This window comes from Trachurus japonicus, chromosome 4, assembly GCF_045865225.1.
Source record: "Trachurus japonicus isolate A0001 chromosome 4, Traja_1.0".
NCBI classification, from domain to species: domain Eukaryota; kingdom Metazoa; phylum Chordata; class Actinopteri; order Carangiformes; family Carangidae; genus Trachurus; species Trachurus japonicus.
The window spans coordinates 5,440,128-5,584,306 of NC_140910.1; the positions used below are offsets into that span (position 1 = coordinate 5,440,128).

The 144,179-nt window shown below is 43.0% G+C and overlaps 1 protein-coding gene across 2 annotated transcripts; it reads left to right on the top strand.

Moving 5' to 3' along the window:
- The first annotated feature begins 9,696 nt into the window (after window positions 1-9,696).
- Window positions 9,697-114,850, top strand: LOC146988328 (cadherin-2-like). 2 transcript variants are annotated; one of them, XR_015035693.1, is made up of 17 exons: window positions 9,697-9,952; window positions 17,316-17,451; window positions 44,946-45,187; window positions 51,130-51,303; window positions 52,575-52,730; window positions 59,709-59,853; window positions 59,964-60,136; window positions 62,386-62,523; window positions 63,893-64,078; window positions 67,453-67,706; window positions 71,825-71,967; window positions 80,054-80,287; window positions 82,296-82,529; window positions 90,489-90,628; window positions 106,395-106,556; window positions 112,141-112,666; window positions 112,712-114,850. XR_015035693.1 is itself a non-coding variant. In XM_085773515.1 (16 exons), exons 1-16 carry the CDS (start codon window positions 9,911-9,913, stop codon window positions 112,345-112,347), a joined length of 2,766 nt encoding a protein of 921 aa, XP_085629641.1. In that variant the 5' UTR covers window positions 9,697-9,910; the 3' UTR covers window positions 112,348-114,850. The 2 variants fall into 2 exon arrangements, 1 of the variants encoding a protein (XP_085629641.1); XM_085773515.1 differs by having other exon boundaries at window positions 112,141-114,850.
- Window positions 114,851-144,179: the final 29,329 nt, after the last annotated feature.

Sequence of the window (144,179 nt, forward strand, 5' to 3'; positions counted from 1 at the left end):
ATCACAGCTCTTTTCATCCTCTCAAAACAGCCCTGTTCAAAACGGCTGGTTTCAGAGCCTGTCCCTTTAAATGCAAATGAACCACTGCTTGCCCCACCCCACCCCTTCTACTGGTACAAGGTATGGGTGGTATGCTAATTTAAAAACTAGTTACATCATTGGAAAACCTCTGAGGGAACAGCTCGTAAAACCACATGGATTTCAACCTTTGGGGCCTGAAAATTACAGATCTTTTTGTCAAATCTCACATTTTGGGGGCCAGAAGGCAAAACAAACACCCAAATATATGTTTAAGAGACTTCAAAAAGTGATATTTCCATAATATGTCCCCTTTAAGTCTATTTGTCCTGCTTGGCAGGGCATATCTGTGGCTGGATGGCAACAGTTTATAGAGGTTTTATTCATGTACGGATGCTGTAGGTGTCTCTGTGTGAAGCGTATATAAACCCTTGTACACTGGACTTTTATGGACTCTGCTCTGCCGTTCTAAAAACATCTTGCACTGACAATTAAAGGTAACAAACTTACTGCTATGACTATAGGGATTATGGCAATGGGCCACCTTGCCAAAATGTTGAACTATCCCTCTAAAATGTAATAGCATTGATGATATCATTCCTATTATTAGCAGAAACACCTTTCAGAAAAAGGTGTTTCAGCAGAAACACCATCTGGAGGTTTCACCAATGAAGAGTTCCTGCTGCAAGTGGAATCTCCAGAGCAGCAGGTAGAGCAGAGCTGTGTTGATCATGATTGCAACCATGACAACAAAGTTTCTCTTACCTTATTTTAAACCCTTATTTGTCCCTGTTACTACTACACTCATTAGTATATTGGCAAAGGCCCCCTGTGCCCTCAGCTGTAGGGACACCCTGCCAGCAGACCCTCAGAGGGCAGTGATCTACATGGTGGTTCAGACTGGAGGACCTGTTGTGGTTTCACCTGTGTGTTCGCCTCTCTGCTGATGGTGCAGACAAACAGCAGCTCTCTGGTGTGTGGATGTGATGAATGGTTTCAAACTGGTGCCAGCTCATTAAGTGGATTAAAGTGGAGCTCACAATTTGATTCCACTGTGTGATTAACACTTGGCTGGAGCAGCGTCCTGTACATGTTTCATCATGAACCAGAGGTGGCTTCACTGGGCTTGTGGGAAAAAACTGTAGGACCATGGACCATCTGTGCTCTTCTTACACTGAGAAAATGAAACAGTTGATTCTCTCATCACTTCCCAGACTGAGTGCTCTGCCTCCACAGTACAGTACATGTATATTACAGTATTATGAAGCTTGTGAGACCTGATGCTTGTATAAGTTTGGAATACAATAGTGTATATTGAAAAATCCTCTTTCATGACATTATATCACAGTTTAATTCATCCATATTTGACATACTGTAACATTGTTTGGGCTGCTTCATATTCCTCATACCTTAATTCAGAAAAGATTCTTGAGAATGCTTTAAAACTCTACCAATCAAGCGCCATCTGAACCCTTATTTAGCAAATTTAAACTTTTGTAAATTTTTTTCTATTAATATGCGTCAAACATGTCTTTTCATGTTTAAATTCATTCATTCTAGACAAGACATTCCAAGCACTTTTCAAAAATTCTTTCTGTTATCATTATGTTATTCATTCCTATTCAGTAAAGGTGCATTCACACCAGACTTTTTATTTTTGTCGCTGGCGACCAGTTTACATCTATCCTGACATACAGCGAGCGAGCGAACTGGCAAAGAAATCTCGATTTTGTATTGGAGGAGAGGATTTTATATAAACCCTTTGGGCTTCTTTTCCTCTCCAGCACAATGATTTGCCTTTGTATCATTAAATATAATTTTTGTTTTTATCATCGTGCAGAATAAAACGGTTAAATGGTGATCTAGCTATTTGCACATACAGGTATATATCAGTTGCTTCCAAAGTCTACTCGACTCAGAAGTGGGAGAGAAGAGAGTGGAGTCCTTGTGCAAGTTCAAGATGCTCAACCAGTCTCAGTAGCTGTTGATCCAGAGCACAACATTCATCTTGTCTGTTTGTGAGAGAGAAATTAAAAGATGAGAGGGGAAATGAGATGTAGTGGTTTATAGAAATCTTCAGGATCACATTAGATTTGGATTTATTGAGAGAGAGAGAGAGAGAGAGAGAGAGAAATACACAGAGTACTGAGAGCAGGAGAAGCTTCATTTGTTTAACGGGTGAGGACATTCGTTATTTCACCCTGTTTCTGACTCTTTCGCTTCATTCCTCCTGTTGCTAACCGTCTATCCATTTTGGTTCTCCAGTGTTTACTGTCTGTGTAATCTGTTGTGCACAATCACAAAGAGAAAAGCAAACGAGAATACAATGGGAAACAGCATAATGGAATAATTGAAGTTTCATTTCTAAAATTGGAGACCACAGAAGATTGGATCGGCCATCACAAAGCTCTGATTTTAATCCTAGAGAAATCTGTTCATGACTGATAAGCCTGACTGGAGGAATAGAGCCATATCTAAACTTACTGTGGAAACCTGAGACATTTAACATTTGAAAAGACAAACTGTACCTAAGTGTGTTTGAATCAACTTAATTTGTCAAGTGTGGTTGTTCATTTCTTGTGTCTCTAAGTGGCTTCCCTCACTGACAGCACCATCAGCAGTAGTCTGGACCATATAGCTACTGTACAGCAGCAGGACAAACATGCAACTGTTATATACAGTAGGCCTATGCACAAGTAAGTGAAAAGTCAGAGGTACATCTATATAACAAGACAAATGTATCCACCTTAGGAGACAATAAAGGCTCATCTTATCTTATTGAAACAACAACAACCTAACCAATAACATTATACTCTGACCTTCAACTTTATTTATGCCCCAGGGGACAATTAGTTTTGCAGCAAGACAGACACAGACAAAGATACAGATATGGTGGTCAGCCACACGAGGAGACACAACTGCAAGTTAACAACAAGGAAGATGAATGACAATAGATGCATTCAATATAAAGAAGTGCAAAAGAACACGTGCTTATTGCATGAGTTTTGTCTACAGTAGAACTCTACCAGCTATGTTTTTACCTGTTGCTCTCAACAGGGGGAACCTAAACCTGGAACCAGAGGGCAAAGTCTGACATTCAGTGAACAGGGAGTGGGGGGCAGCTGGCAGGATGCTTCTAGCCTTCCTCCCCACCTGTCTGGTGAACAGATCACAGAGTGGGCTCTGCTGTACTCCCAGTATCTTATATCACTCATCTTCACTATCTTAGTGAGTGAATTTTTAGACTTAATGCTGAGGTTCCCATACCGGCTCATCAATGAGAAAGTAAATATGGCAAGATTTATAAAACAGGCTCATGGGGGACTGTCCTGTCCACATGGAAAAATGACAATTCCAGCAAGCAGAACAAGCATTGCTGACCTTTCTTACATAGCATGGCAGTATTATCTTTAAAATTCAGTTTCTTATGAATAAGAGTCCTGAGGTACTTGTACCTCTCCACAAACTGGAGGATGTTGGCTGTCGCCTTAAATCAGTATTCATTTTGGCAACTTTTGGCACCATTCAATCGTAGGAAAGACCCATCACACCATTTTGTCCTTGTTGTTGTTGTCTTGTTTTTCCTATCATCTTTCTTTTTGTTGTATTTTTTCTTTGTCTCTTTTACTTTTCAACGTTGTTTCCCTTTTTTTCTATTGGTTGATCTGTTTTAGTGATTTTGTATTGGAGGGGAGGATTTTATATAAGTCCTTTGAGCTTCTTTTCCTCTCCTGCACAATTATTACCCCTTGTATCATTAAATATAAGTTTGTTTTAATCATTGTGCACATGAATCAAATAAATAAACTGACTTGTCATCAACTTCAGCTGATTCAGTGTCCAACAAACAGGAAATGTTAAACATCATGTGCAGGAAGAGAACGAGGTCTGGGCTTTGTGTCCACACAGAGGTGCACAAGAGCTGCTACACACTGCACGTATAAGAAGAACAGCAGGGAACTAAAGCTGCCAACAAATATGAAGGTTCAACAGTTTGATGTGTTTATCTACTGAAGACTGAGCTAATGTCATGAATTTAAGGAGAGCAGCAGCACCAACTGTGTCTACAATGGAGCAGGAGCCTCCATCTGCTCAGAGGCGATTTTAGAGTCTGCTGGGGCCCTAAGCAAAAATCCCCAGGGGGCCCTCCAACCAGTGTTTATCACCATAATTTTATAAATAATCAAACACCAACAAAAAATGTATGAAATTTAAACTTTTTTTATTCCAAATGTCCAGTTATGGTGTAAGCTGGTGACATGTCGTCTTCATGATGGGCAGGTGTTGCTGTCTCACTGGAGGTGGACGTTCAACTGATATGACAAAAAACAAAAGACAGTTTTACTTTAATTGATAACATATGCCATGCCCTCTAAAGATTCTTTATGACAATACACTTACAGTTTTCACTGTCAGCACTGGGAGGAGGCACTTTGTCCTTCTGATTTGCTGCTGTCAGAAACCTAAATAATAATCCTGAGGAGAGATAAGAGAGTGATTTTTAAATGTTTTCCTTGGGCATAGCTTTCATAGCACCACTATATTACACTTTCATATTATTATAATAATAATAGGCTACTCACTTCAATACTGTAACATAGCCTTACTATGTCACCTTGCTAGCTAGCAAGTTAATAGTGTTGTTACTTGCTGCCGAGGAGGCCAGCAGATAACGTTAAGTTAACCTTGCTCTTTTTTTTTTTGTCACTTAACGACCGTAACCGAGTGGAGCACCAGAACCGCACGCACCGAATCCCTCAGTCCAGTGCAGTCCCACTCGCTAACTGGTCACCACTGGTCTGAAGCTAACATTAGACTATTAGCATTTGTTCAACAGTTATTTACTGTTCACGTTACACTCTGCTCCACTTACCACCACTGTCTTGCATTCTTTTTTACTTCCGCCTCTTTTTTCTTCTCGTCTTGCTCCCAGGTGGACTCTTCTTTTTCCCTCGGCTTCATTAGAAACTCCCAGTGATAAGGTGCATCATACAGGTTGACGTTAGCTGGGATCAGGTCCGGCGGAATGACATGGGGCCCCGTTAGGGGGGTTTCCTACTGCGATGTCATTGCAAATCGACGCTATACGACGATACGGGGAGGGGGGGTGCGGTCACTGCGGGTAGCGCATTTTGAGATATTTCTGTCGATAAAACTGCCCTCGGGCCCCGACCCTCGGGGGCCCCCTAATGGCTCGGGGCCCCAAGCAGTTGCCTGCCTTGCCTGTTCACAAGTAGCGCCTCTGCATCTGCTTAGTGAGCACTGGTGGAGAAAAACAGTGGAATAAAACACAGTGTGATCTGTGACAGCTGCTGGTTCAACGACCAGTTTCATCAGGAAGAGAGAAAAAATACAAAGTGAAAGCAATAACAACCATGGTAGCTCCACCTCTAAAGTCAGACTAATACGTGTCCTGTTTTCGCCAATGCAATCAGACATTATATTGTATCATATTTCATAAATAAAGTTCATACATTCCAGGTGACATCACACAGGTAGGCCTACAGTGTCATGCAAAAGTTTGGGCACCCCCAGTCAAAATTTCTGTTAATATATAATATAATATAGCATAAAGTTACAGATGACACATTCCCTTTACATTTTAAACAATATACATTTTATTTATCGCTTACATTTTCACAATGACATACGCTGCCCGGCGGGTCATGGGAATAACGCCACCGAATCGCCGTTTATGGTCAGAACTACAACGGTATCTGATCGTCTTCAAACCTCCAACTTTCATTCTTGATGAATGAAAACATTCTTGGCAAATGCTTTGGCTTTCGTCCAAGAATTTCACCATGCACATGGAGGATCATGGAAAATGTAGCGTGAAAACACTTCACTTTCCGAAACCCTTCGTAGTCCCTTGACCCCCTGAATGGGAATTAAAAAACAAAAGAAATCAAATTTATACACAAATGATTCTTCTTTTTAGTGTCAATTAACTAAATTTTAGGGTTTGTTTTTCATGTTCTAGTTCACATAACAAAAAATAAAATCACCAGTCAACAGAATAAATAAACAGACCCAAAACACGTTTTTTTCATATGATACCAATGTTGTCATTTTCAAGGCAAGAGTGCCAAAGCACTATGGTGCCTTTGTGCACACTAAAACCTTTGTTTTGTTTTTTTTGTTTGTTTCTGTCATCTAGGTTTTATTTTGTTATATGAAATAGAACATGAAAATCAAACTGTTTTTAATTTTTAATTCCCATTCATCAAAAGAAAATCCAATGACCAAAAGATACACTTACCGCAAACTTTTGTATGCTACTGTATTTCAATTTCTGATTTCCATTTATTATCATGCTAAATGAAAACAGCTCATGTTGTCATTTTCCATAGTCTAATCACCAAAATTATTTGTTTCTCAGTTTCAAAATGGTAATTGGGAGATGAGCTGCTTCTCGGTTTTGCTTTTCTTATTTCAAAACAAGAACTTGTTTCCTGCAAAGTGCAGAGATCAGGATCGAATGGGGAATTGTTTCTTCTCTTCAGCTACGTGTCAGTGATTTTAATGTGCTTGTCAGCTGGTGGCGCGAGGTTACATGAATCATCATGTTTTCCAACATGGTGAATATTCAGAGAGAGATAGAGAGAAAAATGACTCCTCCAGGACATTGGAGGCTGCACTGCTTCCCTGCAGGTGAAACCCCAGGTGACGATGATGAAACATACATTGTATGATACAGATCCATATTACAGGATTATGGTTTTCCCTCTTCTTCTGACTGTGCCAGTGAGTTTGTGTGGTGGGAGCGACCCGGAAATCAGGACACTGATGTAAAATGTAACTGGTTAAATAAAGTTGTATAAAACAGCCTATTGTGTAAGAACCACTAGATGAATGGTGTGAGTCTGTGAGAGAGACAGAGTGCACTCATGCATCACTGCTCTGAGTAGATGTACACAAACTGTATAAAATCAACATAAAAATGGAGGACTGATTCATCATTTAACAACAGTGAGTGAGTGTGATGAATGCCTCACTGTGTGTGCACATCCTGTTCAATAACCCCTGAACACATGGTTAGCCTGTAGCTACACTTTGTAGAGTAAATCTAAGCAGTGACTGTTTCCACCCTCACCACCACATTTGTAAATCCACAGTTGCCCCAAGGGGAGTGTCCTGCCATTTCTTCTTGTTTATTTAAAATCTGTCTAGTCCTTTTTGACCCATGTCTTTCTGATGTATTACTAAGCAGCACAGTATAATTAAAGGTACAGTGTGTAACTTATTTGGCTTTTTATTAGCAAAAATCAAATATTGCTTTCATAAATAGGCTACGTCTAATCACAGTTGCATATGAATGAAAGCTTCCTCATAGCTTAGAACGAGTTGTTTACAAATAGGTGGCTGTGCACCCAACCGAAGCCGCCATGTTGCATTGCCTTCTTTGAATGTGATAGCCGAAAGGGGTCAAACTTGGTTCTTAAGGAGACGCAAGCAAAGACGACTGTTGGTAGAAGTTTTACAAAGTTTATTCACCCAAGCGGTTTAAAGTGAACAATGAGAAACCAACACTTTCTGTAAAGAGAGAGAAAACTATAAGTAATCACAAATAAAGACATTGAATGTATTAATTGAAATAAGGAGTTAGAATTAACAAACTCACATCAATTAACTATGGCAAAAATAAGCAAACTTTACAGTGATGACTTGATAAATAAACAAACTTTACCTCCTGAGAGACAGTTGTAGGTCTACTCCTCAACAGACCAGCAGCATAGAGAGGGCCGAGGCTCAGTTCACATTTAAACACTTGGCCCCTCCCACTAAATCGGCCAGATCACTGACAGGGGGGGCAAAGGAATTGCAAACAATCCCTGTCTTTAAATAATTGTTGCGCAAACACCATAACAACAGCATGACTAATATAAATACACATAATATAACATATAAAGTTCTCTTAATGTCTTGTGTAGTGGTTTTCTTGATTTCTTTTGTACTCCTTAACAAAAGTAAAAGTAGAGTTGGTGGTACCCACTCAATCAGCCACAACCAGTCTCAGGTGTGGTGACTGGGAAGCAGGTGGATTGAATTAAGTTAATCTTTGCGACCTTGATGTTGCTCATGTAGTCCACAGTGTGCCCCCTCGTTAGGAGTCATAGGTCAGAAAAGGCTGTCCTTTTAGTGACAGTGAGGGCTCACACTGTAAGGGAATTCAAGAACCATAACAAAGCCAGACCTCTCCAGCTACAAACAGCTCATATGTCTTACAGTATACTGTCACTGGGCCTCATATAGCATGCCTGTGGCTGAGTTCTGGTGAAGACCAAAATACAGACTTTACCCAGAACCTAAACCAGCCAAACCTTTGACCTGGCCCACTTTCATTACTGAATGATGGACCAAATTTGGCCCTAAGGTACATCAGCCTTAACTGAACCATAACAAAAACCATACTTCTACCAGGAGTGAATACAAATAATTGGTAACCCTTTAATTTACAGACCACTAATTACGTGATAATGTCAAGAAATAGCCAAGAAATGACAAATAATTGTGTCATAATGCCTAGAAATAGCCCAGAAATAACGGCCAATTTCATAGTAATGTCGAGAAATATTGCCAAGAAACAACGATTGATTGAGTAGAAATTGCCCAGAAATATCGGTCAATTGCAAGAACTTGGTGGAGAAAAATTCTGGCCTGTCCCAAACAATTCAAAGCATGAAAAGCATGTGTAATCTTTTGCGTTATCAAAAACATGACATTACTGTGAAATTGACCAATATATTTAGGCTATTTCTCAACATTACTATGCAATTAATTGTTATTTATTGGCTATTTCTTGACATTATCACGAAATTAGCGGCCTGAAAATTAAAGGGTTACCTAATAATTACATGGTTCATACCTGGGCCAGATAGGGTATAATGTGGTAGCCAGGCTAGCGCCGCCTACTGGTTCCGGCAAATTTCATTTGCCTCAACAATGTAGTCAGGACACTAGCAATGCGTTTCGGTTTGCTCCGTCCGCCAGAGCGGACGGACCAATCAGCGAACAGACGGGTAAGTGAAGGCGATGACGTTGAACTCAAGCGCTCAAGATTAACCTATGAGCTTAACCGGTGTATAGCACACGTGACCACCAAGCAGCAGCGATTAGTTGAAGCAAATGTAAGCAACCGCCTCCCGGAAGCAAACGAATCCCTATGGCTCAGGTTCAGACGCTTTTTGAAATGTAATGAAATAAGCGGCTGATGCATCAGGCTAATAATGTGGCTCTATTCTGTTGAATCACTGTGGCCCTTATGTGGCCACATATGGTTGACAGAGTGAAACTGCTTGGCTCAAAATGTAATCTAATGTAGGCTATACCACATCTTTCATTTGACCCACATTAAGAAGTCAATGACAGAACAAATCTGGCACAAAAAAGAAAATATATATATATATTTAGTGTAATATCAGCATTGATGAAGTTGTGTATAGATCACTTTAACTAAAAGCTTGCTGTGGTAACTCATGCATTGTCCTATAAAGTACTTGTACAAGAGCTTTACAAATAGAGCTGTATTTCCATTATTGATTGAATATTGTGGTTAAACGTGCATGCATCAACATTTGAATATTGTCCACGGTGCTGCAAGGTATGACTGAAAAATGCTCCTTTAACAGAATTGGTCTGTAATTGAAAGAACCTAACACATGTGTCAATACCCCCGTTGTCCGTTAGAGGGCGGCACCGAGGCCGGCGTCAGTCGCAGGCAGGCTGGAGCGCTGCTGAGCCGGACAGAGCAGACAGACACTGAGGAGGGCCGGTGGAAGGAGGGAGGCATCCCCATGCCGCCGGGGTTTACAGGGAATTAAAAATCTCACGTCCAGCGTAGCGCGGCGGACTCTGTCGGTTCTGGAGGAGGAAAAACCAACACAACAAGATGCATCCTTTGGGGATTTGGATGCTAATGGCGGCTTTGCAGGTAAAATATATTTCTCATTTTTCACCGAGTCAGCTTCAGCTTCAGCAGCAGCAGCAGCAGCAGCAGCAGGGCACCGAGCGGAGACTGATAGGCTGCAGATACAGGTCCACATCCAGAGGGGAGCGGAGCCACTGCGGGTAAAAACCCCGAGTGTGTGTAGCCTGATCTGCGATTCATTTGAATTCTCGGCTGTTCTCGTCCGAGGCTGGCCTGGTGTTCACACTGTGGAGGCATAAAGGCTGCTGATCCCAGACCTGCTCCGGTCCCTGCTGCTGCTGCTGCTGCTGATGATCTTCACCACCAAACAAACAAGAGGATCGACTCCTCTATTATAACACTGATTCACATTTAATTCAGAGGAGTCCGTTACGGTGTGTGTGTGTGACTGTGTGCAATGTGTAGCCTATGTGTGTGTGTAGTGTATGTGTGTGTGTGTGATGACAGGCTGCTGCTGTCGCCTGTTCCTGCATCTCATTTACGACTCAGTTGATGTCGCTTTGTGCTGAAGAGTCGATGCCATTGTCGGACCGTTCACCGGTTCATCCTGTCAGAGCCAAGCCCCTGCGGGTGGGGATTCACATATTCAGAGAAATGTCCTGCGTGGGAGCAGCAGGTCCAGCTCGGCTCGGTGTCTTTTAGTATATCGATCCTCCACAGCGTGGATCCACCACCGTGAACTTGTTGTGAATTGGACATTTTTTCGTGATTGAGGGAACATCTCCCTTTATGTCAGTCAGTGCGTTTAGTGCGTTTACGCACAGCAGTGTCACATTGTAGTCAGCTGTGCAGGTTGTAGCTGATGTGTGTCCCTCCACCTGCTCCAGTACCACAGATCATCTAGAAAGGCCCACACCAGTGTGATTTCCTTTGTAATGGCCATCTAAGGCAGAGGCAGACCCTCACTCCTTAGCGAGGGTGCAGATCCGATGTCAGGATTGAGGGGGGGGGCAACATTGATTTTTTTTTTGCCTGTATGCAACTCACACCATGCCACCATAAATCACAACTTCGTAGGCTAGCCATGCCATTCAAAAAGTACTGCACAGGGAATCATTTACTGTGCTTAGGCCTACATTTCTTGTTTATTTGTCCTTAACAGCCAAAGCATATCACTGCTCACTTAACTGTTATATTAGAAAATCATAATTTTAAGGGTCTCAGGCATGTAGCGTCTACTCACGCTCTTATCTTTCCCCTCCCTCTGACCCTCCCAGATCCGCAATTCTTCCACCATCATTTCTTTTTAGAAATTTAGTGAAGAATGTGAAGTCTGAAAATACATTTGTTAAATTTTGAATAATTTAGGGTATTTTTATTGAGGGGGGTGGGGGGCAATTCATGTTTTAGAAAAAATTGTGGGGGGCATGTCCCCCCCGTCCCTCCTGGGATCTACACCCATGCTCCTTAGGATCACGGGTAAGGCAGAATTTAATGAAGGCACAGAGGGGCCCACACTGTCAGACAGATCAATGGAGAGGACAGTGCTGTGCCAGCTGGTCAAAGGTCAGCTCCTAAAACAAATCCATCACTGACGACTTACCTCCCCAAAACAGCAACGTCAGCACTTCAATGGGCTCACAGCTCGAACCTCTGGGAGCCTTTTCATGTGTCTGTCTGCCGCTCCTAGGTCCAATTCACCTGTCATCGCATACGTATAGCTGCTGTATAATGTTTTAGTCACATTGATGAATGAGGAAACAGAGCGGCGCATCAGTTGGCGGAGATAATGTTCCTCCTGTTGCTTCAGAGGGAGAATTGATACTGGAGGTTGATGAAGACTTGGTTTTATCAGCTGTGTCACAGACAGAGAAATGAGTCTAAACTCTTGAGTACCATCCTACAATAACCCCCTCCGTCTGTTGGCTGCATTTGTTTCTAACTAAAAACGACTATCTCTATAAAAAAAAGACTATCTGACGTGTTATTTCACATTTCAGGTTTCAGGTTACGTAACCCGTGAGCTCTTCATGCGTGAGTCAGCTCTCACTGACCACTGATCACACATTATGTTTGATCAAGTGGAGGCCCTAAGACAAACATCCAACTCTGTGGGGTCAGATGACACCATGAATGTATCAGCTTGGCATTAGAGTGGCATTGAGCAATGGAGATGAAAAGGTATAAAAATGTACAAAGAGACTGAGATAATTACAGTTATTAGTGCTAATGTTCTATTGTTGTAACAAAAATGTTCAAAAAGTAAAGCATTTAGTCATTAAAATAAAAACATGTTGTCTGTCTCTCTGATGAGGACATGGGACGAGTATAAGGGATGGGAATGGTAAATGTATTCTCATTTCTTACCATAATTATCATTACCATAATTACCTTTATTAAAAACCATGCTGGACAGGCTCATTCACAGAGTCACTTTCCATAAGACATTACAGCATGGAAAAATAATAATGATAATTCAATAAATGCTGCAGACAAACCCAGTACTGCTGCTCCCTGCTTCTGTTCACCTTATCAATGTGTGCGATATGTTATTATATGAAGGTTGAGCAGTGCCCCCCACCATCCTGGACTGGATTGGGATGGTCTCCTGTGGGACCTCTCCCTGCAGCTCCAATTACACCGCATTAGGACCTGAGCAAAACAGTAAATGCAGTCATATTTATAGTCATTTTCTATTCTATTTCTATTTTCTAAGAAGGTCTTTCTTTCTTTCTTTCTTTCTTTCTTTCTTTCTTTCTTTCTTTCTTTCTTTCTTTCTTTCTTTCTTTCTTTCCTTTTGCTGAATGAATTGGTTCAAATCCCAATATAGCTGAGTGCAATATCAATATTCAAAGTAGATGCAGGTTTTTAATGAAGGTAAATGTGTCATAGGAACAGACAGACATGCCACAGTCTATAAATCCTACTCTAAAGGAATGTAAAGGAATATGGTTGTTATACGCTCAAAAATCCCATCATCATCATTCTGTATTTTCTACGGTGAGAATTACCAGTAAAACCATGACTCACGTCTGTCAGAGTAATTGCAGCAGGATTTCTCCAGCACCCCTACCACCTTAATCCTGAGTTAAAGCTGCTGTCCAAATTTGAACAGGCTGTTTTTTTGTTTGTTTTTTTCATTTTTCTCTGAAATAAAGAAACATCAGATGCATGACTGGTGGATGAGAGGATGAATAATCGTTGTGTCTTCAGAGGTTGATGACAGGCTGGCTGGATTGGACCACACACTCACCCTGAAGGACAGACACACAGGATTTGTCAAGGTGTTAGATGCACGGGTTTGCATTACACCTGGGTGATGTGTGTGTGTGTCGCACGGTAGGAGTGAATATGAAAAAGTAAAAATTCTAAGATGATAGCTAGTTGAATCTCTGTCTTTCTCCCTCTTTTTCTCTCTCCTCGGCCGGGTGTCACTTTGATTCCACCTTTTATCTGTCTTTTCAAACTGAAAAGCCTCTGCAGAGTCGTGTAATTGCGACGCCGCGATATAAGGGAAACACTTAAGCAAATACAGCGTTTGTATCGTTGTCATTACCGATCACGTCGCCGTGTCTGGATTGCGAATAACTGTAAATAAATGATCGCGTAACAGCTGCTGTGCCATGTGCAGAGACGTGCACGACTCCCGCCTGCTCTGTGGAGATGTGGTCTCTGCTGCAGGTTCATTCATCTCCTCAAGCTCAACCCACACACACACACACACACACGCAGCTGTCAGCGGCACACACCACCTCAGCAGCCTGTCGACATGTCAGACTAACAGGAGGAGACGGAAGTGCTGAGCCCCGTGGATCTATAGATGTGAATATGACTGAAGTGGTGGATGTCTGTATACCAGCTGGCTGATAATCAAACAGTGTGTGTGTGTGTGTGTGTGTGTGTGTGTGTGTGTGTGAGAGAGAGAGAGAAAGAGAGAGTAATGAGAGAGAGAGAAAGAGGGGCGTGTGTAGGGTTTTGGGAATTTTCAAAGTTGGAAACTTTCCATGGGAATTAACGGGAATAAATCCAAAATGTATTAAATTGAAGGTTGGCCCTTAACAGGGGTGAGTAATATTTTACTCAATATTCATGTTTTTGTTGTTCAGTAAAATAATTGATTGTTCATACAAGAATTAAAACTTCATAAAGTCCTTCTCACAAATAAATCTGTTGTTTTTTAATTGTATTATTTTGCGTGGATGTCTGCTTATGACAAAAGAGAATATTTACATTTATGTTTGGATATGATACAGTTTGTTTAAATTACCCCCAATTTCCAGTTAATTCCCATAAATTCCCCAAAATTCCCATAATTCCCATGGAAAGTTTCCAATTTGGAATATTTCCAAAATTCCCCAGCTTAAGTTTCTGGAAATTTACTGGAAAATTTCTGCCCCTTTGCAACCCTAGGCGTGTGTGTGTCTGACATAACTGGTAGATCAACATCAACAACAGAGAGGCGAATCAGATCAGTAGATCTCGGTTGAACCAGCTGCTGGCTGCTTAGAGAGGTACTGTATTGTTTCCAAAAAAAAAAATCCACCAAACATCATCAGGTATATGCAGTTGTTAAGCGGATTGACCCCCTTTTCCACTGCCAGTGGAGTTTGCCTTTCTGTGAGAACACACACAACTGCAAGGACCCATGTCACTTACAGAACAGACACACAAACACACACAGACAGCTGTTAGCCACGGAGGAAACTGGTAAAAACAGATTAGTCACATCACATTCCTGTGTCGCTGTTGGGACTCTCTTTGATTGGTGTTTTTTGGTTGTTGTTTTTTTTAAACTTATCTCACCGCTGCAGCTCACTCAGGTCAAGTCCAGGCGTGGAAGATGGATTTTGATCGGAGCCTGAAGATGCTCCGCTGTGCTGTCCAGAGGTGTTAAATCCTCTGCTTCATTTTAAAGGGATAATTCAACATTTTTGACAAATTGACCCATTGCCATAATCGCTATAGTCATAGCAGTAGGTTCGTTACCTTTAATTGTCGGTGTAAGCTATTTTTATAACTGCTCAGAGCTACACTATGGAGGCGAATGTGATTTCTTGTTTTCCCTCATTAAACTCATCAAATACACAATCTAACAACTCCAAAACGCTCCGGTGGACAACTTGTGACCTGCACATTCACCACGCTATGAGATAATAACGGAAAGTTACCAGACAGAGTTCTTTTAGAGGTAAATTCATGCAAAACCGCTGATGCGTGTTGCCTTCAGGGACAGTTTTTCAGCAAGCAGTCTCTGCATTTTGAAAACAACTCTGTCTCATTATGTTCCATTATTATCTCATGGCGGCTCTGCTCCGCTGTTCTAAAAATAGCTTGCACTGACAAATAAAGGTAACAAATCTACTGCTATGACTGTAGTGATTATGGCAATGGGCCAATTTGACAAAATGTTGAACTATCTCTTTAACCCCCCAGTAGCCAGTGTGCAGGATTGATGATGGATGTGTGTGTAGGCATCAGCTGTAGATAATGATGCTTCCTGAACGGGAAACAGGATGTTCATACGTGCATACAGTTAGGCCTCCGCAACAGGATCTGTGCAATGACATTGGTCAGTATTTTGATGACAAAATGACAGTACAGTATGCTCTATTTAAAGGGATAGTTTAACATTTTGCTGCTTAATTTCTATAATCCCTTTAGTTTTAGGAGTAGGTTCATTTCCTTAAATTGTCGGTGCAAGCTGTTTTTAGATCGGCGGAGAAGAGATGTGAGCTGCTCAAGTTGTGACCTGCACATTCACCACACTATGAAATAATAATGTAAAATCTGAAAATCTGTAAACTGCATGGACTTTGAAAATGAAAACTCTTCATGATTTCACCCAGTCTTTTGTGATGTGTTTGTTGTGATGATGATAAAAATGTAATTTACTGGTAGCAGTACTACACAGTAGAGCTATAGTATATGTAAATAATACAAGCCAACATTATTTATACTGCACACCAGGGTATTTATATGTGACCACATTGAGTGTCCCTCATGTATTGACTGGCTGAAGTGAGAGTGAGCTGAGACCTTCGAAAGTCAATGACTCACCTCCTCTCTGTTTAGAAGGAGGCCGCTCTTGTTGCTCCGTTCACTGAAATCCATTGTCGCATCTCCGGATTCCTCTTCCTGCCACAATAGCTGTGTCACTTGGGATGTGGCGAGATACAGGGTTGTATTTAAAGTTCTACTGTACACACACTATCCTGATGACATATGACTTGCTATAGATAGACAAATAATACACTACAGCTTCTCCTACCACAATGCTAAGCCAACATCACATTCACTAACCTGAAGCTGCTCTTCAATATGTTTTTAATAACATTTTAGATAGATAGATAGATAGATAGATAGATAGATAGATAGATAGATAGATAGATAGATAGATAGATAGATAGATAGATAGATGTATGCACGTCTCAGTACTATTGTAATCAAATAAATAACAAGTAATATACTGAAATTTATATATTTTGTCATGAAGTGGATTTTATTGACATGTTTTCAACAATAAACCCTCTTCATGTTATTGAGTTAACTGTTGTTCTTGATAAAAACCAGACTTTAGTCTGTGCCGACCTGCTTCTTTATTCAAATGTACTGATGTTCTAATTAGAGATGGAATGGTTTGCAGTTTGTTCACAGTGTGTTACTGTAAACACAGTTTTTCCCTTTACATTCTAATCATCAGTGTCACTGATAAAATGTTCAAGCCAGTGAATCTGCCCGACTCTTTTTTCTGGGTTTGTCTTCTGTTTTAGAGTGATGTCACATGACCACGGAGCTCACACACACTCACACAGACACACAGCAGAAAGAGAGAGAGAGAGCTGCAGCCACATCCCTGTGGTTAGTGACTGTGTGTATTTAAAACTTATTTCAGGGCTGCAGCTCAGTGTCGCCTTAAGTGCTGTGTGTGTAGCTTCTGCTACAACAGCACCGCACTGGGCAGGCTACACTGTCTGTGTCTGAAAGACGAAACAGTATGGAAATTAATGGTAATAATGATATTAGTAGCACATTTGCATTTCTCAGCACACGACATGCAAACCCAGCAGCCGGCTGCTACTGGCCTGGTCTCTTCATCTGCGACATAGATACGTTGGATTTGTTGTTATTAATGTTAAAAGGCAAATATTCCTTTGGTGAGATGGTTTAAAGTTTTGCTTTGTTACTTGTTTTTGTAACATTTCAGCTCATTTGAATATGAAAGGCCTCGGTCACTGCATGGTTGTAATGTCTTAATGTTCTTATTCCATAGTGTTTAATTGGCGTAACAGTGTGTTTTGGCTGTGGCTAACAAGAGAGAGGGACTCCAGCCTCCGGTCTGATGTGATCTCAGATAGAAGGCAGACATGTGAATACTGTCTCTCTCCTCCCTCTCATCTGTCTCTCCTGTCTTCCTTCCTTTCCGCAGTTTGTTCAGAGTGAAGAGGCCGAGCGCCCGTTGCCAAGCAAGCAGGGGGCGTTGCCGTGCACGAGGGGCTTTGCACAGGACGAGTCCATCATCGACACGGACCAGGAGTTGGCGAAGGGACAGGCTGTCTTCAACGGTCAGTTCATGCACTCACACACACACACACACACACAGTTGGGTGGGGGTTGTTGAAGAGTCCTGCTGATATCTGAACTATAATGATCTTGAAGAGGAGGGGGAGGAGGGTGGAGCAGGATTAGAGCAGCAGACTGAGCCCACATGTCCCTCTGAACAATGTGCTTCAGCCTGTCTTACAGTCTTCCCTCTGATTGTTATTATCCTGATGAAACAGGACTGTTGGGCGTCTGTGCTGAGCTCATGAGTTTGACTTTTCATTTGAGGAGAGTGTAACTCTGTCTCCATTAACTCTCACATCAAATGGCCTCTCTCTTTAGTTAGAGCTGAATTATATGTGGCTGAAGTGAAGCTTTGCGGAGGACAGTCACAGAAACGCACGGAGCCTCTGATGTCCGCATATTAGCTCGGTGCTGTTTGAGCATTCTGCTTTTTAACCTCAGCCTTGGCAGTGTTAGTGGCTTCATTGCAGCACCAGCTCAGATAAATCAGCAGCTCTGATGAGGGCTGACTGGAAGGCAGCCAGTTGTCTCCCCACATGTCCTGCTGAGATGCTCCTCGGTTTAACAGAAGAACCCTGTGGGACAAGCGGCTCTGTGTGAACATGTCAGACGGGTTACATCGACACTCTGACGTTTTATTTTCAAAATGGCGTTTTAAAAGGAAACGGTGTCCGTTCAGTAGAATGTTTGAGTTTCTGGTCAGAAAGTATCTCAGTATCACAGTAAGACACCTGAAAACATAGATTCATGAGCCTCCACTGGACTTACAAGTTTGCAAATGAAGAGTTCATTTTCAAAAGCACATAACTCCGTTTTTTTTTTTTCATTTTCCCCCCAAAAAATTGATTATTAGGTGATATCAGTCGAACCAAAGTTGAGTGGCTTTGACCAAGGAGATGAGCTGTAACAAAACAGACATAAAAAAATTAAGCTTTATTGAAAACAACACTATGCAAAGAATAATTCACAAGCATCAGCTCATTTTTTTCCAAATGGCATTTATCTGCTTTTGAAAATGAACTCTTCAAGTGTAAACAGGAAGCTGATTGTCTATAATGAAAATACTAGGGATGAGGCTCTGCATAGACAGTAAGCTGAACAACAGGTGCTGTTCAGTAACAACATTGAGTTGTCAAACTAAAACAAGTACAGATCCAGATCCAGGTCCAGGTGTCTAGTAGTCTCTGAGGGTCTGAAAACTCAGAAGGTGCAAACATAGGAGAAGAGATAAAAACATTGTTGTGGCTGCTGTGTGTGTGTGTGTACAGCAGAAACTCTGGGAATAAAATGACCTCCACTTTTGTTTTTGTGGTTTTATCCTGGCAGAGTGTATGAAACGGAGCTGACGCCCAAACGGTTGTACACAGTAACACTGTGCTGAGGTGGTGTGTGTATGTGTGTGTGTGTGTGCGAGTGTGAGTGTGTGAGGGAGATCACGTGTGTCTGCTTCAGTGGACTTGTATGGACCCTGTGAAGTGTAACAAGGTAACAGTGACTGGAGCTGACAGAGCGGAGAGGGGAACAAGAGCGAGTGTTTCACTGTGGTTGTAATTCTTCAGTGTGTGACCAGGCTCTGTTGTTTATACGGTGTAACAAATACTCATTTCTGCATCATAGGCAGCTGGGCAGTTGGTACTCACCAACTTATTGCTCTAGTTCTGAAAATATGAGAAGGCTCTGTTCATGTCGAGGTGTGATTCCTCTAGGACTGGACCAGGATGACCAGGACTCTACAACTCTACAACTGTGGCGGCACAGTGACTGTATTGCTTGAATGTGTGTGTGTGTGTGTGTGTGTGTGTGTGTGTGTTGTCTGTCTCAATTTGTGGCCCTGTCATAGACCGTCAAGGGCAGAGTTCTCAACGGAAAATTAAAACCCGACCCGGCCCGACCCGCGGGTGTTGAAGCCCGGACCCGACGCAGCCTCACTCACAGGCATTTATTCTCAGCCTGAATCCGGCCAAAAAACAATTATGACACACTTGATAATAATAGTGATGATGACATGATGCTAAAATGAATTTTCTACTCTACTATACAGTAATGACGTGATGAAACTTGAATGAAATACCAAATCAGATATACTGTATATAGGCAGGTATGAGAACCGTGTAGAAGCCATCCTATAGCTAATTTATACACTCTTCTGCTTAATCATCACCAAAATGACCATCACATTTCACAACCATCAACACATAGTGCAGCCAGCAAGAAGATGTGTTTTATTTAAAAAGATAAAAAGAAATAAAAGAAGCCTGAGGCCCGACCCAAGTTATTTGTATATATTTTCAGCCCAAGCCGCCTCTGGTCAGGTTGGTCAGGCCGGTTTGGCCCAGCTCATTGAGAACTCTAGTCCAGGGTGTACCCCTTATGCCAGCTGGGATTAGCTCCAGCCGCCCTAGACCTTTAAGCAGTAGAGACGATGGATAGATGGATGTTCTACAACTATACTACAATTACATTGGTGTATTGAAATATTTCAAGAGGAACTATGCAGGATTTTCACCTTAACTCTGCTATATTTTCACCTTAATTAACCAGCTTTAGAGTAATAGTGATGGTTAGATAGATGACTTGTAACTTGTTCCAGGGAGAATGGAGGCTCTCTGCCTTCCACCTAGCGCCTCTTGGCTGAAAACCAACCTTATAAGATCAGAGCCTCCGACCCGGTGTCCCAGCTCTCGTCTCTGCGGCACCGCCACACAAACATAACGCGCCCTGTAACCCGTAATCTCTTGTTTATGACGGACAAGACTAAATAATACATCCCAACATGTGTAAATAACATTATCCGCCACTCCGTGGATTGCTTTCTTGCCGGCTTTGTTAAAAACAAATGCACATGCTCGGGAGGAGGGTTAGCAGCACAGAGGGGAAAAAAAGACCAGACTTGCATAGTTCCCCTTTAATATCAGGTCAGATCATTAAGGACCAGTTCCAGATGACCAGACGTCAGTATGTGTTTACGTCATATCAACATGTCGTGAACATGATCATGTCTTGAAATATTATTTGTCCACTAACAATGCTCCACACACTATGTTCCTGGCGGCTAATGGTAGCTCTTTTTTGACCATGTTAGCTTGTTTAGGCTAACACTAGCTTGTTTGGACTAACATAGTGAAGCGGGCTAGTTGTTCACTACATTATCAGTCTACAGTCATCACTATCTGTCCGTCAGGTCAGGTAAAATATTGCACTGACTATCTGTTGTTGTGTGTTTCTTGCTGTTGTTACTGTGAAACAGGAAATTACAGTCTGTTCCCCATCCAAACCTCCGCACCTCTTCATTTTTTCCCCCTCCTGTATACGTGAAGTGAATCATCGATGATAAAGAACTTGCAACATTCCAGACTGTTCACACCGATTTGAACTTTCTCCCTGCATCGGTTCTCATTCGTCCTTTTACCTCTTTAACATCAACAGCATTGTAAAGGACCCCACACACCCAGCACAACTGTATCCGAGTAGTGAAATGGCGCTCGGATACCGCCCAAGCCGAGCAAATACTTGAGTACTCGGATATCGGCTACAGCCCTAGTAAGATCCTGTAGTACAATCATTGTAGCAAAAACAAAAAGGTTTTTCCCTTTTACACACATTTGGTCAATATAACAGTCCAAACGAAACAAAACGCCGGTTAAAGGGTTTCTTCAGTGAAGTCCATACAAATAACACTGCCAATGATTAAGTGATGAAAGGATGACAGAACAGAGTTATGCAGAGTGTACACTTCTGCTCCAGGTTTGATCATCAATGAGATAAATCATTGTTTTCAATATATTGGATTAATCGATCCCACACTATTTGAAAAATGAATGTAAAAATGATTCGCTCAACCATAGGACGATATCAGGTTCACCCATATTTTTCCCACGTTAAAGCTACTGTCCTCTGTGCTTGTAGAAAACACACGTTTACAAAAATGTGTTCATGATGTTTTATTTTGTTTCCATCTGGCTAGAGGCCTAGAAGACAGAGTTTGGGCTCTAGCTCTAATCTAATGGAGAGGATCTCCAGCACAGTTAATCTAACCTCTTCCCAAAACTCCCTTACCTTTGGGTACTGCCACAGACAATGAAAGATAGTGCCTTTATTTTCACCACATCTATTGCAGATGTCTGGAATATTCACATTAGACTTGTTTGTGATATACACCCTCATTGGCCAATTATATTGTAGAACTTTTAAGCATGTCTTGCCCATCCCTGTCTGGGCTACTTGCTGCTTGGTTTGACTATGTGTCTATTTCTATCTATACTTCTAGGTATTTCTAATTATATATTATTAAAGGGTCTATTCTGCTGGACCTGAGTAACGTATTTCATTCCTTCGTGTTCATGCTGAATGACAAAACTAAACTGAACTGTCTTCGTAGCATCTTCGTCACTTCAGCCTCCATCATACTAACCTTGCAGAGAGTGGAGGAAGTCCTTTCAGATCTGTATCCCTGCTTCAACCTCACCAGTTGAATGTGAAGCAGCTGTAGCTGAGCTTGGATGGCTAACTGTAGCTGGGTGTGTTTGTTGACACTGGGAGATGCAGCACATTATGCTTATGGCTGAGTGTAAGTGGATATAAGAGGAACGTTCAGTGTAGAAGTGTTGACTGACTGAACGGACGAGCTGAACACCAGCATGACGACACAGTCTGACAACATTTACATCAGGAGCCGTCACTCTGTATATTTTTCAGTTTGTCAGACGTGTGTTTTTTTGTGTGTGAATCTAAAATCAGTATTTTAATGGTGTTGCTGTGTTTAGCAGGATAGAGGAATTAGATTCCAATCTGATGGCTCTGGGTGCTGTTAATTATTTAATTAGAGCAGAGGAGGAGTGAATTATTAATGAGGGGAGAGAGGATGGAGTGAGGGACGTAATTATGAACAGACGGAGTATTGGGTGGGGGGAATGAGTTGAGAAGGAAAAAGGAGGTCAGAGGTGGAGAGTAGCAGCTCACAGCAGGACGGTGCTGGACGCTCTGAAGACCGTCCCGTCTGTACCTCGGTGACGACAGTATTTGATGAATGTTCTAACCACAACATAAATGAGCTGCACGAGTTCGGCTTAAACAGTGGGGAAAGATTTCTTTTATTTATATCAGGTTCAAAAGATGCTGCTAGAAGATTAGCATTAAAGCTAACACAGCTCCAGCAGTGACAGGAAACAGGCTGATGAGTCAGGTTTGTGTTTCTGTGGAAAGGAACAAAAATAAATAAGAGAATGGAAAGTTTATCCAGCTGCTGCCAGACCATGTGTGTGTATGTATGTGTGTGTAATGACTATCTGTCTGTGTAGAAATAGATGTGGTGGTTTTGGTTTGCTTTTATAGCCATTATGGAGGTGTTTGTGTAGGTCCTGCTCCTGTTTGTCATCCTGTGTGTGTGTGTGTGTGTGTACATTTTTTCTCCAAGTACACTTGAGTGTGTGTAGATTGAGGTCCAGTTTTTGATTATGCTGGCTTTGCGTGTGTGTGTGTACTTCCTGTGGAGCTCAGCGGGGCTGAAAGCTCTGACCTTCCCATGTTCCCATCCATCCTTCCTATTAAGGCAGTGAGTGTTAGTCAGTGATATGGCCTCATGCTGCTGGTCAGAGCTCTTCTCTCTCACACACACAGCCACCCCCCCACACACACACAGACACACACATACACATTTTTGCAAGCAGCAGAAAGTGCACACATTCATCTCCCCACATCCCCCTCCACTCCCTCTCTTCTCTCTCTTTCTTCCCCTGCCTCCCTCTCTCTCTCCCCCGTCATGCGGGGGATTGCCCTACTTTACTCCTGCCTCATGTATCACTGTCTCCCCTCTCAGCCGGATTGGGGAAGGGCAGCTGAGATGCAGAATGAGCGCTCTCTCTCTCTTTCCCCTAGTTTGATTCCTGTTGTTTGTTCTCTGAGGGTCTTGTTATCATCTCAGCAGTGGGCTGCTCTCTCATTGATATATATATATATATAAATATGAATAAATGATTGATTTTGATTTGAACGGTGAGTTTTTTCCCCCCAATGTGCTGTCACTATGGCAACAGCCCATTCACATCAAATCGCTGAAATCTTTTTGTGATGAAGTTATATATCTGCCCCGGGCTTCTACAGTGAATTAAACATCACGGTTTTTCATCACACCGATAAAAAGGCATGAAACAGCTCATCTCACTGATTCATGACATCACCTGCAGAGCTCTGTATCACAGGTGAATCAATCCGCGCAGAGACAGACTGACTGATCTCTATCGCCCCAGACCACAGCATCATTATTGATCAGGGTTTCTTTGCTGAGCACATTCACCTCCTCAGTAGAAACGCCGCGACCCCCCTCTTCTCTGGACCACAGGCAGTCCGGACTGATGGCCTTGAACGAACCTTCCTCACAGTCAAGGATCATTGTCGAGAGCAAATACAGATCTGGCTGTAGGAGGAGTCCAGGAATCAGCGTCTGGGCCAGTCGGGGCACATTTTAATGATGTCGGCCAAGAACACTCGAAACCTAATGATTTCTGTTCTTCACTGTTGATACACACCACTGTGCTACATGACAGGCCTGCTGCGCTGGATCAGTGAGGTTCTGGATGATTTAAAGACAGAAGCTATAAATCCAAAGGATGGTTAGTATCTGATTTTGTGAGGACGAGCGATGAGCATGTCAGAGTCAAAATCCCTTCACTATGAGCCTGTTTAACCACTGATATTATGTGATTATTATTTTACAGTGATCAACATGTGAGGCAGAACTCCAAGTGGAAGCATTTCTCAGGGGACAGATCATTTCAATCATTTTTCCTGTAGCATAAAGTCATAAAGTCATCTGCTGCCTTAGAATTTATAAGTGTTAAGTATAATGTTGACATGTTTAGACCAGAATCTAGAGCTAGATTAATAATTTAGATTGAATTGACAAACAAAAATAGTTGTTAGTGGCAGTCCTACACTGTGTATTCAAAAATCTGCTAAAGAATCCCTAACTTGAGACTGAGACTGACAGTATTTACAGGTGTGGGTGGGAGAGGGTGGGATTGGGTGGTGTGGTGGGTCAGGGTTCAGAATTACAGTCGAGGTTTGTGAAGGGACAGGCTGTTTGTGTATGCTCACTTACATACACATACAGTAGTAGATAGTCGGCCACAGAGGCAGCGCTGGAGTCCACTGACAGGTGAAGTCTGGACTTTCTCAGGACTGTTGCTGAAAGACACACGCAGTGTAGGAAGCAGGAAGTCTAAGACAACACCACCCATCCTCTCCACAACACTGAGAGGTCAGAGAAGCAGCTTCTGTACAACAACATGTATATGAACGGACTCAATTATTATTATTTATCCTTTATTAATGATTTAAAACCATAATTTATCACAAAGGAGTTGATGGATAAAACATTTTCTATAGAGGATTAATAAAATATCTATCTATCTATCTATCTATCTATCTATCTATCTATCTATCTATCTATCTATCTATCTATCTATCTATCTATCTATCTATCTATCTATCTATCTATCTATCTATCTATCTATCTATCTATCTATCTATCTATCTATCTAATAAATGAAGGGTGTGATGAGTTGGTAATGTTATAGCTATACTACTAACTACATCTATGAATGAGATTTGATGGTTAAATATTGTTATAATTTGACATCATCCAAGACATGGCTCACTGGGAGTTGCTGTAACTGGAACCGCATTTTCTGTCGTTGCCACGGTAACCTGGAGACGATTTAGGTGGATTTTCTCCAGAAGCTGTGTCCCATTATCATGGTGACGGACTCTGCCAGTAGATAAAGTACAAAAAAAAACCAGCCAAAACAGCAGATAGCTGAGACTGTTGGTAGGAGCCTGAGACTTCGAGTGAGGCTGAGAGATTTGCCAAGAGCACGGTTTGATGTGATCACCAATGTTTCGTCCCCTGGGGCCAGCACATATTTCAGGGATGTTACTCATATTCTCCTTTTGTTTCAGCACAAAGAGGAGAGTCATTTCACCATGGAACGTTTGAATTATTTAATAGAGAGTTTACCTATAAACTCATGCTTTGTGTTCTATCATGACTGTAAAACATTCAAAGAATAACATAGAAATCTGGTGGCACTGTTAAAGGGATATATCAACATTTTGGCAAATTGACCCATTGGTGTGTAGAGTCTTAGGAGTAGGTTCATGCAAGCTGTTTTTCGATCGGCGGGGCAGAGACACGAGCTGCTCAGAGCTACGCTACAGAGGCATATGGTATTTCCGGCTTTCCCTCATCAAACTCATCTAATACGCAATCCAACAACTCCAAAATGCTCTGTAGGACAAGTTGTGACCTGCACATTCACCACGCTATGAGATAATAACGGACCGTTATGAGAGTTGTCTTAGAGGCAAATGCGTAGCTGGAACTACATCCCAGACACGGCTGCTGGACGGAGTGATTTCAAAAGTGCAAGTAGTTCCGAGTATTTGCTTTGCATGTCGTAATGTTACATAATTATACATTATAATCTCATAGCGTGGTGAATGTGCAGGTAACAACTTGTCCACCAGAGCGTTTGGAGTTGTTGGATTGTGTATTTGATGAGTTTGATGAGGGAAACCCGAAAATACCATTAGCCTCTGTAGCGTTAGCTGAGCAGCTCGCGTCTCTGCCCCGCTGATTTCAAAATAGGTTGCACCGACAAATAAAGGTAACAAACCTACTCCTAGGGATTATGACAATAGGCAAATTGTTGAACTATCCCTTTAATGACAGACCACATACTGTGTCCCAGTGCCCAAAAAGTGGGGTGCGGTTCCATCTCCAGGGGAGGGCCTATAGGGGAAGATTATGGGAGGAGGAGAGGGAGGAGTGGGAGTCTTGGGGGAGGGTGGGTTTGTTGATTTTAAGATGATGTAATGTTGAAGCCATCACCCATAATCCAACGGTGTGTGGCTGCAGACAGCCCATCACCACATTGTCAAGTTTAAGTGTGTGTGTGTATGTGTGTGAATCAGATCAATCAGGACAGGGTGACAGCTGTCCTGTGAGGATTAACTGTATGTGACTGTGTTGTGTTGTCCAGTGCAGCCAGTCTGAGTGTGGTCTGTCTGGCCCTCCCTCATGTACACAAACAGCAGCAGGCTGTTTACCACAAACCTTCAGTCTGTCCGTAACAACTGTCATTATAGTGCAACTATAGATCCAAATATAGAGGGAGCCTCCAACAAGTACAGGAACACACTGTTTCAGACAGTCACTTAACATAAGGGTCGACTCGTCAGTCTGTCTCCTCTAGTCTGTTGTCAACCTGTCTCTCTATTGTCAACCTGTCTCTCTGGTGTCGACCTGTCTCTCTGGTGTTGACCTGTCTCTCTGGTGTCGACCTGTCTCGTGACCCATGTCTGATCTGTTGTTGACCCGTCTTTGCTCTGTTTTCTACCTGTTTCTAATCTGTTGTTGACCCGGCGTCTTTCCTTTGGTGTCAACCAGTCTCTCCTCAGTTGTCAGCCAGTGAATCTCTTCCCTACTCTGTTGTAGCACCAGTCTCTCCTCTGTAGTTGACCAGTCTGTCCTCTGTGGTCAACCTGTTTCTCCTCTGTCATTGGCCCATCAATCCTCTTGTGTCTCTGCCGTAGACCAGGCTCCCTGGTCTTTACCCATCTGCTGACCTGCCTCACCTCTGGTGTTGATGTTAAGTTGTTCAGTCTGGTATTATGCTTTTTGTTTTAATTCACATGTTATTGAGACATTCCACATGTGGTTTCATATTTGGGACATGTTTTTTTTTTTTTTTTGCCAAAACAGAATATTTGTATGGGAATATTGAATTTCACAGCTGCTGGCGTGGGCAAACTAACATAATGCGATCCGTTGGGCTTTTTAATCCGGCCCCTCAAATATTGGTGCAAATTAAGACCATAAACTTTGGATGCACTGGCAAAAAAAAGGGAGATCAACAACACTGTTCCCACTGAAACTAAATGTGAATTGAGTGTAACTTCCAGGGAATGGCTTTTACATGTCATTTCTATTAGTTCACACACACACTTTCCATCCATCTGATACTGGCCTGTCCGTCAAATTTAAATAAACCCAGTGTGGCCCCTGAGCCCAAAAGTTTGCCCGCCCCTGGTGTAGAGTCTGGTGCTAGGATGTGGAGTCTGGATTTAGGAGGTTTACTGGCAATCAGGCTTCACTTCTTCATCTTCTACCTTTTACATGAACTGCCTGAGGGAACCTGGTCCTCAGGTCCTGTCTGACCTTTTTTTTTATCTGCATGATGAATCCTCACGTCTGACTTTCCTCCTGCACTGCAATCGATGTCCTACAGAAAATAGCTTTACATCATGTAGTCCTTCAGGGCTGCTCTCGGCGGATTAACACACAGCCATCGTAGTGGTTGCACCGTGTGACCTGATAGCAGACTTCCTAACCAGCTCAAACGCGTCCCTGAAGCAGTTTGCTCAGGGACGTCCGTGGCGTCATGGCTCTAGCCCGGAGGAAAATGGAGGTGTGCCCTCATGACGACTCAAATTCCTTCTCCTGAGCTGGATAAAAGGTTTATTTCACATGAAAGACCTTTTAGTCAACAGATCGCTGCTCTTTATCCAGGACCACGTGGATATTGGGGAGGGGGGAGGGGGGTGTTAGGGGGGTTGGTGGGGGCAGACCTGTGAATGGCTTCATTAACAGGGAGGAGATGAGTTCATTAACACCCAGCAGCCGCTGCAAAAAAGGACAGCCTCAGTGGTAGACTGGGAGGAACAAAGCCTGCTAACGTGTGTGTGTGTGTTTGTATGCGTGCATGCGTGCATGCGTGTGTGTTGGCAGGTGCAGGAGGTGATAATTGGTAGTAGTCTCATGTTTGCTCAGGCGCAGATCTAAAAGTGGAGATCTTCACTGTCAGATTCTCCCATGGTGCTGTGTGTGTATGTGTATGTGTGTGTGTGTCTGTGTGTCTCTGTCATCTCTTTTCTCACTTGCTGTTTCTGGCACTTTGCTGTGTCCAGCTCTCTTTTCTCTCCCCCGATCGGAACTAGGCAGACTGGTGTGTCGAATGTTAACTGGTCCTGGGCTCAGAGTGCTCAGACAGAGAAGATTACAATTGTTAGCACACCTGAGTCTCACTACCAGGCGCACAGCAGGGATCTCTCCGATACTCTCCTTCCTGGAAGAAAAAACACAATAGCTGACAAATATTTTACTCTTCAAAAAATGTCCAAATACTTTACACTCTGTCAATATACTTCTGTCCTATATAGATGTTTTAATGGCTAAATTGAGATTTAAATCTGTCTAGAGATGAAGGCTTTGACCAGGAGATGACCCATTTCTATACAATCACTCTAGCTTGATACTAAGACATATTCTTTCTTTTTTTTAAATATAACTTTTATTTATAAAATGCAAGTCACAGGCATCTAGTGTATACAAAAATACAATTTATTTTATTTTATAACATTTATTTTACGAACTTAAAGCAGAAGTAAGCGATCCGGTCGTTTTGGCTAATGCTGCGTTCCAGGCAGGCTTTTGAAACCGTAAATTACAGCTTCAAGTCACGACTTACGACTTTGTAGCGTTCCAGGCAACCCACTTGTGTTTTTCCGACCTGTTTTACCTGTGAAAGTCACTATAACGGCCACTCGTAACTTCCCACCCGTGAACTCGTACCAGATCGAACTGGTACAACTTCACAGGTCGGAAAAACACGAGTTGCCTTGAACGCACCATAATGTCCTCGTCCCTACGTCACCACATTCAGGCGCATCCCTTGGCTGCACACACAGCCCTTCATGCCGTTCTCTCTTCTCATTGGATAAAACTTGTAGCATACGAGAAAAGTTTTCTCCTCGGCTCAGAGCAGAGCAGAGGGACTGACAGACCCGTGTTTCAGTCCAAACACTCTATGTAAGTGATTGCTGTTGGAAGATATACTAACTATTTAAGACTTATATTAACACAAAAATATCGCTTACTTCTGCTTTAAATGAACATAAATGAACAACCCCCCCACCCCCAAGAAAACATACCTGAAAATAGACAACACAAGTCCAATAAACAAATACATAAATAAATAAAATAAAACAAATGTGAAAAAAGAAACACATACAGTACACACATACACACACAGTAATAAATAATTAAAGATACAAATAAAAAGTGCTAGTACCAGGAATTACATGGACAAAGTAAATATCAGTGGCTGCTTACTCCTCAGTCATTGAAGCAAATCAGTTCTGCTGCAGCGTGTTGGGGTGAATAGATCAGATATGACCATACAGTGGGTCCTTACAGAGAAATGTCCCCAGCTGGCAGCTTATCAAGATAGCTAAGTAGTGGTCTCCAATGAGTGTCAGAACCTGTGGGTGAGGACTTGATCTTCTCCAGTATACTCAGACATATTCAACCCTCAGTTCCAACATTCAGACTCGCAGTAACCGAAGATCAGGATCTAGCCCAGTCCGGGAGAATTTCTGTGAGAATTTCATGCTCTTGTCGAAACAACTCCAAGATGAAGTTTGTTGTTGATAAAAAGTGGAGGCCAGATATCCTCTGGTGGCTGTTAATATACTTGGACAGAGCATCCAGGAAAAGCCTGTGTGGGAGACACTTCCCGGCTTCATCTGTCTCATAGTTCCGTGTAATGTTGGTCAGATCATTTCACAGAAATGACACTTTTTAAGCCAGACCCATTACACAACTTACCCTCAGGCCAAAGACCAGTGCTACCATGGTAACAATCAATGACACCTGCGTCGACCAGCAGCATGAACAATACAAAACAGGAAAATGTTGCTCTGCCAACATTGTTATGGAGAGAGTAGAGAGGAGGAGGCACCCACGGGTGGAGGCGACGTGGTCCGACCCACTAGCATTAATTCTCAGCCCCAACCTGAACAGATTTTACACATTTTTATTTGCATCAGGCAGACACTCCTCCACTCTCTCACAGGGGTGCGTTCAGGTACCAAAATGTGGTACCATTTGATTGGATGTGAATCAATACCTGGGATTGCTGTGGGAATTTGGTCAGTATCAATACAAGTACTGAATTTGATACTCATGGCTAAGTTTCAGAGACTGATTTGTCCTTGTTATTTCACTCTTAAAGGGATAGTTCAACATTTTGGCAAATTGGTCCATTGCCATAATCCCTATCCTCTTAGGGCTTAGCGGCCACATACGTGGACAGCACTTTTTAGCTCTTATGTCCATATTTGTGTTCACTGCTGAATTGGGGGTGTTGTGGACACATACTTGGGCACTTACACTGCCATCTGGTGGTGTCAGAAGAGTCAAGCATATTACGGTAAAAATTCAATATGGCGGCAAACACAAGGGAAGATTCAAGTGGCCGCTCCATACACAAACATCGACCAGGTAAGAATTCCTGTCTTATTTTATGGCTTATTCTTATTTAGATATTTATAGGAGTGTTGGACATTTGTTATGACAAGCAAATTTGGGGGAAAAAAAGTAAAAATAAGAACTTAGCATGTCGCTAAACGTGAAGTACACATATGTGTACTTATGGACTGAAGCTCCTCGAAACAGCTAAAATGCTTGTAAACATGCACACATGTAAAATGAGAAAAAAAGTATCTCTGGTGCAGCTAAAAAGCTGTACATTGTCTAAATGTAATAAATAACAATTCAATCACTAAATACATATATACATACATAGATCAGTTGGGTTAAAACCTGTTAAAATCCAGAGTCCCCCATTTGGGGGACTTGAAGACATGCATAAGCCCCCAGTGCACTAATTATGAAAGAATATGGTCATATTATATGTCAAATTAAACAGCAGAAGCTGGGCTACAACGTGTAAAAAACCATGTTTATATGACCCAAACACAGCCCAAACACTACTCAAACAAACAACTAGACATCAAACTTCATAAAGCACCTCTGTGTGGACCCAGTCGCCACATTTCTGGCTCGTATACTACTGTACATTATGCAAAACACATCAGCGACCTCTCATCTGAACGTGAACATCAGGGTGTCCCTCAACAACCGAAGCTAACACAGCAGCTAGCAGCAGCACGGCAGAGGGAGAAGACAACAACCAGCAAAGTCGAGCAAAAACAGACGCTGCGTGGCCCAAACATGGTCGTACATTTGCTCTTACCTTTGCTGTTTTGCCGTGAAAAGGTTGTGTTATGGGTAAATCCACAATATTTCCAGTTGAACTCTGCCTAGTGTTTACATCTGAACCAGCCTGGCCGAAATCCGACGGCGCTAGGACCCTGCACGGAGCTGCACGGAGCCTGACGGAGCGCACACAACCCCACGTTGGCCTGCACGTGGATCTGCTGATCTGATTGGTTCATGGCTGTCACATGGCTGCCAGTGCGGCCAATCACATCGACCTGGGTCTAGCGTCATTCCTCTCTCTCTAATGGTCACAATGAGCCGCCACTCACTCGAATCGACCACTGCGCTGCAGAGATAGAGGCTGAAAGCCAAACACACCCAAATAAGCTGCTCTGAGAGTGCAGCAGGGCGCAGAGAGACTGAATCCACTTATGTTAGTTATTTACAATCGGTTCCAGTAGATTTATTTTCAGTTAGTTTATCCAAATTGTGTGAAAATAAAGATTAAACAATAGTTTATAGTAGCAGGTGGTTCCAAGCTGTGCCAAAAATGGACATTTTGGAAAGTTCGCCTGGATATTTTGTAGTAAAATCTCAATAATTTTGTCCTGCTTCAATTAATCAGAATCAACCACTGCAGAGACAATGTTCACATGTTGTACAATGATTTTATAGAGAGTTTGAGCTTCATCAGCATTATTCTAAAGGGCACTCATCAAAAATATGATTTTTTTTTAAGGCGAATATTAATTTTATTAATTTTTTTCTGTGTGTCATCTTCATTTACTCTTCACCAGTAACAGATATACTGAAATTTACACATCTCAGCAATTCCTCATTTTTTTCCCTTTACTATGACACCAAAAGTATTCAAATAGACCTTGTGGTTGCAGAGATATACTCATTTTATTATGGATATGCAATTTTCGAGAAAAGGCCTAAAAAATATTAAAAATGTCAGTAAAATGTAATATGCTAGTAAACTAAACTAGCTTGAAGCTAACTCTGGTGCAGCTAAAAAGCTGTACATTGTCTAAATGTAATAAATAACAATTCAATCACTAAATACATATACATACAATGGTACAATGTACTGTACAGCTTTTAGCTTTTAGCTTTTTACTTGCTGATATTCAAAACATGTTCAAAAATGTGTGTGTATGTGTTATTAATACATGCAAAAGCAGTCAGGAAAAAAACTGCTGTTCAAGGTGGAAATAAAGAATTTTTCATTCTATAACACAAAGGTGACTTAATTGTGTTTTATGGAAGTTCGGAACAAGAGTCCACATATGTGGACATCATTTTTCTCAAAAAGTACATCATATCAAAAGATGATGCTTAGTTTTTATTCTAATTAGGTTCCAATAAGCCCAAATAGCAAAGAGAAATAAAAAATGCATGTAAAAAAACTCCTTGGGCCTTAGGAGGCTATAGTGACTAGTCATAGCAGTAGTTTTGTTACCTTTAATTGTCGGTGCAAGCTATTTTTCGATCGGCGGGGCAGAGACGTGAGCTGCTCAGCTAACGCAACAGAGGCATATGGTATTTCCGGCTTTCCCTCATCAAACTTATCAAATACACAATCCAACAACTCTAAAACACATGGTGAACAAGTTGTGACCTGCACATTCACCACGCTATGAGATGTCCACCAGAGCGTTTTGTTGGATTGTGTATTTGATGAGTTTGATGAGGGAAACCAAGAAACCCCATTAGCCTCCGTAGTGTAGCTCTGAGCAGCTCGCAGCTCGGTTTGACCGTTCTAAAAATAGCTCGCACCAACAAATAAAGGTAACGAACCTTCTACTATGACTATAGGGATTATGGCAATGGGCGAATTTGCCAAAATTAACTATCCCTTTAACTGAATTTCCTAAATAAAATGTCCTTGTAACTTGTTTTTCTAATTCTTCCATTAGACAAACTATTCTCCTGTTCCTTGTTTGGCTTTTTTCTTTTCTTTTCCTTTTGAGATTTCTATAAAACTTTTTGATAGAATTAGTAGTGAAGAATGTTAAGTCAATTTTTTTTGTATGAGCTGATTTTGAACAGAAACCATCTCAATGCACTTCTCTAATGGGGTTAGGACCCTCTGTTTTTATAATATCATTACAGAGGCCCAGTTTCCCAGCGGCCTCTAAACCTCTCATCTAATCTCTCAGCGTTTGCATGTGTAATGTGTATGTATGTGTATGTGTGTGCGTGATTAAAGGCAGATCAATGCAGGGTTTGATCAGAGCCTTAACCAACATTAACACATTAAGGCCGGTTGATGAGAGGATGTAGACCTGACTGTTGCAGGTTATCTTTCTATCATTTTTTACCTCTAACATGACAGACAGGAAACAGAGAGCAGGGCTCTGATGTGGAACAAAGTTACTCCATGTGGAGCTGATGTGTGTAATCGCTAGTTTAGTTTAGCAGGGAAGATGTTGCAGAGTTATTTAGAATCCAAAACAGCTGACGTCTAATCCTTGATTGAGGTGAGATAATTGTAAAATGTTACAGATATTACCCACCTTCACAATAACTGCCCCCTTTCCAGTGTGCTGTGGATCAGTGGACGGTCTCTGCTGTATTCAAACCAGAGTGGAAACACATCGTGACCGAGCCTAGAGCCTCTGATCTCTCCAGGGCCTGCTTAGTGGTTCTGTAGCAGCGCTGCTGCAATTAAATGAAGCCGTGTGAGGGAGTAAATCTCATTTAGCTGTGAGAGTCCGAAGAAAATCAGCTGTTGTCACAGATCTGTGCTACAGATATCGATTGTCTGTCCAACACTGGAGGATAACAGATGGAGCTCTGGGTAAGATGAGGCTTTCCTTAAACCACTTCACTATGTGCTCTGCCTGTGTATGTGTATGTGTGTGTGTGTGTGTGTGTGTGTGTATGTGTGTGTGTGTGTGTGTGTGTGTGTGTATAAAGCAGATTTATATCACATTCATAAAGCAGATTTATGTCCCTGAGCAAGTCAGCATTTCACTGTGAGTGTATTCATTTATGCTGATGCAGTGGGACACAAACACTGCTGCATGGGAAATAATATGATACAACAGTGAGCAGTGAACATGAGGCACATAGCAGGTTTAATCTTGTGAAGGACACTGCAGGACTTTGCCCTCATGACCCTCCCTTACCTCACAAGCCCCTTTTCCACCGAGCTGGTTCCAGCGCTGATCCGGAGCCAGTGAACTGACTATAGCACCGGTTCTTTGCTTTTCCATCGCCTAAGAAATGGTTCTTGGTTCTTAAAACTGGTTCCAATCCAGCACCAACTCCTTGCTGGTCTAGTGCTAAGAACCGGTTCCTCCAGGGGCTGGGGGCGGGGTTACCTGAGCAACAGGACCAATGCAGAGATATACAGAGACGTTATACCGAATTACGTTTGTTTATCTGCTGTGTAATCGATGTTGAAGCTTACACAGCAGATAAACAAACATAATTCGGTTTACAGGCAGTGGCTACAGGCAGTGGCTAACAACAGCTAATGCTCATAATCAAAACATATCGCCGTCAAATGTACCGTAGTTGTCGGTCACAGCGTTAACGACAAAGATGGCTTCCTTTTTTCTTTTCTTTTTTCAGCCGGGTTTAAGCAGAGAATTATTGCTAATTAGATGGACCACGTCGGGTCCAGTCTTCAACACCTGCAGGTCGGACTGGGTATAAATTTTCAGGTTCATTTATAACTGTAGCAAAGACAGTGTGGCAAACTGGTTCTTTGGAGTTGAACCAGTTAAAAGGATAGTTCAACATTTTGGCAAATTGGCCCATTGCCATAATCGCTATAGTCATAGCAGTAGGTTCATTACCTTTAATTGTAGGTGTAAGCTATTTTCAGTACGGCGGAGCGCAGCAGCTGGCTGCTCAGAGCTACGCTATGGAGGCTAACGGAATTTCTTGGTTTCCCTCATTAAACTCATCAAATTCAACATCCCAAAACTCCACAGCGCTTTTGTAGACAAGTTGTGACCTGCACAACCACCACACTATGAGATAATGACGGAACGATACGAAACGGAGCCGTTTTCGAGGTAAATACAGGGTAAATACGGAGACTGCTTGCTGAAAAACTGTCCCTGAACGCAACGCGCATCAGCGGTTTTGTATGAATTTACCTCGAAAACGGCTCCGTTTCGTATCGTTCCGTCATTATCTCATAGCGTGGTGGTTGTGCAGGTCACAACTTGTCTACAAAAGCGCTGTGGAGTTTTGGGATTTTGTATTTGATGAGTTTAATGAGGGAAACCAAGAAATTCCCAGTGTTTCCCCCAGAAAATTTGTTAGTTAAGGTGGTGTCTGACCTGTCGACGGGGGGGGGGGGGTAGCGCGGAGATCTGTTGACGGGGGGGGGAGGGGGGGGACGCACCGCGCCGTGCCGTATTAAAGTTTCGCTTTCAACACGCGCTGCTGTTCTGCGTGCGCGCTTCTCTGTGGTGTGTATGTGTGTGAGAGGATGCGGCCACTCGTCCGACGGGGGGGGGGGGGGGGGCGGCGGCGAATATCGCTACAATTTTTTTTTTTTTTAAGATGTTAGTTTAGGCGGTAGCTCTTTGTTGTTAAGGCGGCCGCCTTAACAGGAAAGCGCTGCGGGAAACCCTGAATTCCGTTAGCCTCCATAGCGTAGCTCTGAGCAGCCAGCTGCTGCGCTCCGCTGTACTAAAAATAGCTTACACCTACAATTAAAGGTAACGAACCTACTGCTATGACTATAGCAATTATGGCAATGGGCCAATTTGCCAAAATGTTGAACTATCCCTTTAAGCACCGAGCCAGCACTGGAACCAGCTCGGTGGTGGAAAAGGGCTATGTGAATCTATGGTTCATGAAGCTGAACAGACCAACACTGGGACCATGGTAGTGAATTTACACTGGGAATCTTAGTGGTAGTATTGGACTGTCACTGTCCTATATGAATAAGTAAAATAAAGCACTAAAAGACTGTTGGTACTGGATTAACTCTGGTCCAATAAGAGCATACACTCTGTGATCACTTTATTAGGAACTGACAGTTCCTGAGTTCTTCATTTCATGGATCCACCAGATGTTGAAACTGTCCATGAGTCCAAGAGTCCATGTTGTTGTGATGGTTGCATCACATCACATCAGCTGCACATTCCAGCTGCCAATGCCCTGATCTACTACATCCCAGAGGTTCTACTGGACTTGGGTCTGGAGACTGCGCAGGCTACTGAAGTTCATTGCCTCATTTTCATGCTGATAAAACAACATTGAGACGACTTCAGTTTTGCAAGATGGACCATAATCCTGAGGAAGTCACAATTAAGAAGATGGCGAACTGTCAGCATGAAGGGATGAACATCGTCAGCTCTTACCATACACTCATAAAAAGAGTTTTTATAAAGATCAGTTCGTCAGTCCGTCTGATGATGGAGCATACAGGAGAGACAGACTTTCAGGTCTGAGGAATCCAGGGTCTGGCTAAATGAAGCCTTTTTTTTTAAAAATCAATGGCCAAGCAGGGAACCACATCCTACCGCTCAGCCCTGTTTACCACCGCAGAAAATGTTTGTCTTTAGGGTGAGTTCAATTGTTACAGGGATGTCTTACTTGCGAAATACAACAATGAAAGAAAAATGGCTGCAGTCTCTAAACATCTCTTTAGAAAGTACAGAATCAGTTTGATTGGGGGAATGACTCTGAACAAAATAGTAAGAGAGAATTCCCTTGTGTTTTGAGGTGGTGAAGTTCATTTGTTAGAAGGTTCTGGAACTCTGGACTAGGGCAGAACCAATATTGATTTTTGGGGCCAATGCCGATATTAGGGAACAAAGAATTCAGATTACCGATATATCGTCTGATTAGATTTTTAATTTTCACAAAAGAAATTAAATAAAACAAATAGCTATTACAAAGATATAAATTGATGGGAGAACATTTTACTATTTTTAAATACTTTTATTGTCAAAAATTTGGGGCAAGCAACATATGAACAATCCTAACATCACATCACAAGCCCCTTTAATATTTAAATGATGCGCAAAAAAAGCTAAGCTCTGGGAAATAAAATAATCATGCAAAGTGCAAGTCTATTTATGAATAATGAATTTATTATTATCCGTAGCTAGTTACGTGGATAAGTAACATCATATTCATCATTATCATTTCAGTAAAACCAAGTCCTATTTCCTGCACTTTATTAGTAAAAATATAAGTGTTATCATCGGTGTCTATCAGCCAACTTTTGGCTGATAAAAAATTATTCTCCAATGGCTATAATCGGTTTATTAAATCGGCCGGCCGATTATTCAGTCAGTCCTTACTCTGGACTTGTGAGGCTGCTTCCACTAAGCTGCTAAGAGCCTGCAGCCTTCAGTGTTTGAATGAATCATCATAGAAGTGACAGGAGATGTTAATGTCTAATGATGTTTCCAAAAGGGGGCATGTACAGGCTGAATAGAACCGACCCTGGAGTGGAATCCTGTGGGGACACACAGGTGACGGAGCAGGAGGAGGAGGAGGAGGAGGAGGAGGAGGAGGAGGAGGAGGACCGACCTATGACACAGTTTGATAAGACGCAGAACCTTAAAGAGCGACATCATCACAAAGTGAGCTATTAGCTGCTGTACAAACTGCTAAAACTGATGTGTCACAGCTCTTCACTCACGGTGTCTGTGTCTGAAATATCTGAAACATGTTAAAGCAGCAAAAGGAGTGAAAATTTGTCAAATTAATAAATACCTTTATTGATACTAGAGGAAAAAAATTAATTTGCAGATTCAGAACAGAATGGCTATCGCTTATTTTCATTAACATGCCCTGCTTTTCATCATTAACCATTGTTTCAATAATGCAGTCACCTGTGTGCGCTGTACACACCTTTTGAGCTAGTTGGTTATAAACTGAAGGCTGCATTTCTCCAGCTCTGGGTGTTTCCAGAGAACACTGGTGGAAAAGGGGCTTCAGACTAGTCCTTCCATCAGGATCAGAGATCAGACCTGACGTGTTATTCTTTGACTAAACCATGAGTTACTACTAGGTGGTTTTACATGGGCACTTTTTCCTCTTTCCGATTGAATTCATTCCAAATGAGGTTAACTGTTTAAGAAAAGGTTTATTCCGCCTCACTGAAAGGCCTATTTATTCTGACTGTGCTGTTTATATGGAGCATTTTCATTCAGTTTGGACATCTAAACCGATCCTAATTGGAATATTTGGCTCCATGTCAACCCAGCTAGTGTCTCACTGGTGAAGTGAGAAACACGAGAACAGTGCGAGTCCTCTGTCTGCGTCTGTCTGGTTGCAGGTCGTCTGTGAAGCGTGTTTAAGTCGTGTTTTTTTTCCTCCGGCACATTACGGCTCCAGCTGCTCCACAGGACGACCTGTGGCTCAGCAAACGACCTGCGAGCAGCAGGTGATGATAGCGCGGCTGTGACTCTGACCACCGGCTCGCTCAACGTGTTTATCAGCAGCACATCGGCCTTGACGGGGGCTGCCGTTGATTGATTTAGCATGTTAATCTCTGAGGAGGAGCGGGTGTGTGAGTGAGCGGCCCCACCCAGCCAGGCCAGAGGAAAACAATTGGCTCCAAAAGTAGGGAGAGTTGCCAGGGGAAACCAGAGTGGCGGTAAGAAACCCATGTGCAGTCCACTAGTGAGTATTGCTTCTGACATGTTAAACTTTGGGTGGGGGAAGACTGCATAGTTGATCCGTTAGATCAGATGTACTGGAACACAGTGCAGCCATTGTTTTTCTGCAAAAAAGCAGAGAGTAAGAGAAGAGCAGGGGGGAGACGAGGACAATGGAAACCAGGTCAGACATCCCAGACCAGGGCTCTGTGTCCTGCATGTCTGGTGAGGTGAAAAAAAATCTTCTGTTTTTGTTAAACATGTAGGAATGTCAACATGCTGTTTGGAGCAGTAAGTATCAGGGCTTACAGTCATTTAAAGCTGGTTATTATTAAAGGGACAGTATGTTACTTATTTGGCTTTTTATTATCAAAAATCAAATATTGCTTTCATAAATACATATTTACCTAAGTCTAATCACAACCGCTGTCTCATAGCTCAGAATAAGTTGTTTACAAATACATAGGTGGCGGTACACCCACTGGAGGCTGCCATGTTGCATCGCCATCTTTGAATACGGTACACGAAAGCAGACAAACTTGGCTCAAACACACCATTGAGTGTCTGTGACTAAACGTGTGCCCCCAGAGGATATTTTTTTTAGCTGCGCCGTCGTTACAGTTGTTACAGCTGATCATACTGTACTGTATCTATGCGCATGTGTACTGGCACATGCCTGTGACGTAAACACGTACGCGACGTGAGCAGATTTGAGGAGACTTTTGCGTTTTTACCCTTTAGATGTGAACGTGACGGTGGAGCGTTTTGAAGATTTCCACTCTGGAGGGTGGTTTCACTTTTTTGCATTTTTAAGCCGAAGCCCCAAAAACACTGTCGCCGTCTAACGGAAAGGCGCTTCTGATAAAATATGTTGTTGTTTTCACCCCTGAGCGTTGTCGTGTAAACAGGGCCTAAGATGATAAGATTAGGTTTTGGCGGCCAAATGTCACGATCACCATGGTTTCACAAAATAGTGTTTTGTTCTTGTGAAAGTGATGTGTTGAGAAACACAAAAAGTGTTTTGGTGGAGGCATATACAGCTATGGAGAGGTAATATCTATTTTTTTAGTTACTAATGAATCATCTAGAGTACAAGGGTAGAAAATATTCTCCGTGGACTCTGGGAAATAGAACACAGTTACAGAAACCATAGAAAAGCAGCTGATGCTCACATGTTAGACTGTAGACTGAGTATATGAAGCAGATAGAGGATCTGGGTGATAGTCTGACTGAGCACACACCTGTTCTCATATCAGTCTGAGACCCTTCTAGCCAGCAGTATGATGTCAGCTGGCTTCACTTATTACATCAAACTGTCATTGTTCTGACATTTCCTACATTCAACCAGATGTAATAATGTTGGTGTCCAGCTGTGTTTCTTGCAGACTTGTGGACAAAACTGTAAATTAATCTGACATGTAGATAAGTTTTGGTTTTAAATGACACAGGCTCATGAAACACTACACTCTGTATGTCCTCTGTCTGCATGGGCTGAGCTCACAGAGGAGAGATGGAAGCTGGCTCATGGCTTCGCCTCCGTCAGAGTTTATCTAGAAACACCCAGCTGTCACTACGACACACACACATACACAAACATACAGTTTGAGGCAGAGAACTGTTGTTGAAGCTTGAAGAATAAGACTTTAATCCTGGTAAGTTCAATTTGTTAACCCAGAGCCCTCTTGCTTACAGTGCTTACCAATTAACAAATAAAAGCTACTTAAAATAACTATCTTGAACATATATATATATACGGTAAATTAGGGCCGGGACTCGATTTAAAAAATTAATCAAATTAATTTGAGGCTTTGTAATTAATTAATCGCAATTAATCGCATTTTAATTGCATACAAATATTTGACCTGAGGACAGTGAGAAGCATTTTTTTTTCACATGGATTTTAGTATAGCATTGAATGACTGAATACATAAGCTTAAGCATTCAAGGTGGTACTTAACCAAGACCAACAGACTAGGGATGCAAATTATCGATTAATTCATTAATCGATATTTGATACATACAGATTAAATGGTATTTCCTTCCAATACAATATGATGATTACTGTAGTATTTAACTAGGCTACTTAAATCACAGTAGCACAAACTGATTTGTTGAACTCAGCCTGATGTAAACATTAATAAAACTCAGTAACCAATCACACAGGCAGCTCCATGTTGTCCCTGTGTGATGTTCAGGGACAGGTCAGGACAGTCTGAAGACAGAGCTCTGAGGGTGTAGTCCTATCATAATGAGATGAGCTGCACCTGTGACAGTGACAGGTCATAGATATAGCGCTGCAGCTGAGCAATTAGCGCTATATAGCGCATTTAGCGTGTGCGCCCGTGTCTGTGTATCTATGTGCAGGGAGAGAACAGAGATGGTGTTTTAAATAACCATGCTAGCGTTTCACCAGCTCTCATCTCTGCCAGTCAGCCTCTCAAACTGCCGCCTCTCTCGCGTGCGGGCGCACCACACGTAGACACATGTGAGAAAAAAAAAAAAATTAAGTAAGTGCGATTAAATGCGTTAATTTTTTTTAACGCGTTAATTTTTGTGTAATTAATTAATCGTAATTAATGCGTTAAAGTCCCGGCCCTATATATATATATATGAGAGAGACAGAGAGAGAGAGAGTATATATGTAAACATCATTGTGATACTGTAGATTTTCTACAGAACACTGACTTCATGTGCAGGCGTAGCTACATATGGTGAACAGCTCAACCAGAAAAACAGTTTAGTCTTCTCAGCTGGTTTGAGGCCTGGAGGCTCAAAGTAATTCATTACAAGCAAGCAGAAATAAAACAGACATGATGTGAGTGGATGAAGTAGACTGTTCTCATATGTGACCGCTCCGTCTGAGAGGATGTTTGATTGAGACTTTATGGAGACATTCAGCTGAAATATTTCAGATGTGTCTTTACGGACAAAAGTATGACAGGGAGGAGGAAACTCCTAATGATGTTATGTCACATATCTGTGAAGTACAGAAAAGGTGTGCACAACTGCAAAAAGTCATACCAGGTCCAGGTGCAGGGTAAAACACTGTCACAAAGATACTAGTGACTGGCGCTTTTGGTTAAAAGGTATAATTTGCATTATACCTTTTAGCAAACAGCTGGCCCTGTAATTTGAATTTCAGATAAAGTTATTTGACCAACCATATTCATACTTAACTGACAAGAATACACTGTGTTGGCTAAATTAAACAGAAAGTGTGCTTGCAGAATACCCCCCACCCCTCAGTCACTGTTTAAACAAAATTCTCAGCATGTCCAAGTGGTTTATCAAGGGAAAAAGGTAGCTACAGGCAAAAAAAGAGACTTCTTTGTAACCCTCTGCAATGCGATGCAACACTGTTGTAAGTTAATAAAAAACAAACCTATAAAAATACACAAACCTATAAGCAAATTGTAACTTATACCTTTTATTCAAGACTGCTGGTCTCTGGTGTCTTTATATTCATGTCACATATCTGACCTTGAACTAAAGCAAATACACCACCATTCATGTCTGAATTTAATTCAAATCTTAACGCATCACTTTGAAGAGTTTTCTCTCAGATCACAGTATGTTCTTGAAATGGATGAGGGACCATCTGAAACCTGGCTCTAGTGAGATGAGAATGCTCGATGTGCATTAGAGTCTTATTGAGTGTGTCCACGCCGTGGTCTGTCTGAGGCTGTAAGATAATGTCAGAAATAAATGCACATTTATATCCACAAAACACAGAAAATCAATCAGGGCAGACACTGACCTCCGGTGTGAGACAAGTGTGCTTCTGGCAGGCTGAACTTTGCCAGATCAGTCTTTAAATGACAGAACGGACTCACCTTTAACATGTGGTCGCCCGTTGAGGCAGTTTTCATTGTTTGGTTCCAAATGTGCAATCCTGGGTGTATAAGTCAGAGGCAGCTGGAAACTGGCTTCACTGAAACAACCTCATCAACGTGGCCAGTGAGGAAGGAGACATGAATATAAACAACGCTGGGTTCAATGAGGAGGGAAGAGGTTTGTTAGACCCAAGAGACTCATACAGTGATGTTCCCTATGGAGAACCTCTCTACAGGGAACATGTGTGTGATAAAGTGCCTCTAATTGAAGGAAGGCCGTTTAGACTGAGGCTGTCTACACATTTACATTTATAGCTTTTTAAAACAGTGACCAGATCCATATCAGGGGTATCTACTAATGATGCACCCGAACCCCAATACGTTATTCAGAAGTACACAAATAATGCTTTGACCCAGAATAGTTCTTCTGTCCAAAGTCTCTCCTCATTATTCAGGAGCTTCTTTCTAAAGAAAAAGAAACGTTTGGATGTGTGTTTTGAGCATGATTTTGAGTCAGCTACAAGAGATTAAAACAAAACGGAACAAAAAAACATGTTGGTGCAGGTTTCGAGCCAATCACATCCATGCACGAGACACTGCCACAGTTTGGTTTTGGTAAAGAGTCCCCGACATTATCACAGTGGAGCAACAGCACACAACCAGGTGACTCTGGTTCACACTCCAACACAGTAGGTGGCACTAATGCACCTTAACGGGAAAAGAAGCGCCTATAAAACGGTGGATACATTTGTTTGAGTGTCACAACCCCGTGAAACGACTGGTTTCACTACAAGTTTGAATTTGATCCATTCAGTCCGATTACGTTTGTAAAGTCTAGAAGAGCTGCACGATTCAATTATTTAATTCCCGTTCTAATTAGCCGAGAGCTAAGCGGAAGTTAGCCGGCTAGCTCGGCGGAAGTCTCTGGTGCGGTTTCTTCCCGAATATGAATAACGAATCCGAAATTTTTTTTTAAAAGGGACAACAAGGAGTTTTGGAAAAGCGAAGCGTTTTCACACTACATTTATGAGCCTCCGCGCGCACATCTTTGACCGGCGCAAGACGGACTTATGTTTTCATTCATCAATAATTAAAGTCAGAGGTTCAAAGAGGTTCACATACCATTGTAGTTCCGACCATAAACGGCGATTCGGCCGCGTTATTCTCATGACTCGCCACAAAACTGAAAGTAAGGAAGCTCTGGTCGGCTCGCCCAGCATTTCCGCCACCACTAATAATAACAAAATAACGATAGAGACAGAACGATATATTTATCGAAAATGGGCCCATTAACAAGTGTGGGTAGCGGAGATTCATCCACATTAACGTGAGACTTTTTTATAACCGAATAGAAACTCCTCGTTGTCCCTTTAAAAGCCCAAATCCAAACTCAGATACTGGCTGTACACCCCTAGTATCTACACAATCTTGTCAAAAGGTGTAAAGAGGGTGTGAAGATACTTATTATATAGTATATCAAAGTAGTATGCATGTGGCCTGAGGAATGTGTGCAGGACAAACCTGAATGGCCGCTGCAGCACAGTAATGGATGTACTGGATCATGTTATGGTGTAGCAAAAGCAAAAGGTCATGGATGGAGTTCAGCCAGAACCACATTGAGATGTCAGAGAGTCAGAACTCAACTGAACAGAAGCAAATCAGCAGAATCCAAAACAGGATACCTTTCTACACACACACACAAATACTCTGGTGCACAAATGCAGCTCCATAAAAGCCACTGATACAGAGCTGTGACCTCGAGCTGCTTCCACCATGATGACAACATGTTTTTACTCTAAGTGTTTTGTCCTTTCACATTGTGTTTGTGTTCAACATTTTGAAATAAAAGACAGCATCTGTTCAGCAAGGATGGAAAAGTTAAACACCCTGTGAGGTGGCTGCTGGGGGTGCATTTAGTCTATTAACCTTATCACACACACACACACAGACAGGTGATTGATGGTTTTCTCCACTCAGTCTGATGTGCGTCTCCATCTCTCTTCCTTTCACAGTGAGCTTCATGGATTGCGGCGGCGGGAAGGTCTGGTTCAAGGTTGGAGAGTCGTCTGATTTCAGGGTGAGCGAGGACGGCGTGGTCCTCACCCTGCGGCACCTGGACCTGGCAACGCAGAAAAAAAGCACGGTGGTGGTGGTCTACGCCCAAGACCTGCAGTCCAAACAGGTCTGGAAGACCAGAGTTCACCTCCAGGTCCGTCCGGACAGCAACAGCCCAGGCCCTGAGCAAGTCACCCAGGTACGAAGCGGATTCATCGAGACTTGTTCTTTTCTATTTGCTTTGAATAAGCAAATAGAATAAAAAGCTTATTGACTTGGAGGTTGTGGTTTGCAGAGAGAGCCAGCTGTCTCATTATCCTCTATTCACATTCATGCTTTCCATTCAGCTCAAAGAGACAGGTCTTTGTTTCTTATTTCCCTCTCTAAGTATATTGTAGGAAAGCTCTGGGAACAGTGATGTCAGGGGTTTACAGGGGATCACCAATAGGTTTAAAGGGATACGCCAACATTTTTTTTCGTGTCTTGCCTCACTCCCGAGTCCATGACAAGCAGATAAACACCATCCTTTCGACTGTGCGTGCAGTAACAAGGGAGATAGAGATAGATAGATTTCATTTTAGCTCTAAACTCTGTAAATATATCACTTTATCCACATTTTTAGGCGAGAAAGTAGCCATTTAGATCAGCAGTGTCGTTAATTTGTCTAAATACCAGCTGTTTACTATTTTGTTCGGACGAATTCGGCGCTACTCAAGATAGCCATTGTGACCAACGCACTTCCGGTTACTTTCACAAAATAAAACACTCGTTGCCCTTTACATACAGAAAACCATGACGATAGAATTTGTGCTTTTACTTTGAAATAGAAAGCTAACCTACCCTCGATGTAGCTAGCTTGAACCAAAATAAACCGTCTTTGCTTGAACCCTCTGTTTTGACCAATCTCGTCCCGTTACCAGTTACCGGAGAGTTTTGTCAGCTCTGAGACAAAGATCGGCCCGCCGGTTTCCGTTTAGAGTTGCTGAAGAGTTTCTCTGATGACTTTAGGTGGAGGCAGGCTAACACTACTGATACACTTCCAGCATTTGAGTTAAGCTAATTACAGGCGATACAGGCTCTCCCTTGTTACTGCACGAAAGGATGGTGTCTATCTGCTTGTCATGGACTCGGGAGTGAGGCAAGACATGAAAAAAAAAAATGTTGGCGTATCCCCCCCACAATTTCACACACTGACCGACCACACACTGTTCAGACTGTTGTTAGGTTTGTACCTGGTCTTATTTACAGGGAGTGATAAATACATTGTAAAATAAACTAGAAACAAAATCTAGAAACAAATTAGTTCTCAGTTATTATTATTGTGGGTTGTGCATGTTAATGGGCTTGTGACTGGCTCATGACTGGTCAACAAAATACACAGAAATATTTTTCTTCCTTTATGTCCAAACACAAAGAATCTTGTTAATTTCCGACTGCAAGGAACATGATTTATTGATGATATAATTATCTTTTATTAAAAAAAAACCACCTAACACATGAAATTCAATAATGTAATTATGTGTTATTACAAAGGTAGCTGAGAGGGATTTCTTTTAAAATATTATGTGTAATTCTGAAATACAATCATATAATTGTGCTTTTATACAAATACAGCAGAATCATAAAAAAAAAAGAATTATGTAATATCAGAGTCTTATGTAGAGCCTAACAGGATGAACATGCACCTGATTGTGAGTGTGTGAAAGCCAGTGTTTGATGTTTTCTGGGAGAGAGCTGTAATTTTGGACAAGCTGCGACATTAAACAGTCTGAGCCTGGTGGGCTGTTACTTCCCCACAGCTCCAGTAATGTTGGATGAACTATGTTCAGATATAAAATCACAGCTTTTTCAGCCCAGCAGGCATCTGGGATTGGCCAAGTCCTGATCGCCGAGACAAAGCGAGTCAAGCAGCCATCTGTTAGGCAGTTTTCATGCACAACAGCGATAATAAGGCCCTCTGCATGTATTTAGAAAAGACACTGGCCTTGATTGGCTGTTCTTCTAAACACGGCCCAGAAATAGCCGGATGCCATATGCTTTAGCCTCCATCAGCACGGCTTGCTGCAGTCGGTCATAGGAGAATCACAGAGAGAGAGAAAAAGCTGTCAACAGCTCTTCACACGGAAAACACATGAGCGGCATTGATGGCAGCTAACAACAGTCATTTGGCAGAGGAGCAGTGTCAGCACGGAGGAAGGACCAGGGTTGTTATCGCATGAAACTGAAGAGTGAGACAAACAGGCATCACATTCACAATCACCCTTTATTACAATACTTCACTTACTGTGTATCAAGTGTTGAGTCTGACTCTGTTGGACTGCCATATGCAAAATATATGGGCGTCTCATACATCAGTCCCATCTGCCCAAACAACAAGGCTTTTATTCCCGACAGGTTCATATTACTACAAGCCATGGCCCTGACTGGATGAGCAGCAACACATCATCATAGTTTAGTGAGAAAACCTGTTAATGTTGTTTCTACTTCAGTTTTAAATTATTTCTAAATATAAAAATGATGCATCAAACATCTGTGATGGCACCAGGAGAGAGAGCTTGAGGTTATGTGGTGTGTTGTTGTCACCATCAGGCTACTGTGGTACATCCCCTTGTAGAAGAACTTGCAAGAAGTGTTGGGTTTCATTAACAGCTGAAAGAGGTGCTAAGGAGAAACAGCAGAGTTGTGAGTGTGGGATGATTCTGCTGATTAATTATTGCTGTGGAACATTCAGGAACATAAACCAGAGCAGACACACACATACCAGAGCGCCTTTGAACTCACTCTGCCTTCACTCTCTGACCTGAAACAAGGCTGCCCTCGCTTTACTGATTTGAAATCATTCAGAGAACGCTGCCTGAAAAACCATTTTGGGCATTTTGTCTTAAAAAGATCTTTACCCAGGTTTTTGTGAAACCGGCGAAGAATCGTAGTCATTGGACAATGGCACAATGCCAACCGCAAACTGTGAAGATGGTCTTCAACTCAAAAAGGCAAATGAAAAGATTGGTGATCTACGCTGACTCTTGGATGAATTTAAGAAGAAAGATCCTCTTTTAACCAATCTGGGCACTCTGAGCTGACCAAAAATTATTTTAAAGGTACATTGTGTAGGAATTACTCCCATCTAGCGTTGCGGTTGTATATCGCAAGCAACTCAGTCGTATTTTTCATGCTGCATTCATGTGAAATTGGGCAGACGGCAGACGGACGACAGCCGCTGCACATAACGGCATAAACAAGCCTCTTTCTTAAATCTTTTAGATTATTTTAACCTTGTGCAATCCATCAATGATAAATTAAAATAATAGATAAACTCCAAGGGCCACACCTTAGACATTGTGCTCTCCTCCAGTTTGTCTCTTGAACACCTACCAACTTGGTAGGTGAGCTTGTATCAGATCATAAACCAGTTGTTTTTAAAGTAACTCTACAACATCAGTCTCTGCTTCTCAACATGCTCCCCCACTCTTACCACTGATTCTGCTTCTTTCTTTCACCCCATTATTCTTCAACCAGTCAACATCCCAACTCCATCCAGATGTGCTGCTACAATCATCCAATGCCTGTCCATTCTCAACCAAATAGTACTCTTTAAAACTAAGAAACAAAAGTCAAGCAGCTCACACTAGAGCGCTTATGATAAGAGGACAATGCAGAAAACAGGAACAAGTTCAGTTGAAAAGAAACAAATGTGGATCAATCCACGAATCCTGCAAAACAGACTTGAAATCCTGTCACAATCAGAATCAGAATCAGCTTTTATTGTCACAAATGCGGTCAGGAATGCAAGAACGATCTACTTTTCTTCACCCATCTCTAGTAATAACCATAATCCTAAGGCCCTCTTCGAGACAAACAGCTTTGTCATTACTGGATGTTCTGCCTGCAGTCAACCCTGCCATTTTTAACAGCTATTTGTCATCTGGCTCCTTCCTAAACTGTTTCAAACATTCTATTATTCGACCCCCCCTGTAAAAAAGCCCAATCTGGACCCTCTGTCCTTAAATAATAGCATACCTATCTCCAAACTGCCTTTTTTTAATCCAAGGATCTTCAGAAAGTAATTTAATCTCAACTCACTTAAATAAAGACAATATTTTTTATAGTCTCTGATCTGGTTTTAGAGCACACCGTAGCAGAGACAGCTCATGTAGGGGTGACAAATGATCTTTTATTAGGTGCTGACAATGGTTTTTGTTCGCTGGAGGTTCTTTTAGATCTAATTGCCGCATTCAGCACAGTTAACCACACTCTCCTGCAACACCGTCTGAAGTCACGGGCAGGCAACAAAGACTCAGCTCTCACTCTGTAACAGTCCTACTTTTTGAACAGAACATTTTAAATTGCTTTTAATAACTCTGTCAAATCAACCATTGAGTCACCATCCTCAATAGCTCCTTATATTTTCAATTTATATGCTTCTTCTTGGTCAGATTATTTCAAATCATGGTGGTGTTTTCTTAATGACACCCAGCTATATATCCCTATTCAACCCTCAGATCCTAGCAGTGTGGCAACTCTTAACTCCTCTGATATAAATTCTTCATGTCACTCAATTCTCTCCAACTTAAAGCAGAAGTAAGTGGTCCGGTCGTTTTGGCTAATGCTGCGTTCCAGGCAGGCTTTTGAAATCGTAAATTACAGCTTCAAGTCACAACTTACGACTTTGTAGCGTTCCAGGCAACCCACTCGTGTTTTTCCGACCTGTTTTACCGGTGAAAGTCACTATAACGGCCACTCGTAACTTCCGACCGGTGAACTCGTACCAGATCGAACTGGTACCACTTCACGGTCGGAAATATACGAGTTTCCTTGAACGCACCATAACAGTCCTCGTCCCTACGTCGCCACATTCACGGCGTTCCTTGGCTGCACACACAGCCCTGCATGCCGTTCTCTCTCCTCATTGGATAAAAATTGTAGGATACGATAAATGTTTTCTCCTCGGCTCAGAGCAGAGCAGAGTGACTGACAGACCCGTGTTTCAGTCCAAACACTCTATGTAAGTGAATGCTGTCGGAAGATATAACTATTTAAGACTTATATTAACACAAATATATCACTTACTTCTGCTTTAACAATGACAAAACTGAAGTGATTGTGTTTCATCATATACATAGTATAGCATCAGTGTAGACATAGTGGAAGGTGTCTGTTTCTGCTGGGACATGAAGACATGTCACATGTGTTCAATCATTCTTAACCCTTTAATGTGTTTGTTGACATGAAAATAGACCTGTTCCACAGCTGTATATATATATCTGGTCTGGTCATATGTCAGTTTACCACTCACCACCTTCCACTGTCTATTAATGGCCACCTGAATCAAATTCAGTCTCTAGTGCTCTTTAATGTTGCCTTCAAAGGGACTTCAGGGTCTGCTCCATCTACTGTACTCGAACTACACTTGAACTGCACACAAGACAGTCTCAGTTCTGGTCTGTGGTTCTCTGAAGGTGGAACAAGCTACTGGAGTCTGTCAGGGCAGGGCGTCCCTCTCTGTCTTAAAGACTCATCTCCCCAGAGAGCAGCTCCTCTCCTAACACTCATGTCTAACCAGCTCTTACTGTGATCTCTCACCGCACCTCTTCACCTGATCTTCCTCCCTTCCTGCTGCACTTTAAGCTTTACAGGAAACAGGCAATTTGTTCCGTTGTCTGTTTGTATTGTTATTAATTTACCTGATAACCGTTCATGTAATAACTCGACTCACATAACCTCATTACTCTTCTTACAAATTAAATTTGAAATACATTATTTTCACCTCATGTCAGCAGTATAAAGCATTGGACATATTTTTTATTTTTGCTGAAGGCACCGACCTCTGCCTACACTGTCAGAGCCTGAACTCAGGTGAATAGGCAGGTGAAAGGTGGAAGGCAAAGAGTTTGTCATCATCCTCTATGAACTCACACACACACACACACACACACACAGTGACAGGTGGTGGTCATTTATCAGACGACTATAACGAGAGCATTAATCCAAGTCACTGGAATGAGGTCAGAAATACCATGAGTCACCAAGGCCTCCCAGCTGGACGGCTCTGCAACTCAGCCGTGCTCTGTGTGTGTGTGTGTGTGTGTGTGTGTGTGTGTGTGTATCTTGCCCACTAACAATGCCTGTTTACTGTCTCTGCAGGTGAAGCCTGATGATGCAACATTGACTCAGCAGCTACCAGTGATCTCGTTTCCATGGCGCAGCGTAGTTGTCAGGGGAGATGGCACTCTGAGGCGCGTGAAGAGGGACTGGGTCATTCCGCCGATCAATGTCCCCGAGAACTCACGAGGACAGTTCCCCGAGGACCTAGTCAGAGTAAGACACAACGTACACACACACACACAGACACACACATACAAGCTACACGCAGACTTAATGCAGTCTGTCAGAGTATCCCAGCAGCTAGGAGCCAAAAAATAAAAAAACATTTTTGCATTTAACCCTTGCGACACTGAGAAGGCGTGCGCCAGCTGACCTCTGAGGTCTGAGTCACCTAATGTTACCATTACACAGCACTTACATCGGATAACTCCACCAGAGAGAACATTTAATAATCACTCGAGATATTGCTCATAAAATGATGACAATGATAATAAACAAAAAGGAGGTGAAGTATGAGACAACAAGAATATGAGGCACAGAGAGAACTGCAACCAGAGAGAGAGAGAGAGAGGGAAAGATGTTGATGGAGGGATCCAACCTTCCAGGATTTGGTTTCTCAGAGTGTTTACGTGAAATTGTTAAAGAATTCTAGTTGATCAAGCTCAGACTCGGAGACGACAGGAGAAAGGCAACATTCAGCAGCAGCCAAGTTTTATTGAGAAACACAGTATGACAAACATCCAACAACCTAGGAACCTCCAAAAAAAAACCAACCGTGGACTCAGATGTTCAGGCTTTTATAATCTGATAAGAGTGTGTTACATCTCAGCTCTCAGGAGTCCTTAACCTTGACATATTTTCACTCAGTCTCACATAGTTGTTATGACTGGGCTGGTGTTCATGACGTTCTCAGACAGTCAGGGAGTCTAATATCATTTGACATTGTGACAAGCTTCTTGGAAACAGGGCAGACACATTTTAACAAAACATCTTGTTGTTTTCACACATAGATATTCCACAGCAAAATCTGTTTTTATTGGACCACCTGGACAGCAGTCAGACAATCAGAAGAGAGATTGTCTGTTCTGATTGGCTCACCAGCCTGTTGTTGCTAGAGCTGTTTGTTCTTCAAACCACAAATACTGTATAAGAGTACTGCACTCCCCTACTCCAAAGTCTGTTTATGAGGTCAGAGATCAGATTTTACACAGCCTTTGGATGTAGTAACGGCAAGGCTTTATAATCAAAGAACACATGGACATCTGCCTATATACAATATGGACCTTTTGGTGTTTAAAGCACATCACTTTTAAGGACATTGCTGTTTAGGGCATCACTCTGTAGGACATAATTGTGTAGGACTATGTAGGACTTCACTGTGTAGGACATCACCATGTAGGACGTCCCTGTGCAGGACCAGGAAGGTGACACACAGTCAGAATGTGAAGTTGATTTTTTCTCCTTCCTCTCCATCTCTGCCTCAGATCCGCTCAGACCGGGACAAGAACCGGATGCTGCGGTACAGCGTGACGGGCCCCGGGGCCGACCAGCCTCCAACCGGCATCTTCATCATCAACCCTATTTCAGGGCAGCTGTCTGTCACCAAGCCTCTGGACAGAGAGCACATCTCCAACTTCCATGTAAGATTATGAGAGTTGAGCTCACCTTTAACTTTACACACACTGTCAGTCCTTCACACCGATAGAAAACACTTGTGTCTGTGCTCTGCTCCTCTCACTCTACAGCAGCTCAGTGTCTGTGCTGCTTAGCCCTTCTCTCACATTTCCTCCTTTGAATAACCAAATATCTAATATTCACTGGTGCTGAGACAAAAGACGAAACTGAAAGTAGAAACTAGAGAATGCATTTCCTGACGGAAATACGTGTGAATGCTGAAAGCTGAATGCCATTAATTAAGCAAAGCTGAATGAGCTGAAGAAATTGTTGAAACAATGCTGAATTAGCTGAAGTAACTGCTGAAGCAATGTTGAAAAGGCAGACGCTAAAACATAAATCTTGTAAGCTGAGAGATGAATGCCTTTTAAAGGGGTAAAAGCATTAGGAATGTTAAAAAATGTAGAAATCCTGCATGTTTAAGTGTAACAGTTGAAGATTTCGAAGAGTTCAAATCTGCAGCTAACCTGAAAGTTAAGAAAACTGATGAAACAATGCTATTTGCTAACATAGCTGAAGCAATCGCTGAGAATAGATTAAAAAGTAGAACATGTAAGAAGGAGGCTGATTTTGTATTAAATGGCTGGAAATCAGTATGAAGAAATTCAAAAGCTGAAGCTAAAACAATATCTGAAGAGTAAAAGTAGAACATGTAAGCTGGAGGCTAAATGACATGGCCATTTTTAATTTAGAAATTAAAAGAGCCTAAAAAAAAAGCTCACATTTGATATTGATGTGCAGCACAAAGAGCGAGAGCAGTGGTGTACAAAGAATCTCCTCCTCCTGTGCATTTTAGTGGAAGAGACCGTAGGAGTGATGAGTCTAAATAAACTGTAGTGTCACATTCATCTTAATGTAGGAACAAGTCACTCAGAGCAACACACACACACTGTGTCTGTTCAGGAGGAGCGTATATAAAAACCGCCAGCATCCCATCATTCATCATTTAGAGAAAAGTTGTGTGTGAGCTGTAGCCTCTGTGTGTTTGAAGCTGCTGGTTTTCCAGGTGTATGTTTTTTTTTTTTGCCATCCAGATGAATTTCTTTCATCCTCTTGCTCCTCAGTCAAACAGCTACTTTGATATTCTACAGTTTCCCTGTAAACACCTGTCTTTTTTTGTAAAGAACACAACTGTTGTTTTTTTGTTCTTTTATTTTAGCACCATCATTTTCCTCACCTACGCACTTGCTCCCTCGCTCCTAGCACTGACACTCAGCTCCACCTCCACCATGCTTTGTGTGAAACATCACAGATGCACAACAAACATTTAGCAGCCAGGTGTTGTTCCTACAAAACAACTTAAGTTGAGATTTCCTTCAAATGTTTAATTGTGGTTTTCATAAATTAAGTTGCACAAAACACGCTGAAGTCTAAACTAAGGAAAAACAATGCTGAATGAGGGATGAGGACAGAAAAAGGACACTATCGGACATTTCCTCTGCCCCCTCCCTCCTAATGAAGCTGCAGGCTACACACATAAAGGTTTCCTGTCACTTTTCCACAACAGTTCAATATCATCCGAATGCTAGTGGGGGGTTAAACAAGCTGTGGGAGGACTGAGATGTTGAAAATGAAGCTTTTCTCTCTGTTTCAATCTTGTTGAGCACTTGAGATGAAGAAGACTGGTTGTTGTTTTTTCTCAAGTCTTCTGATGTCACTCACAGAGCTATGACTGTTGAGTTTTTTCTGGTTCGTTTGGCTGGGGTGCATAGCTTGTGGGAGTAAATTATTGCCTCTTTTTTCCTAATTTAATTGAAGTCTTTTGTGATATTACTCACAATAGATATCGGTCAACACTAATTCTTCAATGTTGCCAACTTTTTAAAATTTTGAATTAAACTCAAAAGTACGTAATTTGTTCCTTAACTAAGACTAAATCATTGAAGAGATTCAGTGCAACAATCTTAATTAAACCTTTAGTGTCAGACTAGGGTTGGATGGTTTGGTCCACTGCTTACACTAATCAGGCCTAACTTCCTGAGCACTGACAGGTGAGGTGAATAACAGTGAATAACACTTCATCATGGCACCTGTTAGTGGGTGGGATACATTAGGCAGCAAGTGAACATGTTGTCCTCAAAGTTGATGTGTTAGAAGCAGAAACAATGGGATTTGATCCAGTTCTAAGGACTCTAAGGGTCTCTAATGTGCTGCAGCTGTAGGTCTTGTGGGCTGTTCCCGGTCTGGTTGGTCCAAGGAAGGAACGGTGGTGAAGCGGCCACAGGCTCATTGATACACGTGGGGAAAGAAGGCTGGCCCGTGTGCTCCCATCCAACAGACCAGATACTGTTGCTCAGACTGCTGAACAAGTCCATGCTGCTTCTGATAGAAAGCTGTCAGGATACATAGTGCAGCACAGTTTGTTGTGTACTGTATTTGGCAGAAAAAGGGACCAACACAATATTAAGCAGGTGGTCAGAATGTTATGACTGATCAGTGTTTGTCATTGTATAATATAAAGCGTAGACAGTGACAGTGACAGTGATATCCCCCAAATACTCTCTTGGTTCAAACAATATCTTCAACATTTCTTCAGTTACATTACTGAAAGAATTGCCCTCATTGTTTCTGCATTGTACAAAATAACTATTTGTACATGCAGCGGGGGAGGGGCTGGAGCCGATCCCAGCTGACACATTCACATTCACACATTTAGAGTCACAGTTAACCAGCGAACCCAGAGAGAACACACACACTCCACCCAGCCTCTGCCTTCTTGCTGGGGCGACTGTATTTAACCACTGCCTGTATTAAGTATAGCCTCCTACTATGTCAAATTTTACCGGTGGTTCATTAACTAACAGCAGCGGTGCGTTGCCATGACTCCTGCATTGCTGCCTTCCACTGATGTGATGATGTCGGTGCTGCTCTAGAGCTGCTCCACCAGTCACATAGTAGAGTCGAAATCCACTTCATACCGCTGTAACTTTCTGCACCTTCTATAGAGTGCGCCAGGGCTGACGTCAAAACCCGGAAGTTACGGTAAGCATCAAGCTGGTTCCCAGAAAATAAAGTGAATGGGATTTGTGTTTTGGATTATGTCAGAAAATAAGCTCTGTGGCTAACGCAAGTTTATGATACTTACACGTTTTGTTCAGCGAGATAATCTTCACATATGAAAACCTTTTATACCGTATTTGAAGCTTAAATGCGATGGCCAGAAGTAAAAAGCTAACGTTAGGCTTCATGGGACTACTACTGTACACGGTCGCATGACTTTTGACGTCACCACCACTAAGCTTTCCACTGATTTCAGCTGCTTTATTTTAAAAACATTGTATAATGTGGAAATGGGACGTTGAAGACCCATAAATAACAAAATAACTAGGGCTGCCCCCAAATAGTCAACCAAGCACTGGTCGACCAAAAAGTCATTAGCCGACCAAAATTTCATTGGTCGATTGGTCGCAGCAAAAAAGTCAAAACCAATATGACTGAACTGTAAGCTATATGAAAGGCTACATGGGCTTTTAATTTGAAGGGCCAGATACAGGAAGTCGTGACACTCACACGCTGTCAGTTTTTTTTTTGTTTGTTTGTAGGGACCTGCATGGCAAAAAAAATAAATAAAAGAAAATCTTTGGTCAGGGGGGCAGCCCTAAAAATAACCTCCATAAGAACACTCTGGCCTGTTGGGGGGTGATGACGTTTAATGCCCCAGACAGGGTTTGTAGTCGTATTGAGCTACTTGTTAGCAACTGCCTTTTTTACCACACGTAAAAGCCTCAAAATTCACAAGTATTGCCCTTCAGTTACATTACTGAAAGAATATGCCCTATTGATTAACGTTTTATTGTATTGTATTGTATTGTATTATATTGAATTTTTCTGTGTAATTTATTAACCTTGCTTTCACTTTTAGCACTCCCCTCCCCCTTCCCCTTCAGGCTGCACTTGAAAATAAAAATTTTGTTCTTAATTTGCTCGCCTGGTTAAATAAAGGTTAAAAAAAAAAAAAAAAAAAAAAGTAGGGTATTTACTGACGTGTTTTATGTCGTAGAACAAAACCTGAAAGTCACTTAAGCTTTTGTTAACCACAGACCTAATTTGATAGCCTGACAAGCCAGACTATATCATTAAAATGTCTAGTCTGGCAACGAGCGGTAGACCTCAGCTCAATCCAGGGGGCGGGATGAAGGCTGTCTTTCAAACTGCCTCTGCACGCAATAGGGTAGCGCTCGACCAATCAGAGCAAAGAGCAGGATGACGTTAGCCTGACAAGCCAATTAAAATGTATGTCGTCATCGCGTTAAGCCCGCCCAACGACTCTCTAAACAGATAGAGCGTTGTGATTGGTGAACACAAACGGTGTTCGAGACTCAAAAAGTTCCTATGGCTCGTTTCTAGACCCACCTACGGAGCAAATAGATTTGCTGCTGCTAGGGTGCGTCTGGATTTCTAGGCTACTAATTTGAGGTATTTTACCAAAATCCCATTCAAAAAACGTATTGACTTTTAGACGAGGGAACCGGAAGTGCTAGTACTCTATAGCTTCCAACCCTACGTCAGGCTGATATGAAAAACTTTTTGCTTTGTGCAACGAGGCCCTGAGTGTCCACTCACCTTTATGCTCTGTGTGAAAGTTGCACACTGCAGCGTCTGTGCTGAGGAAATGAGCAGATTTGAGATGATTTTTCCTCCTGTGAATCTACTCCGAGTCTGTTTCACCACCACAGTCGCACGTCAGCCGCTGTTGTTGTTTTCATCCGTGCAGCCGCTCTCTCCTGGATATATCCTCTCTCCTATGCACAGAGATGAAGGAGTCCGTGTTTAAAGAGACTGTGGCTGTTTGCTCACTATATCTAATACAGTCACATCCACCTCAGAGAGCACAGCCTAACCTTTTGATCTGCAGGAATGCACACACACCGCTCACACAAGGGAGTGGAAATCTGGAGTTGCAGCAGGCTGATTTGCATTAAAGCCGTCTGATGAATATGCATATGATTGGATGTAGTTGTCAGAGCTGGGAGCTGGGATTGGCTGCCATGTTTATTCATGAGGGGGCTTTGGCTCTTTGAGAGCCTGATACAGATGCTACATGCACTGCAAAGGAATGACTTATCAAGGTTCCAGCTATGGCTGCACTCAACACGTCTGACCATGTGATGCTGAATAAATACTCCAGTGGCTTTTTTCATTTTACTATCTTTATTGAGCTTATTGAAAAAGCAAAACGTATGACATGTTTCCCTTGCAAAAAAAAAAAAAAGCATCACAATGATAGTGACCAAAATGATCATGGTTATCAGTAATGTCACCATGTTCACTTGCAAGGACCACGCCACAACAGTGTGCCATTTAAATGGATGGGGAACGGAAATTGAACGGAGGGATGAAGGAGAAAGGAGGTTGATGTTTGCGCTGCTGGTCTGAGAGGATGTGATGAAGACCAGCTGAGGGAGACTCAGAGTGGGGGTTCCAGAGTCAAGACAGTACACAGATTGGGACATGGAAGGGTATGCACTGGTTAAAGCAGAAGTAAGCGATCCGGTCGTTTTGGCTAACTTTCTGTCAGCCGATGGAGTTAGCAGTCCCCGCCCTCGTCCCTACGTCACCACATTCACGCGCATCCCTTGGCTGCACACACAGAGAGGACCGCCCCTTTATGCCGTTCTCTCTCCTCATTGGATAAAGGTTGTAGGATACAAGGAAAGTTTTCTCCTCGGCTTACAGCAGAGCAGAGTGACTGACAGACCCGTTTTTCAGACCAAACATTCTATATAAGTGATTGCTGTAGGAAGATATGTAAGGGATAATGCCCGACGAGGTGTCCATTATCAGAAATTAATGGACGACGCGGAGGCGTGAACGGTTGCTTCCACGAAGTCCATTAATCTCTGATAATCGGACACCTCGAAGGGCATTATCCCGCTTATACCATGGTCACTTACGAGATAAATACATATTAAATCAATTACTTGTAATTTAATGTTGTTTTTACCGTTAAAATCATACGTCTTTAAGTGGCTGAGCCGAGCGGACTATTTAATAACACTCGTCGGCGATAAAAGAAAAAAAAAAGAGGGACCGGCTGTGACCGCAGCATAACGTTACAGTCAGTGACTCTGCCACAGCCTGGTAGTTGATCAGTGAAGGGAGGTGAGGTGACGGCTTAAATGTTACGTGACACAAAGTTTTTCAGACGGCCAGTGCACTTCTTACCGCTGGTGTGTTTACAGACTCCAGTGCCGTGATGCGCTGAAAAAAAGTTGTTTTGGTCCGAGTGTCCGTTGCCGTGGTTACCAACAAGCGTTTGAGCCAGCGCAGTAATATTTAGAACGTAATCAGGCAATTTGACCGGAACATCTTTATGGGTGTCCATTATCACTTTTTAATGGACACCCAGCAGCCAATCAGAATCGAGGATTCACCCAGACCATGGTATAAAACTATTTAAGACTTATATTAACACAAAAATTCCACTTACTTCTGCTTTAAATAGGGAGGGATGAGGGAAGGGAGGGGAGGATGGAGGTAGGGATGTGGTCAAGATATCTAGGACGGACAGAGGAAGAAGGGGTTGGCCAGGTACAGTATATGTCGGCTTGATTAGTGATTAGAGGTGTGGTTGGGGCGTGGCCCTGCTACTGAACATAAGTTAACTTTGTTAAAGGGATATTTCAACATTTTGGAAAATTGCCAGTCTATAGTCCTATAGTCTTAGGAGTAGCTTCATTACCTTTAATTGCCGGTGCAAGCTGTTCTTAGATCGGCAGGGCAGAGACGCGAGCTGCTCAGCTAACGCAACAGAGGCGCACAGTATAGTCTACTCCTTAGACTATAGGGATTATGGCAATGGGTGAATATGCCAAAATGTTGAAAAAATATCCCTTTAAAATGTACTGGACATGCTCAGAAGCAGAAAACACTATGTCAGGGACTGTCGATGCTGCATAAACCTAATGTGTGATAAATGTGTGTGTGTGTGTGTGTGTGTGCAGTTGCGAGCCCACGCTGTGGACCTGAATGGGAACCAAGTGGAGAACCCCATCGACATCGTCATCAATGTCATCGACCAGAATGACAACAGACCAGAGTTCACACACACCATCTTCAACGGCTCTGTGCCTGAGGGATCCAAGCCTGGTACAAACACACACACACACACACATACACAACACACACACACACACAGGTGTAACAGACTTTTTAAATCCCTCTTCACTGACTTGTCTGCTGTCTTGCTGTGTTCCCAGGATCCTTTGTGATGACAGTGACATCAGTGGACAAAGATGATCCAAAGACTGCCAATGGGATGCTGCGCTACAAGATTCTCTCCCAGAATCCCCAGAGCCCCTCCTCCAACATGTTCACCATCAACAACAAAACTGGTGACATCATCACTGTGGCAGCAGGCCTCGATCGAGAGGTGTGTGTCCGTGTGTGTGTGTGTCTTATTGTGTGGACATGTGTGAGGCTCATCCCTTACCCCATATGGAGCAGCTGCTCCACAACCTGCAGGATTTCCGGTGGTGCACAGACGGCTCAGTGGATAGTTCTGCCCTCTGCATATCTTTTTTTAGAAACCTAAAAAAAAACAAAAGAAAAAACTAAAACACTCTTATATCTAAAACATTCTGGATCTATTCGGACCGATGACATCCATCTACAGCGATGTGATCAGCTCTGACTACCTCACACCTCTCATATAAACACTGACGATCCACTCTCCTGCTTCATATACAAATAAACATGTGTGTATGCGTAGGTGTTCCCAGTCAGTCCCTCAGGGCTTTTGTTAATGTGCCTGTGTGTTTGTGTGTGTGAGAGAGAGAGATAGAGAGAATGAGAGAGAGAGAGAGAGAGAGAGAGAGAGAGAAAGAGAGGAAGCAGGCAGGTGAGTGAATCAATGCAACATTTTATAAACTGTTGCACTGATCAGAAAATGTCAGAGAACATCAGTTTAGCAGGATACAGTTCTGTACCATGGGACTCCCCAGAAGCTCTCTGTAGCTTTTACACAACACCTAAGATTATCCCATAGATACATAATACAACACATGAGACATTGGTAGATGAAAATAAATAACTAAAAAATACATACAAGTGAAAAGTTTTCATAATTTGAACCCTCAGCCACACAAGGTTCAGAATTAAACATATTTGAATAATAGCAATTGTTGTTTTAATCTCTTTTTAAAAGTAGAGATTGACGGTTTATTGTGGTTTCTACTAACACAAGGTTGAAAAAAATCGATTTTTAATTGTTGTATTATTTGTGATTTTTATTTGCATCATCTGATATTGATTAATAACATCTGGATCTTTTAATATACTGTATGACTTGACACATTGAGATCTGGTCAGGTAGTAATTTAGTGCCGTTGGAGCCATTACACTCTGACACTTTTTTTTATATTGATGCAATAAAATACCAGCAGCTCACAGAATCAGGTTGAATAAATCAACATTTGCTTAAAGTGCTTAAAAAAACGGATCAAAAACAGTGTTGTATTGATTTATTTCCAAAGATCAATCATGGATTTAGTAACAGGCATGAAAACATGGGAAGTGTCCAGTAGCCTCTGAGCTGTGAATGAAATCATCAGCTTGTAAAAATGAAAAACAAAAGCAGAAAACATCTTTCATTCATCATTCACTCCTGACAGTTTCTCCTTGACATACAATTTCATAAGCGCTGATATTACATCAGGTTAGAGGATTAGTTATCAAAATTGATATCATAACTCAAATACCAATAAGTGAATCAGTCCCAGTCATCGGTTCTCCTTTGTGTTCAAGTGAGGGATGAGGAAGCGCAGCAGGGGAGATGTGTATGTAATAACTACATAACTACATAGCAGTTCAGTTTCAGATACAGATACAGAAGACTTTATTGATCCCCAAGGGGCAATTCAGTTTCTACAGTCCACCATGACCATACAAATACAGTCAGTCACACACAGCCTAACACATGTAGCAGGGGTAGCATGATGGGACATAGGAATGTACAAATAAAACTCATGTATAAATAAAAACTCAGTTATCAATAAAATGCAATAAAAAGAATGCAGAGAGCAGAATAAATAACAATGATAAAAATAAAGAGATAAAAAAGAGTTATCTGAGGAGATAAAAAAAGATTCATTAAAGGGACAACGAGGAGTTTTGGAAAAGCGAAGCGTTTTTACACTACATTTATGAGCCTCCGCGCGGACCGTACATTTCTTTGACCGGCGCAAGACAGACTCATGTTTTCATTCATCAAGAATTAAAGTCAGAGGTTCAAAGAGGTTCACATACCTCCGTAGTTCCGACCATAAGCGGCGATTTGGCTGCGTTATTCTCATGACTCGCCACGAAACCAAAAGTAAGGAAATGCTGGTCGGCTCGACCAGAACCTGAGGTCACCTGAGTTCTAATAATTCTGAATGAGAATTGTAAATATGACAAAGTAAAATCCTTCACACCAACTGGAGCTTTAACTGCACTGTGTTTCAGTCAGTTAACTTGAAAACATTTCCTGTTTGAATTAAGGAGCTCATTTCACTCGTGTCATTACATCTGCAGTCATTAGCTCCATTCAGCTGTAATGATGCTATGATGATGATGATGATGATGATGATGATGATGATGATGATGATGATGATGACCCTCTTGTTCTCTGTCTGTCTGTAGAAAGTCACCCAGTACACCCTGATCATCCAGGCCACTGACATGGAGGGAAACCCCACGTACGGCCTGTCTAACACTGCCACCACTGTGATCAGGATCACTGATGTCAACGACAACCCCCCTGAGTTCACCGCTGACACAGTAGGTCCTCTCTCTCTGTCTGTCTCTCTCTCTCTCATGGCTATAAAACAACATTGAAACTGTGGGCTGTTACTGGCAGTGGCAGATGGACGAGGAGCAGAGAGCCAATGAGATGTCCAATAAAGTGGCTCAGTTTGACTGAGCAGGTCTGACATGAACAGAGGTGTTCGGAGGGAAGTGGAGTCTTCATTTAGGGAAAGAGTTGTACTGAATCGCTGAAAGACAGAAGACTATACTATCCTTGTGTCTGTCTCAGTTAAAGAGATAGTTCAACATTTTGGCAAATTTGCCCATTGCCCTAATCCCTATAGTAGCAGTAGGTTCGTTACCTTTAATTGTCGGTGCAAGCTATTTTTAGAACGGTGGAGCAGAGCCGTGAGCTGCTCAGAGCTACGCTATGGAAGCTAACAGGATTTCTTGGTTTCCTTCATCAAGCTCAACAAATACACAATCCAACAACTCCAAAACACTCTGGTGGACAAGTTGTGACCTGCACATTCAGCACGCTATGAGATAATAATGGAACATTACGAGACAGAGTTGTTTTCGAGGCAAATGCAGAGACTGCTTGATGAACAACTGCACCTGACAGGAACACGCATCAGTGGTTTTGCATGAATTTGCCTCAAAAACGACTCTGTCTCATAACGTTGTGTTATTATCTCATAGCGTGGTGAATGTGCAGGTCACAACTTGTCCACCAGAGCGTTTTGGAGTTGTTGGATTGTGTATTTGATGAGTTTCCTTTGATGAGGAAACCAAGAAATCCCATTAGCCTCCTTAGCATATCTCTGAGCAACTTACGGCTCTGCTACCCTGTTCTAAAAACAGCTTGCACCGACAATTAAAGGTAACAAACCTACTGCTATGACTATAGGGATTATGGCAATGGGCCAATTTGCCAAAATGTTGAACTATCCCTTTAAATACAATGACAAAGTGGTGCTCCAGTATCAACATGTCTCTCTCTCTGTCTGTCTGTCTCTATCTATCTATCTATCTATCTATCTATCTATCTATCTATCTATCTATCTATCTATCTATCTATCTATCTATCTATCTGTCTGTCTGTCTGTCTGTCTGTCTGTCTGTCTGTCTGTCTGTCTGTCTGTCTCTATCTATCTATCTATCTATCTATCTATCTATCTATCTATCTATCTATCTATCTATCTGTCTGTCTGTCTGTCTGTCTGTCTGTCTGTCTGTCTGTCTGTCTGTCTGTCTGTCTGTCTGTCTGTCTGTCTGTCTGTCTGTCTCTATCTATCTATCTATCTATCTATCTATCTATCTATCTATCTATCTATCTATCTGTCTGTCTGTCTGTCTGTCTGTCTGTCTGTCTGTCTGTCTGTCTGTCTGTCTGTGACAGTTCTATGGGGAAGTCCATGAGAACAGGGTGAATGTGATCGTGGCCAACCTGACGGTGACAGATAAAGACCAGCCTCACACTTCGGCCTGGAGCGCCGTGTACCGCATCGTCGCCGGAGACCCCACGGGACGCTTCTCCATCCCCACTGACCCCACCACGAACGAGGGCCTGCTCACTGTGGTCAAGGTGGGATCTTCTCTCCACAACACACACACACACACACACACACACAGAGTTAAATGCTACATCTGAATCCATGTGAACACCCGGCCTGACTCCATCAATCCAATCAGGGGAGAAGAGAGCAGACAGTTAACCCTCAAAGTCCTGGTGTACAGGATGAGAATTGTCACCTGAACCTGTTGGCAACATGTACTGAGGTCAGTTCCCAGAATGCAGTTGGATAGGACAGGACTCCAGTGCGGGGGCTGCATCCTAGAGAGGACATGGTGTACAAAGGAGTGATCTTTTGTAACTGTTGTAGACTTGTAAATGAAACAGTTCTGTCTTACAAAGGTTTTCTCTTTGTTAGCAGTTGCTCACACTCTTAAAGGGATAGTTCAAAATTTTGGTAAATTGGCCCATTGCCATAATCCCTATAGTCATAGCAGTAGGTTCGTTACCTTTAATTGTCGTTGCAAGCTATTTTTAGAACGGCGGACCAGAGCCGCGAGCTGCTCAGAGCTACGCTACGGAGGATAATGGAATTTCTTGGTTTGGTTGGCAAGCAGTCTCTTTACGGCTTTGCATTTACCTCAACATGGTGCACCAACAATTAAAGGTAACAAACCTACTTCTAAAACTATAGGGATTATGGCAATGGGCCAATTTGCCAAAATGTTGAAATATCCTTTTAACGTCACTTTGCAACAAAGACTATAAAAGACTGACGGAGCTTCTGTGACGTCACTCTCAGGTTTCTGGAGAGTGTCTAGAAGTTCCAAGTGTCTTGTCAGGACCTGACTCTGCTCTAGAGCTGCCAACTGTCCCACTTTTGGTATTTTGATCATAATGATTTGGTCCCATAAGCAACGGCATATATCCCATTTTCAAAATAAAATATGCATCACCTGCCTCAGTGTTTGAGTGCCTGTATGTCCGACTGTGTTCTGTAATAGGCAGCACTAGGACCCAGAGGACGCCGCTGTGCGCATTTGTCGTTGGAGCACGGCACTGTCCATGTGTGTGTGTGTGTGAGTGAGAGGGAGGGAGCAAACGCCGTAGACCGTTCTCTCAGCAGTTGAAGTTAACAATGTAACATTAGCTGGCAGGTGGCCAATTTAATAAGGAGTTATGTCTGTGGGTGGTGTTATGTTGCTCTCTTTTGGAACTGTAGTGGCAGTCAAAACCATGGAGGTATGGATAAAACAGCAGTTGCTGTGACTTAATAATTGGCATTTGGCATTATTAATGTTTGACTGAAGTTTTGAACATAGCAAAATTGAACATTTCAATAGTAAATCATCTTTTTTATTCCATCTGGTAACATGGGAAAATAGAAAAGATGCTGCGGTTGCTGTATTGTGGCATATGGAAATGATTAGTATTACAAATTCTGATCCAGAGAACAAAGAGGCAGAGCCTGTAGCCAGCAGCCACACTGGGCACATGAGGAGAAGCTGATGGAGAGGTCGTCTCCATCGGCTGCAGAACCACCCAGGAAACTTGAAAGTCGGTTGAAAAGTTCAGACTCGGAGTAGAAAAGTTTAGTTAAAATGATGGAGCTGAGTCTTGCTGTAAAAGCATTAATGATCAAGAGGTTTAAAGGTCCAGTGTGTAATAATTGTCAAGGTTTATTGGCAAAATCGGAATATACTACCCATGAATATATTTATATAAGTGTATAATTGCTATAAAATAAAATTTGTTCGATTTTCATAGCCTTATAATTATTCTTTTATATACACATAAAGCAAGGGTCGTGCTTTAGAGTTTCATGTTCATAAATAAACCAACGAAGAGGAAGGAGGAAACAGCAGACATAAAATGGTTTAGATCTTCACCTCATCGCTCCATGCTCCTGAAATACTCCCAGTTGTCCCAGTCGTGGTAAACAAGTTTTTTTGTCCTCGGAGGCCACCGTCACTTTGCCAACGGGAGGGGTGAGTACGAGCGAGTGAGTGAGCGCTGAAACCTTGAATCTGAACGCTACTTTACTTTTTATTGTTGTATTGTACGTGGACAGTCCCAATTAATCAACTGCATCAAATACAGTAAAAAGGGCAGCTTTGGCTAATATCCTGCTGTAGTCCCCGGCCAGATGACAATGGGCACCCTAAAGATAGGTTAAAATAGGTTAAAGATAGGTTAAAGATAGGCTAGATATCACGGTTTTCTCCCAATTTAACACACTGGACCTTTAAGAGAAGACAGATTCAGGCTTTGTTTTTGCTGTACAAACAAGCAAGAAAACCACTTTCATGGATCTAGGCACTAAGGGAATGGTTATGTGTATGAAGTGTCCCATATATTCAGACACCGTTGTTGGTAAACCTACTCTGCTCCTATGGAGACATGGAGACTCGCTGTTGGAGCCAGACTCTAGCGGCCGTTGGAGGAGCTGAAGTTTTGGCTTCATTTTTCAGCCTTGGAGTTGTGCCTCCTGTTGCCTGGCAACCGTGACAACATGTGGGGGTTTTTTTCTTTCGTTGTTGTTTCCAGATCTGTTGTTGAAGTGAAAACTCAGGGACTAAAAATGTGTCCTTTGAAGGAGACAGTGGGTCCTCACATGCAGCTTGTGAGTAGCTCCTTGTAATCATCATCAGAAGAAGAACAGCTGCTGTTTGTGTTGCGCCTCTGACAAAGAGACGGTAAAAGGCTTCACATTGTTCCACCAACCTGATTCATGTTTCTCACCAAGATGGAGCAGTTTTCTACACAACAGGAAAAGTAAGTGACGTGTTAGCAGGAGAGGCAGAGGAGGGATGACATCACCTCACACACTGTCATTTGAACAGAAGCTGCAGGGAGGATCTCTCTGACACACACATAATGACAGCACACAGAGACAAAAGAAATGTATGCATGATGACTTCAACATTTTATTTTTATTTATTTATTTTTTATTGTGAAATACAAGACAAACGACAAGTGTGAACATGGTTTCTGTGTATGTGTAATTCAGGTATAATATATAATATAAATGGTGGTCATAACAGTAATAGTGATAGCAGCAATAAAGAAAGACATTTGAATAATAATAGTACAGTGATATCTGTCATAATAATAATGACAGTATTAATAATATTAAAAATAATACTTGTGACAGCAATAGCTAGACGGCAATAATAACAGTATTAATAATAGTGATAATAACAGCAATAATTCTAAAAATAAGAAAGAAAAATAAGAACAAAGTATGAAAGAAGAATGTGGGAGCAGAGGATGGGTAAATGAATGAAATTTTGAATGTAAAAAAAGAATGAAACTATGAGAAAGAAAGAAAGAAAGAAAGAAAGAAAGAAAGAAAGAAAGAAAGAAAGAAAGAAAGAAAGAAAGAAAGAAAGAAAGAAAGAAAGACCTAAACATTTCCTACCTCCCCCTCTCTTCTGTCTGTGCAGCCAATAGACTTTGAGCTGAGCCGCTCCTTCATGCTGACAGTGGAGGCGGAGAACGAGGTCCCTCTGGCCCGAGGCATCCACCTGGCCCGTCAGTCCAAAGCAACCGTCTCCGTGCGCATCCTGGACGTCAACGAGAGCCCGGAGTTCAGCCCCAATCCCAAGTCCATCAAACTGGAGGAGGGTCTACCTGCCGGGTCTCTCCTCACCACCTTCACTGCTCAGGACCCAGACCGCTTTATGAGACAAACTGTCCGGTAAGACCCCCGCTTCAATCTAGCTGCTGATTTATTTGAATTAATTCTAAGGTCACTACCCTGAGTATTTAAAGGAGACATATCCCCCTTTTCCACAAATTAAGGTGTCTTAAAGACATGTCTGCGACAAGCTTCAGTCAAAATACCCCAAGGATCAAACATCACAGCTCTTTTCATCCTGTTCAGAACGGCTGGTTTCAGTGCCTGTCCCTTTAAATGCAAATGAACCACTGCTCGCCCCGCCCTCTCTTGCTGTACCGGTACTCACAGGTAGGGATGGTATTATGCAAATTCAAAAACTAATTAAATCATTGGATGACAACTGAGAGAACAGCTTGTAAAACCACATGGATTTCAACCTCAGGAGTCTACAAATTACAGATTTATTGTCAATAGTCACATTTTGGGGCCAGAAGGCAAGACAAACACCCAAATATATGTTTAAGAGCCACCTTAAATGTAACCTTGGAATCAGTAATATGTATGTAGGAGGTGCTACCGATACTCTGCACTAAACCTTTACTAGACAAGTAAGTCAAATGTGGAAGTCTGTCAACATGCATAATGTTCCTGTATCAAGAATAAAACCAGACCATGAAAATGGCACATACATCAAATTGTTATCACCTAAGGGTTTCTGCCTGTTTCCAGTTGGTGGCTCTGTGACAATGTCTTCAGCATGGAGTTGTAATCAAACCCTATAAAGTTTGGGGCGGACCGCTGCTGCGCTACCAATGTTATACTGTAGGTCCTTCCTGTTTGACATTCACCACACACAAGCATGAACCCCATGCAACAAAACATTTCACTATAAAGCATAAATCATCATCAAGGTCTTCGGTGTCTTTACACCAAGTTAGAGTTCTGCTCAATATTCATTTCATATATTTATAAAAAGCAGTGAACTGTATGGTTTTGATAGGCTGCTGCTGGAAAGAGTAGTTATGAAAGAGTGAAGCAGAAGTAATGAAAACTTCAACATTGTATTATTATTTAACTAACATTCACAAAAGCTAGTGTGAACAAAAGGTGAATGATTTTTGCAGTATTTCAAAGACTAACCCTTAAAGTCTGTGTTGGGCTTGAATGAAAATCAGGTCAGTGAGTTGAGCAGAACATCACACTACAAGTAAAGAGAGAAGAGATCATGTGCATTTCATTCTCATGTCTTCTCCATACTGTGCCCCTGACATGAGGAGAACTTGTGGAGGTGATCAGTTAATTTCTGTCTTCTTTCAGTGTTGGCGTGAAAAAAACTCAAACTTTTATGAAAGCCTTCAGCAGGCCGATCATTTCCTGTCCAAATCGGCCCTTGCCTGCTTTCTATTTAGTTGAGTCATTAACGTCAACAGAAAACACGTACCACTGTGAACATATCGCTCCTTGTTGTCGTCACTCTGACTGCAGTGCTGCCGGTAAGCTCAAAGTCCTTCCTTATCCCGCCTATAAAGATGAGAAGCTGGGTTGTGTGTCCTGAACATCACAGCTCTCATCCGGAGACAAGGAGAAAGTCAAAATTGTCCACTTTGTAAAGCTTAAAAAAAAAGTCCTCGCTGCATTTTCAAGTCAGCCAGCAGAGCTTGAGATGTCTGTAGCTGCTCTGTATCAGAGTTGTATCTCTGAGTGTCTTCTAATGCTGATTCAAATTGTAATCCTTAAACATGCTGCTCAGTTCTTTGCAAACTGAGCACACAGCTTCACCTTTGACTTGACTAAATAAATACGCCAAAGTCCATGTTTTGTTAAAATTTTACTTTTTTTAATCAATATTCCTATTTTTCATGTGACCTTACACTTTTACGGCCAACTCCCATCACCCAGGGGCCGTACACTGCCCAGGTCTGCTCATAAAGCATGACATTTCCTGTTGCTGCAAGGTGGTGCTATGACTTTAACTGAATATTAACATATAGATGGGCTCTGACTGGGACTGCAAATTAAGTGTCATAAAGGTCTTAAGGTTAGACCAACTAAATATGATGTCGATCTGGTGAATTCTGTAGGAGTTGGTTCAATTCTAATGTCTGTGAATAGCAAAAATACAGACAAAATTTGTCAATGAGCAAACTCAAAATATATGATTTTGTCATCTAGCAGGTCTCCAGACTAAGTTTTTTTACGAGAAGCACTAACTTAAAATTTTAGGAGTGCAGGCAGAAAATTTAGGGGCGCACACCGTAGATCAACTTGCAAAGCAAATATTCACATTTCCTTTTCATTTATGATCCTCACACACTTTGGCCTGACCCCTGGAATGACAGATTCCAGATTCTTTGAGTCGCCCCGTCCATGTTTCACCAGTGATAAAAAAATAAAAAAAAAACTCCCATTTAGGGGCGGTATTGGGACTGAAAAAGCCAGATCGGTGAGCAGGGATGCACCGATCTGGCTTTTTCAGTCCCAATACCAATACAGATACCTGGGCTTTGCTTATCACCCAATACAGATCAAATACCACTGTGTCTTTTTATTTTATTATTTCTGGAAGCAGACAAAATAACACATGTCACTGCGCATTTTACTAATATATAATTGTGTATGTGACAAATAAACCTTATCGTATCTGGGCCGATATTCAAGGGGACATATTATGGAAATATCACTTTCTGAAGGCTCTTTAACATATATTTGGGTGTTTGTCTTGCCTTCCGGCCCCTAAATGTGAGAATTGACAAAAAAAAATGTAATTTTCAGGCTCCCTAGGTTGAAATCCATGTGGTTTTACAAGTTTTTCCCTCAGATGTCTTCCAGTTATCTAACTACGACTCGAATTTGCATAACCCCACCCCTACCTGGGACCGGTAGAAGGGGCGGGGCGGGGCAAACAATTTGCATTTAAAGGGACAGACACTGAAACCAGCCGTTCTGAACAGGGCTGTTTTGAGAGGATGAAAAGATCTGTGATGTTTGATCCTTGGGGTATTTCCACCAAAGCATGTCACAGACATGTCTTTAAGACACCTGGGAACTATTTTAATTTGTGGAAAGGGGGCATAATATGTCTCCTTTAATATCAGATAAGTGCATCCTTAGTTCAAACACAGTGGAGACATCAGGATCACAGAGGTTGAAGATTCTGTTCATGGTTCTTACACCCCATGTCATTCAATACAACCACAAATCATAGTATAATGTCACTACAAGTGCATTCAGGAGCCACCACTTCAGCCTCCTTCAGGGCTGGGGCGTTTCTTTGTCTGTTATCACTTGGTGGTCACTAGTGTGATGGCTGCCTGATGACTATGACCTTGATGAATTTGAGAATTAATTTGTCCCCTGTTGATGTAGAGCTGTCCAGGTGCAAATGACTTGATTCTATAATACAGTTTGCTGTGTGTGCCTCTGCTGCATGCATGCGGTCCTCTGCAGCCTGGCTCTCAGATAAAAGCCGAAGGATTTCTGTGGCGCACGCCGGCTGGAGGGATTCTCTCTCTCTCTCTGTTCGACGAGCAGCAGAGCCTGCAGGACTGCTGCGTTCTGTCCCCGGCCGTCTTTCTTTCACCGCATCCCACTATTTTGTTTCTAAATGCAGTTGCTCAAGTCTGCGTAGCCTAGCAACAGCCAATGGCGGACACTCAACTGTGTTCACAAAAACACGCGCAAGTGCACACATGCTGACACAGATAAAGAGAGTGTATTGTACGCCGCGGAGCCGACCGGGGGGAGAACATCTTGGTGTCAGATTTTTCTTCCTGTGTCGCTTTGTGTTGTGCAGTTAGCTGCTCTTCAGACGCTTCCTCTTTATCTTACTAATTAACAACAGGTAAAAACGGGCCACTCCGCTCCGTCATGGCCGCCTCACGTCGCTCTGCTCTTTCTTTGTTTATTCACAGTGTTGTTTGAAATGTGAAACATGATAAATCACCAAGGCTTCCTTCTGTTCACTGACTGCAATTCAAGATCAAACATTTCCACTGATAAACACATGTTGTGATATAATGTAGGAGTCCGTTAGAGGCAGAGTTGTTTCCAGCTGGAGTAAGTGAATGAGACTGCTGCAGCCTCCATACATCAGCTCCCTCTAGCAGCTTGGCCTGGATCCAGGCAGCAGCTGAAGACGCTGCCTCCCTCTCTCACACACTGTCTCTCCCTCTCTCCCTCCCTCCCTCACAATCCAGGTACTCCAAGATGTACGACCCTGCCAACTGGCTGGAGATTGACCCAGTTAACGGCCGGATTTCCACCATCGCCATCCTCGACCGAGAGTCTCCCTACGTCAAGAACAATCTGTACAATGTCACCTTCATGGCCTCTGATAACGGTGAGACCTGCCCGTGTCCTGCAGTGACCTTAACCCCCCTCCACCCCCTCACACACAGACACACACACACTCACTGCTTTGTCAATAGCTGCAGTCATCCTGGGTTAGTGTGGAGTCAGTGTCTGCAGGCTGGAAACGGTGTCAGGGAACAGCAGCTAGTGAGGCTACGAGCTAACGCACCGCTATGGAATTAATTACACATTATTATTCAGCAGTTTTGTCATTCATTCATTAGAGAAGATTGAGAAAATAAAACACAGCATCATTACATGAAGCTTCAATAGCAGCATAGCTGTGAAAGTGGCCGCTCTACTGGAAACATGTTTTCAACTCACCTGCTCTTATTCCTGATTGAGAAGTCTGGACCTTTCTGAGGTTGGTGCTATTGTATATAATGGTGGGGGTATTGTTTTACTCGTTTGCGTCTTATCTCCAGAACGCCAAATGGTAGCGATATGATTCTTTTTTTTATTGAAAGCGGGGCACTTCGGCCTTTACAGAGAGTCCACTGGTGTGTCTGTAGCTCACCCAGAAGCGGAGTAGTCCTGCCTCAAACATCCATGTCCAATAGGAGACTCATGCCCCATCATATGATGGGCCAAAGTCAGATAGAAGACCTGTGCACCTTCACATACAGTATGTGCCAAAGAGAGCCTATATTCTTTTTCCCTTAATCCAAAACACCTCAAAGAACAGTTCTATAGTGTCTAAAAAGAAGTTTATGATCATTTCAAACCAATATATGTGAAGCTTTTTTATTTTTCCTTTCTTTTTCTGATCATAAAGCTTTTTCTACATTCATATGACACCACTACATAGTGAATATTCTGAAAGAGCCAGGTTGTCTAGAACAAAAGTGTTGTCAGTAACTTGATTGTGCATCACAGGACTGAGGTTTTACAACAGGGGTACTCAAATACATTTGTCGAAGGGCCAGAAATTTTCTTAACAGACACCTTGGGGGCCGCACATTCAAATAGGCCTAGATTGAAATTAAATTCACCTTTTTCGTCTAATAATTTATTTTTATTTTACTTGTAAGCACATAATTTTTATTTATACACTTCATGGTGTTTTGTATGATATAAAATGAAAAATCTTGACATTGTCATATCATCATTTACATATCATGCTGGAGCTTTACACTGCTGACTTGTATCCTCAGACATGCCCTGTGATTTTCAACTTAAATATGACCTGGCCATCACAGGACGTCTGACTCTGTTCTGAGGATACAAGTCATTGGTCCTGAAATGTGTGTTTCTCTTCTATAACACACATTCTACATCTCGAAGGCGACGTCTTTCCACACATGGGCTTCCTTCACCTTTCAAACGAGGCAGAGCTCAGTGGGAAACAGTAGGAGACACAGACCGATGGAACCGGGACACAACACCGGGGGAGAAGCAGGTCGTGCAGCTGTGCGCCGCAGGTGTGCACGGAAAAACAATTGCGTCTCATCAAATGCGTGCGGCTTCACGCTTCATCTGAACGGCCCCCCATGCATGATGCACACACAGTTGAACCAAGACAGCGGTCAAAATCACCCACGGTCTCTGCAGACAGGCAGGGAAAACCCTGCAGTCCAGCCCGCTCCCCAAACACTCGCGCATGGTGATTTGGGTTCGTCGGCGTTTCTGTATCCCAGTGCAGCGCCTCACAGGCACACACAAACGCTCCGCACGTGTTTCCATGTCCCAGCGCTTTGACTTACAGGCGCACGGAGCCCGAGAAATACAGTATACAGTAATATGTAAACTAGTAGAACTCAGTCGCGGGTCTGATTGGAAGGTTCGGCGGGCCGGATGCGGCCCGCGGGCCGCCTATTGAGTACCGCTGTTTTACAAGCATTACAGTAATACACAAGGAGACCAGACGAGAGATATCAGAAGAAAATGCCATAAACTCTTGGTATTTGATTTGGAGACAATTATATATCAGATGATCTGTTTGTGGGGCAGCACTGTGGGGTAGTGGTAGGCTTGTGCCAACCGGCAATCTGATCGTGGATCTGCGATTAAGAGGATGATTGATGATGGGGTTTTTTCTTGCCGATGTTATAAAACACATACATACTCGCTGCTTGTGCTCTGGCTCAGCTGATCGACGCCAGAGCATGTGAGTGGAGCGGAGGAATTGATGACGATCTGTGATTCGTTCTGATCGCTCTCCACAGATCGAGATGCAAATGGTCCGCGGATCAGTTGATGGAAAAAAAAGGTTGTGTGCGTAGTGTGATAACAATAGGCGCACCGAATAAAAAAAAGGCAATTAAAAAAAACTCTGCTCGAATCAGCATCCGTGTCGTGCACAACAACAACCCCTAGGTCGGTTAGAAATCTAGGTAGTGGTTAGCGCTGTCACCTCACAGCAAGATGGTTCTGGGTTTGGTCCCTGGGACTGGGGCCTTTCTATGTGGGGTTTGCATGTTCTCCCTGTTCCTGTGTGGGTTCTCTCTTGGTTCTGCGGGTTCCTCACTCAATCCAGAGACATGCAAATAAGCTTGATTGGGTGATTTAATTGCCTGTAGACGTGAATGTAAGTGTGTGAGCTGTAGGGGTGGGAATCTTTTACTATCTCACGATTTGATTCGTTTCTGATTTTGGGGGCTACGATTCGATTCAAAATCGATTTTCGATTCAAGACAGAATGACTAGAGTGTCTTTTTCACATTTATTGAGTTTTAAACATTTATCCATGCTTAGATAGAACTGTTGAAACTGTTGCATAAAAGCAATATCACATATTGCTTAAGTAACAAAATTAAAAGTGCCTCTTTACTAAAAGAATTGTGCAGTTAAACATGCTGCCTTTTAAATTCTAAGGAAATGGAGGCCAACAGCCAGCAGATTTGTTTCATTTTTTTATTTTTTAAAATCGATTTTGGGACATTTTATATCAATTCTGAATCGAATTAAATGAGAATTGCGATTGTTATGTGAATCGATTTTTTGGCACACCCCTAGTGAGCTGTGTGTCCCAGCCCTGTAATAGACTATTAAACAGTAAAAACTAGGGATGCAAATTATCGAGTAATTCATTAATCGATAGTTGATAGACCTTATCGATCGATGATCGATTAATTGATAAGCGGCGATTTTCCTGAGAACCTAAATTTAAGGGGAAAATTCCTTATGGACTTTACACTAGTATTTGTTAATTTATTTTAAGAGCACAGCACAATGAAAATGTTTAAGTAGCACGTTATTTGGGACAGAGAGCTCTGAGGTTGAAGTCCTATCATAATGAGATGAGATGAGGTGAGAGAGCTGCGTTTCCATTACAGATTTTCGCAAAATAAAAGCGATATTTCTGAAACTTCGAAAAAGTGCAATTGCCATTTGCGGGTGTTTCCATTGAAAGGTATTTTGCGAATGAGCCGTAATGCGTCTTGCGTTTCTATGGTGACGGCACAGCGATCTCAGCTGCCGACAGCTGTTGCTGTTATTGTTATTAACAAAGACGAAAACAGCGCTTGATTGCTGAAAGGCAAAGCCCGTGTGGCGCTGCAGCGGCCACAAATAAGGACGCACTCACACGGGCCAGTTGTTCCGTACCGTGCTGAAGCCCGAATGCCCCCCCCCCCTCCTCTGTCCCCCGCTGGCCCGCACTCACACCACCTCCAACCCAAGCTGCTCAAGCACGGCTGCCTCCGTTGATACAGAGGGATTATTTGTTTACCAACACAGCGGATGTGCGCTTTAACCTGACTGCAGAAAGAACGGAGCCTTTTAACACCAGCGGTGATGAGGCGCTGTCGCGCTGACAACAATATTGTGTCCACACACCCGTACTGGTTTATGTGACTTAAGGTGACATGTCGGCGCAGGAGGGAGTGGGAGCGTGGATGCGAGCCAGTCTCCTTCAACCATGCAGGGAAAAGGGGAATGATAGGAAAGGGTTTTCTAATTTATTGAGAAACAATGCCCAGGTCAGCAATGCATGACAATAAACATGTGGTTCATTTGTCCCCTCAAGTTACATAAACCAACACAGCTTGGACACACGCGCTGTTCTCCGCGGCACCGCAACGAGCGCTTTTTTTTTCTTTTCTTTTTTTTTTTTAAATTAAGCTCCGGTAGCGACCGGCTAAACTACGGTAGGATACTGTAAACCAGCGTGGATCCGGTGTGTTTATCAAAGCTTGTCCGCCGTGCTGAGGCACCGGGTCGGTTTGAGCTGCGTTCAGGCTGCATTACAACTCCTCAGGCAGCTCCGTGTCGGCGGCTTTTTGACTCGTTACTCACCGGTCGTCTGTGTGTTAGCGATGGTACAGCCTGAGTCCCGTATAGCTACAACAGGTAACAGTGTTGTCTCTTTTCACCTCCTCTCCCTCTCTCCCTTGTGTGCTGCAGTGCGCAGCGCTGCACACGTTTACACAGAGATCTGCTACATTATGTCGGCTTTGCTTGTTTACATTTCACAGTAAAACTCCCATTGAAAAGGAACGATTAATTGCAAGTAATTTAATTTAATCGATTAAATTCTTATCGACAATTAATCGATAGTCGATTAATTGTTTGCATCCCTAGTAAAAACATAGGAAAAACACAGTAGAAACAGTAATGACATAGTAAAGACACGTAAAGATAGAAGATTGTTATGTGAATCGATTTTTTGGCACACCCCTAGTGAGCTGTGTGTCCCAGCCCTGTAATAGACTCTTAAACAGTGTGTACTGTTACTGTATGTCATCAGCCTCTGCTGGGATTGGCCCCAGCTCCTGTGATCCTATGAGCAGCAGAATAGCCACTGGATGCATGGATATCATTAAGAAATACACTCATAATCAATAAAGCTACTAATAATATGATTGAATATGAAATGACAGTGAATGGTCAGGAAAGCTGCTAGCTTTTAATTGTTTATTTGTTCGTTTTTGATACAAGGACTTGACTAAACTATGCATGACAACATGCAGTATCTGTCAGCGCTCTGTAATTATCTGGTAGTGACAGAGTGTGACAGCAGCCTCACACTCAGAATGAGTCACTACCCACCTTCTGAACCAGCCACCAAACATCCACAACAGAGAGGTGACTCTGAATGCAGCCTGATGATTCATTAACTAATCGACTGCACAGTCAACGTCTTAAAGGTTCCACACTTCACAGAGTCACACACCATATTTCAGGTTTTGCCCTTTAACATCGGGCATGTTTGTGGAGGTACAACAGCACAAATCTAATAGACTGAAAACATCATGGCAGCAGAGAGAGGAGACTGTGACCACTTGTCTCTGTCTTGTTTCACTGAGCTGTTTATGAGCAGGTACAATGTTGAGTTATAAAGCTCCGTGTTTTCCTCCTCTACTGTGTTTCATTTGGAGTGGTGATCCATCAGATTGATGTGGTTTTAAGAACCAGATTACAGGTGAAACACTCAGAGAAATCAAATCCTGCAAAGTTGGATGGTGGGCCCAGGTGGGCTTGGTGACTGCTTTGTTGTGACATCACAAAGCGACATAAGTCCTGACAGCTGATTTTGAGGCCAAATCTCTGAATACAGGCTGTGTGCATTTCTCTGTGGACTGAGGCTGTGATACTTTTTACAGTATTAATACAGAACGTAGAGCTGCTTTATATTCAAACCACACTTTACTATATGGAAATATTTACCTTTAAAACCCAACATCCACCAGTTTAGAAAAAGTATAGTATAGTATAGTACAGTATAATACAATATGAGATAGATAAATGAATAAGATATAAGTAATATGTAATAATATTATATTAAATAGAGGTTATAAATAGTATACCTAAATATAAATAAAAAAATAAATATATAAAAAAGTGTGTGTGTGGTTTTTTTTAAAATCTGATCAGCATTGTCCAATGAAAAACCTATTTGAGCTTCTAAATTTCATTCTTCATGAAGTTTTGAAAATAAAAACCTGGAGACAGAGGCTGAACAGTATCACATCATCTCTGATGGAGAGGACACAGCGTTCTTTCGTGCCCGAGGTCACATGTCATGAGATGAAGTTGTTGTTTTATTCCACATGATGGAGCGACTTCTCCCCAAAAACAACAGATCACACTGTCCACCTTAAATCACGCACATTTAAACTCTGTAATCAAATGTCCTGATCCGGTGGTTTACAGGACACAGTGGGCCCACTCATTTGTAATGGAGATGGTTTCCTGTTCATTCAGCGTGATCCACAAAGTCTCCTCCCCCGATCACAGCCCTGCTCACAGCCACAGAAAAGAGGATTCTCTGTTCAAAGTAGAAAATGGCAGAAGAGGATTTTTCATTCAGCAGCAGCTCCATCATCCTTCCTCTCTCCGTACACAGGCCTCGCTGTGCTCCGAGCCTCCTGCTTACTCGTCCTTACATGCTCCGCAAGGAGTTCACTGATACACTCACGCACTTGAGCAAATACAGGCTGCGCGAGAGGTTACATGTCTGCAGTGTCTCTGCTGTCACCATATGTGCATCTACTGTTTCTGAGCTTTGCTTGGGTTTACACTGTGTCCATGGAGACACAGGACCTGCACTCATCTCTGGCAACTGGTGCAATGGCCTTGTCTCTGTTAGGAACAATGTGCTTGTGCTTTGTAGCAACACTTTGTAGCCGCATGCATTCAAACATCTACTACAGGGGTACTCAAATACATTTGTCGAAGGGCCAGAAATTTTCTTAACAGACACCTTGGGGGCCGCACATTCAAATAGGCCTAGATTGAAATTAAATTCACCTTTTTCGTCTAATAATTTATTTTTATTTTACTTGTAAGCACATAATTTTTATTTATACACTTCATGGTGTTTTGTATGATATAAAATGAAAAATCTTGACATTGTCATATCATCATTTACATATCATGCTGGAGCTTTACACTGCTGACTTGTATCCTCAGACATGCCCTGTGATTTTCAACTTAAATATGACCTGGCCATCACAGGACGTCTGACTCTGTTCTGAGGATACAAGTCATTGGTCCTGAAATGTGTGTTTCTCTTCTATAACACACATTCTACATCTCGAAGGCGACGTCTTTCCACACATGGGCTTCCTTCACCTTTCAAACGAGGCAGAGCTCAGTGGGAAACAGTAGGAGACACAGACCGATGGAACCGGGACACAACACCGGGGGAGAAGCAGGTCGTGCAGCTGTGCGCCGCAGGTGTGCACGGAAAAACAATTGCGTCTCATCAAATGCGTGCGGCTTCACGCTTCATCTGAACGGCCCCCCATGCATGATGCACACACAGTTGAACCAAGACAGCGGTCAAAATCACCCACGGTCTCTGCAGACAGGCAGGGAAAACCCTGCAGTCCAGCCCGCTCCCCAAACACTCGCGCATGGTGATTTGGGTTCGTCGGCGTTTCTGTATCCCAGTGCAGCGCCTCACAGGCACACACAAACGCTCCGCACGTGTTTCCATGTCCCAGCGCTTTGACTTACAGGCGCACGGAGCCCGAGAAATACAGTATACAGTAATATGTAAACTAGTAGAACTCAGTCGCGGGTCTGATTGGAAGGTTCGGCGGGCCGGATGCGGCCCGCGGGCCGCCTATTGAGTACCGCTGATCTACTATATAAACTAAGCCTTGTGAAACACACTTTTACTCCAGTCCATTTAAAGGCGTAGGCTATGTTATCTTTGTTGATTTTTCTTTACCTCATGGGACATAGTTTGTTTTCATAATCAGCAATTGCTTATCTTTACTATTGGATCCTTCTGTTTTATTGGTTGAATGGCTGTGTAGAGAGAATCCAGCTGCAGGCTTCATACCAGGAGCCTGTACGCATGATCTGTAGCGGTCTGCTTTGCTATTTTCCAGTAACATTACAGTGATCAGCCAAACATCCAAGGGAGTCAGGCTCTTTGCTTTAATCACACTCAAACTATTTTCCTGACTGAAATCGTCTAACAGATTTTATTATGAGGTTTATTGTGGCGTAGAATGAGCAGCTCTCATCTGTTTTCTCCTCCAGCTTTGTAATGAAACAATGTCCATCACGAGCACTGGGCAGGGGATGTTTGAACTCACATCAACTGCCTGATAGATTACAAATGCGTTGTTCATTGTTTTTTTTTCAATAATTCAATAATAATTTTTTTATCCTCTGTCCAGGTATTCCTCCTGCCAGTGGGACGGGCACCCTTCAGATGTATCTGCTGGACATTAATGACAACGCTCCTCACGTGTTCCCTCCTGAGGTGGAGATGTGTGAGAGGCCTGATCCCAACGCCATCAACATCACAGCCAGTGACCCGGACCTGAACCCCAACGCTGGACCCTTTGCCTTTGAGCTGGCCAATCGACCAGCTGATGTCCGCCGCAACTGGACGCTCAACCGCGTCAACGGTCAGTGTCCGATGACATCGCTCTATGACCCTCTGCTGCTGCTTTATGAGGGGAATACACTGAAGATAAAAAAAACAAGGCTACTCATATAGCCACTCTGTATCATGAGGTGATGACAGTCACACAGCCTTCCAACCAGCCAGTTTAATTACACATTCATAAGGATTATGTTATTCTAGTCTTAACCCTTTACCCACTGAGGCTTAAAACAATATGGACAAATGGACATATTTGTTATTATGGCTATAAAATGGTCAGAAAATGATGCTAAGTCTTTGTGCTTCCCGGAGTACCTAAAGGTTTGTCCAAAAATAAACTTATACAAATGAAATCCATCTTCATCATTTCTGGGTCTGGACATTTCTGGGTGGAGAGCGAGTCAGACTCAGTGTTTTCTCTCCAGTCAATGACAGAGCTCAGGTGAAGCTACGTGCAGCAGAGGAGGGCTCAGGGCTGCTAGTCCCACTAGCTGTCCCGTTAGCGAGTTAGCCTGTCTCTCTCTCTAAGCAGCAGCAGTCAGGACCGCAAAGAAAAAGAAATACAGTCTGAGTGAAGTTGGAGATACGGACGGATGCCTGGACGTCACAGACAACTAATGCCTCGACTGGTAACAAGTCGAGGCTAGCTCAATGCTAACTTTGGCTCGCAGTAGCGGTTAGCATCCGCTGCAAACACCCTCTTCCCAGCTCACCACAACAGCCCTGCTGCTCGTTACAACGTAACACTGGAGGCTCCCATTGTTGTTGACGGCCGGGTATTGTTAGTGAGGAAAAATACTGTTACTGGACATGAAGTTTTGATTTGACATTTGAACCTATACATGTTGAAAATCAATCTTGGTATTTTTTTTTAATCTAGGGCTCTGGGTTTACAAAAGAAACAGTACAAAACTCTATTCACAGGCAAAGAAATTCAGACTATACGTATAGGTGAAAAGACACACACACACACTCTCTCTCACACTATTTTTTCTCAAAAACACCACATGATTGCTCTATCTTTCCTTTCTCCACTCTAACTCTGTATGTTTTCCCTCCTTTCAAAATGAAATTGCAGGCATTATGGTATAGGCTATATAATATAAAAGGAAAGCACAGCTTCTCAGCTCTCCGTCAGCGTTGGAATTTTTCTGATTGGACGAACTATGGCAGTAGATAAAGGGTTAAAGCGCTTTTATACAGCTTTTTTTTGACACATCAGGGGCAACTCAGGGTTCAGTATCTTGCCCAAGAGCACTTCAAGCTGGGAGATCAAACAACCAGCTTTCTGGTTTAGTGGACACTCAGAATTTACAGCAGTTGCTAGTTCTCAACTCCTCTAGATGGGTGTTGATGTGTGTAATGGAATAAAAGAAACAATAAAAAGCCTTTTAGGTGTTCAATATAAGGGGATTTAGTTGCTGTTGCTGCATTTCTAAACTAGTTTGAAAAAGCAAAGATGTATAAAAAGCTTCTTTTCATGGCTATCATTGTGGGAAGATTATTTCAGAGAACTAGAAATCCTTGACTTCCCCTTTATTGTGTAGCTTCTTCTAACATTTTTTATTCAATTGAATGACAGTTATATTGACATTTTAAAAGTGTGTCAATGCTTGTGTAGCTACAGCATTAGATAGGTCTGTGGCGTTGGAAGTTTTGAAAACATCCATCCGTTTTCTAATGCTGGGTGGGAATCAGGCCGTCGTGCTCACAGGTTCAGTGAGGTAGTCTAGATCTCCCTCTCCCTTCTAATGTTTTCCAGTTCCCCCTGTGTGGTGCCCTGCATTACAGCTGGCACTGCCCCAGTCTAATGCTCCATCATACCAGCACTCAGGTTGTTGCCATTCTGTGGCAGGAGCTGTTTATTCTCCTTCAGTGACTAATAGATTTTTGTGGGTTTGAGCTCAGTTAATGGTTTGAAAAAAATCTCCCTCTGAAGTAAGTACCATTAGCAGCCTAAATGAGGTTACTTACCTCTCTTTCTCTCTATTAACTTCTTCATCTGTCTTTCCAACTTCACCCTACCGCAGGTGAGTACGCCCAGCTCCGCCTGCGGATCGGCTCCCTGGCCAGCGGCATCTACGAGGTTCCGGTCATGATCACAGACTCAGGCAACCTGCCCATGTCCAACACCTCCTACCTCAGGGTCAAGGTCTGCCAGTGTGATCACCATGGAGACTGTGTGGACATGGAGAGAATCATCGCCGCTGGACTGGGCACCGGGGCCATCATCGCCATCCTCATCTGTATCATCATATTGTTAGGTGAACTTCCCACATGCGTGCCCAAACACACACACACACACACACACACACTCCCAAGCACTTAGTGGACTGAACTGAATGTGAAAACTTAAAGGGATAGTTCAACATTTTGGCAAATTGGTCCATTGCCACAATCCCTATAGTCATACTGTAGCAGTAGGTCCGAGGTCAGAGCTACATTACGGAGGCTAATGGGATTTCTTGGTTTCTCTCATCAAACTCATCAAATACACAATCCAACAACTCCAAAACGCTCTGGTGGAAAAGTTGTGACCTGAACATTCACCACGCTATGAGTTAATAACGGAACATTACAAGACAGTTGTTTTCGAGGTAACTACTTGCCAAAAAACTGCCCCAGACAGGAACGCACATTAGTGGTTTTGAAACTCCGTCTCGTAACGTTCCGTTATTGTCCCGATGGTGAATGTGCAGGTCACAACTTGTCCACCAGAGCATTTTGGAATTTCTGAATTGTCTATTTGATGAGTTTGAGGAGGGAAACCAAGAAGCCTCTGTAGCGTAGCTCTGAGCAGCACGCAGCTCCGCTCGGCCATTCTAAAAGTAGCTTGCACCGAAATGTTGAACTATCCCTTTAAAGAAGTTTAATATTTTCTCCTGAGTCAACAATCTCAACACCCCAGCAGCACAATGTTGTTGGAATATGAATGGAATACCAACTGGACAGAGGATCCAGCTAGGGGCTTGGTCCATATCCACATGACAGCGTGACACAGTTGTCTCAGATTTGTTGGCTGCACTTGATGCACATCCTCTGTTCCACCCCACCCTAAAGCTCAACTTATGAACTCATTTTCAAAATCAAATCAAAAATCAAAATAAACTTTAATGTCCCCGGAGGGAAAATTGTCATGGACAATCAATGCTGTACATCCTGCATACAGATTTTAAAACCATACACCATTTCACACACACGACCATTAGAGATCACTTACAGACAGTACGACTAAGTTCCTGGTTCATACAAAGTACTAAAATGTATTACTTTGTATGAACCAGGAACTTAGTAATTATTTATTACTATAATTATTTAATAATTATAGTAATAAATAATTATTGCACTTTCTCCTATACTGTAGCCTATTGCATCTTGCATCTCAGTATTGCCACAGTCTCTGGGTCTAAATTGCACCTTTTGTATGTGTGGACTCCACCATCAGCATCAATTTAAGGTGCCGAAGCAATAGCATGTATCTATTAAAAAAAAAAAAAAGAAAGACATTTATATAACAATTAAAATGATGGATATAATACAGCAACACCCTTAAACATCATTTACAGTACACAGATAATAACCAAATACCTAATACAATAAAATAAAATAAAAAATTTAGAAGGAACACCTGAACCTCAGGTGACTGCTAGTGTTTAGCAGATTTGTTAAGCAGAGCAATAGATGAAGGAATGAATGTTTATAGCGATTAGTTCTGTAACTAATCGTTCTGTAACTAATTTTAATGTTCAAGAACCTAGTTTGAGATGACTGAGTTATTCTGCTGGAAGTACAGTAGGTCCACTGTGGTCATACCGGGATGGACATGGTCAGCATGTAGACTGTGGTGTCTGCATGATACTCGGTTGGTACTAAGGAGTCCAAAGTGTGCCACGAAAATACCCCCCACACCACGACATCAGCACCAGCACCACTTTTGTTTGAACTTCAGCAGATCCATCCTGAGTGTTGAGTTGCTGCCATGTGATTGGACTCGTAGATATTTGCACAAACAAGCAGTTGAACAGGTGTAGCTAATGAAGTGGCTTCTGAGTGGATATCTTTATGAAACAGCTGTATGGATGACCTTTGACCTGTGGAGATACCACCTGCTTGAAGCCATCATTAGGTTGACGTCTTCAATTATCCAGGAGTAATTAATTAACAGTACTGGATCGTCACACAGCCGTGCTAATATGGCTGCAGCTGAACCCACTCACAGCTTCACATCCGAACAACATGGATTAGTTCGTCTCATTATTGCCTTTATAATTACTTCAGCCAGAGACTATACAGACAGATTTGTTGATACAAGTGTTCTATTGTAACTACAGTCGGCAGCACCGCGTCAGCTGCACGTTGTCCAGGCACAGATCCCAGAACTGATTCCAACATGGTTTCGGCAGATAATTGTCACCAATTATCTGCTTGTTAACAAGTAGCACTTGATGATTTCCCTCCAAAACACTGCAGGTGAGTAGACAGGCGAGGAGCAACAGCTCCCACTCAGTGAGAGGCGGCGAGTGTGTAGCGGCGGACTGGGATTTGCTGTATCAGACGTTACAGAGATCAAGACTTGGAATAGCAGAGGAGTGTTCAAGCACTTGTGCAAAAGAGACAGAGCCTCAGCCCCGCTGCTGCGCGCAATGATTGCATCACACTTTTAAAATAAGTGAGAGTGATCTGGGGTTACAGGGAGTTTCACCTGCTAGAAGCTTTTTACATCAAATCACAATGTTTGATCAAACAGTTTGACTTAACCTGCTGAGCTTGTGAGGATGCACAGCTCATTTTATAATGTACATGTGTAGCCGATGTCATATCTGGCCCTCTGCGTTGTGTTTCTCACGGCCTGCCCTAGGTGGGGTTCGATCCCACGACCTCCCGCACCAGAGGCGACGATGCTAACCTCTTCGCCAAGAGGTTGACAACCACTTGGCAGGTTGGTTAGCGTGTCTTTTACGGGTGGAGTGAGTGCACATCCGTTACACATGCATCTCATTACAACATGATAATGAATACAGTATAATGAATAAGGAGTTTCACAGATGCTTCTTACATCTTAGTCAAAGCCATATTTTGGTTTAATGAGTGACATTGTCTGAATTTTCTGTTCGAATCGTTGCTATGGCAACACCATCATGAGCTTTGTAGAAGTTAGGGAGGCTGTTTGTTTGTTGTCTGAAGGGGGCAGAAAGGGGAAAAAAAGGGAGAAAAGGAAATAAGAGCAGCGGGAGTACAAAGCTGCTGACTCCGACCCGAAGACAGAGCAGCTGAGTTCAGGTTGGGCCCCTGAGCGGCTGATGGAGCGAGGCCCCGGTGGAGCTTGTGTTAAACAACCTGGACGTGTTTGTGTGGCTGCGAGGCTCTGAGCTGCCAGCATCCAGCCAGCCAGCCTCCCCGCTGCTTCCACACAGCAAACCTGACTAATGGTGACAAGACTTTTCTCAAATCAGCTCTCCGGGGTTTAAATCGTCCTCACTCAGAGTTTCACTCGGCGCTCTAATGTGTTTTTGGCCCGCGCAGGTGCAGTAGTAGTGTGGGCTCGCTCTCTCCTTCCCTGGGCTTATTATCTCATACATTTTTCAAACCTGTCAGTTGTGTCAAAATAAGAGCAGAGTTTTCTTAAAGCACTCCAGTCCAACATGATGAGGATTTCAGCAGTTGAACCGAGCAGGATGTGAGGAGATGGCGTTAGGCTTGTTAATGATAAGCTGGTCTCCTTTGAGTCTAATCAGTGAATTTAGAGGAAATTTGAAGAAAGTTAATCAGCTAACCCCTGTGACCAATGGTGACTGATTGAAGAATGCACAGCTGGAGGATGTATGATAAGCTCTTGACTTCACACAGTCTCTTCACTCATCTTTCAGTTGTTCTTCTGAATCTGGATTAGCTGTGTTCAGACTGAACACAGTGATACATGTCAGAGTTTACTGAGTTAACCTGACGCAGCTGTTAGATAGTTAACCTATCAGAAATCTCCTTTTCAAAAGCAGCCAGCTTGGTTTTTACAGTCTGAGGACCAGCATCAGAAGCATCATCAGCTATTAGATTGGATATTAGATATAAGGAGTGAGCACAGAGAAATGGCTTATTATTATAAAATGTCTCTGGCCTGTTATTGTACATCTCAAGGCTGTACGGTGCCTTGAGATGTACTGTTGGTAACTGTTGACCTCTGACTTTTATATTCTGTTACTTATGGCAAAACATTATGTATGATCTCAGAATCTGACCAGATCACTGTGCATGATGACCGGGCTTCTACCACCACTGCCAGGCTATGTTTAGCTTTGGCCGCAGGAATACTAATGACTTCCCCGTCAAGAAATTAGCTGTGTAACTCCCCAAGTTTATTACTTACATGAAGACTAATATTTTATTTCCAAAGGTTTTCCAAATTGTATGTTTAAACCTAATTTGCATAATTATACAAAACAGAAATCTGAACACTTTCAATTTTTTTTTTATTTTGTTGCCATAATAGTTTTTACAGAAGGGATTTTGGATATCTCTTTTTATCTCTCCATAAATGAGGAAAATACTGTCAATTTTCTTTTTTTCCCTATGATAAGAATAAAATGTTCTATAAATGGTATGTCAACAAACCTCAATGTAAAAACATTTAGAATATAGAAATAAATGCAAGTGCTAATGCAGTTGAATTTCTGGCTCAAAGTAAAAAATGGCTTTAAAGGGTTTGTATAGTAAAATTCCATTAATTGTTATTGGTATTCGTACTTTTACGATTTTTAGAGCTGGTGCAGGAGAGAGAACTTTACAGTATGCGGCGATAGAATATTAACTTTTGATGAATTTAGGAGAAATCTACTGATGAAAGAAGACAAAGTCAGGTGTATTTTCTACCATTTCTTTCCAGTAGTCTGAAGGAAAATATGTTATGGAAGCAAAACAGCCTCAAATCTCAAAATTGATAAGTGCATGAAAAAACAATGTTTTGCCAGTAGTGTCTCAGCTTAAAGAATAAATGTTAACAGAGCTTCCGAAGACATTCCGACTCTCCAGTGGAAGAATTGCGGTGTTAACTGTGTGGCTCCATTTTCTTCTGCTGCTGCTGGAAGAACTGGAGTGCTCCTTCTTTACAGACTACATCCACACACACACACACACACCCACACACACACACACACACACACACACACACACACACACACACACACACACACACACACACACACACACACAGCAATTTAGCTCAGAAATAGTCTCCATCCAGATCAACACACCTGAGAACTCCCTGCATACTGAGCAGTCACATACACTTAGCATGTGTGAGCCAGTGCAAACAGGAAGCAGCTTGTCTATTCTGCAGCTGATTAGAGAACGACTCTGAGGAGGAACAGTAAAGACAGCTGCAGTGTCACAATACGTCATGTAGGGGAGAGTGGGGTAAGTTGAGCCACTTTTTGTATTCAGGATCACTACATCAAGACAATTATAGTTTTGTTGCTAACTAACACATCTGCATATATTTCAGGATGTTTTGCATCCCTACAAATTAACAGAATATAACTGTTTTTAAAATATAGCATGTTCAAAAAAAGTGGTCTTGTGACTCAACTTACCCCATGAATGGGGTAAGTTGACCATAGGAGTGGGGTAAATTGATCAACCCCCCTTCTTTCCTTCCATCCATCTCCTCCCTCCCCCTTTACTTAATATTTCATCTGTCCAGGTTACAGGTGAACACAAACTGCAGGGACTTCCTGCTGAGCCACCAACTCACTGAGATTTGGGGAGTTTTGCAATTACATCGCATCTTGGGAAGAATCCCAGATATTTTTCTTTGAAAGTAAAGTTTGGCACACTTTAAACAACTTTTCCTGTTGTTGTGCTCTAGCACAACTAAAGAGAAAGTGTAATTATGTCTCGCACGGGGAAACCATTATGTTGGGGTTATACCAACTATAAGTTAAGTTATTAAGATTTATTAAGTAAGTTATTAAGATGCCTCACAAAGGGGGGCACCATTTATGTTGTGCTCTAACACAACTTATAAGAAAAGTTATTATTAAGAATTATTAGATGCCTCACAACGGAAGCACCATTTATGTTGGGGTTATACCAACTATAAGTAAAGTTATTATTAAGAGGGTTATTGGCTATCAAATTAGTAAAATATCAATACCAAAATATTAATAATTACTATAAAATTTATTAATGGGATTTAATTTTATTAAATCCACCTCGGGGCACCAGACAGCCAATGTACCAAAGTCAGTCTCATAAGGGTGTGCTAACTATTAATATAGAACCTTGTTTAATGATTAAGTTAATAATTATTAACAAAATAACATTATCAATAGCTGCAAAGTTGAAGGATTTAGAAGTTCTACTGCGTAGAGGTTGGCATACTCACTATTGTACAACATTAACAGACAAGTAAAGTTTCAAGGAAGTTTATTGGACACATCTAGAAAATGGAATAACAAAACATGAAACTAAGACAAGCTACATACACTATGTACACGTGTGTGTGTGTGTGTGTGTGTGTGTGTGTGTGTGTGTGTGTGTGTGTGTGTGTGTGTGTGTGTGTGTGTTGGTGAGAGTGTATGGCTATGTGTCGGTGACCATGTGTCTGTGAGGTGTGAAGTGTGATCTCAGACAATGGAAAAGATGGAGGATGGTTGCTCTGTCCTGAGACAAAGGTAATTACAACCAAATGGCCTCCAAGATGGCCTCTAAGACCAACCACATGTGATGTGGGGGAGGTGAACAAAGGTGTGTCCTTTGTTCAACGCTCAAGTTGCATGTTAAACATAGGTTCACTAAATATGAGACTATAGCTGACAACAACAAAGCAACAACAACAAAGCTCAAGTATTTTAACTGATTTCAATCAATACATACATTGGCATGGTTGAAGTACTCTATGCTTAGTCAAGGTGCAAGGTAATCCTAACTAGGCCCAGTTACGTTACCAAGTCACATGAAGGTGAGAAGATCCGGTGCTGGTGGGGATTCCTGCGGTTGCAGGGTTTTGCCGGTCCTGTTGCGGTTTGTCAAGTCCAGTGATTGTGTCTTTGTCCAGTGAACTACAGCCGTCCTGGCTGTGTAGTTTGAGTTCCGTTGAGGAGAGTCCTTCTCCTTGCAGAGTTGGTTGGTTGCTCTGCTTGGCGTTGTGGCTCCGTTCCTTGTTGACTCAACTAGCAGACCTTGTGTCGTGCTAGCTGTTTCTTGTTCTTTAATCCGTTGGTAGGCACTCGCGTCGCTGCCACGGGTTGCTCCAGTGTAGGCGTCTGCCTTGTGCAGGCCTCACAGAGGTTTGAGAGCGGTAGCAGTAGCTCCAGGTGAGGAGCTGAGAGGAGCGGCAGCTCCTGCTGAAGAGCGGGGAAGAGAAGAGGGCGAAGAGAGAGAGGAGAAGCGAACTTCTCCTTTTTATATGGCCTGTGACCTCACAGGTCCTGGGGCCATACCTGACCAATGGGGGGTCAGTAGTGGAGGTTCCACACCTAGGTGTGAAAAGGTGAAGGACGCTGGGAGGCTGAGTTCAATGGTTTTCCTTTGTCTGGGAGACAAAGAAGCCATGCAGTCTTGTTCACCATTTTGACTGGGCTGAGTCCCAACATTGTTTATAGGAACATGCTTACTGTAATCACAAACATACAGAATCTTGATTTAATCATTTGGACATATACAGCCAAAATACATTAATTAAGTGTATAGAATATGTGGCTCAACTTACCCCTGGCCAAATGGATCAACTTACCCCACAGCTACCTTAGCTTGATATCATAGATACCACAACCCATGTATAAAACAAATGTGCAATCATCTCTTTTGGTCTAAACACAATTCTCATGAAACTTATGATCGACAAAATTCACTCTCGAGGGTGAAAAATGATTTTATGGTCATAAATGTTAAACCACTTTACTCACGTGGTTCTAATCTTCACAGACTCCATGAAATGATGCCTGCCTCCCAAATATTTGGTCACATGCTAACTTTTTCCTATAGTTTCCTAGAAACAAGGGGTGGGTCAACTTACCCACTGGCTCATCTTACCTCACTCTCCCCTAACTGGTACAACGACAAAGTCAGTGTAACGCATTAGTCATGTTGGTTTCACCACTGCTAGTCGAGGCTGATCGGTCCATCCAGACTTACCTAACCTCAGACCTCCAGGAGGAGAGTTAGTGGTGTGAATCCTTCCCCTGTAGCCGTCACATTAAACAGCGTCTTCTCCTCTTCTCCTCCTACAGTGCTGGTGCTGCTCTTCGTCATGTGGATGAAGAGGAGGGATAAGGAGCGTCAGGCCAAGCAGCTCCTCATCGATCCTGAGGACGACGTCCGAGACAACATCCTCAAATACGACGAGGAGGGAGGTGGAGAGGAGGACCAGGTACACACACACACACACACACACACACAAAGAAACATCAAAACTTGTGCTGCCTCGGTATTTAACACAGGTCATTTTAGGTTGACCTGTGTTCATCAGCAACTCCTCCTCTTACCAAAAACCTACTGGCTACCACACACACACATTGCACACACACACACACACACACACACACATTGTGCAGACAGTCTCAGAAACATAACCAGACCACAGAAGACACATAGTGTTGGCACTCAGACACACACACCCCGCTCCTCTGCAGCTTTCAATCATCTGTCCTCCAGCTAAGATTAAGTGTACCACAAAAGAGGACCTCGAAACAGAATTAATTGCTTTCTGTACGAGAACAATTTCCTGTGTCCCTCCACGCTGCTCTTCTGCTGGAGCACATAAGCCGCTCTGTACGTCTGCTGGGAAGAGGTTTAACCCTCCATCACCCAGACAGCCAGCGGCCGCAGACCGTGCTCTACCTGAAACAGCAGTGCAGCAGTGGAGGAGCTCTACTGTACAAACCTGCACACCCACTCACCTACTGCCCGACACAGACAGTAGCTATGTTTACATGAGCAACATTTCTTAATTAGATTAAAAACTTGAGGGATTGGAAAATCCGAATCCACTGTTTATTTTCAAGATTTCAAGAATTCAAGATTATTTATTTCGCCATTTTGTGCACAGCAAGCTGGGTACAATAGGAATTCTTGTGTGGAGTTCCCCACAGGTCAGACATAAAAGATTATTAAAAAGTTTAAAAGACTTGTTGAAAATAGTGAGTCAAGACAAAAATAAATAAGGAAAAAAATATGGGTGCAAAATCAAATTATCCGATCATCACGCGTAAACATGCACCAAGCTTTATTCAGAATAGCAGCATTTTGACATGCGCAGAGTTGTCTAATTTCCCAAAAACAACAGCAGAAGGAGAAGTTGTATACAGAAGCACATTGCATTCACTGGATTAAACAAAAAATTAGACACCTTTTCTCGTAATTACGAGATCAGGATGAAAACGTTTTTCAAACACAAATGATGCCTCTGTCCCATTGTAATAGCATAGACTACGAGCTACAAGGACCAAAACTCAGATTTTTACAAAAATTAGCCGTCCTCCGAGCTGGACTGATTACACTGATCTCTATGCGCAGCCGAACGAGTGCGCAGGGACCGTCTGCAAATTGTAAGACAAGAGCAAGACGCTGCAAACAAAAATCTATAACTCCATTGTAATACAGTACAGAGACTCTAAAATCACTACACACATCAACGGTCTCCTCATGGGCATACTACAACAACTGCTTATTGGGAATAATAATCAATCACTTCAATATTAATCAATAACTTCACTGTCATACAGTAATTATAACTAAATTATAAGTAGTAGTAAGTGTGGCAAGTGTCATAATTACGAGATCTTTTCTCATTATTAAGAGATCCTGATCTCGTAATTACAAGATCTTTTCTTGTAATTACAAGATAAGGTATTTAAAGCAGAAGTAAGTGATATATTTGTGTTAATATAAGACTTAAATAGTTATATCTTCCGACAGCAATCACTTGTTTGGTCTGAAACACGGGTCTGTCAGTCCCTCTGCTCTGCTCTGAGCTGAGGAGAAAACATTTATCGTATCCTACAGTTTTTATCCAATGAGGAGAGAGAACGGCATGCAGGGCTGTGTGTGCAGCCAAGGGACGCCGTGAATGTGGCGACGTAGGGACGAGGACTGTTATGGTGCGTTCAAGGAAACTCGTATTTTTCCAACCGTGAAGTCGTACCAGTTCGATCTGGTACGACTTCACCGGTCAGAAGTTACGAGTGGCCGTTATAGTGACTTTCACAGGTAAAACAGGTCGGAAAAACACGAGTGGGTTGCCTGAAACGCTACAAAGTCGAAAGCGAAAACGACCGGACCACTTACTTCTGCTTTAATTTTTTTTTTTATAGTGTATGCAATGCACTTCTGTAGTTGTACTTCCACCTGTGCTGTAAACAAACCAATAAACGCAGAAGTGGCTCAATTTTTTCCTCATCCACAATTTTTCTCTGCTAGGGATGCACATGATTAACTGTTTAACTGTTAACCGATAACAATAATAACTTTTACTGATTAATACTATCTATAATAAGGATCGGCATATTTTGATTGAGCTTTTTTTTTTATTGCAACTTTGGACCCCAGGAAGAATAGTCGCTGCTGAGGCAGTGACTAATGGGGATCCATAATAAAATAAAATAAAATAAAATAAATAAATAAATACAAATAAACCACCCCTCTTGATCGGAACACATTTTTTTCCAAATGAGCTGAATCAGATCAGAATCTTCCAATCGACGTGTTTACATGATGCATTTTTATTCTGATCAGCCCTTTATTACAAATATTTGTGTCCATGTAAACATAGCTACAGTCACCTGGCTGTGTTTCACCATTGGCTCCACAACACAATACAATCACTGATGAAACGAGACGCGCGCTGCTACCTGCATGGGTCGGTGTGGAGTCGGTAGAAGGTGGTGACACTGCTGCTGCAGAGATATTTCAGCCTTCAGATCCTTTGTACACCAAAGTTAGTGGGATAAGCATTTTCCTTCAAACCAAAAAGGCGATTTCATTCTGAGGACACACAACGAGCAGTGTCATCACATGCACTTACAGAGCGCACACACATATACACACACACACATGACAAAATTGAGCTGTGGGTGGCTGTGCAAACTGGTAAAATAAATCCTGAGTTGCTGCTGCTGTCAGTGTCCAAGCTTCTGTGTGAGACGCTCTGATGTGGGATTCTTTCTTTTAAAGACGTGTTTCAGGGCTGCAGCTCACTCTTTCATCTCCAAGGTTTTTCTGGTTTAACAGCAAAATACTGGGCAGGTAACTGGTGTGTAGACAGTGTCTGTGCTCTGACAGATACGGACGCACAGAAAATAATAACGATGATGACAATGATAATCGTACATTTGCTTTTTCAAGCTGACAGGCCAGAGAAGCAGGGGCCGTCACTAAGATCCCCAAAACTGAATCACAGCTGCTGAATAAATAATAAAAAATGTCCAAAATTCAACAATCCTACTCTTCAACAATGGAAAGTGTGCAGAGACACAGTTTGTCTTGGCTAGAAGGAAGAGACACCAACACATGAGCTATTGCTTTTTGGAGTGAGTGCAGAAAGGTTTGTGAGTTAGGATCAGTGTAGACCATTAAAGTGCGTCCTCCACTCCCCTCCTCAAAGTGTTTCCAACCTCAGATGAGCGCAGGAGGCGCCTCCTTTTCAAAGATCAAATAGTTTGACTGGTGTGAGTTGAACTGGGACTCGGAGTCAGCATGAGCTTCCAGATGCAGCGAGGCCAGTTCATCTGTGGGTAAAAAGTAAAACTTGACAGACTGAAAAGCTTCCTGACAGGAAGGAGGTCTGTCAGGCTTAAAGGTGGAGTAGGTGATACTGGAAAAAACAGTGAGCAGGCTACATTTTGAAAATACACAATTGAAAAGTCCAAGCCCCTTTCTTCAGACTGCTTTGAAGCCACGCCTCCAGAGCACAGGACTGATAGATGGGGGAGGGAGGGGCAGATGATAGACACAATCCAATGAATTTGCTAGTGGCGTTCAAAATGATTGGATGGTGTTTTTTTTTATATTTTTTTTGAAAAAGCATTTAAAAGGATATTTCATAATTTTGGCAAATTTGCCTATTGCCAGAATCCCTATAGTCTTAGGAGTAGGTACATTACCTTTAATTGTCGGTGCATGCTGTTTTTAGATGCGAGGCAGAGACGCGAGCCGCGCAGTATTTCCACGTTTCCTTCATCAAACTAAATACACAATATTTATACCACCCGCCGTGCAGAGCTCACATCTCTGCCCCTCCGATCTAAAAACAGCTTGCACCGACAATTAAAGGTAATGAACTTACTCCTAAAACTATAGGGATTATGGCAATAGGCAAATTTGTCAAAATGTTGAAATATGTCTTTAATTAATTGCCCGCAATCAGGATGTGAAGAGGATTTCAAACAATACAGTAAAAATGCTCCAGAAAAAGATTTCCTCCTCTACCTTTAACCTTTGGGCTGAGTGAAGAGACCACTGTGGAGAAGTTCTTGGATATCGTCCCTCCTGGACGATATCCAAGTTGGAACAGGGAACTGGCCAACTACCAAGACCTTTGCCTCTATTGGCTGTACCTGCCCTTTTTCCTCTACCTTGGATAGGTGACTGTTCACCAACCCAGGCCAGACAGACAGACAGACAGACAGACAGACAGACAGACAGACAGACAGACAGACAGACAGACAGACAGACAGACAGACAGACAGACAGACAGACAGAGAGAGAATGGATGTGTGCAACCAACCAAGAAGAAGATCTTTTCACCATGAGTTGGATCAATTTCCACAAAATGCACCTGAACAGCCACTGTGTCCCACCCCTCGTGACTTAAAGTTGATTTTACTCCGGTATGACTGAGAGACCTGGACTCTGTCTCAAAGCACAGCGACCACCTGTAAATGTTATTTTCCAGTCTTGTTTCTTACACCTCAGAACACTCGTAAGATACGTCCTATTAGAATTTAAAGATGGTCTTACATGCTTTCACAGTTAGATGGTCTCATCATTATACATGTCTGAACCAGAATTTAAATTACAGTTAGTTTGAATTGCAGCATCCAGACTTCTTGCCAGAACTAAAGGAAGTGATTTTAATACTCAAATCCATACATAAAACCCATCACCTTTCATCAGCTTGCAGTAAATTTTAGAACTGATTTTAGGATTTCATTGATGACTTTTAATTTCACTCTGGACTAGCGACTGAATCTACAGTATGTCTCAGACCTATTGGCCATGTTTGCCCACTCTGTTGAAGAACCGCCCAGAGGAGATTAAATTGGTGAGCTTTTTAGCCTCTCTCAAATCCCATTTAAAGTCTGCCGTATACAGAGTGAAATGGAACAGAGCCAGAACAGTCCACTGTGGAGCCCCAGGGCTGCTCGTCACTGTCCCTGAGACACAGTTACCCAGCCTGACATACTGTGGTCTGCTTGTCAGTTAATCCACAATCCATGACATGAAGCAGAGACCCACCAACATCCCTTTGAGCTGGTCTGTAAGAATCTGGGATGATAAAACATGATTTATGATACATTCAACGTCTGCAGCATGCTCTTACAATACTGCGAAAATACTGATAACTATGATTATTGTAGTCGTCATAATAATCATATACCATACCATTTTGTCTAGTTGAAGCCAGAGCTGTACTGTCTCTGTTATTATAGAAAATAACCACATCTCAAAACTAACAGAGGCTTTGACTGTCTTCTCCTCATTCAAACTCACTTTTGCAGTTTGGTTGGTGAGAGACCTCTGTTAATTACTTACTGCTTCTATCATGATACAACACGCCAACATGATAAACACAATCAAAGTAGTATACAACACGCCAACATGATAAACACAATCAAAGTAGTAAGTCAGTTTTAATGTGATTTTTGAATGATATTCAGGCATATGTTCCTTTATTTCTATTCAGCACACTATGTTAGTGTTCCCGGTCAAGTGGACAGGGAGTTGGAGGTCACAGGCAAAAAGCCTGAAGGCTGAAGAACCATTATGCAGGACTAGAGTCTGAAACAGATGATTGTTGCCTAGGAGCCCTGCTGCAGGGACTGACGAAACATTGGCCAACAACTCGGGTTTTCATCTAGATATCTTGGAGGAATGGAACCTCCCTGTTGACTTTGGCTTCAGCATCAGACAGGAAGGCTGCATGTAAAGTTGTACCTTTTAACATGGGAGTCTAGTCCCACTCATGGTCTCACTTTCTGGAGCCAGACTCTGCGAGAGAAACTGCAGCTTTTGGTACCAGTACTTGACTGTTGGCTGATCACTTCTGGAGGTTGATACTTGGGTAAAAAAAAGAAGGAATCAAGTTATAAAAACCTGCAGTAACTAACACGCACTAACAGTAACCAACACAACCCGAACCCTACAGACAGGAAGTAATTACAAAATAAAACAACCCAGATCCATGATGTCAGATCATAAGAGATTTAAGATTAACTTTATTTGTCCTTGACAGGAAATTTGTCTTGGGCACGGGCGCTGACACAGCTGCCTCCTAAAACCACATCATACATCATACATATTCACATTCACATTCACATTCACATCGAAGCATAGTGGACATGGTGTACACATTCAACTGTACAACGAACAAAACAGAAGCCGCAGAAAGTACAGGGTACACGTGGAGCATGTAGACAACCAACAACACCGGCACAGCTTGCCTAATTTGTAATCCATCCACCAATTGGCTAGCCCTCTTATCCAGGTGGGGGCCCAGGGGCCTGGAGCCAAACACCACTCATATTCAACACTACTGGCAATTTGACAGTCATCTATCAACCCAGTGTGCCTGTGTTCGGACTGTGGGAGAAATCCGGAGAACGCAGACAGAAGCCATGCAGGGTAAACATGCAAACTCCACACAGAAAGACCTGAGGCCCAGGGACTGAACCTAGATACCACTAGCGTTGTAGTGCTCAAGACCACAGCTGCAGTTTTAACTGTAAATGTCTCTCTGTCATTCGCTCACTTTGGTTTATGTAATGTAATTCAATAACTTAGAGATGAGATAATTAAAATTGTTCTACAAAAGAATCTGCTTGTGTAACCATCTGAAAAACTTGGTTGCACCAGTGTCAAAATAAGGAGGAGACTTCAGCAGGTTCTGTGCCGTGTTCTTCTCTTCAATCCAAATATGGTATAGATTTTCTATAAAACTTATCAGTAACACTTTACAATAAGGGTCCCTTAATTAATGTTAGTTAGTACATTATTAAGCATTAATTAACTGTTTACAGATATATTAACAATCATTAGTATATATTACTTAGGGTTTGGAAACACATTAATTAATGTAGCCTATTTAAGCAGTTAATTAATGTTTACTACTCAAAGTTAGTTAATACATTAAAAGTTGAATGATGAAATTATTTATCATTATGTATGCATTACTCAGCATTAATTAACACATTAGTTTATATACCAATGCTTAATAATGTACTAACTAACGTTAATTAAGGGACCCTTATTGTAAAGTGTTACCAAATTATCTTTTCTTTTTAGCTGAGGAATAATGTAAATATCAAACCACATGATTATCAGTACTGGCACTGAATACAGGTCTCGACCCCCTCAAAGTCTCAAATCGCATACTTCTTTGGAGTACACTATAAATAAGTGCAAATTTCAACAGGGTAGTACTGTCTCAAATCAAACACTGCCGCTGCGCATTTACCGAAAATGACTCGACAGCTTCTTATTCTATTTTTTAAAGGCTGATTGCAACCAGCCGTTGGAGCCCTATCGCTGATACTTGACAGTGATTATTGTCGATGAAAATGAGCTATTGAGTTGTGTTTTATTGTGTTATTATTGATGTTGTGTTGTTTTGAGTGTTTTTTTAAAAGACATTTACGCCGGTGTCAGCTCCATCACTGCTCAAATCAACTACCGCCATTTGAAAAGTAGCGACGTAGCGGAAGCAGGTCACTACTTTTCAGATGGCGGTAGTTGATTTGAGAAGGCGGCCGTTGAGGGTGGAAAGTGTCCAACGATCCACACTCTATTTTCTGGCCGTTTGAGTGCACCAATTGAGTAGCGCACTACATTTTCACACACTGCTCAGTGTGAACGCACTTATGTACTCAAAATATGAAGTGTAAGTGCAGAAGTATGCGATTTGGGACACACCATTGGTCTTGGCATGCTCTGGTCTCGATTACAACACTACTGTACATACCACCAATATCAGCTCACACCTGCTGACATCTACCGACGCCACTAGTGTTCAAGTTTTATAAACAGACAGTCACCAGCTGAGGCGTCTCATATGAGACTCTGACAACAACCATGTGAGCCGTCTGAGGCAGCTAACAGCTCACTGCCTGGAACAGGATGTGGTGACGTTCCACCTTGTAGCTGTGTGTCTGTGTTGTTTCAGTCAGGTCGGTGTGCTGCTAGTCAGGAGAAGCAGCAGGTCAGTGAGTGAATCAGAGAGGCTCTACATGACTACCTCACACAGCCCCATGAGAAATAACCTTCACTTTCCCTTTTTACACACCTGGTGATACCAGCTCAGTCTGGTGAGTTCAGGGTTCACACACACACACACACACACACACACACACACACACAAACGGGGGAACCAGGCTCAGGCTTTATTTGAATACAAATGTAGAACCTGAGGGGAAAAAGAGTGACTTAATAAAAGGTTACATAATGCATTAGAGTGAAAAACAATACCAACACAACACAACTTTGACCATTTCAGTGCACATGGGCAGGTCCAGGCCCCTGCACCACATGGTCTGAGGAGCTTACAGGATGAGTGTGATGCAGTTGCAGTGCAGCATGCTGATGTGACAGGCTGCTCTCTGTGTGTCTGTGTTCACACTGAGAGAATGAAGCTGTCATCAAAGAAGAAAACTGGCTGTTGTCGGTTGACTGGCAAACACTTCCCTGGGACAGGTCGGTGTCCAAGGTCGTTTTCACACCTGACCAAGAGGAACTCGGTTCCATTGTGGAGCTGAAAGTTGTAGCACTGTTGTGTTTATCACTTGGTTCGCTTCTGCTTTCACACTGCCATTTCTGAAGCACAAACTTTCTGAATAACGTCACACAGTTGAAACAGGCGCTCGCTGATTGGACAAATTTGCTCCTCCTGACCCGCAAAAACAAACAGCAAACATGGAGCAGCATGTTAAATGAGCTGTTTTATTATATATACACCACATGCCACTGTATGTGGTGTGTTGACCGTCATTCATAGAACCACAGTTATCTCCATAATTGTTCTTTTTTTTTTTTTTTTTTACTTATCAAATGAGGGCAGCTACATTTCACTCTTACAATGAGAAAATGAAAGGAAAACGGCACCGGAGGAAAATTACGGTCGATGACGGTCTATGAGGTGTTTGTGTTGCTAACATTACAGACGCACTGTGTACAGATGCACTGTGTATTGCAACACTTTCTACATTTGGCCCAGTGAGCGTTCACACTGCATACGAACCACACCACGGTTCACTTGCAAGTGACCCACATTTTCAGGCGGACCAGAGTTTATTTGTTTGGTCAATGCTTTAGATTATCCCAGGAAACGAACCCTGGTCCGTTTAAAGCGAACCAGACAGCTCGGTGTGAAAGCGACCTAAGAGATGTCAGTGGTCATGGAGAGTTTACCTCTAGAAGAGTGTGGTCATATTCAGGTGTATGTAAACCAGACTCAGTTCATCAACACCATTCACAAGGACGTGCCTCCAGGCCCATATGTAGGGTTATTCAGGTTTATGTGCAGAGGTGGTGAGTAACAAAGTACAAATACTTTGTTACTGTACTTAAAGCCCTAGTATGTAACTTATTTGGCTTTTTATTAGCAAAAATCAAATATTGCTTTCATAAATACGTATTTCACTGAAGTCGAATCACACCCGCATACAAATGAAAGCTTTCTCGTACCTTAAAATGAGTTGTTACAAGTCATTACAAATACATAAGTGGGCGACGCACCGAACCGAGGCGGCCATGTTGCATCGCCATTTTTTTACCTTCAGTGGCAGCGTGACCGTAGGTAACCACGGAAACTCACCAGAGCTGTCGGCTCAGGGAGAAAGTTTTCCAGGTAGCGCCTGTTAAAACTGTGAGGAAGGACGGAGGCACTGATGTTGCATTCAGGTGCAGTCAGGCAGACGGCCGTCGGCAAACCAACCGGATGTCATTTTACTGGACGAGAGAAAGACGGTAAAACGTGGGTCAGGTAAACAATACGGCATCACCATGACAACATATTGTCAGGCCTGTATTGTTTTGCCTTGTGCTGGCGGACCACTTGTTTACATAGACACTTGTTTATCATGTTACATGCAGCGTCTGTTGTCTGTCTGACGTCTGCCCGATTTCACGTGAATGCAACATCAAGAATACGTTCCAGATATGCAACCGCAACCTAGATGGGGGGAATTCCTACACATTATACCTTTTAAATAGATTTTTCATGTATCTGTACTTTACTTGAGTATTTATTTTTCTGATGACCTTTTACTCTTACTCCCTACATTTGAACACACATACTTTCTACTCCTCACATTGTCAAAATAGGTTTGTTACTTTTTCAACCTCTACGAGTGGCGACCAGGGGTTAGAGTCAGACCGAGGCTGTGCACCTGACGCATTTTTCAGCTCATACGGTTCCTGTTCACACACGTTTGTTTTCATTCTTGTCCAAACACACTACTGGCAGAGCGTCATGTTTCCATGCCGATTGACTGGACAAAGACACGTCATATTAACATAACGCTAAGAAGTAACGAGAGCCTGTACTTTTACTTTTACTTGAGTAAAGGAGTTGAATCAGTACATATTCAGTACTTTTTACACAAGTATCTGTACTTCTACTTGAGTACAGAATGCGAGTACTTTTGACACCTCTGCTTATGTGTGTTAAAAATGACCATAAACTCCTGACACCTGAAGGGCTGTGGAGGCCCATGTAACTGTAATAATAGTGATAATGAGAGACATGCATCAACACAGAGAAAAGGTTATTGTCATTGAAATAAGTAGTTGAGTTTAGATATTCCTTTAAATTGTTGTCCTTAAAGCTGGCACCCAAATGATCAGGATATAATCACATGAAATATAATATGATAAAGGGTTGGGGTTAGGGTTATAATAAAGTTTTTTTTCCCATAGCTATCTCCTACAGAATTTAGTCAGAGATAATAAAGTGGCTTTTAAAGAGACATCAGAGGACAAGGTCTATTAGTCAGAATGGCTGGTAGCTGCTCAATCAGTAATTATTGGCCTCAGATTATTTTGCCGTGTTATCTCTGTAGAGGCACGGTCTTGTTTGAAGTCGTCACATTTCTTCATCTTCCTGTAGAATGATTAAGGCTGTGGTCCAACCGTCAAAATAATCTCCTCTCCAACCACTTCTCCTTGATCTTCCTGGAAAAACGTCACGCAGTCAGGAAAAGATGTGAGGGAGTATTCATAAGGATTTATGAAAATAATCTGACTGCATTTACGATGAGATTTGTTTGTTTTGTTTAACTAACTTTATCTATAACACTTGGATTTACTTACCTTGAGAAAATAAAGCAATCGAGACTGAAACGTTGACTGAAATAAACAGAGATTAATTAAAAAGCCAGGCTCTTAGAATAATAATTAAAGGAATAAGGAACTGAACAAAGGATCAGAATGAATTATATTCAAAGACAACAGTACGTTTCCTTTCATTTTTATACATTTGTTTGGAAAAGAAAATTACTTTGAATGATAATATAAACTAGAAATCCGTTGTGCTTATTCTTCATGCCAAGTCCTGACAGGGTTTAAAGAGATAACATCGGCATTTATGGATTCAGGCTTCAATCGATCACTGTTTCTGAATTTATGTGGATCTGCTGAGGTGAAACAAACCAATGTTGTGAGATTAAATGTTGCTACGGCAAGGGATGGTGGGATGGCATCCCTCCCCTCCTTTTGGTAAAGGAGGGTTCAGTGTTTCCTTTGCTATATGAGACAAGATATGAAGCATTGAAGCTCATTCCCTTATCAGTGAGAGAGGATCAGCCCGGCTCTGATCGGGGCTTCTGCTCTGATGCGTCCTGTTAATCTGACTCAGTTCAACCCTTCCTAAGAAAGAAGAAAAGACCTTTTGACTGCAGCCCTTGCCTGAGCAGTAACATGTAATGACTCAGAGACAGCAGAGAGAGGCAGAGGTAATTATGCTGACATGCCAGCTGTGTTCACTGTGACTGCTGACAACATCACAGAGAGAGCAGCTTAAGTGCAGCCACTTGAGCCTTCCCTGCCTCAGTGTCGTTGTTTGTACATATTTCAAACTAAACATGGAGCATATGGACTATTGTAACCTTAATGCATCCAGCAGGGTGGTTGCATTTAGAGGCAGCCTCACTTGATCACAGTCTCAGACATTCACAGCTGGAGGCCCAGCAGCAGCAGCTCTAAAAACAGGTGAACACATCCAAGATGCCTTGAGGATGCAGTAGAGATCTGGGGCAGGTTTCCCAAAGCTTTCATAACTATACGTCATTCTTCAATACTTTTTCTCCATCTTAACATTTTCATGTGTTTCCGGAAGCTTTCTTTGCTAAGAATATCTTCCCTACGACATCTGTTGCTAAGGTTGGTCTGGAGCTCTCTTAGACTCTTCTGAGTCGGGATGAGCCATGTTGTGAAAATGTCCTTTTAGCTCCTGAGAGAGAAAATCATAAGTCCAGCAAAAAGAGGTTTCACTTAATTTTATCTTACAAGAGGTGAACTGTCATACACATAAAAGTCTTTATGAATGAGAATGCACACCGAGATTTGGTTTCCATTACATGCCACACACAACGTTTAGAATTCGGTGTTGCGCATGAAACTGATATAATCCTATGCTACAGCGACTGTGGTTTACCAGTCATTTTCAGCCATTGATAAAGAAAATTATTTTGGAAGCGTTTTCACTAAATAAAAGTATGTGACCAATAGAAGCTTTATTCAACTAATAAGATGACATTTGGTTAGTTATTCTCATAAGATTAGTGATAGTCATCAACAATATGGCCAACAATTAGGGTCTAATTACAGTAGGTAAGCTATATACATATGCGTAGGCTATATGTGCCATCATGGTGGCCTCTTGTGAGGCCAAACCATGGCAGTGATATAACACATCCTTGTGCTTAACCAGAGACGCAGCCGCCTGCTGAGTCACAGTTAGTGAGTTAGTTCACATTCATTATTTTATCAGATAAAACATCTGCCAGCTGGACACCACGTTTGAAAATGCGATTTTAAAAAGAATAGTGACTCCTTCTTTCTAAAGAATCTGTGACAGTGGGTGGGTTGCTTTTAGAGCAAATGTTAACTAATGGCACAAAAGACTAAATTGCACCAGTAATTAAATGAGGCTGCTGGCCAGTCATCTGTGATTGCTGACTAACAAGCCGTCAGTGTTACATGTGCGATTTGTGAAAAAACCACAGGGGGGGATAGTGATGGCTAAATAAAAAAAAAAACAAGAAAAGAAAAGACAGAAAGGACGCACTGTGCTGTCCAGGCGGCTCATCTGCAGCTCGCAGGAGGCCTAAAAAATGTGGAAACCGCTGATGATCTCCAGTTGAACAACTGTGTAAGCTGTTTAATGTTAGCAGAAGTGAAAATTGATCCAATTTCAGCACCTTCTTGTGGACAGCGCACCTTATGTCATTTCGTTGCAAACTCATTCTTCAGGAAGCTCCTGAGAAACAGTTCAGAGAACAGGCGTAGAAAGGTCAACAACTTTGGTAAGATATACCTTTGGAGTCTTGTTAACTTGCTAACAGAGAAAGTTATCGGGAAACCGGCCCCTGATCATTCGCACCACAATTTGAGCAGGTCTGGACCACATGGGACTACATTATGGGTACATTTTTCAAAACCGCCGATGCACGTTCCCGTCTGGGCAGTTTTCTGGCAAGCAGTCTCTGCATTTGCCTCGAAAACAACTCTGTCTCATAACGTTCCGTTATTATCTCATAGCGTGATGAATGTGCAGGTCACAACTTGTCCACCAGAACGTTTTGGAGTTGTTGGATTGTGTATTTGATGAGTTTGATGAGGGAACTCAAGAAATACCATTAGCCTCCGTAGCATAGCTCTGAGCAGCTCACAGCTCTGCTCCGCCGTTCTAAAAATAGCTTGCACCGACAATTAAAGGTAACGAATCTACCCCTAAAACTAGGGATTATGGCAATGGGCCAATTTGCCAAAATGTTGAACTATCCCTTTAAGCAGTGTGAACTGAAATGCATCCAACAGATACCTGTTTATCGCCATGTACAACAGGGGAGGGAGATCCAGTCTTAAAGCAGGTGTGAACAGACGTACTTAGAGCCGTCCGCTGTGATCACATCAGTGATGACACAGGTTAATACCAGGTCTGAACAGGGCCTACGGGGACATGAGTCAGCCTGGTCGCTGTAAGAACAAAATACAAGGAGGCAGCATTTCCTTCCTCCCTGTTGGTAGTAGTGAGGCTCTCAGCAGCTCTTCAGCGAGAAGCATTCTGTTGGTTGGCCCATTATCACCAACAAAGCCCAAGGTCAGTCAACAACATGCAGTTATTGTCCTGAAAAGGCTGCTTCAGTCGATTTCCTTGGAGACCAGAGAGCATGAAATGGTTTCTGGATGGTTGCTGCAGTGACTCACACTCCACCATTCACCACCGACAGATCAGAGCCTGTGACACACACGTCCCCCCGCCCTCTCTGCCCGCTCGCTGTGCCTGCGTTTGAAAAGAGAAAGCGAAAGATGGGCAATGTTTCTCTAATTACACAGCATTAGAGCTAGGTTGAGTCCTCCCCGAGGACGGCTGATGTAGGAGGAATAGGAAACGTTGCATCAGAGCTCGGAGTCATTGAAAATCTCACTGCATCAGCTCTTAAATACAGATGGACCATGAAGGTGGTGACAGACCCATTAACTGTATCAGTGTTCAGTTCGGTTCACTTGTACTAAACTGTAATAAAACGTGCCTGTTGGATATTAACTGATGGTCACCATGTGTCTGTGTGACCCACAACAACATTACTGTCAGAGATCAAACTACAGAGCGTTTACAGTAAGTGTTTAAGTCTTTTTTAATGACCTGGCTGCCTGTGTTGGTGATGATCCGTCTCACAAACAGCCCATTTAGCCTAAAGAAACATCGACTGGGCTCCTTTGGTCCAGTTTCTCTGCAGCACTTTATAGTCAAACCTCGCTCAGCCTGCCCTGTGTGTGGTGGCCTGTGGTTCCACCTGCTGCTCCACTCCCACTCACTGATTGCCTCCCCCAGTGTCCATTTTATATTATGCACATTTGTATTTGCCACAGATTTTCTTCCTTTTTTTTCCAGGGGTGGACAGAGCCTTTGCCACTGCTGCCTCAACCCTCTGGAACTCCCTCCCTCTAAATGTCCACAACTCAGACTCTCTGCACTCATTTAAAAATCAGATCAAAACCCACCTTTTCAAAAGAAAAAAATAATGATACAAGTCCTGACACCCACTGCATCTCAATTTGTTTTGTTCTTGTTTCATTTTTCAAGAGATTCGTCATGTAAAGCATCTTTGAGCGCCTTGGAAAAGCACTATACAAATCTCATGTATTATTATTTATTTAGTTCTATTTATTCTATTTCCAGTATCTTACATAACATTTGAATGTCTTTTATATTTCTAATTGTCTGTCTTATGCTGCTACTGGATATTTGAACTTCCCTTGGGATCAATAAAGTATCTATCTAACTTTAGACTTGCTGGTTCAGCAACAACAAAATCCTACACCATCCAAAAATGGTTCAAAACAACCCGAAAACTGATCATGCATCAAAGAAAGGGCTATTTAAGTAAAGCAACTAATGAACACACATGCAAACACTCAAAAATGTAGAACTAACTAATAGAAATTTTTCATTTCTATTAGAAAGACTATGGAGGGTAGTGACATCACACATTAGATGTAGGGGGACTGTCGGGAGGTCAGAGGTCAGGTCTCTCTGTTGGTCTGATGGTCCACCCCCAGACTGAAACATCTGGCCAGATGTTAACATGCCTCCAGACGATGATCCTCTGACTTTACATCTGGCAGCACCACAGGGTGTGTTGTTGGACTCACCCCCTGTTACTGTGACACTAACATGTGTGTGTGTGTGTGTGTTGTTTCAGGACTACGACCTGAGTCAGCTGCAGCAGCCTGATGCTCTGGAGCCAGAGTGTGTCAAAGTGGGGATCAGACGTCTGGACGAGAGGCCCCTCCACTACGACCACCAGTACCCAGTCCGCTCTGCTGCCCCCCACCCAGGAGACATAGGAGACTTCATCCACGAGGTGGGACAACACTCTGTGTGTGTTTCTGTCTGTGTGTGTGTGTGTGTGTGTGTGTGTGGACGGTTGAAATATCAGAGACAACATGTTTGTCAGTGTTGTCAGTTTAAACCTGCAGGTGTCAGCTCGCAGGAAGTGATGAATCACCCAGAGTGAGATGCAGACAGTGAGCGGACAGTGTGCACAGACAGACAGGATTAGCAAACGTTAGATCTTTTGCTTCTCTCAGCCTGTTTCTATCCTGTGGTATTGGGCATCAAAGTGCTCAGGATGTGCAGTTTACCTCATCATCTGACAGGATTCAGGGAAACTGAAGTTCAAACAGTTTCTCTCAGAGCTGCTGCTATGAGAACTCACACACTGAAACCTTCAGACACTTTGATTACTGCTGATGAAAACACAGCACAGAGCACATAGCCTGCGTTTAAACAGTGAGCTCCTCAAACATGAAGTATACAGTAGAGTGATGAAGGCAGGAGACACGTCAGCCTCCAGTTGAATTGAAAGAATGGTGTTGGCAGACAAACGGAGTCTGGGTCACTCTAAATAAGCTTTGTAGTGGTCAAGATTAACTCAGCTCAGACACGGTCCAGCCTGGATACCAGAGTTCAGCTCCACAGACTGGCCACGAGCCACAGCTCATTAAACCTTCAGGCTTTGAGACTCTGATGCTTCCATCATCATCATTTTCCATCATGTTTGATATATTTAAAGGTCCATAAAGTATAAAAGCGCAGTTTGTGTTGTATAGTTGATCTAGGTTCTGTATTCATCCAGTGAAAACATCAGTCCACAGAGAAATGCACAAAGCCTGTATTCAAAAACTGAGCCTTAAAACCAACCATCAGGACTTTGTGATGTCACAACAAAGCGGTCACCAGTCTGAGCCACACTTCAGCTCTTTCCCACGTGGCTGAAATCTATGAATCAAACATTTATATGCATGCAGTAAATTGTCAGCATTGGTTTTTACAATCATGGTCGATTTACTCGTACAGTGTGAGGAGGTATGAAATAACAGTATTTCTAAAATTATACAGTGTGTGTTCAGCTTAAGTCTCAGTGAATTGATGTTGCACCTCCACACACCTTCCCACACTGCATAATGAAAGTTAACAGTGGTCCCTAACCCTTTGGGGTGGCCACAGCACAGGGAGCATGAGGAGAACAGATGACTCAATTCTCTTTTTTAGTTGGTAAAGTTAAACTGCCACCATCAGTCGCCATCAGGCCTGTCACAGTTATTACATAATCGCCTGACCGCAATCATTTGACCTGACCGCAGTCATTTTGCATCATTGTTACAATGGTTTCCCTTCATCTGTATAAAAACAGCCGGATGAAACTAACACATATCTTCTTCTTCTACAAGGTATGTGTATTTTTAAAATAGGTTTGGACTTGTACTGTAAAAGTGGCATAAAATAATCAGAAAGAGACAATTAAATTGTTAATCGCAATAATTTGTCTGGTAATTAATCGTCAACTAAGATTTCATTGATTGACAAGCCTAGTCATACGAATACTAATATGAATATGAATACGAACACGAACAGGAACACAAATATGAATACAAATTACTTTATTAATTCACAAAGGGAAATTCATTTGTCTGTCAGCTCATCTACCATTTGCAGAGGAATTAAACAATCTGATGGCTGTCTGGTCTGATGATACTTTGTTTTGTTATATTCATTTACTACTTTTCATTAACAACACTGCTTCTCTGGGAGATATGGGGTTGTACTCTCTCTCACCCACACACGCACACACACATACAACTATCACGGAACTTTACTGTAAGTGCAATAACATGTAAAAGGCAAATAAAAGAAGAACTTTATCAAACCAGGAACAACAGAGAGGAGATATTTACATGTTTGTGAATTGTTATGGTTTAGCTTTGTGTGTGTGTGTGTGTGTGTGTGTGTGTGTGTGTGTGTGTGTGCCTCTAAACCTTCCTGAAAGCATTACATCCCTCAGATGGATTAAATACGAGTCTCTGAGTTAATCGCGGGCTTCATGAGGAGACTCAGCTCTTCCTTCAGAGCTGATAACTCTTGTCACATCTTCAGCTCAACACTGAGGAATCATCATCAGTGTGTGCGTGCCGCCGTTGCATGCCGGGACCGCGCGCCGCTGCCTGCCTGCCTGCCACGTTACACATTGTTTGCGAAGTGAGCGAGTCTCTTTTTTTGTGGTCGGGGCTGTAATAAAGGCATCTGCCAGTCGCAGCAACGAATAATGAGCGGGACCTGTCAGACATGGCAGCCTGATCCAGACAGCTTAATCCCGCAGACATGACAAGCCAGTGCCTCTCCCTCGCTCTCTCTCCCTCCCCTGCGCTAATACTAGGCTCCCATTCAGTGTCAGAGCGGTGGAAGCGTCTTCGGTCCGATGACAGACGTGGTGCACCAAAACATCTGGGCTCATCAGATCCACTGAGACAACACCTCTGTTCTGTTAGTTTGGATGGAATGGTGTCAGTGTTCATTGGAGATTAGATTAGATTAGATTAGATTAGATAAACTTTATTGTCTTGGGCAAAAAGTGCATACAGCCATACAACAACAATTGGTAACACTTTATAATACACTATTAAGCATTAGTTAAAGCAGAAGTAAGCGATCCGGTCGTTTTGGCTAACTTCCTGTCAGCCGATGGAGTTAGCAGTCCCCGCCCTCGTCCTTACGTCACCACATTCACATGCATCCCTTGGCTGCACACACAGAGAGGACCGCCCCTTTATGCCGTTCTCTCTCCTCATTGGATAAAGGTTGTAGGATACAAGGAAAGTTTTCTCCTCAGCTTACAGCAGAGCAGAGTGACTGACAGACCCGTGTTTCAGACCAAACACTCTATGTAAGTGATTGCTGTCGGAAGATATAACTATTTAAGACTTATATTAACACAAATATTCCGCTTACTTCTGCTTTAAGCATGAAATACCAAGTTCATCATTTATAACACACAAATACTCATTAGTATGTAGTTTATAAACACATTTTAAAATGTTTTACTCATCATTGATACTGTAAGCACTAACTGTATTTATAAACTACATACTAATGGGTATTAATGCGTTATAAATGAAGAATTCAGTACTTACTGTATTATAAAGTGTTACCCAGACAATACAGCTTTGCACTAACAATCAGAAATGTAGCAGTCGGCATTTCCAGTTATAATTAAGAACTAAAAAAAAGCAGAAAAGGACAAGAAGCTTGACTTGTGTGCAAAATAGGAAAGTTAAAGAATAAATCGTAAAATGTATCAAATAATAAGATCAATGGGGCGAGCTACTGTTCACTACGGCCTGGTTGTTTATTCAGAAGAGCTATTTAAGTAGGGAGGAAGCAGCGTTTGTAGCGGTTACTTTTAGAGCGACAAGCTCCGTAACGTCTGCCTGAAGGTAACAGCTCGTTCCTCTAAAAACAGAATGCGTGATGGATCCTTCATCACTCCATGAGCCAGTCTAAGTACCTTCTTCTCAAAGATCGTCTGGAGTGTTTGAGAGTCATTTTTTTTGCCAATCACCTTCGTGGCAGTATTTACCATTTTTACAATCCTGGATGCATGGCTGTCCACCAGTTCATGAAGACTGTCTATGTGTGTGTATGTGGGCGCGTGCTGGTAATCTGCTGAATCTCCTCCTAGAGATAGAGGCAGCATCTGTGCACCCTGACCCAAATCCTCCTCCGTAATCCCTCTTTCTCTCCCAGCACTCCCCTCTACTGTCTGTACACACACACACACAAACACACACTTCTCAATCTCGGTCTTGTGGCTGTTCACTAGAGTGAGTGAGTGAGGATGGGAGGGGGGCGGAGGGGGGTGAGTGATGCAGAGATTAAGACTGGCGGGCTGGTGATTAGGAGGTCGACATTGGACAAGTCCCACATATCAGGGAGAGGGAACGCGCCGCGGCTCCTTTCAGGCGGCAGGAGCGGGTCAGCGAGGGTCCGCAGACTCTGGGCCTTTTACGCGGCTTCTACAGTTCCTGTACAGTTACTATAGAAACCTTATAGGATTATTGTAATCCGGCGGTAAATGTAGTCAGAGTCTTGTAGCTCTTTCAAGCGTAAACCCATCCTCTCGCAGACATTCTGTGGAGTGTGTGGGCTGCGGTCACGTGGGGACGATCTGACAGCAGCAGATATCACACACAGACCTGTTCTGTGCTGCAGCCCTGATATTTATGGAGCCTGTGATGTGAGTCTGCTGTGCAGCGCACATCAAACACAGGCTGTGTGTGTTTGATCAGTCATATTACTGCCCCATCGCTGATAAGGAGCCCTCAGATGGTCCCAAGCGCAAATGCAATTATCCACATATACTGTATTGTTTTTGCAATATATAATGAATCTACATAAAAGATAGAAATGGAGCTTTGAATGTATCCAGCACATATTAACTTTATGTTCATGTTTGTTTGCTAAATGTTGGTTTAATAAAGTTACATAAATAGATATCAAAATTTGTATCATGTCGTTCGCGAATGTTTCGTCCAAAGGAACGAATTGTTTGAGTGAAGGAACTGAACAGAATCACTTCCTGACCTGATTCGTTCTTTTCTCAGTTCAGTTCAGTTGAGTCTGGAACTGCTGCGTGGTCTGGGAATCACTGAATCACTCGTGAATCTGGTGCTGGAGACTCTGGTTGCGAGGGAACGGTGCATGTTCAGTGATGCGTTCACTGAACGTACTGTCACTCAGGGCTGAGGGCTCAACGTTCACTGTGTGCAGTGATGGGAATAACGGCGTCATAAAATAACAGTTAAAGGAGACATATTCTGCCCCCTTTTCCACAAATTAAAATAGTTCCCAGGTGTCTTAAAGACATGTCTGTGACATGCTTTGGTCAAAATACCCCAAGGATCAAACATCACAGCTCTTTTCATCCTCTCAAAACAGCCCTGTTCAGAACGGCTGGTTTCAGTGCCTGTCCCTTTAAATGCAAGTCAGCCACTGCTTGCCCCACCCCGCCCCTTCCACCGGTCCCAAGCAGGGGTGGGGTTATGCAAATTCAAATCCTAGTTACATCATTGGAAGACAACTGAGGGAACAGCTCCTAAAACCACATGGATTTAAACCTTTTTGTCAATTCTCACATTTTGGGGGCCAGAAGGCAAGACATACACTCAAATATAAGAGCCTTCAAAAAGTGATATTTCCAGAATATGTCCCCTTTAAAGTGTACATTATATACACAATCAACTGGTCAGAAAAAAAATGTTTATCTGGAACTAACCAAGTCACTCAGTATTCCTCCACACAGGCAGGCTGTTGGCTTGGCTCCCACCAAGCACTGGACGATTTGGTGAACAGATTCTTTAAACATTTTTTTTTTTTAATAAACTGAATCTAGTTATTTATTACTCTCAAAAGAACTGCCGTTCCCATCACTAATTAAAATTGCATATACAGTATAGTGCATAGGTGTATAGGCTTACACTGTGCAAATGAATGTGTGTATGAAAATGTTTCATATCGATACTTTTATTATGACTTTTAACAAATGCCCGCGTCCATACCTGTGCTTGTGTAACTGATACACCTTCCTGTCTCCCCGTGTCTGTCTTTTCCAGGGCCTGAAGGCAGCGGACAACGACCCCACCGCCCCCCCCTACGATTCCCTGCTGGTGTTCGACTACGAAGGCAGCGGCTCCACCGCCGGCTCCCTCAGCTCCCTGCACTCCTCCTCGAGCTGCGGAGACCAGGACTACGACTACCTCGGCGACTGGGGGCCGCGCTTCCGCAAGCTGGCCGACCTGTACGGCGGAGGGGACGACTAAGCTCCCTCGGCCCCGTCCCCGCCCCCCCCCTTGCCCGCCTGCCCGCTCGTCGACAACTACAACAACCACCACCCTCCCCTCCCCCCTCTAAACCAACCCCACCCCGCCCCACCCCTGCTCCAAGGGCAACAGGCGTGGCGTGGGTGGAGTTAAGGAAAACACCACACGGAGCGAGGAACGGGGCTTTTGGGATGATCGACACTTGTGTATCACCACGGGGACATCTTTTAACAGAGACCTGCTGCTGCTGGAGGACAGGTGATGAAACTAAGGGGCCATGCGGAGTCGGCGGTGGGGGGGCAGGCGGGCGGGGGTGGGGGTGGGGGGGGGGGGGGGGGCGCCCCGATGAGGCAGCGGGGGGGAGCATTCAAGGCTAATGGACATTATCATCTGAGCATTAGCCACCCTGAGCTAACAGCCGGAACAGAAGGGACGTTGTCTCTGCGACAGCCATGCTACAGACGTTCATCTACACTTGAATCTCACAGTACAGGAGCACCGGGCTCAAACGTGCCTTTTTGTACATTCTTTTGATTGTGTCCTGATTCTGTACATTGCTTTAAAAAGCTCTGCTGCTCTACAGCTGCAGCCGGAGGAGTGCTTCGCCATGATAACGAGCGCATGTGTGTGTATGTGTGTGTGTGTGTTCCACCTCATTACCTTTATTGCGTGTGTGTGTGTGTGTGAGAGTGAGTGTGTGTATGCGTGTGAGTCATTTTCGCAGAGTCACACTGGATGGACACTAAAGGGCAGAGAGACTATGACGAGACGCCCTGGATGATCCTACCTGTGGAAACGTGGCTCTCCTGTACAGCTCTGGGTGTTAGCGCTTTTCCTCTGCTTCAGTCAGAACGTTCTACATGTTAACAACTGTTGCTGTTAATGTAACAACAGCACACCACCTTCCACATAAATCCTCTCTCCAAAGCTGGTGTGCGATTGGCTCAGTTTATGACACCTCTCTCTCTGGAGGTTTTCACAGCAGGAGACTCAAACTGTTATTTGTGGTGCAGGTTATATATAGTGGTTGTGTCCTCACAGTGTCTCCACTGATGGGAATGTGAGTTTATTGCAGGGTGATAAGATACAGCAAAACAACAAATGGTGATAGAATATAATTTCAGAATGATGTACGAACAGGAAGTAACTCATATTTAATGCCCTTTAATCTGCTGATTTATCCATCCAGCAGACAAGCATGAAGTTCAGGAATCCAGTTGATGTAACTTGCTGCAGTTGTGGCAAAATGTCTCTGTTGTTAATTCTTTCAGTTCAGAGTCCTTATTTACTGTAGATCTGTCTGGTTTCTGGGAGATACATTCCATAAAAAGAAGCAGTTAAAATAAAATATAGGAAACATAATGTTTCTTGTGTGGGTGTCAAATGAAGTTACACAAAATGACAAACAACAGCTTCTCGTATAAGTCTGTTACAGCCATATCTCTGGGCAACAAATTGAATTGAAGGCAACTGGACTTCATCAGTTCGCAACGCATCAGTCTGACTCGTCCTCACTAGTCTGACTTTTACAGTCATATGCAAATTGCATCAACACGACACATCCATGTGGATCAGGTCTGAGCACACTGAACCAAATAAAACCAGGACTCCCAGTCCGCCGGAGGACTATCACTGTCACTATAGCACAAAATCTTCAGCAGCTTCATGAGGGGAGAGGTCCTGCAGGTCGGTCTGAGTGTGGGAGGAACAGGTTCAGTGAGCAAGGGCACAACATGTGGTTCATTAAGAAAATAGAAAATAGTACACATTTCCTTCTTATCACCATAATTGCCCTGAGCAGCCAACTATAAACTATAAACATAAACATTAAATCTTTCGCCTAATGTGAATCCCCAGAGGAGCTTGTTTAAAGTGTGTTCATCGTCTTCAGCTCATCATCACGAGCAAGGGATTCTGGGCCGCTTGGTGAATCAGGTCCTGGTCTTTGTTGGGGCGAAACATAACACATCATGAAGTAATGGACTGACTCACTATAATTATGTATTATTGTCCGCCGTTGAGTCATCTGTTGCTTGGGTTTGTGTCGGTGAGCAGACGTTGGTCCAACCCAGAGTTGTACAGTAGAGTTTCTTTTTTTTCTTTCTCCAGGTAGGTTCTCCAGAGCCGTGGGGAAGACATGTACAGTAGTGCTAGAATTTAGATAGATCCCTTCTGTTTCTGTTTTGCTTTTATCACAGTGTAATTTAGGCAGCTGGTTGCTGATTGATCGGGGGGTGGGGTGGGGAGGGGGGTCATCGTTTTGTAGCAGAGACACTTCTTGATACTGCTGTGGTGGATTCAAAGGCAATGTTTTCTGTCTGCTGATGATTTGCCTTAGTGTTCTCTGAATACTCACTGTAAACTCAACTCTGTACAGATTGTATTTTTTCTCTTGTTGTTCTTTTGGCTGTGGTCACAGAAAATGACATGCTATTATCCTGAATCCTTGTATATGTGTCATTTGGATTACAAATTAAAACGTTTTTGCATGTTTTTATCTTTTCATTATGGGAAAACAGTATTTTCACATCCTTTGCAAAGAAGGTCAACACCAGCAACACACATGACAGCAATGTGACAGTCCTGACCTTATAAGTCAACAAGATCAATGAACTTTTAATGCAGCAGGACCACGGGCAGAGCAACACTGACACTTTTTCCACATTAGAGGAACGTAATGATTCAGATGTGGTGTTTGTGCCATCTGATCAATCCAGTACTGTGTCTGTCTGCACTGAGCAGGTAAGAAGAAAATGGCATGACAACCTCCAGATGTTGCAATACCATCTTAACTATATCAACCAACACAAATACACAACTCATTCAATACAACTCATTTATCATCCATCCTGAGATGATCCTGAATGATCACAGGAAAGAAAAATAAAATGGGTTTCAGATAATTTGTTAACACTGCACATAAAACACCAATGTGTAAGGTCCCATGGGACGACATGGGAATTCTAGCAACATGACAGTGACCACCTCTTGCATCTTTTTGGCTGCCACATCTTAATATCCCCCTCACTGTGCCTTTTAATGAGACAAATCTACAGTAATACCACCCAAAATAACACATCCAGCAAAATAGTCAGAATAGTCCAAAGCATCATGAAGAGAACTACTGCCATTATAGAAATATAGAATACACAATCTACAATCTGGAAAAATTTGTGACCAAAAATCAATGGAAAGACCATCTGCTTCCATCAAGAACCAAATCACATTTTTGGACATCTTTGGAGCCCAATCATTAATAATTTAAGTTCTTCAATATAAACCATTCCCATTCAACTCCTTTTGCATTTTCCCCATCAAAATCTCACTGCAGTATGAGTACATACAGTGTTAAACATCACATACCAGCTGAGCTGAAGAAGCTGTATTGCAGATGCAGAGACACTAATGGGAAACGTCAATTCCCTGGCTAACAAGTGTGATGAACTGGGTGTACTTGTGAAGACCCAGCAGCCCATCAGGAGTGTAGTCTCAAGTGTTGATTGACCCGGCTTCGCTACAGTATGAGCAGACAGAGAGCAGGTGGGAAGAAGAAAGGTGTTCTGCTTGTGAGCAACAGGTGGTGCAACCTCAGTCATGTAACAAAGAAGGAGACGATCTGCTGTCAGGATGGTGAACTGTTCATAGTCAGTCTCAGATCTTCCAATGTACCAAGGGATTATTCTCACATCACCCTGACACAGCCATTGCAATATGGGGGGATTGTAAACAACTCTCACCTCTCAGCTGACTGGCTTCACAGTATGACCACAGTGCCATAAGGAAAAACAAACAACACACTCCAGGATTTGGCCCATCCTTACCTGGTGTTTTCATTGTTGCACACCAGTCAGATGCTACGTGCAGTAGTGTATTATTCTATTTTTAACGAAAAGATACACAAAAAAGACACAACAACCCCAAAAGTTTTGAACAAACTCTCCCATACTTACAGTACCGACTGAGGCAGATGATCAAGCACCCAGAGTCTGAGTGAAGTTTTTCCTCTCCACTGGTGCCATGTGTGCTGTTCTTGATGGGATGGGTTTCTGTAAACACTGAAAAAAAAAGAGTTTGGAAACATTATTTCAGTTAATCATTTCTCCCCTTTAATTATACCAGTTGGTGTTGTGTTTTATAAGGAGGTACAACTTGTACTGTATGGATCATGCCTCTGGGGAATGAGCAACACAGAAACGTGTGGATAGTGTGTCAAAATCACCTGCAATATTTTCCAGTTGGTATTCACACTCATATGAGGAAAAGGTCTAGACAAACTTGTGATCTTCACACGAACAAACCAACACAACATACCCACATCTGAATCCAGGACTTTTAAACTGATTTAGGTTTTGCAGGTCTGAGGAACCTCCCTTCTCATCTCATCTGACAGCTGAGCTAAGTCTAGTTGCTTCTCATCCTTTCCCATCAGTAATGAACAATTGATAGGCTACTGTTCTACCAAGCCCTCTTCTTCCTTGAAACTCAGACAGAATGGAGAAGAGGAGACTGGTTTGCAGACACTTCTGGGGCCGCCTCGGGTGCTATTCCTTCAGCATATCTGTGTGAAATGTTGTTGTTTACTCTCTGGTTTGTAGATCTGATGTGTCACCTCTCCCATCTACTGAATGACCTCATCAGGGCAGTGCCACATCGTTCCAGTAATATGTTTTCTGATGATGGCAAAAGCAGCCGGGGCAGAGCTCCACTTCACGGCTGAGCAATCATACCATTCATTCTGTTGAGGCGGTTTCAGCAGATTCCCCCAAACCATGTCTGTGGTTCTCATGAGCCACCCCCACATCCTCAGGACAAAAGAGATAACTAGTCTTTGATGGATCAGACACCTCCCATATCTCATCTGTAACAAGCTCTCTGGGAATACCAGCGTGAGTGATGTAATCAAGCACAGTGGGGATACTGGTTTAGTTGTTGCCTCTTTTAGGGGGTATAGGCTTTAGGTATAATGTAGCATAGTTACAAATTAACAAAACTGACTCAGGGCCACTCAGGGCATGCCTCAGTGTTTGTATTGTACTTCACTATACAGTTATGGCTTCAGCCCAGCAAATACAAGACTGTTGACCGGAAAATGAGGATGTCTGGTCACATTTAAAACTGGCTCCACATTTTACAACAGTAAAATACAGATAATGAGGTGATAAATTAACATTCTATTGAAGGCTGGTGGTGTAATAAATGTAGTCACTGGCTGGTAAGTTTAATGCAGATTACTGGCATTCTTTGACACTGTGATGGTAGAAAAGCTCTTGGTGTCTTTTCTTGGTGATATGATGATCAATCAGAGGTCCAACCAGGAGCTGAGTGACGAATACTGCTGTTACCTCTTAAATAAACTTTACATACTATTTAGTAAAAACTGAAAAACGACTGTTAAGATTTTGAAACAGTTGATCTATTTCGACCTCACTCAGACCGTCACCACGGTCTTCACCTTGAATGATGCCCGTCCTACTACCTATCCTCGAGACCTTATGACAACAATGTCATGTGACTGACCTTAGGAGGCCCGGCCCCGAGTCTATAACGGGTTCCGGGTGACGTCGCCTCCGCCTCTTTGCCTTTCTCACCTCATCCGAGACCGTGAGTATTATTGTTTCCGGACCCCACCATCAATCCGCCACTACGGTGCAGGTGCCTAGGGTCCCTGTGGATTGCGTGGGTGTCGGTGAGTTTCATGTGTTTACTAGCGCGTCGGACGTGACAGTCCATTCTTTATTCCTGCTCGTTACAGGTGTCTTTCCAGTGTTACGTCTGGTCGGAGCACGGTGAGCTGTGAGCGCCGGTGAGTGAGCTTCTGCATAGCGCAGTTTTCAAAGTGTTTTGTGATAATTCTTTCTGTTGTTTTGACCCGACGGCTGGCTGTTCGCAGTGAGCGGGTGTTTGTGGGACAGTCCCTCGTGCGTTCGCGCACGCGGAGGGGACGCCAGATACTTTTTCCTCACGTGAGGTCCTTTTGTGTTCATTGTTGGCTGAGTAGAGGTAAGTCACTCAGGACATTAAAGTAACTGGTTACTGGTTTAATTTGAGTTTATTGGTGTGGCTTTGATTTGCTTTATCCCCTGTTCGCAGGGGGGTATCAGCCAGTGAAATCCAGGTGAATTTTATTTTTTTTGGGAAAATCCCCCGCTGTTCGCAGTGCGGTGCGTTTTATGTTAGTTATGGCCTCCCAGTGCTGCAGGTACTGCCAGGTGGCCATGGATCCACGTGATGGCCACAGGGAGTGCCCCCACTGCTTGGGGATGGCACACCTGGTGGAGGATGTGGAGAGTCCGTGCCTGGCTGCAGCCGAGCTCCCTCTGGAGGAGCGCAGGCGCAGAGCCAAGATGGCGGAGGAGACGGCTCGGGACAAAAGGGCAGCTCCCCCCCCCCGGAAGTAAAGGACGGCAGGCGCAGCTCAAAGTGGAGCAGGAGCCGCAAGCGGGCGCATAGTCCTGAGCATAGTAGAGGACATGGCCCAGCCCGGAAACCGACACACACCGGGGACAGCCTGAGGAGACTCAGCTCCAAATCCTGGCCGCTATCCAGGGGCTGTCAGAGAGGCTCAGTAGGATTGAGGCTCAGCAGCCCGCGGCCGCCCCAGCCACGGAGCCGCAGGGGCTAGGTGCGGCCTCTCAGGGGGATCTGCCGTCGTTTCAGGAAGAGAGGACGGGCTCACCGGATGTCCTCTCCCTGTACGCCTGCAGCTCCTTTGGTGGGAGCGCGAGCCAGTCCGAGGAGAAGCTCAACTCCTCACTGTGCTTGGAGTCAGAGCGCGGTAGTGGTCGAGACAACGGCTCCCCGGCGCTGGATGTCACATCAAGGATTTTGAGTGCAGCCAAGATTATTGGGCTCTCGGTGCCGGCGGAGGCTCCAAGTGCAGTGGAAGGTGTGTGGGCTGGCATTTCTCGGCCCCAGCCCTCAGTCTCTGTGCCGGCAGCTGAGGACTACCTGCAAATGCTTAGAAAGGCTTGGAATAACCCAGCGGCGGCGCCTCAGTTCAATGCAGGTTGTCGGAGGCTGATGAAGCCCCAGTTTCCTCCGGACACGGGGCTGGCAGATATGCCACCGGTGGAGGGGGAGATGGCGGCCCTGACGTCGCTCGGTCCCGAGCGGGTCACGGCCAACCCTCGCTGCCCGGTGAAGGAGTGCCACAAGACGGACAGCCTGGTTTGTCGCACGTTCAATGCAGCTGCACGTGCGGCTCGCTCCGGGAACGCGCTGGCCATTTTGCTGGCAGCAATTCGGAAGACGGTCGGCCAAGAGGAGCAGGACACACTGAACCTCATTGAGGCGGCTCAGGTGAGTCACGCCCAGCTGACGCAGGGGAGTGCCTGACGCTCCAGGGCCGGCCGTCGAGCCTGTTTCCCAGCTTCGCCTGGACAGCTGGGAAAAATCTGTTTCAGATCCGTGGGTTCTGTCCACCGTGGGGACAGGTTACCGGGTCCAGTTTCGACGGCGGCCCCCTCCCTTTACCGGGGTCCACATGACAGTGGTAAGGGATACAGTCCAGGCGCAGGTGTTGGCTGCGGAGGTCACGACCCTCCTTCAGAAGGAGGCGATCGTCAGGGTAGACTCCAGCGCACAGCACGCTGGGTTCTACTCCAAGTACTTTTTAACTCCGAAAAAAGATGGCACCCTGCGACCAATTTTAGACTTGAGGCACCTAAACAAATTTGTAAAGGTCCTCCCATTCAAGATGTTGACGACGAGGCAGATTCTGCACACCATCGAGAAGGGGGAGTGGTTCACGTCCCTCGATCTGAAGGACGCCTATTTCCACGTCCCCATCTGCGAAAACCACTGGCCGTTCCTCCGGTTTGCATTCCAAGGGCAGGCCTATCAGTTCAGGGTCCTCCCCTTCGGCCTGTCACTGTCCCCCAGAGTGTTCACCAGGGTGGTGGCAGCGGCACTGTCTCCTTTGCAGGCAAAGGGCCTGAAAATATTGCCGTACCTGGACGACTGGCTGATCTGTGCCCCCAGTCGCAGTCAGGTGCTCCAGGACACGAAGGTGGTTATGGACCACGTTCAGGACCTGGGCTTCAAGGTAAATCTGAAAAAAAGCAATCTCGAACCTACACAACAGGCGGTGTTTCTGGGGCTACTTCTCGACTCCCTCACTATGACGGCCTCTCTCACTCCTCGGAGGGTCGGAAATCTGGTGGCCTTAGCGGAGCAGTTTCAGCCGGGCAGGCGGCTGGAAGTGGCTCAGTTTCAGAGGCTGTTAGGGATGATTTCAGCGGCAGTATCGGTGGTTCCCTTGGGCCTTCTCAGAGCTCGGCCTCTGCAGAGGTGGCTGAATGCCTTTGGTCTTCATCCGAAACGAGACAGACGGGTGAAGCTCAGGGTGACACGGCGGTTCGTCCAGGCACTGCACCCTTGGACGGACAAGGCCCTCTTGGCCGTGGGGGTCCCATTGGGGGATCTCCCTTCACGGCGAGCAGTAGTGTCCACAGACGCCTCCCTGACGGGCTGGGGTGCAGTCTGGGAAGGCAGGACGGTGAGGGGTGTATGGGGCCCACACTGGATGGGCCAACACATCAATTTGCTGGAGCTGAGGGCGGTCCACCTAGCCACGTTTTAGTGAGGTCGGACAACTCCTCTACGGTTTACCACATAAACCACCAAGGGGGAACCAGGTCTCTCCGGTGTCTCCAGGTGACCAGGAGGCTCCTGCTGTGGGCGTTTCCCCGTCTAGCGTCCCTCAGGGCGCTCTTCATTCCGGGGGTGGAGAATCTGGCGGCGGACCTCCTATCCAGGACCGGACCCCTCCCAGGCGAATGGCGACTACACCCGCAGGTCGTGGAGCGGCTCTGGTCCCAATTCGGCAGAGCACAGGTCGATCTCTTTGCGTCTGCGAGGACAGCCCACTGCGACCAGTGGTTCTCCCTGGAGTCTCAGGGGGCTCCCCTGGGAATAGATGCACTGTCTCACGAGTGGCCGACAGGCCTATTGTATGCTTTTCCCCCGTTTCCTCTGATCCCCCATGTCCTCCACAGAGTGGCCGCAGGACGTTACAGGGTTTTGCTGATAGCTCCCAGGTAGCCCGGGAGGCCCTGGTTTCCGGCTCTCCTCCGGCTGGTCCACGGCCAACCATGGCCTTTGCCGGTCAGGGCGGACCTGCTGTCCCAGGCAGAGGGTCAGGTCTGGCACCCCAGACCGGTGGTGCTGCAGTTGTGGGCTTGGCCGCTCAGCAGCCCCAGGCTGAGGAGCTAGACGAGGCAGTGTTGCATACTCTAAGGAGCGCTAGAGCTCCTTCCACACGGGCCAGTTACAGTCAGAAATGGAGAGTGTTCTCTGACTGGTGTCGCCAGCAGCAGGTGGACCCCTCCGCGTGCTCGGTGCACCTCGTCTTGCGCTTCCTGCAGTCCCTTTTGGACTCTGGGAAAGCTTCTAGCACTGTCAGGTTGTATTCAGTGGCGATTTCTGCTTTTCACGAGCCGGTCGGGGGCGCCTCAGTGGGGAGGCACCCCTTGGTCTCACAGTTTGTTAGAGGAGCGCACCGTTTGCGTCCGGGCAGGGTGCTTAGGGCTCCGTCATGGGACCTCTCCCTGGTCTTGAGGTCACTGACTCGAGCCCCTTACGAACCGGTAGCGCAGGCAGATCTGAAATCCCTGTCGCATAAGACCTTGTTCCTGCTGGCAATCTGCTCTGCCAAGAGAGTCAGTGAGTTGCATGCTCTGTCCACCAGTGAGCAGTGCCTGCGATGGAAGGCTGACGACTCGGGGGTCTCATTGTGGCCTAACCCTGCGTTCCTGCCTAAGGTGGTAAACCCTCAGACAGTGAACCAGGTGATTGAAATTAGCTCATTCCAACCAGACCCGACTTCGGGGGAGGGGGACTTGGCCATGCGCACACTTTGCCCAGTGAGGGCATTGAGGGCCTACCTGGCACGTACCCACCCGCTGAGACACTGTTTGTCTGCTATGGGGCACACACACGGGGGGCTGCTGTGTCTAAACAGCGCCTGTCACACTGGGTGGTAGACACTATATCACAGGCGTATGAGGGGCTGGGTCTTCCAATACCTGGTACTCTGGTGGCACACTCGGTGAGGAGTGTGGCAACCTCCTGGGCTGCCCTGAAAGGTGTGCCCATGACAGAGATTTGTGCGGCAGCATCCTGGACCACCCCATGTACTTTTGCTCGGTTTTACAGGGTCAACGTGGCGGCGCCGGCTCCTTTGGGCGTGGCGGTGCTTTCTGCTGCTGGACGGAGCCAGGACAGGGTGGAGTCCTCAGTTCTGCACGACTTTGATGGTATGTGTCATCCAAGGTGACGACCGTGGTGACGGTCTGAGTGAGGTCGAAATAGATCGTAAGTTATACCTATAACTATGGATCTATGAGACCGAACGATGACCGTCACCATTCTCTGTCGTTCAGAACCGGCTGAGGCGTTCCAGGCAGGAGGCGGAGGCAACGTCACCCGGAACCCCTTATAGACTCGGGGCCGCGCCTCCTAAGGTCAGTCACATGACATTGTTGTCATAAGGTCTCGAGGATAGGTAGTAGGACGGGCATCATTCAAGGTGAAGACCGTGGTGACGGTCATCGCTCGGTCTCATAGATCCATAGTTATAGGTATAACTTACGTTACTCTACAATAGTAACTTTCATGTGTTTAATATATGATAAAGCCAACATAGAAATAGTCTTGAGCATGTCGCTACTGTTAAAATTCATATCAGATATCTTCCATGAAAACCACTAACAAAGCAAAGTCTTATTAATAACCTTTTCTCCATAATAAAAAATATGCATTCATTTCAACACATGACTACACTGTAAAAAATATAGACTGGGTTGATATAGAAGAATCGTACTTGATTGCCACAAAAAAGGTTTGCATAATAAAGAGATATAGTTTGATCTCCACTATCATTTTAGTAACAAGTATGAATTATGATTAGTATGATTAAAATAATATTTCATAGGTGAGCATATTGAAACAATCCACTCAGGGGATAATAGAGTTTTCTGAACTGAACTGAACTGAACTGAACTGAACTGCTCATATTGCCAAACCCAGGCTTTTTAAACCCAGGTGAACCTGCTAATAAAAGCCACTTCTCACTTGTCCCCTAAAGAAAAGAAAAAAAGACGGACATAGCCTCAGTGACTCAGCGTTGGTGTAAATCCCAGTCTAGTCCTCGGTCCTCATCTTGCTTGTCTGTGGCAGCTTTAATTCCTCCTCTTCCTTCTCTGGCCTTTTATCTCCACACTCACATGAAACGCAGAGTCTGTGGTTTCCAAGCCCAAGGGCACATCAGCACTATCTTCCCCCAGCAGCCTGCCATCCACAGAGAGAGGAGCATAAACCCGGACCTCTCCTGAGATTACACACAATTAGACAAACACTTGCTCTGCTGCACTGCACTGCTCTGTGTGTGTGCCTGTGTGTGTTGTGTGTCTTCAGTCCTGAGAGTACAGTGTGTATGTGCCTGGATATGAAGTTCTAGCACCTGTGCTGACTGCAGTCAAACAAAACAATGAGGGTAAATCATAAGAAAGTGGAATGAATCATATTTTCTTCACTTATGGTTAGCAATAAATGACCTTTTACTTCTAATAAACCAATATGCTAAGTCACATAATGTGAGCTCGGTGTTTAATGCATCTTTTCAGAAACTATCGTTAAAGATTCTGTATAGGGCAGGAAAATATGTGAGTTTTGAGGAAATTTACACAGACTATCCTATAAAAGGACAATAGGAAAACAATTAGGTTAAATACACAAGGAAACAAGACACAGGTGTGGTGATCAAACACAGGTGAGACACACAGGAGGGAAAGCACAGGAAGACAAGACAGGAGCTTCAAGATAAAACGGGGACTAAACAGGGGACGAGACGCAAACACAAATAATGGACTATAAAACATGCCAAAATATATAAATATGCCAAATTTGGATAATGAAAAAAAAAAAAATATATATATATATATATATAGCCAAAAATATAAAATAAGGGTTAAAATATATAACAAAAAATAGCCAAGATTCTCCCCCTCTGGAACGCTGGGGGTGTGTCTACTGAAAGCTCTGACCTGGTGTTAGGATGGTTCTCCATCTCTGTCAGTTACTTTATGTTAAAGGATTTCATCCAGAAACCATATCAGCAAAATTCAGTCAGATGTCTGAGCCACCAGAACCAGAGTCATATTCTTGGCTAGAGGAAAAACTTCTCCTTTCTGCCTGCAACAGATTGGAAAGTTTTTCCTGTAACAAATTAAAATTTCTGACTGCAGAGGCGGTTTTTGGTGATGAGCTTCACTTTCGTTCTATCCTAGCATTTTACAAAAGCGATCCACTTCCTCCTCTTCTTATCATCTCTCTAAAAATATCAGCAAATCACTAGTTAGTACTGTCAGATCCAGAGCAGACGCACTGTAGGGAGAGAAAGCAGAGCTGACCAGTGATTCAACAAACTGACTAGCAGTAACTAAAGAACAAGCAGGAAACCCACTGATGCTAGTGCTTTGGAAAGTTTGGAAATGTTATTACCAATTGGTGTTGTATTTTATATCATTGGAAAGCCTGATTAGTCACCTTTACAACGGGGTACAACTTGTAAGGATCGTGCATCGGTGGAATGAGCAACAAAACTAAACGGAGGTAGTGCCCCCCAAAATTGTATTGCGTTGTATTGTGGAGAGGATGGTCGGTGTCTAAGATGTCCTGCTTCCTACACTGCAGGTGTGTCTCAACTACAGTCCTGAGTGTCCTAGCCCCTTTTTAACCAGCGTGTCCAGTCTCCTTGTGTTCAGGTCAGACCTGCTGCTGCTCCAGCAGACTGCAGCATTAAACAGTCCACTGACCACTGACCGATGAGACATGCAGCGTTTGATGTAAAGGAAAAAGGGTCATGGACCCAACACTGATACTTTGTTGATCCTCCCATCATCAAACAGAGACCATATGATCCTTCTCTAACAATCACACCTGCTTTAAGTAGAGTTATTTATAACTAGACCATGGCTCAAATGATCAGCTCAATGAATGGACACCAGGCCACCTGAAGAAGCCAAAAAGACTTCATGTGTTGATAACTGACTGTTCCTTAAAGAGGAAAAGTGACACCAAAGAGACTAACTCTCATCAGAAAGGTGTGAACTCTTTGTCTCACACATTAACACACATAGAAACTAGTCTCCCTCTGTCCCTCTTCAGATAACAGTTTTAAACTAGAACATTCTTCACAGACACATCTGAGTGAAATAAGATATCAAACTGTGATGTTTATCTGTGCTATTTAGGTATATGGTGTTTCATTCAAATATTTTGGTGAAAGATGGATGTGCAAGTTTAATAACTTCGGATTAAACAACTTTAAATGTCCATAGAGAATGTGCTGAAACAAAGGAGAAGATGGTTAATACACTCTCTGGACCTGTGCGCCTCCCTTACAAATCACAAAACAAGAAAGTTTATTTCTTTTAAATAAAATTAAGTATGTGTACGGATGACACCTTCAACTGGAACAGCACTTGGACTGAGACGGATGACATATCACGAGTCACAAGAGCACAAGTACAGAGAAGAGAGAAGGCAGATTGGAAAACAGCTGAGGGCAGCGTGACATAAGCACTTTTCCCTCAACAATAACTAATCACTAGTCAAAGATCCGAGGATTATCCTGAATGCACCAAGGACCAAAACGTTCTGCTCCCCTATTAGTGCAACGAGTTCCAGTCTCTGTCAATAGGATTTACACCCATGAAACAGATACAATACTGAAGGTGAACAGGCCTCAGAGGCCACAAGAGGGCAGTGTGAGTGACATGAGAGACGTAAACAGGCATCAGATCATTTATGGGGCAGAACAGTGTTTTGAATGTTGTGGTTTTCTCTATTTAGTTAATTTCCAGTTTTATTTTGAAAGTGCTTCTCTTGTGTGCCCTTGGTAAGTTTCACTTCCTGTCTTTGTCTTGAGTTTCTTTTCCCTCCATGTTGAGCGTATGTGCAGCCCTAATGTGTCTCACCTGTGTTCAACCACCCTTGCCTCTCTTGTGTATCTAAATGTGCGCCTGACTTCACCTGAGCTGATGGTCACTGAAAGCTGAAATTAAATTTGCAGCAGGAGATTGTTCACACAATTTACTGTGGAAAAATTAAAGAGCTCCTCTGCCTTTATATATATGTGATTATGTGTGACCCATGTGTCTCTGCTGCACACGGTTTACTCACCCAAACCACCGTGCTTCCAAATCATGTTCAAGCCAGACAGCAGGATATTTGACACATCAAATTAAATCTGAGTAATGTTTTATGAAAACATGGAGGACGATGGGTTCAGGTACATGGGGGGAAACTCACACGTTGATGCCTGCTGGGAGAACACTCAGAGGGAAATAAGCAGACTTGCCAATATGCAAATGTACTTTATGAACAGGTTGCTACATGAAATCTATATACATAAGTATACACAGTATTGTGCAATGGTTAGGGCAAATGCTGTAAAGTAAAAATACTTATCCATCAGGGAGGTGTCTGATTGGCCCCAAATGTATTCTCAATGAACCCAAACACACAGACATCGTCATTAAACATATTATGGAGATAACACTTTTTGAAGGCTCTATATTTAAGTGCTTGTCTTGCCTTCCGGCCCCCAAAATGTGAGAATTGTCAACAACAAAAAAACTGTCATTTTCAGGCTCCCTTGGTTGAAATTCATGTGGTTTTACGAGCTGTTCCCTCAGTTGAGTGACAATGATGTCATGATGTCATTAGTTTAGGAATTTGCATAATTCACAGCGATGCCATCTTTCCATACGTTATCACTCGGGGTGGGTAAACAAACTGTATAACTGCTGCATCTCTGGCTGCAAGCTGTACAAATGCCGGGAGTCTGATAAACTGCTTTCCTTTCATCGCTTCCCGGTTGATACAGATTTAAGGAAGGTATGGGTTGTTAACGTCCGAAGGTACATCAGGCCATATTTCAAAGTAAAACCACATTTGGGTTAAACTGATTTGAATTAAGGGGGCATTAGCTGCAACTGTTAACGTTAACGGTAACGTTATGTGACGGTGTTGAATCTTCCCACTCCGAGTGACGATGTAAGCAAAGAAGGCGACACTGTAAAAATATGGCTAATGCCACCCCTACCTGTGAGTACTGGTACCGGGGGCAAGGAGGGCTCAATCACCTTTCTACAGCACTTAAATGCGCTTTGGTATTAAAGGGTTATTTTTATTTTTATTTTTTTCAATTCTTGCAGCACTATGCACTTTAATGCACTGTATAGACTGTTTACATCTTTACTATGCGCAGAGCATTATGCATTATTATTATAACAGTAATGTATTAGTAGTAGTATGTTTTTATTATTCGTACTGTTTTGCATGTATTACTGCACTATGTTGTGGCTAGTGACATGTTGATGTCTTTGATGCTGTCTTTTGTCTATTATGTTTGTAATGCTTACTGCAAATCCAATTTCCCTTAACTGAACTGAACTATATACGATTAGGTTGTATACATACCGTACATATGTCTATGTTTGTGCAGGTTCCTCATTACATAGCAGGCACAGGTTCGACTTTCAGAAAAAGGCTGCAAGAGAACAAAGAACAGACTTCAAGTGACACTAATATCCAATTAAACCCGTCATTAATGACAATTCATATTGTATTATGTGACATCCTTGTGATGTGTCTCTGGCTGTTAGCAGTTCCCATGTCATCTTTTGCATGTACACCATGTGTGAAGTTGTAGTACCTCTCAGTGTGTCCACTGCCTCCAGCAGAGCACAGAACACAGTGTCTCTCTCTCTCCACCCTGCCTATGTGACATTTTGACTGATGGAAATACTTCTAGGTGACATTTCTACTTTTTGTTAAAGTTATTATCTATCTTTTGTCTGAACAAGAAAAAAAAACTCTGTAGCTCAAACTTTATAATGTGAGCACTGACTGCAGTAATAATCAGGTTGTTAGGTGACAAATGGGCTGTGTCCCACCACTGCTGCTCTAACTGATATCATACATTCAAATGAATTGTACAGATAACTGATTTCTTCCATCACTGCCTGCGTCTCACTCTGACTGCAGAGTTTTTAGAAACTGACAAGCTGCTTTCTCTGGATAGAAACTGCATATCGGTGCAACTTTCTCCTGATACTCAGTAGCTTTCAACTTTTTCGTTTTTTATTCTGAATGCAGCCAAAATGTCCTGAGGCGTTGTTTTCCTCCAAGCCACAGAAAAACCAATAAGCTGCTGTGTAGAGTATAGCTCAGATGATGTTGTTGTAGAGATGTGTGCTCTAAATTCAGTCTTTGACCTTCTCTGGTCTGCTGGTTTCATAACTTCACATCTGTTCCAGGATTATTGGACTGAAACAGTGGTTTGGGATCTTTTTCATAATCACCAAATATGACAGCATATTCTCATCCATTGGCTGTATCACTTATCAGTGCAGGGCTGCAGAGGAGAGACCCAGCTGCCCGGCCTCCCAGAGCGTCCACTCCCAGAGGCTCCACTCCCGAGCATCCCGGCTGACACCGTCCCTGTTCCAGCACTTCCTCCAGCTGCAGCACTCCGACCACCCAGTGTACCCTTTCCCTGAATTCCCAATGATCCCAGTACTCTCTGAGCTCCCAGACCTCCCCTCCCCTGATACCCTTTTCCTAGAGTCCCAGTGTTCCCACTCTCTGATTCCCCCAAACTCCCAGTGCTCCTGCTCTCTGACTCCTCCGTCCTGCCTGAGCTCCCTAGACGCTCCGAGCTCCCAGTGATCTCTGCTCAGGCTCCGTCCGGTTTTTGTGTTCCGGTTAAATGTCCTGTTTTATTTTGAAATTTCCTGCGTGTGTTTCTTTGTGTGCTCTCCTCCTGTGTGCATGGTTTTCCTCACCCCTGTATCATTTTTTCATTGTGTATTTGACTTCAGTGTTTTACCCAGTCTTTGGTCAGATCGTCCTGTGGTCATGTGTGTTTCCTGTGACTTCAGTGCCTTCCTTCCATGTCTGCATTTGGATCCTGCTGAGAACCGAATTTGTGACAATTACCAGCTGTGGTGTAAATTTCCTGACTCTCCAGGGCTGGCTGGCAGAGCCTGCTTCCTCCTGTCATCATTATCTCAGAAACAACACCGGCTGTTGTTTTTATTTTTATTTATTTATTTTTATTTTACTTTATTCGTTTAAGGTGTTCAGTATTATTAATGTTTAGAAGCACCACACCTTTTGTTAAACCAGATATTTGCTTCAAACTAATTGCCTCATAACTCAGTGGTTACAGGCTATTGTTCTGTTAATGTTAGATATTGTGAACAGAGGCTTATGTTATCGATCAAACTGCTTTAATCACCACACAACAAGCTGGTGGATTTTTTTATTTATTTTTTTAGTAGAGGAGATGAATGCAACAAACACAGAGCAGCCCACAAACAGCAATGAAGAAGTTCAAACCAGGTGGTAGGATGGGAGTTAATAAGTGTTTATAACTCTTGTTGCTGCTATTGGAAGAAGGATTAAGTGACATTGTGAAGTCATTTTCAAAAATGAAATCAAGTTTACACAAACTAGAATAATAATTGGTGCACATCATGAACCTGCATCCATTTCATTTCATTTTATTTTCATTTATTCATTCATGGGACTCTGCATATTCATAAATACAAAATAAATCAATTTGTTTTAAATATGCCAGATTTAGCTCAAGAGCTAATTTCCAAAAGTCCTCAGATCCCCACCACCACCATTCAGTCCACAATGGTGGACAGCAGGACTGTGGGAGTTGACCATACCGCAACTACTACTTAGGTACTGCTGGTTAAAGCAGAAGTAAGCAATCCGGTCGTTCTTGTCAGCCAATGGAGTTAGCAGCCCTCGTCATGGATCTATTGGTCCTCGTCCCTACGTCACCACATTCACGCACATCCTTTGGCTGCACACACAGCCCTTCATGCCGTTCTCTCTCCTCATTGGATAAAGCTTGTAGGATACAAGGAAGTATACAAGACGTTTTCTCCTCGGCTTACAGCAGAGCAGACTGACTGACAGACCCGTGTTTCGGACCAAACACTCTATGTAAGTGATTGCTGTCGGAAGAATAACTATTTAAGACGTATATTAACACAAATATTCCGCTTACTTCTGCTTTAATGACTTCAACAGTGCAGTCTGAAATGATGGTGGTGGCCATGGCGACCCAGGAGAAGACGAACCAGTCGACAATAATTATCAGATACTTATACTCAAGTAATTTTCTAAAAGGTGACTTTATCCTCAACCAAAGTCATTATCTGATATGTGCCCCTTTACTCAAGTATCACTTCCATGTGCTTTATACAAGACTGACATTTATCAGCCATCTTCTGCCTTTGCTCTGTTTCCTGTAAGAACATGAGACCCTGTAAGTACAGATAACAATCTTCAAATCAATCATACTTGTCAGCCGGTTATTATCTCTTTTAACCTGAGATAATAACCAGCCGAGTGAAGTGGGAGAAACTTGTCAAACATTTTTGAACATGCAGCTTAGTGAAAACAGTATTGCTTTGCATCATCTGTGGCCAAAAAAGGAAGTCTTTGTGGATAATTAAGGCAGAATAGTCCCACAGTCAATTGACCTACTAATGATTTTTTAAAGATTTCATCTCCCTAATCCCATCTCCCAAATTTAAACAGTTCTGCAGCGAAAAAATTCGAACTCAATTTATTCTAACTAACACCCAACTCTAATTCCCCACAACACCTAACTCCCACACAGCTCCGTGAAGCAGCAATTAGCAGCACCTCTGCCTGCTATTGGCTTAGCGAGAGCCGCTAGCAAAAAATGGGTTTTTATTTTTTCATACACTTCCACTGATTAGCCTGTCTAAATAAATCTAACTTTCAACTTCTAATATTAGTGTGGAAACCTCTATTTTTGTCATATCTTTATTCAAAATCTACTGTATTGTGCTGTGAGGTTCTAAAACTTGAAAGCACAAAATTGATGGGATAAGATGTTTCCACTAGAAAATACCATGTGACAACTTACCCTGTGGGGTACGCATCCATTTACATTTCTTTTTTAAATTGAGAAGCCAAAATCATGGTCATCAGACCAGATGCCGTGCACTCTGTGCTACATAGACAACAAAAACAAATGTTTTGTGTCACTAAAACTTTACTGTGAATCCATACAGCAGTGTTTTGCCTTGGGATCGGGACCCCACGGGTGATTGCCTGGAATTCAAATGGGGTCCCCTGAAATGTCTATTAATTGAAAAAGGATAATAATAAGTTAACAAATATACAAACAAATATATAAATATATATTGTTAACTTATTATTATCCTTTTTGAAAATTATGATTAAAAACACCACACACAATCTTAAAAAACTGTATTCTATACTTTCACTTTCTTGAATATAAATCAAGTGCAAATAAAATGCAGCATATAAAAATATGAGCTGGCACATCTTGATTGATGGTTGCAATCATGTGACTGCATGTGATCGTGGGGTGGCCAGAAATTTGTGATGTCAAAATGGGGTCACGAGCCAAAAAAGGTTCGGAACCACTGCAATACAGGGTCCAGAATACATGCATAATGCACATTCCCTTTGTGTACAAGTACAAAACTGTCACATGAAGGTGGAGGACCCACTATTTCACAACAGGCTCTCAGAGTTGACATGGTCACAGAGTTGTTAAAGATGATGTGAATTCTGAAGGCTTTCCACCGTTGCACGTGTCCTCCAGCACAACAGTGGGCGCATACAGCAAGTGCACAGAGAAATCATTGAGAGCAATTCAGAAAAGGTCGAAGATCAAAGATTTCAGTATGTTGTAAGTAAGTGTACAGTGTAAAGTATGCAAATCACTCTGCAGCAGCGTATGTGTGTCTATCCATACAGATTGTTTGAATTTGAATCCATAGTGTTAAGTACTGGTCAGAACTGAGGGGTTTTACCGCTTCACCTTTAACATTTTATCCTGTACGTAGAGGTTGTTAGCTAGAGTTAACGTTAGCTTGCTAGCTAACATGGGCATGACAAAGTTGTTGTTGTTTATTGGCATGCTGTCAGCTGTCCTATTCGGTTGTCATATCCAGTTGCCATTGTTTTTTTGTTTTGTTTTTTAAATGTTTTTTTTTGGCTTTTTGCCTTTATTTGATAGCAAGCAGTAGAGATAGACAGGAAACGGGGAGGCAGAGAGAGGGGGAATGACATGCAGGAAAGGACTGCCCGACGCGGGATACAAACCGGGGACACCTCTACGTGGGGCGGCCGCTCTACCCACTGCGCCACACACCGCCCCATCCAGTTGCCATTGTTGCAAGTGTTTTGCTTTTGGTGCTTTCCCTTCCTGGTATTAAACTATTTTGATTGGTTAGCCTTCCCATTTTACCTTACATCGCCACCTACTGTATTGCTGGGGCATAATATTACACCACTCGTGTGGACGCAGAATTTTATTTAACAAAACTTTGGTTGCAAAATAACCCGGGCTGGTGTGGACAAAGCCTACAGGGGAAAAGCCCAGGGAAAAGAAACAGAGAGAAGATGCATGGGCTGGTTATCCACACAGGAGAAATCGTATGAGGTGGAGGTCTCAGGTGGAGTGAGCTCTGTCTTGGGTTCTCAGTTCAGATTTTGGCTTGTTGGTCTCAGTGTTAACACTCAGTCAAGCTGAGACCACAGCTCTTTATTATTTCACAGTGAAAACCAGTGTTTGAGAAAAGAGAAAGAAAAAACGGAGGAGCTATAACCCCTATACTCCTAACAACAAAAATATCTGTCTATATCTATCTATTTTTGTGAATGAAGCTGGATTTCTTCTCACAAAGGAGAGGAGAGGCCATAACATAAGGGCTATGATTGATATCCCTGGCCAACATGATGGCGATGTCACTATGTGGCCATTTGTGCAGTCATTCTCAACTCATGCCACCTCTGGGCCGTATAACACCACCATCTAGTCACATTTCTGGATGGTCTTTGAGATGTTTTGTTTCCATCTGGGCAGCACAGTGAGCAGGCAGAGCATCCTGTCCATGTGGTCATTTGGGATAACGTCAGTTTTCATCATGCTGTCATGGTATGCCAGCAGTTCAGCAGCAACCCAACTTTCATGAATGTTTTCCTTCCACCACACTCCCCTGTCTTTAACCCAGTTGAAAGTTTTTCGCCTGTGGTGATGTCAGTGTGGATTCCTGCCAAGGCTGGATCCACCATACCGGATAGTTTTTCCTTCTATTGCCTGGCTAGAGAGAGCACAGTCTGTCAGGAACCACCTGGGTTAGTTAGAATGATAGAATGATAGAATGCCTTTATTGTCCCATAGGGAAATTCATCTTCACACTCTAGTTATATCCTTTTCATTTGTCAATACTGCCACAAAGAATAATAAAAATTTTAAAAAAATCTGCAGCTACACACCCTGAACACTGTGTTAACCATTTAATGTAGTGTGTAATGAACACTCAGTGGTGTTTTTACTTTGATTGGCTGCTGTATGATCTGAAAATAGAGGTTCATTTTGAACACAGATACAACTGTTTTGAGATGGCTGTTGAATTTCAAGAGAAGACTCAGAGGTTTGGTGAAAGCAGTTGGACAAAATGAGTTGTCTAACCGGTGAAAATGTTGTTTTCGACAAAACAATCATCGCTTTAAACTATGGTTGACGTTGAGAAAGACAATGAGAAAGATTCGAAAAAAGTTTCTCCCGTCTGTGTCCTGTCTGTGTCATGCCAAACTCAGCTGAGGGCTGTACTGCGAAGCCAGTTAGTTAGCGAGGTATGTTGAATCTAAAGCCAGTCTCTCCTGTACTACAAAGGTGGCTCTCTTTAGATCACCACGGTAACTTATGCTTAGCTCATAACCTGGTCCCGACCAGGTTATGTTCAGAGTTTCATCCTAAAATCGGCTATAAAGGCGCCGCTGTTTCACTATTTAGCCTGACTAATTTTCAGCTGCGTCACCTTTACTTTGAAAGTCCAGTGGAGCTGGATCAGAACGGAGTGTTTGTACGCAGGGAGAGATCAGCTGATCCGCTGCTGACTGCTGTTTACTGCTGGATGTGAAGTTCGCAATGCTCTTTATTTATCTTATTTATCTGACGCCCCCCCAATTTATTGTAGCACCAGCCGCCACTGGTAGGTAGTACTATAGGACCATAACCACCATCTAAATGATGTTAATAATAGTGATCGATCTTTCTCAACGTCAACCCATGCTTTAAAACGGGGGTTCAGGACAGAGAAGATTTTGAATCAAGGAGGAGAATTTAGTGCTTTAGTGATTAAAAAAATGTAGTCTACCAGGTTTTAAAGGGATAAGTACTTTTTATTCTTTTCTTTTTCTTTTTCTTTTTTACATCTTAGGAGAAAATCAGGTGTAGTCGGTATACAGACCGGAACACCAGAAAAAATGTGTTTGACTCTTTTCTAAAACACCCACCTGAACAATGCAGTGTACATTTTAATGTAGCTAGTCCTGAAGGATATTTGTGGCAAAACTAAGAGATTTCCATTTACATTAAACTTTTATCTACTCGAATTGGGTGTGATGACTCTTACATATATTTATCCAACTATGTCCTCAAATGCTTGTATTTAAAGTGATGTTAAAATTACTTTCATGTGGTTTTCCTTAGAAGCTCCTTAGGGATCCACCTGCATTTCTTTTCTAAATTGAAATGCCCATGTTTAAATCTTTGGTTGTATTGCATTGGTTTGAAAATGTCATCATAAGCTATTTACTTTAAAATGTTAGTATCTCCCTGAATCTTATAATTTCTCAATAATTTAAACCACATATTTAATGTATGATCTGAGTTACTGACTTAAAATATGAAAATGAAGAAACCTTAGATTTATGGTGTTGCCTGATGTGTCTTTCGTAGCAACCTCCCTCCAATTTAGGTTAAATAAATCTGACAGGTTGAGGTGGACTTTAAACATTCTCCTGTCTCTTTTTTGTTTGGAGAGGCTTCATGCTACACGTATCATTTTGTATTTCTTAAACATATCTTCATCCCAAAACAAAATTTGAATCAATATACCTTCACACACCTTTATATCTTCCCATTTTTCTCCAAAATCTGGTTTGCAGCAACAATATACTGTAAAGCTCCATAATATACTACAATAGGATAACACTGTATTAATACAATTTATACAATAAAAAAACACTTGTCAGTATCCACTCTGGAGCACTTTGTGTTACAGCTGTTCAAACTGATTATGTAGAACTTCATAATAAAGTTTGAAGAAGTGAGTAATAAAAATCATCACTCCCATACAGTTGTCATGAAGGAAGAAGACACCAAAACCATGAGCATGTTTATTGCTGTAAAATTGTACATTACAGTCTATGGGAACTGATTCACTGTTGGGGCCAGATTCTAACAGCAGGCCATTAGTGGGAATGCAGTTGAGGCTCGGTAACACCTGGGAATTTCCTTATATTTGGCACAAACATCCATTTGGTCCCACAGATGAAACGATGGTCCATTAGAATGGGATGAACAGACCGTCTGAAAACAATATTCGTTGGGTACTAACTGTCTCTGGTACAGAGAGGTAGAAACCTGATTTGCTTATCATGGCTGAACAGCTCATTAGCACTATACACACACCTACCAAAATCTCTATAGAAGTAATTTCACACTTGGACTCACACAAACATCACTCTGAGCTTGCAATAAAATTAAGAGGTTTGACATAGCAAAAAGGAAATGCAAAGCTCCAGTTTACAAATCAGGCAGTAACCGATCCTTTCCATCAATCACACTGCTATAAATAACCTGGCCTAGTAAACATAAGTCATTATACAAAATCTTTTTAATTACCAAAATAATTGTCTCATTTGTTTATTCGTACTAGATATATTTTCGGTAACCCCATGACCTTTTCCCCTTACACTGCACACCTTCAATATACATCCCCTTGTTTCCTAGCAACAAAGCCAAGAAAGAGAAATCACATCAAGCTGCAGCTGGATGGAGTTGTTTCTGTCAGATGTAGAGGAAGTTGACTGATCAGAGCCTCAACACATGTAATCAATAAATGAAGAAGGTTTAGGTCAGCCATTCTGAAAACAACAGTTAGGGGACAGATATGTGATTTGCTGCTGGAATCCTGCCCAGTGTGCCAGACACAGGTCTCCATTGATCTTGTATTGATCTCTAGTGGCTCTGTGCTTTCTCTGGTCCAGACTTTCCAAGCCATGGGTAAGATTTTCTTCTATCTATCGGTCATGGAGGGGTTTGTCCTCCGGTGATGGTTGCTCCTGTGAATCAAAGTCAGTCTCACGCAGTGTGTGAGTCCCAGTCCAAGTCACAGAGTCACCAAAGAAGACTGCAAGACGCATCCGAGTCAAGTCCTCACTCATCACCCGAGTCTGAGTCTGTGCAAGGCCGAGTCGATGCATGACAAGTGCAAGTCGAGTCACTTATCATTATTATCATCACTGTTTAGCACTGTTTATTATGAGTTTCTTTTCTTTTCTTTTCTCTGGTGTTCATTTGGTCTGTGAAGAGTTAATATCCTTAAAAAAGCAAATCATAATAGTATAGTATATAGTAGAGCTACTTATTATGGACTACACCACTGATATATGCAGCCATGTATTTTCCAGCATTTACATGTAATTAACTTGAGATGACTAATTAGACTGATTGATTAAGACCAGTCAGTGTATTATTGATTTGTTTTTGTCAGCAACTGTGTAATTAATCACTCTACCCAGAGAATCAGAGCAGGAAAAGAAGACACTGGCTCTTCAGGAGAAGTGGCTGAAGGCCACACACTGTGAACATGTGTGAAACCCCTTGTATAAGCATTTTAAAGCTTTCAAGCCGTCCTTGAGAGATGAAGGGAAGACACATGGCAGGTTGACACCTCTGTTCTTTACACTTGGCTTCATCTGAGAATCTAAAGAAGTTTTTTTTCCACCCAGTGTGACGTTTACATCCACCCGCTCCTTCTCACAGTACATTACAATCTGACTGGAGCAGAGCAGTCGCTCGGCTGCCTGAACTCTGCCACAGGAGTCTGTGGTTTTGTCTATTTAATTGCACAAGACAAAGGAGGATCCAGCAGCCGGCCCCACACTGTCAGCAGGAGGTGAGCCCAGAGATTGGCCCCACAACAACCCTGACACTCACCAAGGAGAGAGAGAGGGAATACAGTATAAGAAGGTAGAGAATATACATCATATAGGGCAATAGTCATTTTGATGCAAACAGGAGGAGGGGGGGACCCACCTCTGATTTAAATCTTAATACAGATACTGATACTGATCATTTTTGTGTTGAACAGATGCAGATATAGATGAAAAAAGAAGGCAGCTCTCTGTATCCTCAGTACCTGCCATGCTTCTTGTCTCCGGTCTGCTTTATCTCCCTAAACCACCTATAATCACCAAGCTTGATATTCACAAAACTGTTTTACTAACAGGAGAAATGTTGAGCTGGGCAGGAATGGAGTGGGTTTGGATGTAGGCAAGGACTGGTCTCCAGAGAGTAGGTTCCAGGGAATGAGATAGAGTGGTTTACCAGGGTAAAGCATAGGTAAAGGTTGCAAGTGCCCAGGCTTGAAGATTAAGTAGCCGGGCGGAGGCGGGGACTGATGGAGTGGAATGGATGAACGGGTGAGTGGATCCAGGGATGTGAACATGGAGAATAAAGCTTCTGTTCCGACAGCAGTTATTATCTTGCAGATGTGGAAACTACACGTGCCTTAAGCATTAAGAGGCAGCAGCAGCAAGTAAATGCTCTTATTACACTGATTTATCATCTGCGGTATCTGCAGTAAATGAGAGAGAGAATATTGGAGCAGGAGCAGAGCTGCTCAGTACGTGGGTCATGTGTGTAGCAAGTGAAAGAGAGATGAAGAGAGCAGTGATGCTGGTGACCGGAGCAGAGACTTAACTAGTCAAGTTAGAATGAGACGCAGTGCAGTAGAACTAGTTCAAGATGCAAGGACTGCTGCAGTGACCCTTTTAAAGTAACCTCAAGATATTTACAGCAGCGCAGACACAAAGGTGGCGGTGGGTTATACAAGTGTTCTGAGGGCAATATTATCACACCTCAGCATCCACTGTGGTGCGTTTAGGTAGCAGGCAGCTTTGCACTTGCCCATGACGTTCATATGTGTTGATGAGATTATCGCATCGGTCATGATCTGTAGTATCCAATTTGTGTGCTTTATGTCCCTGACAGAACTTATACTGTAGGTGCAACTGACTGGTGCCAGGGACTGTGAATATCTGCACATCTGTGAATGGTCTAGTTTCATCTCACTTTCCATATTTCTGTTACATTTTTACCTTCATTAAAGACCTTTGAACTAATTGTGATGTTAGATAAATGACTTGCAACTTGTTACAGGGAGGGTGGAGGCTCCTTCCACATTGTGGCTGAAAACTAAACCTGCATGATCAGAGCCTCTGAACAGCTGTCACAGCTCTCGTCTCGGTGACACCACGAGGCAGTGATGCAAACGTTCCCCATTTATGGAAAAGCAATACTTGTATTCCGCACCACTCTAAACGCCCTGTGGATGTATTATTTTTGATTGTTTTTTTTAAAGTAGCCTATATTTTTTGGCTTTTTTGCCTTTATTTGATAGTACATAGACAGGAAAGGGGGAGGCAGAGAGAGGGGGAATGACATGCAGGAAAGGTCTGCCCCACGCGGGATTCGAACATATGGCAGCCACTTTAACCACTGCGCCACGCACCGCCCCTTATTTTTGATTGTTGCGTCTCGTATCATTGACCAGATAGCATTTACACCTGGGACTAGTATGGGTCTCCAGTGTCCACATGAGATCTGATTGAGATCCGATCACATAATTGCAATTAAAAAAGAAAAAAGAAAAAGAATTAGTTGAAGTTTTTCCGCCCAAGTAGCTGCATGCGGATTCTGGACGCATTACTGTTTACACCTGTGTTCAATGTGGTCACAATGCGTCCCTGACCACCTTCGGAGGTGGTTCGGCCGATCGGATCACAACTCGTCCTCGATGTGTCTTTCATGTGTTTACACCTGTACTTTCATGTGGTCAAGCTCTGTCTGATTGCAATCTGATCACTGAAAACGCAAGTTACGTAAATGGCGCGAATGAGTCCTGGCGACAGATCTGTATTGTATTATGTAAAATATACTGTATATTGGGTTGAACTGGATGTTGTTTTTTTATTGAAATCTTTAAAACGTGTTGTTTTTTTTCCTGCTGGCCCAGTGCACAGCAGCTCATCACTCTGCTAGAGTGACAGTGTTCTGCTGCCTCCGATCTGAATCTACTGTAGGTGACCATGCCTGACTGCCTCACAACTCCACGTCAGATTACCCCAATTACCTCTCCGAGCAGAATAAGGTGATGAAAGGTCAAATTTGTCCAATGTGACAGTAAGAATTCAGTAAATGACTTAGCTTAATAATGGACACCCCCACCCCCTTTTCATTTTTTTTTTTTACAGTAGTTTGAGCAGTGTTGTGGAAGGGCAAAGTGAGGGCTTTCATTCTCACTTGAGCTCTCAGAGCTGCTAACACAGAGGGAGCCTGCAGGCAGAGAGAAGCTCTGAATAACACAGAGCCTATGGAGAGCTGCCACACTGTGTTACAGCTGTCGTCCCTCGCTATGGACGGGAACAGTTTTCTATTCACACCAGGCTCTGCCTCCCCCTCTTCCTCCGCTTCCTGTCTTGTCTTGACTTCCTGTCAGCACTGACAGCTGCTGGAGGAGAAGTGTGCAGTTATTTCACAGGTTCTTGATAAACTTGCTTCATTCTTTGAGTTTTCACACATTGAGGTGTGAATGAAGCAGAAGGTGAAGACATTTCAGCTCAAAAATGAGACTGGTGTAGTTAATTCTGTCTGATGAAATAACCTGATTACACAGACTCACCTCGCAGTCACTGAGTGTCATGTCATGTGCAACCTGCCCGCTGATTTCGGTGTTTCTGTTTCATTGACTTTCTCTGCTTCACAGATTCAAACATGGGACAGGTAGAGCAGTCTGAGTTTTAATTTCCAGTTTCTCCAGTCTGCATTGTCGGGCAAGATACCACTAATTCAAGTTCAAATGAAAGGAAGTCTTCTCATTATGTATATCATACAGGCACTGATCAAAAACCAACTGCATCAAGGAACATGTTGTTATATTATTAGACTTTCTCACTGTTTATTGAACCTGCTGCTGCAGCCGCCTGTTCGTATACATTGTTGCATTTTTAAAAAATCTTTTTGGGGGCATTTTTGCCTTTAATTCACAGGATAAGTGGTGAGACAGGAAAGTGGGGAGAGAGACTGGGGTAATGTAACGCAGTACAGATAGGCACAGTTGGGAATCGTTTCGGTGATCACTTCATTGGGCATTGCTGACATGGGACATGCTCTTAACCACTCCAAGGTCCCGTGTATCATTCACTGGCAAAGACCATGCCAAAACACAAATCAGAACTGTGAAAAGTAGAATGTAGAAATGAGACTCAGGATGGGGATCCCCGGCGGTTTTTGCCAGAGCTGATCTTAACCCCAAAAAGAGTCATGTTTAAGTGAAGCACAATCGGGAGTGAGCTTGACACAGATCACTTAGGTTGTTTTGGATCTATGAATGGTATGCTTGAGACCAACATCCCAAGCCGTGGATGATCCACCAATATGAAATAAATGGGCTGAATCATGGGCGTAATGGAGGCTAGGGAAGGCTGAGCCTTCCCAAATGTTATGCTGGAAAATTGTGAAATTACCTCTCTCTGGAAAATTATGGCCATCACAGTGTTTCCCATAAGGCTTTTGGCTCGACCAAGTGGCCATTTTGTCTGTTTCAACGAGGAAGAGTGGGTCATAAGGTGGAGCTGTACCTGGAGCTGATATACTTTGTCAGCAGTTCATAGGGGTGGCGGGTTCATCTGAGGTGGGAGTCGAGGTGTGTAAAGTGTAGATGGGAAAAGAGATTCCGTGCTGATGGTTTTACTTCTTCAGAGTGTGAACATTAGAGAATCTGAGGTATGTATGGTGATATCGGATAGCTTGGGATGATGGGAAAAACTAAAGACAGATGAGGTTGGGGCAAATTCGAAGCACCTGAGGAAGCTAAAGAAGGCGAGCAGGAACAAGGATTCTAGAGTTGTATCTATCATGGGTGATAAGTACCTGGTTGTGTGAAGTGTGAAGTACAATATTGTTATAGTACTTTGGGATATGAGCTGCCCTGAGAATGAACTGGTGATGAGCGGAGATTAGAGTCAGTCTATGTAAGAATTGCGTGATGGTGAATGAGATCAACCCTTGTTAAGGATCTCGATCTCGACCGCTGTGTTATTGGAATGTATGAGTATGGACCTCCTTGACCATTTGTGTTTTCTTGTCTGTATACAACATCTATTGCACGTCTGCCTGTCCTGGGTGAGAGATCCCTCCTCTGTTGCTCACCCTGAGTTTTTCCTCAGTCGATGTGAGGATCTAAGGGCAGAGGATGTTGTTATGATGCCATGTAAAGCCCTTTGAGACAAACTGTTTGTAAAAACGGGCTATACAACTAAAATTGCCTTGCCTTGCCCAAAGTATGGCTGCAATTATGATAGGATAGAGTTCACGAAGGGCAGATGAAGTTGACATCCAGGGCCCTAGTTTGCTGGCGCAGCGCAGGTGGCGCAAGGTAGCGCAGATGGTCTAATGCAAGTTTCGACCAGCGCAGCCTAGCGCAAAGTCAGATTGGAAGATTGGCAGATCGCGCTGCGCTGAGATAGGCGTGGCCGCGCAGCAGAGGGAGGCGTCACAGATTCAGCTTGGTGCAGTGGAAGTTTTGTGCGAAAATGTCCCGCCGAGGTTGCGCTGAAAGCTCGCCACCTCCAACCAGGTCTAATCTCAGCGCAGGGCGAAGCGCAGCAGGTGCAGTGGAAGTTTGGCTGACTGACCTGCAGTGCACACACGTCACCAAGACCTCACAGGCAGATCTCCACAGTTCCAGACACATTTCAATGCAATAAATATCCACAATAACCACTATTTAATGCAACTAACGGAATCAACACGTGGATTTCTATCTATATAGATTGTCCCGTCACATCTGACGTCAGATCAAAGCAGAGATCAAAGGCTGTCGGTGCGTAAAGGAAACTCCACCTGAATTAACACAGCAGGGACGAACTGGCACTGAAAAGCAGCTGTGGATGTCCCAAGCAGGACTGAGGGTGGATGACTGCATGTCGCTGCCGTGTTGAGATACCACTCTGCCCTTGTGATGATCGCTGTATTTATTTATTTACTTATTAATTCATAAGCACGTGCGACCGCATCACGCAGCCGTAATGAAAAACAAAACACAAATCATTATCTCTCTTAGCCCACCACAACAGCCTCGGTATCAGATAGTCAGTATATAGCCTACTACAGTATACTCAGCATCTCTATCACAGAAAAAAAAGAGAAAAAAAGAGACGGACAGAGAGAGAGAGAGAGAGAGAGAGGCAGAGACAGAGAGCGCGTCCTTTACGCTGATTTAATCCACATGGTCTTTGTTTATGTTGTGATTAGTGTAGGCTACACCTCTCATCTTGGTTACACAGAGTTTGAATAAATGTGAGTTTCTTTATTAGTTTATTAGTTGTTGTTTCTTACACTGGGCAGCCGTTCTCAGTATATCAGATCAATCCTGGTTAAGTATATTAGTAAACTCATTATTGGTCACTCTGAGCTCGGACCTCCGGACCAAAACAGCTGTTTCCTCCTGGGAGAGGTTCGGCCTCTGGCGTCGCTGTTTCCTCCGTCCATGTCAAAGTATAAAATGACAAACTTGCAGCGCGCATCACCCGCCGCGCAGTTAAAGGTGAGGAGAGGAGCTCCTTTGATTGGTGAAGATCTGACTCGGCTGTGTCAAACCCACTCCACGCCTTTCTCTCCTCCTCCTGTCTCCCTCCCGCCCTCTCTCCTCCCTCTTTGCCGTTTGCGCCGGTGGGAGGGACGAGGGGAGGGATTGCGCTGGTCTAAGTCTGACTGCGCGGCCCACCAATCTTGCGAAATGGACCTGGGCCACACCCTGTTGGCGTGGCGAAGCTGCGCTGATGTTAGACTTCACCTGGTCGACGAAACTAAGGCCCCCAGAGTCAAGAGCATTTAACTATGGAGGCCAGGTGGAAGCAAACCATTTTCCCCTGTAACAACCTTGGAAACCTATGAAGGGTGAAGCATCTGTGTAGAGCTGAATGTCCTTGGGATTGGTTATTGAAGTCATCATAAAAAAAAAGAAAAACCATTCAAAGATGACAAGAACTGTTGTCACATGTGCATTTCCATTTTGCATGCATTATCTAGGACGACTCTGTCATGTAAAGAGGAAACAGAGCGTGGCTTTCGTTAGGAGGTGAGATAGAAAATATGTTGCCTGAGGGATGATGCAGATGGCGTAAGGTGACTAAGAAGAACTAATAGCTGGTGTTTAATGCATCGGTCTGCAAGGAGGTAGTAGAGGGCACTCTTTGAATGCCTATCTGCCTTAGAAAGCCAGGCACCTTGAACTGCTAAATGGATTACATACATGGCACAATGGTTGCATATTGCATTGAGAAATCTGGATGAGGAATAACACTGTTGATGTTTGGCATGTGTGAGCCATGTGGAGAGGAGAGGTCTATGATAAGTCTATTTTTTTTTCCAGAAAGCCACTCCTCTTTGGCTTCCTTAGCTATCAAAGAATCAACAATGTTGGGTTCCTCGAGAGCAGACTGGAGGTTGTGACTGGTGTGTGAAGTGTCAGGGAGAATATCATTGCCAGGGTAGAAACTGTGTGAGTTGAGCCACTGAGGAAAAAGTTGATGAATTCTCTGTCGGGGTGAGTTTTCAAAGCTGCAGCAAGTGTCCACCCCTCAGTTGGCAGGTGTAGTTG

Coding starts and splice junctions, on each gene's coding strand:
- LOC146988328 (XM_085773515.1), top strand. CDS start 9,911: ATGCATCCTTTGGGGATTTGGATGCTAATGGCGGCTTTGCAG. Junction 9,953..17,315: donor TGCTAATGGCGGCTTTGCAG/GTAAAATATATT, acceptor TCCTTTCCGCAG/TTTGTTCAGAGTGAAGAGGC. Junction 62,524..63,892: donor CTGAGTTCACCGCTGACACA/GTAGGTCCTCTC, acceptor TGTCTGTGACAG/TTCTATGGGGAAGTCCATGA.